Source organism: Notechis scutatus, chromosome 3 (assembly GCF_049901735.1).
Source record: "Notechis scutatus isolate UNSWTSFEM ecotype Mainland chromosome 3, rNotScu1.2, whole genome shotgun sequence".
Classification (NCBI taxonomy): Eukaryota; Metazoa; Chordata; class Lepidosauria; order Squamata; family Elapidae; genus Notechis; species Notechis scutatus.
This window is the reverse complement of record NC_142011.1, coordinates 131,026,723-131,170,901: the sequence shown is the minus strand read 5'-3', so window position 1 is coordinate 131,170,901 and position 144,179 is coordinate 131,026,723. Positions and strand designations below refer to the sequence as shown.

Below are 144,179 nucleotides of genomic sequence, written 5' to 3'. Positions count from 1 at the left end.
GTTTGGAGCATCTTATAGTCTGAAAAATACAATAGTTTTCCCCAAAGTCTGGTTGGCTCCAGCATCCCAATCTCTGAAGTGCAGAATAGAGCAGGGATCACCAGCTGTCCATCTCTATTCAGTTGGAATTTTGCATGTAAAAGAATAGGATAGGATAACCAAAAAGACATTACCTTTGGGACTGTCCATGCTAATTATCCAAGATATTGTTTCCTGTGACTCTGGAAAGTTCTGCGCATTTTCATATAGAGAGATATAGAAAAAATACAAATTGTAGCCCATTCTTCATGTCTTTTTCTCTTGTTTGCTTTTTCTTGGTTTTTGGCCTGTTTTGACACTTTTTATGTTTGCCAATGTTTAATGAATAAACATCAAGCTATATAGTTTGGTAGCTGAATCAATGAGTGAGCCTGTGTACTCCAATTTGGATTAAGGGAATGACTGGGGGTGTGCTGGGTGAAACTAGACTGGGAATTACCCACAATAATGTCTGCATTGTTTTAATTTAGAATAAGTTAAATAAGTGCTAGACTGGGAACTGTATGAAATCAAAGGCTGTGCCCTGGGTTGCTCATTCTTTGATCTACATGAAACATCATGCTAGGTTCATCCTATGATCTGGTTTCCCAGTAATATTGGAAAAAATAACATCGGTGTTGATTATTCTTCCATTTAGATTAGTCCAAAGCCAGTTGCAAAATATTAATTGAATACAATGCACCTGCTAGTTATCTTACCCTACCAGCAGGGGTGGGCTGTTGGGGGTTCGCAGGGGTTCAAGAGACCCCCTAGCTAAGATTTTGTGCAGTTCGGAGAACACAAATCACACTCCTGGCTGGCCCTGTCCACCCCTCCACTCCCAGGAGTCTCCATGTGATCCATTTTGGATGCAGGTAAGTGCAGGGCCTGCGCAGAGGCTCAGGGAGAGTGAAAAACTGGCCTCCAAGAAGCTCGGGAAGGCCAGAAATGGGTTAGGGTTAGGGTTAGTGCAGGGCCCGTGCAGAGGCTCTGGGAGGGTGAAAAACTGGCCTCCTGGAAGTTCAGGAAGGCCAGAAATGGGACTGTTTCTGGCTTCCAGATAGCCTCGAGAACCTGGGGAGGGCATTTTTGCCTTCCCAGAGGCTTGAGGAAAGCCTCTGGAGCCCAGGGAGGGCAAAAAACCCCTGCCATGGTGCAAGAGACCAACTAAGCCACACCCATCATGGCCATGCCCACCCAGCAACCAGGCAGAGAACCCTTTGCTAAAAATTTTGAAGCCCACCCCTGCCTACCAATATTTATAAGATCACATTTCAGGTATTCAGAAAGTGGGGTTGGTGGGTGAAGCACCTACCAGGGAGTTGGAAAAAGTTTTGGTTCACAATAAGCCCACCCATGTTTGAAGGAAGAATCTTCTCACTATCTCAGAGATAGAAAGGACAATAATGCTGACAAATCATTGGTAAAAGAAGAAACAGAAAGAGAAAAAAAAGCAAGGTAACTTACTTACTTTGATTAAAGCTCTGTCAGAATTTAGCCTGATAAGGTCCAGGTTTATAACAACCCCATCAGAGCAATGGGAAGCCATATTTTCAGCTTGATGCTTTCTGGCATTTCATTCATCAATCCAGAGTAACTTTCAAGCAGAGAAAAATGGGGATATGAATACAGATATGTCAGAAGATAGAAAATATGTGTATGTAAGTGGATCAAAAATCAGAGAAAAGAAAGAAAGAAAGAAAGAAAGGAAGGAAGGAAGGAAGGAAGAAGGAAGAAAGAAAGAAAGAAAGAAAGGAAGGAAGGAAAGAAGGAAGGAAAGAAAGAAAGAAAGAAAGAAGAAAGAAGGAAGGAAGAAAGAAAGAAAGAAAGAAAGAAAGAAAGAAAGAAAGAAAGAAAGAAAGAAAGAAAGAAAGAAAGAAAGAAAGAAAGAGAATCCAGACCTCTCTCTTTTTCTGACTGACTTTAACAGTAAAAGGTTGCCTTTTGGGAGCTGTTTAGATTTCAGCTAACTCTCTCCTCCTTTCTTTGAGAAAAGAGAGGAATTCACAGTTAGAAATTCTAATTTTGTTTGATTGAGTCCAGCTCTAACCATAATGTTTTAACACATATACCATTTCCTCAATTTCACATATCCCATTATGCAGAATATGAATTAAAGAAAGGATATTAAATGATTAAAATAACTTCTATTGACTTGAATTGTACCACATGCCAGCTTGCTGTTGCTAGTTGTCACTGTTGTTTAACTTAGCTTATTTAGAAACATGCAAGTTGAGATCTCTAGCACCACCATTCCTACTGTACAGTATTAGGAAAAGATCAAAGAGTAGGCAATCTGTTGAAGAAAGGCAATTGCTACTGATTGGTGTTGACTGATAAACAGACAACTCTTCATTTTAAAACATATGATTCAAAGATGCCGCAGATGCTCTGAAAGTCAGAAGAAGATTTGATCTAATATGCCACGCTCTGCTTCAAAGACAATTTCCTCTCCTCCTGGCAACACAAACAGGAGTTTCACAAGGATCCATCTGCCTCAGCAGAATGTAGGAATTAGGCTAATTAGCCCTTTCTTTCACCTCCTAAGGGGACAAGATTGTATGTGCATCCATCTTGCTTGCTTTCTTACTTACTTAAGCCAGAATTAAATGGAGGGGAAAACATTTCAATTGGGGGAAATAAATAAAAATCAGAGCCCATTTTGCTAAGAAAAAATAGAAACCAGTAAGAAGCTGGTAAAGTCAAAAGTAAATTGGCATTATCCAAAGATGGAGCTAATTATAAATAAAAGCTGTCTAGAATAAATAAAAACAACAGCTTATTGAATCCAATTATCTATGTATGCCTGATTCACCCATCCCTGTCCAAAGAAAATAGGTATGTATAAAATGAAATAACTTGGAAAGGAAGATGGGAAGCATGATAAAAATACAGTATATTGTTCACATACATTGCCTGTGATATTTATGAATTAACTCATTATTAAAAATGGGACAGAACTTGATATGCTTTCTTGATTTTCATAGGTATTGTAAGTCCTTCTTGGGAGATAGATAGCTGCTATTCCTAGGATTTTGGGGAAGAGCTAGAAAGCAACAGTCCAGCCAGCAGAAAATTCCAGAAGCATTGCCTTAACTGCAGTTGGTTGTTTCCAAGTTACACTCCATGAATAAAGGTTCTTCATTGGTCAAGAGAATAGAAGGGGAAGCATTTTCTATTGATTCTTCTTCCCTTTGAAATCCTGCATTCCCAGGGCCTACCTTAGTCTGCCCAGGAAAACTGTTTCAAATAAAGTGGGAAGTGAAATTGTCCTCTATTCACAGTGCTAATTTTAATTAAAGCATAACCTATTGTTAGAATTTTCTATGAGGCATGTTATTTATGGATTTCCCTTGGTAGAGCGGTTGCCATGTTTCCTCAAGTGGAAGTTGAAGAATGAGTTTGAGCTTTTGGGAAAAGGATTTTTTTTTTTTTTTTGGCTTATTGGAAAGAATCAGTTTATCATGAGACAATGATCAGTGTAGCTGCTCATTACTGCTTTTCAACTGTTAAAAAAGTAAAGACACTCTTCAATTGAACATAACACAATTGAATATGGACACCTTGGTAATGTTACAGACATGATTTGCTATGGCCTTCTGGGATTGTTTTGTCTTTAACCTCCCAGCAGTCTTACAAAGACCTTCATCCAAATGTCTATCTGATATTTTTCTGTCTTCTTTTCCCTCAGGCTCATTTTGTTGTCTTTTAAAGATTAAACTAAGATTATTTTATAAGATTATCTGGTTCCCACACACATACAAATTTAACTTTTTGTCTACCTCCATTAATAGGTATGTGATAAAGTCAGGAAAAGCAGGAAAAATTGGATCAAACAAACATCTATTCTTTCTATTCTCCCCCAATTTCATATACAGCCCTTTAATTGCTACTGTTTATGTTCTGTTGCCATTTAAAAAAAGGGTGAAACACTTAAGTTGGTCTGCATCTTAGCTTCTCGGGGGAAAAGCAAGCTGATGTTCCTGCAAAGTTCTATAATAGTGAGATCCATAAGTACCAATAAACTACCAAAGAGGCATTAGTAAACAGCCCAACCAAAGAATCCCTAAGACCTCCCCCACCTACACAGACAGGCAAGACACCAGGATATAAACTGATAGCAAACATTTCTTACTAGCACTGATGATGTTACCCAGTTAGGGTAATGAAACATCTGCAAGAAAACAAGCCAGCTCAGACAGATACCATAAGTTCTGTTTCCATTTAAGTGTGTGCACAGTCCTATTGTTTTCATCAAAATGAAAAAAAGCCACACTGTCTCATAAGTTCTGCCTTTGGGAATATGAGTGTGATGACACGACACTTATACAAAAGGATTAAATGTTTTCTGCTTTTGTCAGACTGACTGGTTTGATGCACACACATACACACAAATGGATTCTGGAGATGTCATTGGTCAAGTCCTTTGGATGCAGAAAATTAATCACAGGCAATTGCTTTATATAATATATAAAGCATAACTTTTAACTTTATATAATATAAATAGTAAAGGGTTAAGATTAGCAAAGACACTTTTCTATGAACTGCAATTTCTTTGTAAAATCAATGCCATGCAATTTATCTTTCTAAAAAAAAATGTTTCTGGCTGTCTGGAAGAAACCATTTAAGTTTCTTTGCTAAAGCTCTGAATAGCAAAGCACCAAATTTACAGCAATAAAGCATAATGGCAGCCATAATATGTGGCTTTATTTATTTGTTTGTTTGTAATTTTCTTACCTGCAAATTCTCAGCAGGTTTGTCATGAAAATAGCAACATGATCTAAACTGTGTGCATTTGGAATCCTATGAAAATCTTAAATGTGCTATTTATATGCCAATTCAATGCCAGTTTTAAAAATTTTTATGGGTGAAATCCATTACTTGTAATACTCCTGCTTAGTTCACCATTCATTTTATAATCCATTGAGATCCAATAAATCGGGGTAAAAAAAAAAAGAATCTTACATATTTCACTGATAAAGATCAACACATTTAACACACAAATATATATTTTTTGCTTTTTAAAATTTTGACATTCCTGGCAGAGGGCGGAGCTGGCATCTCAGTGGTACAGCGTGCAATCTTGAAGCTCCAAGATCGCCACTGATATCTCCATTGCAGGACAGTCCCACTGGACCAAAACCATCCCGTAGAGACAGTGATTGAGGAGGGCACACCCTGTCAATCCCAGGGACATCGCAAAGTCCCTGGTTGATCCAGGAAAAACCCTTCTTGCCAGCGGCAGAGAGGCAGCCTTCCAAGCTACTGAAGCTGGGACAGCTCCGGAATGGAAGACATTGGAAAGAAAGTATGTCCGTTTGGTGAGAGCTTTTACTTATTATTTCTTGGAGAGAACACCCTGAAAAAAATAAAGTGGACTAAAAGTGAAGAGAAAAGAATTTAAGTGGTGTGATTAATTGTCAAAGTGAGCATTTTTTTCTTTTTTCCCTTTTTATTGCAACTTTGAATTTGGCAAAGCTGTTTAACTTTAAGCTGGACTGGTACTTTTTACTCTTTTTAGTTTTGTTTGTATTTCTTTCTCCTTTTTTAAACAACCCTTTTGAAAATCCTTTTTGACTAAGATTCTTCTGCTTGACTTAAGATTTATTTTTCTCCTTTTAAAAAAAAAAAGGGGGGGGGAAGACTTTACTTTTTTTTTTAGTTCCTAGTTGTAGATTGAGGAGGGGAAGTGAAAGTGAAGGAAAGTAAGTAGCACTGCTGCCCAGAGGCTTGGATACATTGTTTCTTTTTCTCTCTCACTAGCTTGTGTTACAGTCAAGGACTCTGAGCTTTGTATTGGAAAATATAGAGATGAGCATGGCAGTTTGTTTATTCAGGCACTCATTTCTGAACAGATAGCTGGAGTCTGGAGTTGAAGTTGAAAGAAAGAAGATTGAAGTGACCTTGAAAAATTCTGAGCTGATTTATCAAAGAGCTTGGATATTTGGTGACAGAGGCTTGTTTTATATTAGAATTGCTTTTTACGTTTTGCCTCCCTTTCTACCCCCCACCCCGGCCACCATTAGTGGGGGTCTTTTTTCTCTTTAATTGAATTTTAACTTTTTAAACCAGGAACTAGAATGTAAACTTTTTATTTTGGTTTTCTTTTTGTTTATTAAGAGGAACATATAGAATATTTTTCTTTTTTCCTTTTTTATTTTTTATTTTTTACTTTTCACATTTACCATTGCAACTACTTGGAGTAAGGTATACAAGTGCCTGAAGATTTACTTTTTCCTTTTTTTCCTTTGGAGTGGCAATTGCTTGCCTTCATTTTTTTCCCCTCTTTTTTCCTCTTTTTTTCTCTCTCTTTCTTTACAGATAAGCATTACAAGATGAGTAGAAAGACAATATCCCCAGCTTCTTTGATACCAACTCGCTCACCATCTGGAGGACAGCGGTCTATACAGACAATATTACAACAAGAAAAAGAGAAAGAAAAGGATTACAGATGATTACAGACATTACAGATGATTATGCAAGGAATTCAGAAAATTGAGCAAAAAAATGAAAAGACAGATGAAAAAGTGGAAAATATTCAACAGATGATGATGAAATATGAAGACAGATTTTAAAAAATGAAGAAGAAGTTATACAAAGAGATTAGAAAATTGGAGATATTGATATTCATTTGAGCGATGTCGAGAAGGGTAGATGTGAACCATTAGGATGGGAAATAGACAAATCAGAATTTTACTTAAGATTTCAAAATATAGAAGAAGGAAAAGGTGAACATCTTGCTGAAATAATGGCAGAAATATTGGCAGAAGCACTGGAAATAACCAAAGAAAAGATGATGGATGGGATGGATGAAGTGTTTCATGTCTACACAAAATATGCAATGAGGAATAGATTACCAAGAGAAGTTCACATTAGATTTACTAAGAAGATTATTAAGACACAGATACTCCAGGTGGCGAGAGAGAAAACACTAAAATATAAAGATAAAGAAATTATGGTGGTGAAACAGATACCAAGAAGGGTAAGAGAGATGAGAAGAGAATATTTATTCTTGACTAAAGAGTTACTTAAAAGAGGAGTAAACTGCAGATGGCTGATGCCAGAAGGCCTCTTGTTCACTTGGCAGAAACAAAGACACAGAATGGACACAGTTGGAAAAGCTGAGCTATTCTACTTAGAATACTTTAGAGAAAAGGAGGAAGAAGAAAGAAAGGAAGAGTCATTAATTGCATTCCAAGTGAAGTGTATAGCAGTAATTGAAAAAGAAAAAGAAGAAGGCGGTGAACCCAGAGAACAACGAGAATTGAGATCTACCAGAGCAATAAAACCCTCTTATAAAGCTTAACATGGATGAAAGAAAATTGATTATGATTAACATAAATGGACTTAATTTAGCCACTAAAAGGAAAGTATTTCATAAATTAGAAAAATTAAAATTTGATACAAACTGCTTATAAGAGGTACATATTAAAAAACAACATGAATATATACTAAAATAAGGAAAACTAGGGAAATTATTTACGTCGCTGGCACAATCTAAAAAAAGAGGTGTGGTATTATATATTAAAGAAACAATTTTGGCAGAACTAATTTACACAGATGATGATGGAAGGATTTTGATGGTGGAAATAATGGATAACAGCGTTAAAACACATTTAATTGCAATTTATGCCCCAAATGATAAACAAGAAGAATTCTATAGAAAATTACATACAAAAATAATTGAATTGGACTATGTTAATATTTGTATGAGGGAAGATTTCAATGGAATAATTAACAACCGGTTGGACTATAAAACACAGAAAACAACAAAGAAAGTTAGAAATATACTACCCAAATCCTTCCTTTGAATAACAGAATAATTTAATTTAAAAGATGCATGGAGAGAGAGAAATGCGGAAAGTAAGCAATATACTTTCTATTTAAATAGGCACTCATCCTGGTCTAGAATAGATATGATATGGATGTCAGCAGAATTATTGACTAATGTATGACAGATTGAAATAGAAACAAGCACTTGAGCAGATCATAATCCAGTGTCAGTTATTTGAAAAGGACACAAGAGGAGATCTAGATGGACTTTAAATGAGATGATACTGAAAGAAAAAAACTTTAAACAGAAAATAGAGAAAGAACTTGTTTTCTTCTTCAAAGAAAATAGAAAAGAGCATACATCTTTATAGTTCCCCAAGGCAGTGTTCTAGGACCAACTCTCTTCATAATCTACATAAACGACCTTTGTGATCATATCAAGAGCAATTGCGTTCTCTTCGCTGATGATGTAAAGCTGTTCAATACCACAGACAATACTACTACCCTACAAAAAGACCTAGACTATGTATCTGAATGGTCTAACATATGGCAACTTCAAATCTCAACAAATAAATGCTCTGTCTTACATATTGGTAAAAAAATCAGAAAATAAAATACAAGCTGAATAGTCAAGATCTTGTTGATGACCCAAGCTCTGTAAAGGACCTGGGAATACTCACCTCTAATGATCTAAGTGCTAGAGCCCACTGCAACTACATAGCCAAAAAGGCATTAAGAGTTGTTAACCTAATCCTACGTTGCTTTTTCTCTGGTAATATCTCACTACTAACCAGAGCATACAAAACATTTGCTAGACCAATACTCGAATACAGTTCATCAGTCTGGAATCCTTATTACGTATGTGATATTAACACAATTGAGAAAGTCCAGAAGTATTTCACAAGAAGAGTTCTCCACTCTTCTACTGTTGTAGAATACCTTATGCCACCAGACTCGAAATTCTAAAACTAGAAAACCTTGAATTACGCCGTCTTCGGTCAGACTTAAGCATGGTATATAAAATCATACATTGCAATGTCCTACCTGTCAATGAATACTTCAGCTTTAACCATAACAACACAAGAGCACACAACAGATACAAACTCAAAGTAAACCGCACCAAACTTGATTGCAGGAAATACGACTTCAGCAATAGAGTGGTCAATGTCTGGAATACTCTACCCGACTCTGTAGTCTCTTCCCCAAACCCCAAAAACTTTAACCTTAGACTGTCTACTATTGACCTCACCCCTTTCCTAAGAGGTCTGTAGGGGCGTGCATAAGCGCACCAATGTGCCTACCGTCCCTGTCCTATTGTTTCTCTTATTCTATTATTTTTCTTATATGTACCCATTTCATATATTCACAACTATGTATACACTTGTACTTATTATCTTGTAAACAATTGACAAATCAAATAAATAAATAAATAAATAAAATAAATATCTGGGATATGATGAAGGCCTACACAAGAGGCTTGATAATAGATTATACTAGGAGAAGAAACATAAAATAGAAAAAGACATTTAAGACATTAGAGGATGACTATAAAATACTGGAAAAAGATTTACAGATGTTCCCACAAAAAAGACATTAAAAACAAAATGGATATAATTAAACATAAAATGGAACTAATGGAAAAAGAAGAAATAGCACAAAAAGTTAAAAATGCTAAACAGAATTATTTTGAAGATGCAAATAAACCAGGCAGATGGCTAGCTTATAAACTGAGAAAGGAAAGAGAAGCAAGAAGAATTAGCCAATTGATAAATAAAGAAGGACAGGTTTGTTATGGAAATGAGGAGAAGAAAAAAATTATACAAAACTACTACAGAAAACTGTACTTTCAAGAGAATATTCAAGAAGAAAAAGTTAAACAATATCTTCAGAAAGCAAACCTACCTCAGATACCCAAAAACTTTGAAACAATGTTAGAAGGAAGTATAACAATGATGCAATTAACAGAAACCTTTAAAAAACAGAATGCTGGGAAAGCACTAAGTCCAGATGGTTCGTCAGTGGAATTCTACAAGACTTTTCAGGAAATATTGAATTTTTATCCTTTAGAAGATATGAATGAAGATATGTTAAAGAAAGAATACCAAAAACATGGTCAGAAGCATACATTACATTATACTGAAGGAAGGTACAGACCTACAGCAAACTAAAAATTATAGATTTATATCTTTATTGAACTCAGACTATAAAATCTTTGCTTCAATTTTGGCAGAAAAACTAAAAATATACTTAAATAATTTTATTCATACTGATCAAAAGGGATTTGTGCCAAAGAGACAAATCAAAGAAAATGTGAGAATCATTTTGGATACTCTGGAATATTATGAAGCACACCCTGAGAAGGAAAAGACCTTGATGTTTCTAGATGTTCAAAAAGCCTTTGACAATGTGAATTGGCAATTTATTTTACTGCAATTGATCAAATGGGCTTTGGTAAGAAATTTATCCAAGCCATTGAAACAATATACCATGAACAAATTGCAAAGGTGATGGTGAATAGAGAATTAACAGAATCCATAGATATAAGGAAAGGGAAAAGGCAAGACTGTCCATTATCACCTCTGTTGTTTGTATTAACATTGGAAGTCTTGAATAGGAATATCAGAGAAGAAAAAGAAATAAAAGGAATGAACATTAAAAAGGAGGAGTATAAATTGCAAGCTTTTGCAGATGACCTGGTATTTATATTAGAAGTCCCATTGAAAACAGCACCCAAATTAATAGAAAAAATAGAAAAATATGGAAAAGTAGCAGGTTTGAGAATAAACAAAGACAAAACAGATATTAACAAAGAATATGTTAGCAAGACGAAAGGAACAGTTGGAAGAAATTTTAAAAATACAGGTCACGAACAAGATTAAATATTTAAGGATTTATATTACACCAAGATGCAGTACCCTAAAGCTTATATAACTATGTTAAACTCGAACAGCAGATTGTGACAGATTTGATGAAATGGGAAAAACTGCAACTATCATTGATTGGGAGAATATCCACAATTAAGATGAATATATTGCCTAGAGTTTAATATTTATTCAAGACAATTCCTATTCGATTAGGGAAAGAGGTTTTTGAAGATTTAAATAGATGTAGGAGGAAGTTATCAAAAAAATTATGGACTGTGCTGAAATGAGTAAACTTAATTTCTTAAAGTATTAGAAATTGTGTTTTACTTTGCCCTGCTGATATGGAAGTTGTTTCATTTATTATTATTATTATTATTATTATTATTATTATTATTATTATTATTATTATTATTATTATTATTATTGCAAAAAGATGTTGTTTACAGTGTGGTGGCCTATAAATTTAGTAGGTACATTAATAAATACTACAAACCTTTTTTTAAAAAAACAAGATTTATTGATTTTTCAAAAACACACAAATCATCATTAACCATTACATGCTTAAACCTTTTTCCATTATAAATTTAACAAGTCAGATAAAACCTTATTTTATACACTATAATTCTGTTTTAAACCATTTCCATATAAACATACAAAAACCTCTTATCCAATTTCTCTTTACTTCTCTTTACTCTTATTCAATTTCATTATTATTATTTCATCTATTTCTTTCTGACTTAGTTACCATTATTCTCATTCTATATTTCTGCAAGGTTTTATTAATTCTCCCCCCCAAAAAAAAAACATATACACACAACACACAAAACATAAAAAAAAATCTTTTTGGAAAGTAACTTAGCCCCAGGTATCTCTCTCTTCATGGACTTCGGTTATATTCATGCTCATCTTACATGTCATTACTTATTTTATTTACCATTCTGAATCTTCTATATTAACTTCTCCACACATTTCACTCTTCTTAATTCTATCTTAATTAATCATCTTAATTTGAGTCATTATATTTGTATCTTTTGTCCATTCTTTATTGTCCCTTTGTCTCGTTCCTTGTATATATATAAAAAAAGAGTTTCTCCTGAAATCACTAATCAGAGTATAATGCCTTTCTATCTCCCCCCTAAATTAATCAAATTAACATTTAAAATAACACCCAATACCCAATCCGATTCTGCTTGGTACGTTCTATCTAAATAATACATCCAAAATAATTAAATACATAGTTAAACAATAGATCTAAATATTGCATCTTATAACATTCCCATTGCCTTGTCCAAAAAACAAATACTATAATAAAAATTTTATAATAACATCAGTACCATAATCTTATTAAACTCTTTAATTAAAACTCAATATTCTAAGCCTACCCTCATATTATTAAATTTTAAAACCAATCATTATTAAACATTTCAACATTTTAATCTCTTATCAACTCTTAAACCATTTAAGTTTTCTATTTCTAATACAATGCTACAATATCATCTTATGTACCTTGCAAAATCTTTTTTGAAGAAATTATACTTTACCCTTTATCCCTAAAAAAGATTCCTTTTTTCCCGTCTAGTTTCAAAACTTTGTAGCTTTTCTCCACCTTTTCCCTTCCTTTCTTCTCCCAACAAACCTTTCTACCCCCCCTTCTTCTAGCCTCTGCCTTACTGGCTTCCCTTCTCTGTCGTGTTCCTTTTCCCTTTTGTTTACTATCATTATATTGATTTTGCACCTTATTTTTCCCTTTCTTAAGTGTTTTTTTAAATCTTAAGTCCTTTATTTCTCTTCCTTTCCCTCTTCCTTCTTTCTTGGTCGAATTCTGAGATTCATTAAAAATGGCTTCCTCTCCTTCTTCTTCTTCTGCTGTCTTCATCTGTTGTAATGTTTGTTGATAGTTAATAAGCGCCATTTCTAAAAAAAGGAAGGCTTCTTTCACACCATCTTTACCATTTTTTTTTTGCTTGCTCATATTCTTTTCTCAGTTCCTCAACAGAAAAAGCCATTATAAATCTTTTCTTTTCTTTTCCCCTTCTTTCTTCTTACAACAACCAGAATATTCCAAAAAAAATAAAACAGTCCCAAAGTTATCAATCAGTCCAAACCAAGGCAGAGTTCTCACTTTCTCCTCCTGGGGTAGTATCAATCAGAAAAAAAGAAAGTCCAAATCTGTTTCTTAAAGTCTTATTGCAATATATTTCAGTCTTCAAATCCTTAAGGCATCTCCTCCAACAAAGTCTTAGCATACGAATATTTTTTTTTTTTTTAGTCCTCTCCCTTCCCACTCATCACTTAAATCCAGTTTTTACCTAAAAAAAAATAGGTTTCTTAATATCAGCTTATTAATTCCGTAGGGAAGGAGAGTAAACTTTCCTTTCAGCACCACCAAACTGCCGCTTTTTTTCTCTTTTAGAAGGTATCATTCAGAAAGTCATAATTTTCAGGAATTTTGTTAAATATGTCTTAGAGTCCTGGGAACCAAGAAAAACTTTCTCTTTTCAAAAACTTTCTCCACTTCCTCCTGCGCATTCTTACCCGGCTGCCAGCTTCTTTGTGGCGGCCATTGCGGACCGCCGCTGCACCGTCTTGGGAAAAGGGGGTTCTGCCGGCCGGGGAGGGGGTCTGCAACACCCCCAAACCCCTCTCCGGATCCCCCCTATCTTCAGCTGCCCCTGCAGGGCAGCCTAGCTCCAGACCCGTCCGGATCGGAGCACCAAAAGCGGCTAGCGCAGCAGGGATCGCGCAGCTTCGCAAATCCCTGCCGCTCGCGAAGCCGACAAACCAGAAGTTGTTTTTTTAAAAAAAATACTACAAACCTATCTCAAATGCAGCTTCTTTTAATAATGAGCATTCTTAGAATGGTAATTTTAAGAATGGAAAAAAGGGATGATTTTTCTGCACCTTCACCTATATAAAATATACTTTCTAATCTAATCTTCTAATAATTCTCAGATTAAAGATCTGAGCATCTTTAAGACTGGAGCAGATCCTTGTCCTTATATCCTTGTATTCACATGCAATTATATGAACAAAATTTGGACTTTTAGCAACCAGCATGAATTTATGGATGGAGTAGCATTAGACCCCATTATGGATGGATGGATGGGGTCATGTCATCACCACCTTCAACCTTTCCACCTGTCTTTCACCAAGCAAAATCTCTGGGGGAAGCCAGATTCCCTTAATGATTGTGTGCTGCACTTAACAATGATTCACTTAACAACCATGGCAAAAAAAAAAAAGATTGAAACTGTCTCATTTAGGAACAGACGTTCTAGTCTCAATTAGGACCACAAGTCAAAGGCTACTCACAAGCAATTCAACATTACCTTGATATGCTAAATTTTTGTAATAAACTAGAAATAATATAATCAAATGGTTACTTGATGGAAGTATGGAGGAACATATCATAACTTGATATTTTAATACTGATCCTTAGAAGGAGTTTAAGTTTTAAAAAAGAGAAGGCAAGAATACTTTATTACTCAGCATTGTGAATCAACTCACAATGGGGCTGCCCTTGAAGAGCATCTGGAAGCTCAAGCTGTTGCAAAATGCAGTGGCCCACATGGTTTTGTGCAGACCTTGGTGTGCACATGCATCACCTCTCCTGCAGGAGCTGCATTGGTTGCCGATTTGCTTCCAGGTGCAATGCAATGTACTGGTTGTCACCTTTAAAGCACTTCATAGCTTGGGACCAGGTTATCTGAGGGACTGTCTCTTGTCGGTCACATCTACCTGACCCACCAGAGCAGGAAGGCAAGAAATGTTGTGGGTCCTATCCCCCAGGGAGATACACCTTATGGGACCCAGAAAAATGGCCTTCTCTGTGGTGGCTCCCTCTCTCTAGAACATCATTCCCGCAGAAATTAGAATGGCCCCCACTCTTACACTCTTCCAGAAGGTGCTGATGACCTGGTTCTACCAGCAGGCCAGGTGAACACGGAGTGAGATGGAGCCCATTAAATGGCTCATATAATGTGTTGTTGCTGGGGTGGGGGGTTATTTTATGTTATTATTTTATTTATTATATATATGATTATTTTATTAGTTTTATTATTTTATATGATGTTTTTATATTTTTGTAAGCCGCCTTGAATTGTCATGTGCGAATAGGTGGCAATGTAAATTTCTTAAATAAATGAATAATTAAAAAAGAAAACTTCATCAAAAGTAGCAACAAAGCTGGGAAATTTGGCAAGGTATAAAAAATTGTAAACTCACTGGCTTATTTATTTCAGAAAAAAAGGAAACATTGAGAATGTCTAGAACTCTGAAAATGCTACACTGATGGAAAACTAGATTTTGACACAATATACAGCAAATAAATTCAACAACAAAAGCATAGTTTATTGATTAAGTATCACTTGAGGAATGCATAATGTGTTTGCATGCAAATCTAAGGATTAACAAAGCACTACAGTGTTAATACAACTTATCTGGACAAAAATATTCCATTTCTTGAAAGGTTTTCCTGTATGCTTTGAATTTTCTTTTCTGGGTGTTTATTGTTAAGAAGCTAAATTATATTGAAATGAGTAGAAGGATTGAAGGAATAGCTGCTGATGTCATAGGATCAGTGTTCTGTTCCTTAAAATAGAAAAAAAATCTATTTCTCTAAGCTTCTCTAAGAAGACAAAATGGTATAGATAAACAGTCCTTCCTAAGTGTATGATGGGATATTCTCTTCAAAAAGTACATGCTGTTCTTCAGGGGTGGGATTCAAATTTTTAACAACCGGTTCTGTGGGCATGGCTTAGGTGGTGGGCGTGACTTGGTAGTCATGTGACTGGGTGGACATGGCTTGATCTTCATGTTATTGGCTGGGTGTAGCCAACTCAATATCACTCATATCAAGGCACGCATCTCCTTGCCTGGCCTTTCATGACTGTAGGGATGCTGCAACAGTCATAAGTGTGAAAAATGGTCATAAGTCACTTGTTTCAGTGCCATTGTAATTTTGAATGGTCACTCCACACAAGCAAAGTATCAGAGGGGAATAAACTCCAGAGAAGTTCCTGAGACAGGAAGTCTAGCCCTGCCAAGAATGTACTAAGGGTTAATGGAGAGGCAGTTTCTGTAAGCAACACCAGAATGTTTCCTTCCTGCCTTCCTTACAGGATTAGGCCAGTAATTTCTTCTAACCACCAGTTCTCCAAACTGCTTAGAACGTTAACCACTGGTTCTAGAGAATAGGTGCGAACTGGTAGAATCCCACCCCTGCTGTTCTTGTCTTTCATTTCCAGAAAAAAAGATCAGCAGCCAGAAATAAATACATACAGACATGTTGAGCATTGTTATATATGATTTTGAACCATTGTCAGTTTCCCAATTACTTTATCAACTTAAACAACTTGATGCAGGACATTCAGTAACAACAGATGAAGGCTCACAAATGATCAAGTATGAATGGAGCTAGTTTTCTATTTAAACTGAAATCAATTAGACAGGCTAATGGCACCAATGAGTGTTTCTCATTTAATGGTTAGACTCTTCATTTCATTTATTTCATAATTTATTCCTGGGGGAAAAAATAACAACCTCAGTTCAATTAAAAGGAAATAACCTAGATAGAAATGAAAGCAATTCTCTGCTGGAGCTATTTAGATATTTTAATGAAATTTTCCAGTCTATTATAATATCAGTTTCAATGTCCCATCTAACTAAATTGGAGATTAAAAAAATACAAGTGGAACCCTGCATATTATAGATGCAGAAGTTAGATTTGCAATAAATCTTCAAAATGTAATGTACGTACATGCTGAAATACGAGAAGTTTAAATGTGAGTCTGCTTCTGAACTTGAAAACTGCAGCCAAGTAGCTTCATTTACATTTCAATCTGTAGAGGCTGGCAGGGAAGAAAACAGGATTAAATCCCCCTCCCCTGTCCCATCTTTCAAGCAGGATGTTACTGCCTGTGTCAGTATCTAACAACTGGGTAAACATGGCATTCATAAAACAAAAGGCCAGATAAAGGGGCAAATAGAATAGAGATGAAAATGTACTGAACTCCAAACTAGCCTTTAAACAGAGAATTTCTATGGATTAAGCAAAAACATTACTTCTGCATTGGAGCATAAATGTGTTTTTAAAATGGATTGTCAGGGTTGACATGGGTCTTACCTAACAAAAGTAAATATCAATCCAAAAAAGAAATGTGGTCCAGTCTTACTGGATGAGACTAGGATACTTGCTGTTTGGGTTTTAATAATAGCCTACATCTCTGAATGTTCATAAACCAGACATAAAGGTGACAAGGCCCTATAACTTGTTCCAGGAAATTGCAATTTGTAAAGTAACTATTCTAAGCTTAGGCTTCAGGGACTTTTCAGAAAGCAAACTGATAAATATTAGATTCATAATCAGTTCTAAATCCATGAACAAGGATCCAAGGGAAACAAAATTAGTTTCTCTCTCTCTAAACCGCTCATCCTCTGCAAGTTAAAGGGTAAGAAGAAAATCATCTGCAGACTTAACTGTAGATAAATGCCACTGAAGTTAATATGGCTTTCTTCTGAATCCATTTATAGGGGATTGTACAATAAGTAGCTTATACAATCTGTACTGATGCAATTGGTTTGCAACTGGAGGATAATATATAGAAATATGTCAGAATCCAGGGATGAAAGGCTTTGGTTCATTTTAGAGAACTGGCAAATTTCTTATAAAGAGGATAAAAAGAATATGGTGGAACTATAGCATAAAATCATTGAATTAAGGATTGAAAAATACCTTAGGAATAAGGTAGTCCAATCTTCACCCCACCCCCATCCAGGTCAGGAATCCCTCACTAAAGCCACTTCTATAAGTGGTCATCTAGCCTCTTTTTAAACATTTCCAGGAGAATGAAAGAATGATAATCTCCTAAGGTCTTATGTTGTATTGCTGGACAACTTTGTTAGCAAAGTGTTTCTGATGCCCATCTAAAATGTACTCCTTTATAACATATGTTAGGGATAACATTGTTTTACCCTAACTGTTTTGGGTAAAGATAATAAAATGATGAATCATGGTTTGTCAAATAAAGTGTATGTAACTTTAAGCTAAAGGAATGTAATTAAGGGTGCAGCTGTAAAAGTACTATATAAGCAGCAAGGCACTCTCTGGCTCTTACTGGCTGGCTTATTGAAGACTGCATTCTTGCTGGATCGGGGAGGAGAAGAAGTGTTGGATTACTTTGAAGATATTTTCTCAACGGAGAGAAAATAAAGATTGGACAGATTTATTGTAAGTGTACTGACATTGGCTATTCAACACGGACTTTGCAAATAGAGTATCCCTGACAAGACTTGACTGATATGATATATGACTACTGGACTGTTTATTTGACTATGCTATAATTCTTAAATGGAATAAACTATATTTTTGGTAGCACAAGCGTATCTGTATTTTTACTGCGTGTTAACTAGAAAACTTATCTCACACATTTACCTGTCTTCCTATCTGACTTCGCTGCACATTCTGTTTAGTTTGTTTTCCTTAACACCCGTTGGGGAATCCAGGCTTAACAACTCATTGTTTCCTTTTCTTTCCTTTCCTTCCTTCCCTTCCTCCCTCCCCCTCCCCCTCCCTCCCTGTCATCTTGGTTGCTTTCCTCTCGCTCTATTTTTGTTTATTGTCTTTCCTAAAATATGAGACTTGTATCAGACCCAGTATCCTAGATGTGATATTCTAGAATAAACAAAAGCAATCCCTTCTCTTGAGCTTTAATTTATGCTTCTGTTTCTATAGCCTAAGATCACATTTTTATTTTCCCCATGAAGCTGCATAATACACTGTTGGCTCATATTTAATAGTTCATCAAGACAATTAGATCCTTTTCTTTTGGACCATTGTCTATATAGTCCTCTGTATCCATTACTCATGTCTCTTAATTTTTCTACCAACATACTTTTCAAAATTGTGCTGACACTTTGTTTTTCCACTCAGAAATAATGATGATAGCAATTTTGGCATTCCAGATTTTTTGTGTGTGTTGAAGGGCAGATGACACATGAAAGAGGATTTTTGCTAGGGAAAAACAAAACAAAGCACTGGTCTTTTTCTTCCAGACTGCTTAAACAACTTGGAGAAATAATCTCCAAGTGCACACTCTGGGTTTATGTATACATATTTGTTCACACACATCACTACTTTGTCAAGCTGTTCCAAGAATGTGGAATAAGAAACATTTAAATTCTTGCTGATCAATCATTAGAGATAGTTCTGAACTTACAACAGCAATTGAAATCAGGATTTCCATTGATAAGTGTTGTGGTTGAAAAGTGAAAGAGTGCAAGAGGTACTGATTGGGTAGGAAATTCCAAAGACTATTCATAATCACCATTCAGTACCAACGTAACTTCAGATGACTGCTGATATCTTGTAATACAAAATGTGTGTATGTGTATATATACTTTACAACAACAGAAAGTTCAGATGAAATCAATAAAAAATACACATGAGAAATAAAAATTTTACTTATCCACTTTACAGCAATTTAATCATGGTTATGTTCAAAAGGTATGTATTTGTTCTGCACTGCAGATACAAACACCTTCTAACAGATTATAAGCCCTTAAACCCTGAGAGCATGATTCTAAAGAGAAAAGGCTTATGTGATCAAATCAAATCAAATCAAATCAAATCATCTGTATGCTGGACTGAAAATAAGAATGGAGTGAGAATAATTGTATTAGCTGGGATTAAAATGGATTACTTGCTTTCCAAGTATGTATTCTCTTGGGACTTCTCTAGAGGTATGTTGGATAGTTGGAAAATTCAATTGCACCTGGTTACACATAAATTAAATGATGACATTTATGTCTAGTACAATGTATTGAAAGTGAAAGAAGCATGCTAAGTGGTTAAGCACAATAGTTTCATTGTTCAGGGGAAAAGAGTCAAAATCAGGAAGATGGTGGATAAAGTATCATGATACAAGGCTCCCCCTTGAAATATGTATGCAGCATCAACACATGTGAAAAAAATATGAGGCTTATATCCCAATGCTCTCCCCAATTCTTGATATATATTTTTTTCTTTTTATGATCCTGTAATCTCTTTATATCAGAGTGGAGGCGGGGTGACTGAATGGAGCAGGACATTTACTGTCTGGATGCCCTTTCTGATACCTATGCAAAGTTCATAGCAGATACTTATTATTTGCACCCTGATAGAGAAATGTCTGCAACTGCCAAGGATTGGATGCTAGGTCTCCCAAATGTGAGGTGAGTGTCTTCACTCTAGGCCACTATGCCACCCATTTCTTGATAATATCAACCCCCTGAAAATATCACTGATTAAAAGTACCTGACTGCACTTGGTTTCCAAGATGAAAATGCTGATAAATCTTAGACAATTAAAGTTATAGTGCCTATAAGCAGCAGATTGTCCAAAGCAAGAAAGACAGATAACTTAATAATAAACTACAAATATCAGGTTATATCCATAGGTACAAGGATCACTTTATTCTATCTTTGATTTTGAAAACAAAACAAAACATGAGTCTCAGGATGTAGGGAAGCCTGGACCATCTTAATAGTCTTCTGCTATGATGAAAAGTTAAACTATTTGTCTAATCTAATGGAGCAACCCTGATCTACATTGAATGGATACATTTAGATATTTATTTTTATTTTATTTATTTATTTTGATTTGTCAATCACTTACAAGATAATAGGTATAAGTATAAACATAGTTATGAATACATGAAATGGATAAATATAAGAAAAATAAAAAGAAACAATAGGACAGGGATGGGAGACACATTGGTGAGCTTATGCACGCCCCCTACAGACCTCTTAGGAAAGGGGTGAGGTCAATAGTAGACAGTCTAAGGTTAAAGTTTTTGGGGTTTGGGGAAGAAATCACAGAGTCAAGTAGAGTATTCCAGACATTGACCACACTGTTGCTGAAGTCGTATTTCCTGCAATCAAGTTTGGTGCGGTTAACCTTGAGTTTGTATCTATTGTGTGCTCTTGTGTTGTTATGGTTGAAGCTGAAGTATTCATTGACAGGTAAGTCATTGCAATGTATGATTTTATATACCATACTTAGAGAAGACCGAAGATGGCATAATTCAAGTTTTTCTAGGTCTAGAATTTCAAGTCTGGTGGCATAAGGTATTCTACAATGAGTAGAGGAGTGGAGAACTCTTCTTGTGAAATATTTCTGGACTTTCTCAACTGTGCTAATATCAGATACATAACAGGTTCCAGACTGATGAGCTGTATTTGAGTATTGGTCTAGCAAATGTTTTGTATGCTCTAATTAGTAGTGTGATATTATCAGAGAAAAAGCTACGTAGGATTGGGTTAACAACTTTTAATGCCTTTTTGGCTATGTAGTTACAGTGGGCTCTAGCACTTAGATTATTTGAGATGAGTATTCCAAGGTCCTTTACAGAGCTTGGATCATCAGCAAGGTCTTGACTATTCAGCTTGTATTTTATTTTCTGATTTTTTTTTTGCCAATATGTAAGACAGAGCATGTAATTGTTGAGATTTGAAGTTGCCATTTGATTGACCATTCTGATACATAGTCAAGATCTTTTTGAAGGATAGCAGTATTGTCTGTGGTATTGAACAGCTTTACATCATCAGCGAAAAGAACGCAGTTGCTCTTAATATGATCACAGAGGTCATTTATGTAGAGTATGGAGAGAGGTCGTCCTAGAACACTGCCTTGGGGGAAACCATTATTGACAGGTACAGAATTTGATAGGACACTCCCAATTTTGACCATTTGTTGTCTGTTTGACAGGAATGCTTCTATCCAGTTATGCAGTTGTCCAGAGATACCATAAGATTTTAGTTTTATTCGTGTACCACTGAATCAAAGGATTTACAGAAATCTATGTAGATTGCATCTATTGTTTTGCCTTGATCGAGTTGTGTAGCCCATATGTCTTTAAAGTGTAAGAGTTGCAAATTACAAGAAAAAAAAATTCTGAAACCAAATTGTTTATTAGAGAGTAGGTTGTTTGTCTCTAAGTGGAGGATAATGGATTGATTAATAATTGATTCCATGATTTTACAGGTGATGCAGCATCAGGAGATTGGTCTGTAATTTTCAACTAGGCTGGGCTCTCCCTTTTTGAAGATGGGGATGACTGTGGCTTGTGACCATAGGTTAGGCAAGGAGCTGGTCCTGAAAGATTTTTCAAAGATTATGCTTAGAGGTTCTGCTATGGCAGTGGATAGCTTTTTTAAGAAGTAGGCACATATTCCATCCGGTTCAATAGATAGAGATGGTTTTAGATTGCATACTGCTTTTTCAACATTGTCTTCTGTAAAATCAATATTTATTAGAGTTGTCTGTGGTTCAACTAGGAAATACTGGGCATGATCCATTGCTGTTTACAAATACTGAGAATGTGTTAAAGAGGTTGGCTTTAATGGTGTCATTGTTGCAGTCTTTACCATTAGGTCCTATCAGGGGTGGGATGGACCTTGAGTCTTTTAGTTTGTTGTTTACAAAATTGTAAAAAAGTGCTGGTGGAATTGGTGCATAGAAGGTTTTCCTCTTGTTTAATGTAATAATTGGTGCATTCAGTCTTTATCTGGTGGCATACATTTTTGTATCGGCTTTTGAAGTTGGCAACGTAACCAGATTTGTTTTTCCGCCAGAGTGATCTCTTTTTGGATTGAAGTTTCCTTATTGTTATGGGTAATCTGTTTTTTTGTTTTTGTTTTGGGACTTGTTATTGGTACATATAGTTTGATGACTCTTTTGACTTCAAGTAAAAATATGTTGTAATGGTCTTCAACAGTATTACATCCAGTGAATAGAGATTGCCAATCAAACGATGAGAGATCATTGTCTATAAGATAATTGTTGCCTTTTTTGAAGTTATAATTGGGGATTACATCATTGTGATGATTTTGGTGTGGGCATATGTTGAGACAAAAGTCAATCATATTGTGGTCACTGTTGGAAAAGGGTTCTTTAGTTTGTATTCTGTCAATTAAATTCAAACTGTTGCAGAAGATGAGATCGAGGCAATTGTTAAGTCTAATATTGTTGGTTACTAGTTATTCCAGTCCCAGATTTGTAACAGCATTGTAGAAAGTTGCATGTATGGGTTCAGTTGTACATTTGTTTAGGGTCCAGTTAATATGAGGTAGATTGAAGTCATCAAGAAAGATAAAAGCATGTGGGCAGGATGTTGCCCACGTTAGTAGTGAATTTAGCTTGTTTACATGTTCGATGTCATAATCAGGTGCTCTGTAACATAGTAAGAATCGAAATGTGATATTTAAGGATAGTTCACAAATGATGGTCTCAGGAAGAGCAAGCTCCTGGGTAACTTGGATGTGTTTTAGATGTAAGGACTTTTTATAGAAGATAGCAACACCACCTCCTCTTCAAATTTCACGATCTGATCGGTAAACATGGTAGTCTCTTATGGTAATGCAGTCAGGGAGAGATGCATTGAGCCATGTTTCACAGACAAATATGACGTAAGTACAAATTATTCACAAGGCTTCTTGCATTGAGTAGCTTGCATTTAAGGCCAGCTATAGTTGGAATTGAGGTAGTTAGGGGCGTGCATGCCTAGTCTTGGGTGATAGTTTTGTATTAATTGCTCCGGATTGAATGTGCTATTGTTAAATAAAAATAACTATGAATTAATTTGTGAATCTTCAGCCTATTGTTGTGTCCTTTTTGTGTGTGTGTTCAACTAAAATTTTAAGAAGCCTTTTGCTAATCTAATTGGCCTTTGAACATCTAATTGGATGTTAACTGCTCATTCTCTAATGAACTATATTTCTACTTTAATGCAATCAGAGTTCAACAATTTTTAACTTCAGTGAAATGAAAACTGAGCTTTGTATAATTAGTAATCAGGAGGAAATATTGCTACACATAAACTACTGAACACAGAACCTGAAATGAAAAAAGGGTATCATACCAAAGCATGTTGAATCCTGATTATCTTTTTATATCACAATACTTGTCCTCAGGTAACTTATTGTGTTTAGGCTATTTCTTTTTAGCATTATTATATTGTTTTTCATTTTAAAATCTTAATTCTTAATACTTAGTCACCATGTAGCATTGGAAGGATTAAAGTATTACACATTAATATTTAATTTAAGAAACTGAATAGGTGGCTTCCTTGCTTTCTTCCTTGCAAATGTATGGAGTTACTTTATTATTTCATAATTATCAACCTGGATTTCACAAGCTTTACAACCACTTGTGAATGAATAAATTAATGCAAAAATGAGCATAAAGCTCCAAAAGGTTATTTGGGTACTAGCCACAAGAATAATCTGACTAATAAAAAAAGGATAAAGCAGGTGATACTAGAGATCATACCTCAAAAAACCCAAAACTAATACATCTGATTTCATATTAACCATATGCACATCTATTCAACCTAAATCACATTACATACTTTGGAAGCAAACCCAGCACAATCCAGAGTAGGCTCCTACATTCATTTTTCCTTACTAAATGACAATTCCCTCAAATATGGTTGGCATTTGAGAAATGGTCATTGCAGATCAAATACCACCTAGAGAGATTTTATATCACTTATCATCATCTCCCATATTTTTTTTTCTTCACTAAGCAGTAATTTCCAGACTGGCAAAATACTGCATGATATGAACCAATCTCCGATAGTTTCTGTAGGAAGAAAATTACTTGGCCCATTTATAGGGGGAGGAAAAAAAGGCAAAATAATATTAACACATTATTTCAGTGGGGAAACAAATACAAAGTCTGTTGCCCAGGAAAAATAGCTTACCCTGAAATGGAAAAGTCTCTATGACCAGAGCAAAAGAAGTCAAAATTAATTAAGTAAAAAAGCAGCAACAAGGTGAGTGGTCTTTTTTTTTTTTGGTCTTCCCTTCTCTTCTCCCCTCGTCTCCCATCACCTCATACCCCATCCCTTCTTCTCTTCTCTACTATATTCCCACATTAAATAGCAACAGCACTTAGATTTTGATACCATTCCATAGCACTTTGCAGCACACCATGAACAGTTTACAATATCAGCATATTACCCCAAACAATCTGGGTCCTTATTTTACCAACCTCAGAAGCATGAAAAGCTGAGTCAACCTTGAGCCTTGTCAGGATCAAACTAAGGCTGTGGGCAATGTTAGCCTGCAATACTACATTCTATCCACTGTATCACAAAGGCTCTCATGAATGATGGGCAAATTCCAAATAAAACAATGGTGGTAGGTACCACATGTTTATCTATTTCCTTTTATTCTTCTTTTTTCCTTTTCTCTCTTTTTCTCTTTTTTTCCTTTCTTTATTTTTACTTAAGCTGTCAGATAAAAGTTTAGTTTAGTATAATTTATTGTCATTGCACTTCATACGAAATCAAACACCATCTTCAGTGCACATCATGACCATGACCATGAAAATAAACACAAATACACATCCTTCACCCTTCATACATTGAACCAGAAACCCCCAACACCACACCAACACTGCAGTATACAGCAGAATTCAAAAGAGCTACTGCCTGGGATAGAAGCTGTTTTTCAGCCTATTTGTCCTTGTTTTTATTATTCTGTACTGTCTGCCAGATGGCAATAGTTCAAAAAAAGGGTTCCCAGGATGAGATGGATCTTTGAGAATGTTTTGACCTTTCTTAAGGCAGTAGGAGCTATAAAGCTCTTCCAAGGAGGGGAGAGGGCAACCAATGATCTTCTGGGCAATGACATTAACCCTCTGAAGTGCTTTCCCATCTGCCACTGTGCAATTGGCAAACCATACAGAGGTGTAGTATGTTAAAATACTCTCTACGGTGCAGCGGTAGAAGGTCACCAGCAGTTTTTCATTCAGTTGTTGTTTTCTGAGAAGTCTCAGGTAGTATAATCTCTGCTGGGCCCTTTTGACCAGTGCTGCAATGTGGGCACCCCAGGTCAGGTCCTCTTTTAGGGTAACACCCAGAAATTTAAAACTGGCCACTTGCTCTACTCAGTCTCCATTGATAAGCAAGAGCTGGATGTTTGATCTGTTCATTCTATAATCCACTATAAGCTCCTTAGTCTTATTGGTGTTGAGGACCAAGTTATTGTCTCCACACCACCACCACACCACCAAAGCAACCGGTCCACCTCATCTCAGTATGCAGACTCATTCCCCCGGAGATAAGTCCCATCACTGTTGTATCATCTGTTCCATCACTTTTGCCAGAGTGTTTAAATAACTATTTGCAAGGGGTTTCTTAAATTAATCTGGAAAGCTTTATAGGGTAAGAGTTACCAATATATTAACAATATGCACAAGTTCAAAAGGGATTATACATTCAAAAACAAATTGCAAAGCTTTGGTCACTCAAGTCAGCATTACCTAGCCTTAAGTGACCATCAAGGACAACCTTCAATTTCGTATAATTAGAAAATGGTGATGCAAGAAACATCTTCCAGGCAATTACATCGAAATGATTATTAAAGGGAGCAAGAGTATTAAAATATTACTGGACTAACCATTAGTAACACAACACAATTTTCAGAATTGAAAGAAGCTATCATGTGAACTTTAGATTTGGTTTCTGTCATATAATTCAAATTAGAAATTAGTAAATTGAAATTGGAAATGTGAAGTGAAGTGACACTAAACTATTTGGGCTTGGGGGGAAGGGAATAAGGAACATATCAAAAAAGATCTTCAAAATGGATTATTTTAAATAACAAATGCAATTTGGTACAAGGATAGTGTCAATAGGTTTGGTTGCAGCAACTTCATTTTAGTTTTTGCTGAATTTTGGGGACAGCAACCAAGTTGGCAAAAGTGATAGTTAAATAGGCATGTGGAATGTGAAAAGAAAATTACTTGGAATAAAATAATTGGATTTGCAGGTGGGTGCATGTTAATATTGTCCACTGATGTATTAAACCAGAAGAAATCCATCAAGATCTAATCAGCCAGAGACCAGAGCACTGCAATCAGAGATTTAAAAAATATGTTAACAGTTACAGTGGCACCTTGGTACTCAACAGCTTTGAAATTCGTAGATTTTGATACTCAATGCTTTTTGACACAAAAAAATTTCTCCCGGTACTCATTGTTTGTTTGGTATTTGACACACAAGCTAGAATTTGTCAATGTCAGTTACCTCATGACTAATACATTATTTCTTATAGGAAAAAATGTTTGCATTTGTCGTTTTTGGTACTCATCACATCTCTCCTTAAGTACCACTGTAATTGCTGTGCAGTTACATTTGACTCAACAAACTAACAGGAAATGAATGTGCAATAGACATTGTTGATAAAGGATAAAAGAATAAATTGTACAAAACATTGTTTGAAGGCTCCATTATTCAAACCTTACACCTGTGTCTTGAAGTTCTCAATTTTAGCCCCCACAGTCAAGGACAGGAAGTGTGTAAATTGTTATAAGTGAGTGAAGGTGTGTTTGGGTTTTTTCCCCCCAAAACTTTGAAATCAATAAAACTTCAGTGTTGCTGAATATCAGCATACAGTGTTTCTCTCAGCATATATTTAAGCTATGATTCTGGATATTGGAAGCTATGTCTCAACATCAGGGAGAATTTGATTCTATGATGCCAATGGATTCCTCAGGGTGCTATTTCTTTATAACAGGTAGAACAATGTGCATAAAGGTATAACAGGTAGAATAATGTGAATAAAATGGATTAAACAAAAATGCTAATTTTAAAGATATGATGATAAAAAATTTATCTGGTGGATATTGTTCAGAAAAGGTTTTTGGAATGGCAGTGGATAGCTTGAAAGGAATAAAGCTATCTCAAGAAAAAAAGTTTAAAAAGAACGCTAACAAAATGGTCAGTATTATAATCTCTTATTCTGTACTGTGTACAAATTTGATTAATGCACTTCAAAAAGTCTAGTATGAAGCCCCCCAAAATTGAGAAAGGACAAGATGGTTAAAGACTTCTAGCAAGTCAGCTAAAAGAAAAGGATACAATACCAGAAATTTTATAAATGTATAGAAAAGGCATGCTAGAGCTCCCAAAATGTTTATTTAAAACCTTTTAAAGGGTTTTTTAAATTGATTTAAATGATTTACATAAACACACATATTATGAACCTAGGCAACTCACAAAACAATAAAAACAACAACAAATGAACTAAACCAAAACAATCACAGTAAAAATGAATAGCAATAGCAATAACACTTAGACTTATACACCACTTTACAGTGCTTTACAGCCCTCTCTAAGCAGAATCAGCATATTGCCCCCAACAATTTTGGGTCCTCATTTTATCCATCTCAGAAGGTTTCAAAGTCAACCTGGAGCCTTGAGTCAACCTTGAGCCTGGTGAGATTTGAACTGCCAAATTGAAGGCAGCCAGCAGTCAGCAGAAGTAGCTTGCAATACTGCACTCTAACCACTGCACCACCGTGACTCATATAACACACATTTTGTTTTCAGAATGTCTTTTTTCAGGATATTTGTAAGATACAGCAGAGACCACTAAAGTGGATGACTTTGCAAGGGCATTAAACCAAGTACAAATTAATTAGGTTCTATTGAATCAGATCCAGCTTGTTCTACATGGAGGAAGGATCACCATCTTGTCCTGTTTTAATACCAACTTGAAGCTCTTCCAAGGATATTCCATGAATCCTATTGATGCCATCCACCACCATTTCCACTGTATTCCTTTTCTATTTATCTCAATCTTGCCAAGCATAATCATTTTTCCCCTAGTACAACATCTGTTAACATCATATGCTCAGAATAAATGGCATTCTGTTTGCTAATAATTACTCAAGAGAGCAATCAGCCTTTATTTCATTCAAGATTGATTGTTTCTTCTCTCACTCCCATAATACTTTTGAAATCCATCAAGGTGTTTATCTTCAGAGATGTAGATCTTTTTTTCTCTTACTCTTTGTGGCTTTGTGGCTGTGTCAAACTTTATAGAATTATGTTAGAATTGGAAACTATTCTGATCCTTGTTCTCATTCAAGTGTATTTATTTTTGAAGGTAAGTTTCTCATTGTTTTTTTTCCCTTTCTGATATTAATATGCTCCATATTTCTTCAGTACATTGATTGTCTTCATATATAATTGAGCTTGAAAAGAATAAAATTAAAAAAAAATAAAGCAATCTTCAATACATCCAAAAAATTGACTTTCCATTTTTTATATTCATAACTACTTCTAAGTATTTTTTTTCTTAAAAGTGATGTCATATATGTACTTCAACACTAAAAGTAGTGTTTTAGCCTACAATAATTGTAACTCTACTTAAAATCTGCCTTTCTCTTAATAGATTTGATGTATATATGTATGGACAAGGGACTCGGTGGCTCCATGGCTAAGACGCTTAGCTTGTTAATCAGAAAGGTCAGCAGTTCAGCGGTTCAAATCCCTAGCACCGCATAATGGAGTGAGTTCTTGTTACTTGTCTCAGCTTCTGCCAACCTAGCATGTAAAAAATACAGGTAGAAAAATAGGGACCACTTTGGTGGGAAGGTAACAGCATTCCATGAGCCTTCGCATTTAGCATGCTGGCCACATGACCACGGAGATGTCTTCGGACAGTGCTGGCTCTTCAGCTTTGTAACAGAGATGAGCACCACCCCCTAGAGCCAGAAATGACTAGCCCGTATGTGCGAGGGGAACCTTTACCTTATATATGTATGGTGTTGGGATAATGCATTTTATTTTATTCGCTCCCATATTTCTGAACTATTTGTTCCTCCAGATTTTGTTCTTTTAATAATGTCTTCTCATTGCAAAGTTCCTCAAAAGAACAACAAAGTATTCTGCTACATCCATTATATTATCTATCTATCATACTTTACTTGTCTAAGTCTTTGCAGTAATCAATGAAGCAAAGGTAAATTTCCCTTTATTTTGTCTATTTTCCCTTTAAAGTTACCTTTCGATCAACCTCTGTCTTAATTTGATATTTCTCTTTCCATGTACAGTATAACTTAATTCTTCATGTGAGAAAAACAGTGTGGTGTGGTGATCCACTAATCTTCACATTTTGTTGACATTTGATTTGGGCATGTACACCAACCTTGTTAACATTTGTTAACTTAGGTTCTTAATTATTTTCTATATTTTCTGGCATAGGGTGTAAGTAGTGACACTTTTCCTGCAGTCTTTCTTTCTTTCTTTCTTTCTTTCTTTCTTTCTTTCTTTCTTTCTTTCTTTCTTTCTTTCTTTCTTTCTTTCTTTCTTTCTTTCTTTCTTTCTTTCTTTCTTTCTTTCTCTCCCCCCTTCCTTCTTTTCTTCATTTCTCTATAGTGCTAAATATATATTTTTTCTTTATCAATGGCATCTGGAATAAGTCCTGATATCAAAAAGAGGACACATATCATGATGTCATTATGACAATATTTCAGTCATGTAATGAGGTTATGATGTGTGAGACAAGTATGCAACTTGCACCATTTGCCTGTAGAAGTTATGCTTCATATGCCATCATTTCTTTTCCTCTTCCCTCACCCTGTGGATATCCTTGGGCTCAATAAATATTTCTACCATTCAACAATCTATTTTGTGAAGGGCTTCCATTCACCCTTTCCAACTTTTTAAAAATTATTTATACTAATCAGAGCTTTTCCATAATTACCTTTTAATAGTCTTACCTTCGCTGTAAATTTTGCTGTGATTTCTCTAATCTTAAATATATCTCTCTTTTTTATTTGGTTTCTTCTGTCTAAATACAGGATAAAGAATGTCTTAAATGAAGCACCAGCCTTGATTTAGCAGTGCTAAATTCTCAGCAGGTATGTAATTCAGCCAATTTAAATGTTTATGACACTTAATTTAAAACTGGGCTCATGATGAATCCCTACCTGTCTACAGCAGACCATGTACAAGTGTTAGATTGTAGACTTGTGTGACAAACCTTGTAAAAAAATCAGCCTATAATTCAATTGATTAGTCTTCTGTTCAATTCTTGATATAATTTTGTTTCAATATAAGCAATTTCTGAAAACCAAGAAACTCTTGTTTGGTTCCTTAGTTAGAAACAGAATATTACTGTTGAATTAATCTTACTAAGTTGATTGATTCAACAGTAATCTTCTGTTTCCATCTATCAGGGACCAAACAAGGTTTTCTTGTTTTTCTCGGATGAAGGGCAATAGTTAATTTATTTCACAAATAACTATTTTGTGTGAATCCTCACAGAAGCAGAGCAAGGTTCACAACATTCAATATAGGATGACAATCAATACAATGAATGAAACATAATAAAATAATTAAAATGCAGCACAGTGAAAACCAAGATTAAAGTCAAAGCCATTTATCGTCACAGGATGTAAATGTTAAAAGTATTGTTGCAGGATATAAGCTGTTCCATTATTAATAGTATGATTAGTCACACATCCAGCCAAATATTTAGATTGTCATTTTTATCCAGCTGTCTTGTCTTTCCCAGGAACCTGGGATAAGCAGGTGATGTTCTCTGATGGTGTTAAATGTATTGCCACATAATGTAAGTTGTTCCAAGTAAAGCTGCTTTGGCAAATGACTGATCATGATTTGTAGATGGAAGGTGCTGCAGTTGTTTTGGGGTTGCATGCGAGGTGCCTATTACTATTGGTATTATCTTTTGTCATAGTGGTTCTACTTCTATTTGCAGGTCTTTCTATTTTGTGATCCCACCCCCAAGTTCTTTCTCTTCTATTTGCTGTGAATAAATGTGGCTTCCTGATTATTGTCTATGGAGATTCTCAGTCATTCAGGTCATGATTGTCCCAAAAATGCTTTTTCAAGAGGCAACTGGACTTTCTGGTTTTTCTTTGAAGATGTTGTGCTTCTCATCCAAGGAGTTTCCTGATTATTAGAGATTTTTTGTTCAGAGGAATATGCTGAGGAATATCAGAGGTATATTTAGTGCATTATAGCTAAAATACAGATTCCTTAAAGTCCCCATACTTTTGTAGGAAGAGACATGTGGAATACTATTGCACATTGCCCCTTTTATAGTGTAATTAGGAGAAAAATAATGCTCCATATTAATGACAGATTGTAACTCTCTGGAAAGGGTTTTTCTTTCTGGCAGATGTCATATATCGAGAATATATATTATGCCATCTATTGAGAATTCATGTTTAAAATGTTGTCTTTTAAAAGTGGACATAATTAATGTAATCAAGTGTTTGGTCTTCTAGACATCTAGCTAGATCATAATTTTGGTGTATATACAGTTTATATAAACTTAAAACTGCAGTTGGACATTTAAGATACAGTATTTAGTATTTTGCTTGTATTTATTAAATGAGGTTTCTTCTTCCTTAATACTTTAAATATTTTGCTTCTCTTATAATATGGGATTGCAATAAAATATGTAATAATTTTGTCTACTTATTGAGATTCTTGATTAAGATTTCTTATCCTTTCCAGCTTGATACTATACTGTTTTTTTGAAAAAGTCATTGCACATCTTTCTTATTTCTCAAGGTTTTTACCTTACTTTATTATAGTGGCTTGTTCCAAAAGCTACTTGGTTTCTTTCTTTTTTTCAAATAGTAGGAGTGTGTGTGTGTGTGTGTGTGTGTGTGTGTGTGTACTCTCTGTTTCACTTTTTATAGCATTTTTATGTGTTTCTATAACTTCTCAGGTTCACTTTTGCATAATTTAAATGTGCTAAATCTGTTCTGTCCATTGATCTTATATTCTGACTGCATATTCTCCAAATCATATCTTGTTGGCACATATATTCTCTTCAATTTTCTGAGGTATTTATATTTGGCACAAATAATTCATGTTTCCATAATCAACATCAAAAAGTATATCTGATTACAGGATTGTACTTCTTTTTAGTCTGTTATCCTTTTGTCCATTCAATGATCTCCATGTGTTAAGTCTATTGTCATGTTGCTTGATATAAGTTAAAATTAAATAAATAAAATAATAATAATATAATCTTGTGAGACTTTCAAATACAAACACATTGCCATTTGAAATACAACACACCAGATATTACAGTTGTCAAAGGCTGAAGCATACAAATTATTGATATCTCTACCAAAAGATGCCAGAGTCGAAGAAAAAGAAGTGGAAAAAAATCATGAAATATCATGACCTGATCATAAAACTACAAGGTTATGGATGAAACATGTAACAGTGATACCCATTGTCATCGGGGCACTTGGTACCATGTCCAAGAATTCTACAAAACACATCAAGAAATTGCAGCTTCCTGCAATATCCAGACTCAAGAATAACTGAATTACGATTAGCCAATGAGCAATGATTCATCATTTGAAACAAAGTGCTCAGTGAAATTGAACTTAAAGAAATATGGAAAAATTGTTAAATGGGAACACATACTGCTGAACAGCAGACTGCTGAAGTGGCAGCAGAAAATACTCCAATAACATCTGGAGCAACTGAACAGCCTAAATTAGAAGAAAATGCAGATATTTTGCGAGAACAGGAACAGCAAGGGCCTGAAATCATCATTGAAACACCAGGAGTACTTAATGCCAGGCAGCAAGAACTGAAAGTTAAAATCTTGGCATATGCTGCATCAAATGCAGAAAGAAGAAGGTTTCCAACGTTGAAGACTGTGCCTAGAAAACATTTGGCACCATTGAAGATAGATGCGAATTATGCACTTGCAGAAGTCCAGATAACATCAACTGAACAAACAAATCAGCTTGCCTACAGTACAGCAGTCATAGTAACAGAAGAACTGGGAATTCAACAGCCACAGCCCCCTAGAAAATCTACTGGAAAACCACAGTGGAAAATCAGGTTGGAGTTGAAAATCAATAGCCTGCGAGCACATGCAAGCAACTTGAAGAATTTGCAGGAGAAAAAGCTAAAGAACAGGAAGATCAAGAAACATCTGACAAAAAATATGGGCTCAGCACAAGAAAAATTGCATTGGAAATTGTGAAGCAGCAGATAACAGCAACAGCAAGAAAAATTGAAAGATACGAAGCCAGAATCAATTGTTCCAATCAGACCAAAGATGGTTCTATCAGAGTTTGAATCAGATGGTAGATACGAAAATTGAAAAACCTCAGAAAACAGCAACTACTAGTTTTGGAAAGACCTGTGGGGGATTGAGAAATGTTACAACAAAAATGCTGGGTGGATCAGAGACTTTGAGATGAAATTCTCCAAGAATAAAATGGACCAACTGGAAATAACTAGTGAAATGATAAGCAACAGAGTGAATAAGTCAAGAACTGGACATCGCCTGGCAATGATCAACTGCATGGCTTTTGGCTCAAATACCTGACCAGCCTGCATGAAAAAAATGGCCAAACAATTCAATGAGATGCTGCAGACAGGAAATATCAGTGAATGGTTATCAGCTGGGAAAACCTACTTGATACAGAAGGATCCAAGGAAAAGTAAATAAGGAAAAGACCTGGTTATGGCTGACCAATGGAACACTGAAGAAAGAGACAGAAAGCCTGATTCTTGCAGCCCAAGAACAAGCCATCAGAACGAATGTAATCAAAGCCAGAATAGAAAAATCTGCTGATGACCCCAAGTGCAGACTCTGCAAAGAAGCAGATGAAACCATCGATCACATACTGAGCTGTTGTAAGACAATTGCTTAGACTGACTACAAACAACGTCACAACACAGTCACTCAGATGGTTCCCTGGAACTTGTGTCACAACTATCATCTGCCTGTAGAAAAGAACTGGTGGGATCATAAGCCTGAAAAAGTGATCGAAAATGAGCATGCAAAAACTACCGTGGGACTTCCGAATACAGACTGACAAAATTTTGGAACACAATACCCTGGATATCACAATTGTGGAGAAGAAAAAAGTGTGGATCATCGACATTGTCATACCTGGGGACAGCCAAATTGACGAGAAACAACTTGAAAAAATCATCAGATATCAGGACTTGAGAATCGAACTGCAGAGACTCTGGCATAAACCAGCGCAGATGTTCCAGTAGTACTTGGCACACTGGGTGCTATGCCTAAAGACCTAGGTAAGCACTTAAAAACAATTGGCACTGACAAAATCACCATTGGTCAGCTGCAGAAGGCCACCTTACTGGGATCTGCTTGCATAATTCGCCGATACATCACGTAGTCCTAAATATCCTGGAAGTGTTCGACTAGTGATTTGTGATACGAAACCCAGCATAGTTATCTCATTTGCTGTGTACACTGTCATTTTTTATGTCAAATAATAATAATATAATTGAAAGCTATTAAACATTACCAGAAATAATAAACTGTTATTTACTGTTTGTGTCCAAAAATGGTAACATAAATATTACAAACTAATCCATTATACCACTGAACATTTCCAAAAGAGAAACTATCCAATCCAGATAACCATTAAGCATCACCAGAAATAGCAACTAATTATTTTAGCCACAGTTGAATAAACCAATTTTAGTTTTATTGTTTTTCTTTTTCAAGAGGCAACTGGTGCTTTTTCAAGAGGCAACTGGACTTTCTTTGTTAGAACTGAAAAAAGCTTTTTGAATGAGAACTGAAAGGAAAAACAAAGAAAGTCCAGTTGCCTCTTGAAAAAGCACCTTTGGTACCATGACAACCATGGCCTGGGTGACTGAGAATCTCCATGGACTTTTTTCCCCTTTCCAGCCATCCTTAAATCCCATAGACAGAATTCTAGCTTAGTTTCTTTACTCCTTCCCTTGAAGCTTTTATCATCTTTATCCAAGACCATTTGTACTTGTCATGAAGTAACTCCAGTAAATCTTTTATACTTCCAGTTGATAGAACAGACCATAGTTCTTTAGTACATTATTTGTATATCCTTTTTTATTTCTAAATGGTCATGCAATTCCACTTGTATTTCCAGTATTTCCATCTCTTTCTTGTAAGTTGTAATTTTTACATCCACCTTAAAGTTCAGTTTGTCCTCAAGGGTGTTTGTTCATCTTTGATAACAACTTTTTCCAGTAAAAAAAGTAAAAAGCTGCAGCACTTTACATGCTCAGAGATCAAAGGTTTCCTTTAAAGTAGCCATCATGCACTTTAGTAATCCACCATGCAAGTCTTGTTTTGCATTGAAATATAAATAAAACTCATTTTTCCACATCATAGGATCTTTCTAATTAGTTTCAAAAGTCTTCTTTAAATCAGCTTCACAAAGGCTTAGCATTTAAACTTATTAGAAACAATCATAAAATCACTCCTTTGTTGTGGATTGCAAAAGGTTACAAAAAAAAATCTTACAAAACTGAAAAGATATAGTTTCCTTTTTTTAAAAAAAAAAAATGGATTGAAAGGAACTTACCCAACCACTTGTAGGCTTGCGGTTACAAAGTTTGTTTGTTTTTTCAATCATAAAGTGGCAGTACAACAAAATAAGTTCCAAAGCAATTAAAAAAGATGAGGTTTGGGCAAGGCTTGACGCTATGAAGGCTATATGTACAGCTCAGAACATGGAAATCCCAACTCCCAGAGGATTGCAAGCAGATGCAAAAATGATGGTTTCTGCTTCTGGCTCACAAAAATCAGCTGACAGAAGTACATGAAATCAATAACCAGATCTCTCTTTTCTTCCAGAGTGAATTTTGGTAACCTGAATTTTATATAAAAAGGTAAAGGTTCTCCTCACATATACATGCTAGTCATTTCTGGCTCTAGCGGGTGGTGCTCATCTCCATTACAAAGCCGAAGAGGCAGCTATCTGAAGATGACTCCATGGTTTGTTTATTTATTTATTATTTATTGGGTTTGTCAATTGCTTACAAGATAATAGATATAAATAAAAACATAGTTATGAATACATGGATACATATAAGAAAAATTAAAAAAAATAAAAGGAACAATAGGACAGGGATGGTAGGCATGTTGGTGCGCTTATGCATGCCCCCTACAGACCTCTTAAGAAAGGGGTGAGGTCAATAGTAGACAGTCTAAGATTAAAGTTTTTGGGATTTGGGGAAGAAACCACAGAGTCAAGTAGGGTATTGTTATGTTATGTGTCCGGCATGCCAAAGGTGCACAGAACACTGTTACCTTCCCACCAAAGTGGTCCCTATTTTTCTACTTGCATTTTTACATGCTTTCAAACTGCTAGGTTGGCAAAAGCTGGAACAAGTAATGGGAGCTCCCACTGTTATACAGTGCTAAGGATTTGAACCACCACTGGCTTTTTGGTTGAAATGACCCTTTAATCTGCATGGAGAGAAGCAAATGTGGGCATAAGCTTGCCTCACCTCATGGGAAGCCTTGCTTGAGAAAGATGGTGGCAGTAAAAAATATTTTCATAAAACACAATCATCCACTTAGTTTCATTTTCACTTTGACAATTTCATTTCTCTTTCCATTTCACTTTCCAATTGTGTGTGGGTCTGAAAATAAGCAACTCCTGTTTCAATCCTGGTACAGTCAATTTTCAGACTTCTCTGAGGCTTTGATCCAGACTTCTCTGAGGCTTTGATCTGGTGTTAGAAGGAACAGTTTGAGGATGGAACAAATTACCAGAGAAGTAGTGGTAACTGCTTTCTTCCCTGTTGAAATGTTCAAGTGAAGGTGAGATACTCATCTGTTGGGACACTTCAAAGTAAATTCCTACACTGAACAGAGAGTTTTACTTGATTTCCTAAGTAGGAAATTTCACTAGAATTTTAGGATGGTTAATTTTTATGATTGTTTCATTTTCAGTAGGCTTCTGAACACCTGTTGCTTGGAAACATACTAAGAAGATGGCATTGTACAGATGTCATGTTTCCATTTTTCCCAAAGGAGTTTTGCTGGAACTGAACACTGGCTTGCATAGGCTTTTGATCTAACCCAAGGGTCTTCAAACTTGGCAAATTTAAGAATTGTGGGCTTCAACTCCCAGAATTCCTGAGCTAACATGACTGGAGGAGGAATTCTGGGAGTTGAAGTCCACAACTATTAAAACAGTCAAGTTTGAAAACCTCTGAACGCAACACATCTCTTTGAATGCAATACAAAAGAGAAAAAAATATTTAATCTAACAGAAATGAGAAAGGTAAACCTTAAAATCCATTTTATTTATTTGGTGAGCTACATATTGATCCATGGAATACAACAGCCTTACACATGTGAATATGTTTAATGTGTTAAACGTTGAATAAACCATGCCATCAGGTTTTATATGATTTCTATTCTATTAAATTCTATTTAATCCGTAGAATTAGCAAATTTTGGATCTGTATACAAGGTTTAGTCTCAACATACAAATCCAAGAGTATTAAAATATCATATTGCCAGTGCAAATGTGCCTTTGAAAGCACAGTCAAAACTATTACTAGAATCTTAAGATGTGACAAGCCTTTTTATTATCAACACTTTAAAAAAACCACTTCCCCATTTGCATTTATAATCTTTTGACAACCCAAGCTAAACTCAAATTGCAGATTCCAAACAGTTATTGTTTAGCTATGCAGTGATAGCAATAACTTCTAACAAGTTTGAAAATACAATTATATTTTATATGGATAAGCACTATTTTTCAACATAAATGTAATAGCTTTTGGGTTTAATTGGGACAAGCCCAGGGGACGGATTCTACCAGTTCACACCTATTCGCTAGAACCAATAGTTAACATTCTAGGCAGTTTGGAGAACTGGTAGTTAAAAGAAATTACTTGCCTAATCCTGTAAGGAAGGCAGGAAGGAAACATTCTGGTGTTGCTTACAGAAACTGTCTCTCCGTTAACCCTTATTACATTCTTGGTGGGACTAGAATTCCTGTCTCAGGAACGTCTCTGGAGTTTTTTTCCCTTCCTTTGCTGATACTTTGCTTGTGTGGAGTGACCATTCAAAGTTACAATGGCACTGAAACAAGTGACTTATGACCATTTTCACACTTACGACTGTTGCATCATCCCCACAGTGATATTGAGTTTGCCACACCCAGCCAATAACATGACCACCAAGCCATGTCCACCGAGTCACATGACCACCAAGCCATGCCCACCACCTAAGCCACGCCCACAGAACCGGTTGTTAAAAAATTTGAATCCCACCCCCCCTATTGATTAAAAAAAAGTAGGCAAATACAGGCAAAATGGCATTGAAGATTGATGGTAGTCTCTGAAAAATGGAACAGGCAGCTTCTTACATGCATTTCCTTCAATTATTTCATCTCTTTCATCAGTCATAGCACATGCTATTGTATATTTTGGTACGTATGTTTGGATTACAAACCATTTTAGTCAAACCAATTTAAAACATGAACAAACCATACCTTTGTTTGCAATTTAATAATTTCATGTATTTTATTCCTCCCTTTGTTTTCTGTATTTAATTAATAAAAGAAAAAATGTATTTAATTTAATTTTTTTACAGCATTTACAAATCATATGTGAAAAGTTTTTTGAATACATATATTAAACACAATCCAATATTAAATATCCATATTCCTAGTAGCTAAATGATGCTATAGATAAAGGAATTTCTCCAATAATATCGAATATGTATAAACTAGATTGTTTGTAGTGGGTATCAAGTAGACTTTTGTAGTTGACTACAAATATTTTATTTAACTGAAAGAGAAAAGACATTTTAATAAATGTATTTATTCTAAAATAACAAACAAAATGTGTGCAAGATGACATGCAATACTATTTTTAATATCAAGCAATACTTGATACCAACTTTTTAAAGAAATGCTTATACCATATTAGGTGATATGAAAGTATACATGGTAGAGAAAAGTGCTATATTGGAAATAAGCAAAACATATTTAAAAAAAGACTTTATATCTCCTTAAAAGACCCCATTTTATGTAAGAGAGTGGGATGAAAAATATTTCCACCCACATGAAAGCTGTGTTTATGTTCCAAACTTGAAAATTGAATGAGGCTAAATATTCCTAAAATTTTGGAAAAGTTTATCTTAATTTTAAAAATGTTGTTTCTAGATCCAGTTCCATATTCTTAGCATTTTTGCCCAAAAGATCAATTTGATGTTTGCTATCCTTTTATTTAAGTACATCAACTGTACATTACTAAATAGTTGTGGTATTTGGAGGAAGGGGTGTAAAAAAATTCATTTCAAGAGAAACCCAGCATGTTATATGGTAGATTAATGTTTTTACAACCCCAAGACTTCTCACTGAAATGCTGGAAATAGAGGACTGAATTATGCATGCAAGCATGTGTGTGTTCTTAAAAAATCAAGCTGCTATTTTATGCCCACTTACCTAATAATTACTGTAAATGACCATAGCAAATCTAATTTTTCAATGAATAAATATAGGATTATTCTGATATTTGACAAAAAGGACATCTAGTGCTAGAAACCAGCCTTGCTCACTGGATACCTTTCAAGAGTTGTATTATAGTTAAAGCATTGGATCAACACCAAAGAAACCCAGTTTTTAGTTTCTTTCAACAATGGAAGCTTATTGGGTGGTTGGACTAGGTCATTCTTATTAAGACTAACTTATCTTATATATATTTTTTTTCTTTTGAGGAAAACTGGGAGGTCATGCATTATGTTTGAGTTCATTCAATCAATATCTGATTGGGAGTAGTACTTTTGCCACAGAATGGATTTATGAAATTAGATGCCAGGTATATGATATGATAGTGGTTCATTATGTAAATATGAACTAATTTAGTCAATGTGATTAGGGTAAGTTAATGGTAACCCTTCAATGATCTTGCCTAACTTCAAAAAAGATATGTGGGGTCAGAGGTCATTCAAGCTGTTACTGCATGAGAGTCCCTCATAAAAATTGTAAGCTAGACTAAAAACAAAAAAAAATGTTCCAGAAAAGGAACTTGGTAAACCACTTTTGCACTATTACATGTCAAATAACCAAGCTATGTTCATGTAATCACATCACTCTCTTTTCAAGGTAGACTTTTCATGAGCAAAACAAGTCAAAGGAGAGCAGGATGCCCCTGTAGTAGCATACACTAATACACAGAAAAGAAAATAAGAATGACAAGCTGACTGGATCAAGACTGTAATGAATTTAGTTCTATCAGTCTGATTTGTGTGAACATTTTACCAGCAGGAGAGAACAACTGCATTTAAATTACCATAAGAGACTTTACTGGAGGAAAAAAAGAAAGATCATCATCCAGAATTCCTAAGGAATTGGTTAAGTCTCCCATAGTTGCCTCTTAATCAATCATTATTGGTAAGTTTGGAAGGAACAAAATGCTTCTTTAACAAAGTTCTGTCCTCTGTCTGTCTGAATATTTATGGTTTTGATTAAAAATAATGACTGCTTCTAAAACCCAGTGGGAATATTATTAGAAGCTTGTCTAACAGTCTAAAAACTCAGTTATTGATTGAACTACTAAATCTACAGATGTTTTCAAATCTGTTATTTTACACTAGAGAATAGTTAACCCTAAAGAGAAACATTTGGATTCTAATCTCAGTGGGCTGGTTTTTTGCAAGGATTCCTTCTTCTCCCTCAGTCATTTCACATTCATTTTCTTCCTGCATTGCAATTAATATTTACTTGAAAAAGATGGAATTCAACACTGTAATGAACTGGCATTTTGTCAATGTTATTTTTTTTCCAGCAATTTTTATCAGAGGCTAAGAGGAACATGTTTTGAATATATTAATATTTAACTAAATCTGATATGAATCTTTTAACAATTGTGCTAGTGGGAGCATCAGTAACATAGTGCTAATGATACAGAATAGCAAACCAGGAAATTTGTTTTTTTAAATCTCACCTCCACCCATGATGTTTTCTAGGCATTTACTTTCATTTGCTTCAATCATAATTTGCCCTCCAGCTACAGATTCCTAAAAGAAAAAAAAAAAGAAAAGTACTCAGGGAAATTTTGAATGTGGTCTTCAGCTATTCTAAACAAAGTAGATAAAGCTTTTGGGTCAAATTTGCTTGTCACTGGAAACTGGGCACTGGAATCAAAATAAGCCAATATATTATAAAAGTGAAGAAACCAATATTGCTAAACTCATCATCAATACTAAAATATACAGATTCAATTTAAACACACTAAACACAAATCATATTTCACAAAACTATCATTCTTTTTTCCTCCTTGGGAGTTCTTTGGGTTTTTTTCCCCTCATGGGCGTTTTATTATTATTATTATTATTTGCAATCTTAATAGTTGCAAAACAACAACAACAACTGATTGTTGCTACTCTTAAACACTTGAAGTCATTAATCCTTTCTGACTGGTCAGTTTCCTTAACTGTGATAGCAATGTTTCATTTGAAATTCTCATAATATGTTTATAAATATTTTTATTAGGTAAAATACATACATTAGGTAAATGTACTTGCTGAGATATTAGTAAAATTTGCTTGGAAGCTAAGCAGTACAAAAAATGCCTATAAAGATTATAAGCAAGGACACATAAGAATTGATATATGAAGATAATGGTAATATGATTTAAGATTTTAAAAATAATTCAGCACATATAAAATAGAATGGGATGAAGTTATAGATGAAAAAATTACAAAAGAAATGAAATGAAACCCAACAAATGACATGAATGAAACCACAATAAAAAAAGCAAGTTAAATATCAATTAGTTAAAAACAATTTAAAATAAATTCTAATATATTCACTGTTAAGCCTGGATTCCCCAACGGGTGTTAAGGAAAACAAACTAAACAGAATGTGCAGCGAAGTCAGATAGGAAGACAGGTAAATGTGTGAGATAAGTTTTCTAGTTAACACGCAGTAAAAATACAGATACGCTTGTGCTATCAAAATTATAATTTATTCCATTTAAGTATTATAGCATAGTCATTATAAACAGTCCATTAGTCATATATCAATTTCAGTCAAGTCTTGTCAGGGATACTCTAATTGCAAAGTCCGTGTCGAATAGCCAGTGTCAGTACACATATAATAAATCTGTCCAAAACTTATCTTCTCTCCGTTGAGAAATATCTTCAAAATAATCCAACACTTCTTCTCCTCCCTGATCCAGCAAGAATGCAGTCTTCAATAAGCCAGCCAGTGTCAGAGAGTGCCTTGCTGCTTATATAGTACTTTTACAGCTGCACCCTTAATTACATTCCTTTAGCTTAAAGTCACATACACTTTATGTGACAAACCATGATTCATCTTTTTATTATCTTTACCCAAAACAGTTAGGGTAAAACAATGTTATCCCTAACATTCTCCCCTTTTGGGTAATAATAATAAATATTACAATAATATATCCATTTACACTTTCAAATCATAATTGTCACAACTCTCTTTAAATTTTACAACACCTTGTGCTTTTGTAAACTGGTCTGCAATATTTTCTTCCGTCATGCAGTACTCAAGTTTAATTAGACCATTTTTCACAGATTCTCTAACATTTAAGTATCTTAAATCAGTATGCTTTGATCTAGCCTTTACAGCAATATTAGTAGCTAATTGTATAGCTGCCTGGTTGTCTTTGTACACAATAATGGAATCTTTAACAGTTATACCCATGTCTAATAATAACTGTTTGTACAGAATTAAGTCAGTGCATAGTAATGACAGACATGAAAATTCTGCTTCCATCGTTGACAAGCTAATATGCTGTTGTCTGATTGACCTCCACCCTATTAATGTTTTACCAAGTAATATAGCCATCCCAGATGTTGATTTTCTAGTGTTTATGTCAGTTGCAAAACTTGCATCTGCATAGGCACTAAGATTCAAATCACCTTTTGGCTCTAGATACAATGCATGGTGCATTGTTCCTTTAAGATATCTTAAAATTCTCTTTAATGCTTGCCAATGACATTGATGTGGATCATTATTATATCGTGCCAGCTGATTAACACTATAAGCTATATCTGGCCTTGACCAATTGCTTATATATGATAAACTACTAATCAAAGATTGATATATGGTCTTATCAAATTTGGGACTTTGAGCATCATTTTTGCAAATTTCCTGACTCATTGGAGTCTTTGCAGGCTTACAAAGTTCCATTTTATACAATTTAATTAATTGGCAAATTTTATCCTCTTGAGATATCTTAAATCCTTTTGTGGTTTTGTTAATTGTCAATCCTAGATACTTTTTAATTTCACCTAAATGCTTTAATTTTATCCTTTTGGCTAATAATGAAATAATCTCAGTAGCTTCATTATTGGTCTTAGTAATCAAAGCAATATCATCTGTAAATAATAACAATAATGACACCGTTCCATTATTTTCTCTTTTAAACATACATGGATCTGCTAAACTAGATTTAAACCTTATATTGTTTAATTCTTTCACAATATATTGGTTCCATTCATAGCCAGATTGTTTCAATCCATATAAACTCTTCTTGAGTTTCCAACAATCATTGCTATTTACTTTATTATCTTTTATACCAACTGGTTTTTTCAAATATATTGTATGCTGCAATGGTGCATGAAGATATGCAGTTTCTACATCTAAATGGTTAACAATATAATTATTCTTAGCTGCCCATACTAGAGCTGCTCTTAAAGTTGTAGCCTTAAGATTTGGTGCAAATACCTCATCATAATCAAATACATTTTTGTTAAATCCTTGTGCTACTAACCTAGCCTTATAAATTACTTTCCCATTATTTCCAGTCTTTACTTTAAATATCCATTTGCACCCAATGGATTTTTCTCCTGGAGGTAATTTGGTTTCTTCATAAACCTTCATTTCCCTTAATGAATTTAACTCTTTTTCCATTGCCTTTTGCCAATTCTCCTGATCCTTAGCAGGATACATCTTAAGTTCATCTATGCTAGTAGGAACTTTATTTACTTGGCAAACAATACTTGCCTGATATCTATCAGGTGGTCTGGTTATACGCTGCGTTGTGCGTCTAGGTATAACAGGACTTACAGGTGGACTTTCCTTTATTTCCTGTTCTTGACTATCTATCACTTCTTGATCAATTATTTCCTCTTGATCTGATTCTATTTGCTCTTCATGGACTTCTTCTTTAATTGGACTTCTCTTATAACTAGTCTTTTCTTTCTGCATCTTGTAGTGTTCTATAATAACATCATTATCTGAATCTTGCTCTATTCTATTCCATCCTATCTGTTCTAGGAATTGTGCACTAGCACTGCAGTATACTCTAGATGTACCTGGTTCCCAGAATCTATAAGATCTATGGTTTGCTTGATATCCAACAAAAATTAATCTTTTAGCTCTTTGTTGTCCTTTGTGCCTGAGTTGTGTAGGGATATGCACCCATGCTGGTGCACCAAATGTGTGAATATAACTCAAATCAGGTTTCCTACCATGCCACAGAGTGAATGGTAATTCACCTGTTTTTGAATTAACAACATTGTTTAATATGTGATTCCCACACATTATAGCTTCTCCCCACAAATTGTCAAGTAATCCAGAATCAGATAACATTGTCCTTCCCATTGATTGCAGTGTTTGGCCTCTTCTCTCTATAAAGGCATTATGTTGAGGCCTATATGGTGCAGACTTTTTATGTTGAATACCTGCCATTCTAAGTCTATTCTGGAATTTATTATTTGTAAATTCCGTACCATTATCTGTTATAAGAGTTATTAATTTCTTTTTAGTTTTCCTCTCTGCAAATTTTAACCAATTAAAGAAATTTGTATACGTTTCAGTTTTTCTCTTCATTAAAAAACAGAAACCATACCTAGAATAGTGGTCCATTATGCTTAATATGTATCTAACACCACCTACACTTGGCTTTTTAGGACCTATTATATCGGCAAATACTACCTCTAAAGGCTCTTTGGTAGTAAATCCATCAACTCTATTTGCCGGTATAACTTTGCTTTTGTTTTGATTACAAGCAGAACATTGCAAATACTTATTACAAGGTTTCAAACTTATTCCTTTAGATAGTTGAACAGTTCTCTTAATCATTTTAAAATTTAAATGACCTAGCCTTCGGTGTAACAAGTGAATACATTCATCATGAGGTTTCTTATTATCATAAACTGTGTTAGCCAACTCTAAACCATTATCATTTAACACATATAATTCACCTCTTAAAGATGCAGTAATTTTCTTACCTTCCTTTTCAATTAAACAAGTATCTCCCCTAAAGGTAATTATGTATCCTAATCTAACCAACATTCTAACTGAAAGCAAATTAAATTTAAGTTGAGGTACATATAACATTTTTATGTTCTCATTTATACTAGAACAATGAGCTATACCTTGACCTTTTGCCTTCAGTTTCCATCCGTTTGCCAATGAGATATGTTGTGAACTCATAGACATTTTTACAAATTTTTTGTTATCATTTGTAATACAGTGGGACGCACCACTGTCAACCACCCATAAATTATTTTTTACAACTCCATTACTATACATTGCTAACTCATAATTCTTATTTCTTCTTTGTTGGCTTACAGCATTCTGGCTTGCATTCTTGTGCTTTGGCTTCTTACAAAATCTTGCAAAATGTCCTCTCCCTCCACAATTAAAACACTTTTTAACTGCGAATGCAGTAGGAGATTCATTATTTTCCTTTTGAGGTTGCTCCCTCCTTAACTGATCTCTTTCAAGCCTTCTTCTGGCCTCTTCAATCAATCTGCCAGTGATATCAGTTAAAGTTAGGCTTTCTTTAGGCAATATTTCAAGGGAAGTTACGTAGTCATCAAAACTTTCGTCTAATGAAGATAGAATTATGTAGACCTGGTGTAGCTCAGAGAAAATTAATTCCTTCTTATGCAGTTCTTGGAAAATGCTTTTCATAGTATTCAAATGACTCAGCATATCACCATTCTTTTGAAGATACGTCCGGAAAAGCTTCCGTGTTAGATTTATGTGAGCACCAACGTTATCTCGAACATAAATCCTCCTCAGTTTTTGCCAACACCCAACAGCAGTTTGCTCTCCTCGTATATGAACAAGCTGCTGATCAGTTAATGATAGTCCAATGATGCAAAGTGCCTGTTCATTTTTCTCTTTAAATTCTTCTATCTTTAGACTATCTTCCTCATCTTCAGGATCCCATTCTTCTACATTTGGTGGATTCTCAATTATGTTCCACAGACCTTCTCTTCGTAGAAGTAGACTACTTTTCATAGACCATGAAACATAGTTTGTTCCATCCAGCTTGGATATAAGGGACAAACTTTGTAGACTGACTTGTGCCATGTTTCACTATATGGAAATAAAACTATAATTGATAAAACACAGCTGTCTGTTTACTGTAACGTGTAACAACACAAAATCTCACTTTTTACATAAACCTGTTTTTATCCTAGTCAAACTGACTTTGCAGTCTCTCTGGGCCCATAACCAGTGTTAAGCCTGGATTCCCCAACGGGTGTTAAGGAAAACAAACTAAACAGAATGTGCAGCGAAGTCAGATAGGAAGACAGGTAAATGTGTGAGATAAGTTTTCTAGTTAACGCTTGTGCTATCAAAATTATAATTTATTCCATTTAAGTATTATAGCATAGTCATTATAAACAGTCCATTAGTCATATATCAATTTCAGTCAAGTCTTGTCAGGGATACTCTAATTGCAAAGTCCGTGTCGAATAGCCAGTGTCAGTACACATATAATAAATCTGTCCAAAACTTATCTTCTCTCTGTTGAGAAATATCTTCAAAATAATCCAACACTTCTTCTCCTCTCCGATCCAGCAAGAATGCAGTCTTCAATAAGCCAGCCAGTGTCGGAGAGTGCCTTGCTGCTTATATAGTACTTTTACAGCTGCACCCTTAATTACATTCCTTTAGCTTAAAGTCACATACACTTTATGTGACAAACCATGATTCATCTTTTTATTATCTTTACCCAAAACAGTTAGGGTAAAACAATGTTATCCCTAACATTCACAATGAGACTTATATTTTTCATGTTAGTGGTGGGGATGGATTTTTTTAAATACCTTATCTGAACATAAAATTTTCTTAATTCCACAATTCCCAAAATATTACTAATGTTATAGTAACGTATAAACTGAAAAGTACATAATGATAAAGTAATATACAAAAATATGAAATGGTAAATGGATTGAATATAGATGCATATGCTGTGTGTGTGTGAGAGAGAGAGAGTGAGTGCACATGCATGTATGATACATACCCACCCTCACATCTACCCACACATTATATATATAATGATTGTAAAAGAAAATAATCTGATGTGAAAATAGGACAACAGAACCTAAGAATGGGGAAAAAGGAGGAATCAATGTAGATTAGTATTTATAGATTTATTTATCAATAATTGATGGTCATAGCATAAAAAGGAGATGAACATTTCAGAGGAAATTTAAGGTCATATAAAAAATATTAAGGTAACAAATAGACCTGGAAAAATGTGAAGTTCAAATGGCTTCTTAGATATTGAAATGATTTTTATCAAAATAATATTGCCCATTCCTTCTCCATCAATATCCCATACCCAATCCTACACAGTTTTAAAGATTTATCTAATCTGGAAGAACACTTTTTTTCACCAACTTCATCTCAAAAGTGTTACTTTTAAGATAAAACACAACCAATAATTCAACCTGTCATTTTTGTTATAAGTTGTGCCACAGATATTACCACCAGTTCGGCAGCTAGAGTACTTCATCCAATTTAGAGAACTGAAATTTTGAAAGGACATTAATAAGCCACAGTATGGCTAGAGGGCTTCAACCATAAAAACCTAAAGCAAAATAATAATAATCTATGAGAAACTGCTAGAGGTATTCGGAATGTTTAGTTGAGAAAAATACAGAAAATTATGATAGGTATGTTCCAGTATTTGAAGAACTGTTGTGTAGAACATGGGTCAGAGATGTTCAGAATTACTCCAGTTATTTTTGTTAGGACATCAGAAACATATGCTCATTATAAGAATGATTCTAAACAGAACAGGCTACCTTGGGACAATATGGACTCGTTTTTATTGGACATATTGAAATACAGGCTGGATGGCCATTGGGTATGTGTGGGGGTGTTGTCTAAATAATCACCAATTTTCCAATTCATATATGACATGTTTCTATTATTCTGTTTGGGTATGCCTTTTTTATACTTTAATGCTATATATTAAAGCCACATCATCTTTTTTTCCCCTTTATCAGTCTTCTTTCATTTTAATTTCTCCGGAGATAGAAAACTGAAGGTATTAAAGCCATGAATTACAATTTAGACTGTGTTTTCAAAAGCCGAGTTCCAATAGATGACCATGTCAGAAGAACTTGCATATTCAAAAACCTTCTTTATATCAATTCCCGGAAGACATTTTGAAATCTTGCTATCCTCAGCATATAGACAATGCCTGGCAAGTAACTAATACATCAGGTACAAGCTTTCTTCAATCAATACTGTCTAGCCAAGTTTTTAACAAAATTATAAAAATAAAAGCAATTTCTCCAATCAGGTGAAAAATGTATCCTATCATGGTTGCTACAATTCATTACAAAAGTAACTACAGTCCATATCTTTTCATCAAAAGCATTTGGGATGTTGAGATAAAATCAGATATATTTGTTTCTGTATGTATACCTATGTTAATACTTAAAATTATCTGTTGAAATAAAGGTCGACTTCTAAGTTCTTAATTCTTTTGTTTTCTTGGAACAGAAATATTATAGCATCTGCCATATAAAGAAGTGTAAAGCATGAAAGAAGAAAAGAAAAAAATCAGACATCATTGAATCCAGCGGAATATGGAATCTATTATCCAAATATATTATACGCTGTATATTTTGAATCCTGCATATATTTTGAATATTGAATATTCTATTTTATTTATTGTCTGGCACTGTGATTTTACCATCATATCACTCTATAACACTCCTTAAAAGTTTGTTAGCAATTTGTCTTATATTTAAAAACCATTCTCAGATATTTATCAATAAAGGACTCTAATAATGGACTATCATATTATTCAACTTCCATAATATAAATTTGGTATCATATACATAATTCCAACCAAATGTTTTTGTCCAGCTGCTATATACTGTATATTACAAAACAATTCCAAACAATTGATAAGATTGTTTTGGTAATATAATTAATATAATTATAATATAATTAATATAATTATAATTAATGCACTATGAACAGATATCAGAAAAGTCAATTATGGCTGAAGGGAAAAGTTATTACTAGCTGAAGAGTAAGTTTGGTTGTGAGTGGCATGACAAGACTCCTAAAATAATGTGGTTAGCCAAAGAATGAATAAGATCAAACTAGAAGATCAGAAGGCTCCTGAACAATATTTTGTATCTTCACCTTTTCTCTTTAGCACATGTCAGTAGCTGAACAGACCAACTATGGTAGCAATATGTACGGTATACAGTATATACAGTAGCAACTACGGTCACAAATGACTTAACAAACTTTCTGAAGCTTCACTAAATCTCTTCTTTTTAAAAGTATCCTGTCAGTCTGAAATATGTTTTGAGCTGCTGTTTTGCTCCTTACCTAATCCATGCAGACACAATTACGACTTCAAATGCGACTTCAGCAATAGAGTGGTCAATGTCTGGAATGCACTACCTGACTCTGTAGTTTCTTCCCCAAACCCCAAAAACTTTAACCTTAGACTGTCTACTGTTGACCTCATCCCATTCCTAAGAGGTCTGTAAGGGGCATGCATAAGTGCACCAACCGTCATTCCATCCCTGTCCCTGTCGTAATGTTCCCTTTTATTCGTATCCATTTCGTGTATTCATAATCATGTTTATATTTATATTTGTTATCTAATACATGCTTGACAAAATAAACAAACAAACAAATAAATAAAATTATAAAAATAACCAAATTGTGAATGATTGTATCCTCTTACATGACAGTTGATATCAGTGTCCTCTGTTTGACTACGTATCAACATTGTCCAATAGTTGATAACGTTATTCATAGATTGTGATTGTCCAAGCAGCTCAGAAAGATGGATGCTGGATGAAGGCAAAAAACAAGGCCGAATGAGCACAAATAAGAACCTGAGTTAGGACTTACTTTATGGTGATAAGGGTAGTGAACCATAATTACTCTCTGTCCTTATTGCATCTGCTGATAGCTGACCAGTGGCTCTATTTTGGATAAGCCTTGGATAAAGAAGTGTCAGGTGACCCCTTGAAGAGTTGCTGTGGCATATTCTTGGTATCTGTCAGGTGAATCACTCAAAGCTGGATTCTGGTTGGGAAGAGCCTTTGAGGATGATGGAGATATATCTGGGCCTTGTTATCTGGCTCAGATATATCTATTAAATTAGCTCCTGTTAAGGAAATGGTTACAGGCCTTTGGCCTTTGGGCTCAGCTTCTTGCATTCTGAATTATGCCTTATCTGTGCTCATTAAGAAGGCATTTTAACTATGCAGGGGCTGTATTCCATTGCCAGAAGTAACTTTTGCATCTGGTTTGAAATCATATGAAATCCTGTTCTTGTCTTTTCCTCCTTTGATTTTTTTTTTATCTCAGTTGTTCCTGACCAAATCTCTTTCTCCTCTTTTGGTAAGCTATAATGTGGTATTGAATTATGATCTGTCTTCTCAGATTATGCTTTCTTCTCAGCCTTTAGTAAGCTATCATGCTCACACATGCTGTTTTCTCCTGCTTTCACAACTCATCTGTTGCCTCCTACCATCTATCGGTTGCTATCTTTTCAGAAAAGTGTGCTTTACAAGCTGTTCTTTACAAGCCTTGCTGTAAATGTACTCCTCCCCAAAACTCCACTCCATTCATGGCATATAGTGTATATTCCTGCCAGGCACCTTCTAATACTCTTCTTAAAATAACTGGTAATCAATCTCAAAGTAATTGCAAGTAAAAAAAAAAATTTAAACCTACAAATGACAGCTTGTGTAAAGATTCTGCAAAATTTGTTTACTGCAAACTGTTCCAGAGATAAGGTCAATTTGAAAAAAATCTTACTGTATTCCAGCTGTCCAGTCCAAATTTACCAAGGCAATCCTTGCAGTTCCAAGATGCATCAAGAAAGCTTTTTTTCTTTTCTTTTCTTTTCTTTTTTTAAGTTAGAGAGATTTGGTTTCTATGAATGCCAGAGCCTGTTTCTATCTCCTTCATTTCTGGTTGAAATTATTATTATTCTTTTTATCCCATGAGTCTGGCTCTACTGGTTCTCGGTGACCATTTTAAATCAACCTGACTAATAAAAGTTAATAGCAAACCCCTTAGGGTTTGTACTTAGTACTTAGGACTAGATAGTTAGTACTTAGGACTTTCTTTGGAAAGTCTCGATCCATTAGGGCTTGAACATGCCGGGAGTAATCTTAAACAATACAACTGTGATATTGATTTTCAAATCAGTTTAAACCTGGTATCCAACCCTATAGTTTATGGATTCTTCTCTTATGGACAAATGCTATTGCCTTATCTCACTTCAATTCCCTTCAATTCTCATTCTGAAATTTTGCTGACATTCACCTTGGCTGGCTTGGATGCTCTATTCTTGGTAGTTATGTAGGGCAGCTATAAAAACATCCCTTTTTAGCTTTGCTGTAGAATCCCTAAGCATATGCTCCTCTGTTGATCTCTCTATAGGGAATCAATAAAGATATATATTTATCTAATTTTAAAGAGCTACCTTGATAGAGAGCTCAATGGCTATCTGTTACTGCTTCTATCTGATCAGGACCCAATTTTGTGCTATTTTTCATTATTGTATTCATCTTATCTCCAGTTGATGTTTAGCATGCATTTGGGTAATTACCACTGCTATTTGTACTACAGTTAGAGGTAGTCCTTGACTTATGACTAGTCACTTAGTGACTGTTCAAAATTACGATCAACTCCAAAAAAGGTACTTATGACCTAGGTCTGAAGTTTAAATGACCCTTCCCCTTAGTCATATGACTAAACATTCACAATGTGTTGTTTTTTTTTGGAAATCGGCATTTACTTCCAGTTTCCAGCAAGTAATGCCCCATAGTGAATGATGGGTTTACTTAACAATTGTGGCATTCATGTAATGACTACTGTGTTCACATTACAATTGCCATGTTTGCTTTACAATCTCTGCAAAAAATCATAAAGGTTCGGTCACATGGTGACCCTCTTTACAAACATAAATACTAACCTAAGTATTTTATTGTTGTCACTTTTGGCCCACAGGCCATAATAAAGGTTTAAATTTGATTTGCCTGCATTTCAGCTGCTATTTTGTTCTATTCATTGGTAATTCTGTATCAAAGATCCTGTGCTTTGATTTTTTTTTCTTTTTCCAATGTCAGGAGCACCATTGGTGCAAATCTCAGCATCTCCAATCTGTTCCATTTTTCTGTTTTCAGAAGGAATGGGATTTGTCTAACAATGTAAGAGTTGCCAAAAGGACTGAAAATTAATATTCAGCTATTTTTTTAAAAAAAAAATCTAACCATGTCTTCTTTCAATTCTTAACAACCTTTCCTCCAGCCAATGAGCTGCATTAGACATCATCTATTTGAAGCAGCTGTTATAAGAAATTGGACTGCCTTCTTTCAGATTTGGCATAATAAATATCTGCCTAATATGAGCCCTATAGAGGAGTTGATCCAGAGGTTTGGCCTCAGTCAGGTGCACAGCAGTTGGAATATATTATGCTGTCTTCTGCACATTATTTGTAGATAATGGAAAAACAGTTACAAATGGCTTCTTTAATATGGAGGGTGTGCAAGATTGATAAGTGCATTGTCTATAATGTCATATTTCAAGTCTATTGAGAGCCACAAATCAAGAGTGAGCCACAAATCAAGGATGCATATAGTCATTAACAAAAAGTTTAAGCAAAAGAAATCAGTAAGGACATTTTTAGTTAGATTAGTAGGTACTCAGGTACTCTTTGTCTCTGTGATCTAAATTAGTAATGGTTTGTGTGTATGTGTTCATATTAAGCCTGGGGAATGTGACAACTTGGTGACTAAGAATCATTGATAATTGCTAGAATAGTTGCTTGGAAGCAAATCTGAACTCTCAGTAAGGACTAAATAACTCAAGACCCATTGAGTCATCATTTCAGAAATATTTACTTACCTAAACACATCAACATGATGACCGTAGGTAAGGAAAAATGCAGGACAAGGGGGAACGATTTCTGACTTCCTGATGACTTCCCCAATGAGCTTGCTTGTGGGAAGTTTATAGAGAGAAACTCAATGGGGGAATCAGTGATAATGTGTAATAGGTACATTGATGTAGGTTGCACCCTCATCCATCTTTCCTGATCTTCATTATAGCAATAGCACTTAGACTTATATACCACCTTATAGTGCTTTACATCCCTCTCAAAGCAGTTTACAAAATCAGCATATTGGCCCCAACAATTTGGGTCCTCATTTTACCCACCTCAAAAGGATGGAAGTCTAATTCAACCTTGAGCCTGGTGAGATTCGATCTGCCAAATTGCAGAGGGAGTAGCTTGCAGTACTGCACTCTAACCACTGTGCCACCGAGGCTCCATTATACCTCTTAGCCTTACCTTTATGCAACTTTCCTGACACATGTTGTACTTTTCCTGCACTCCCTTGCTCCCTCCCCCACCTGGAAGCAGCCACTTACCTGTCTGCTGACTTTGGACTTGTAATTTCCTGCCAGTGTCCCCACTGCTTAATGGGAAGTTTGCTGGAAGTATTGGCAAACACAAACAAGTTTAGATTTCCTGCTAGCTTGCCCAATGACCTGTGGGAAAGTGCCAGGGATAGTTGAAATATGGCTATTTTACTGTGGCTCAGTAAAACTTAATTTTCAATTGCACAGAAGTCATGGGTCCTGGATTTTGGATGCATTCTGTAAGTAAATAATTTGAGATACCTTGATTGAAAAAAATGTTGCTTACAATCACTATTTTGCCCAAGTGAAGGTTACAAACAGATAAATAGATACAAGGGTTGTAGTACTACATAGATAAAGGCCATAAAGTACAATAGGATTTAATTCTGACTACACACATACCACTTCAGAACATGAATATTTGAAATGATTTATTTGAAAAGGATGATATTTGTTTAAACATTAGTAATATTACTTTTTATATGCATTTGCGGGGCTTATTTAACTAGTTGATAAATTTATAAATGAGTCTGGACATATACCTTTTAAATTTTGCTAATCTCTCTCTCTCTCTCTCTCTCTCTCTCTCTCTCTCTCTCTCTCTCTGTGTGTGTGTGTGTGTGTGTGTGTGTGTGTGTGATTATATCAATTATATCTTTTTTCCCATGCAACAACTTTTCTTATTTTTTTAAATAAGCTGAAAACTAAAAAGAAAATGACTTGAGGACATCATATACATACTCACTATCTGAACTGAAATTTTTTGGCCATTATAGTTACTTATATTTCTCTTGAACATTTCTAAGTTATTTAAACCAAAACATATATTTTCTATAGACTATACTTGGAAACAAATCTCAATATTGTGAATCATTAGGGCATTTGTTTCCAACTAAAGACTAAGCTTTGAAAGAACCCAAGACTGAACAACAAAGCATTAGAAGCAGTGGTGGGATTCTACCAGTTCACACCTATTCACTAGAACCGGTTGTTAACATTCTAAACAGTTCGGAGAACCAGTTGTTAGAAGAAATTACTGGCCTAATCCTGTAAGGAAGGCAGGAAGGAAACATTCTGGTGTTGCTTACAGAAACTGCCTCTCCATTTACCCTTATTACATTCTTGGCAGGACTAGATTTTCCTTGTGTGGAGTGACCATTCAAAGTTACAATGGCACTAAAACAAGTGACTTATGATGATTTTTCACACTTATGACTGTTGCATTATCCCCACAGTCATGAGAGGCCAGATGCGATGCATGCCTCGATGTGAGTGATATTGAGTTGGCCACACCCAGCCAATAACATGACCACCAAGCCATGCCCACCACCTAAGCCATGCCCACAGAACCGGTTGTTAAAAATTTGAATCCCACCACTGATTAGAAGACAACCTATTATTTCATCAGTTCATAATGGTGACATTTTATTCAATGTTCAAAGGTCAATTGTATTGTCTTTGATGATATATAGAGGTTTTTTTTTTCCTAAGCTACATTTTGCTGGGCAGCAACCTAAAATCCATTTCCTTTTTAAAATGTCAATACCTTTTTATGCTTCAACATATATTTTTTTTAAAGACGAATATTCTTTTAAAGGAAAAGCCACTTAAAATGCTCCCAAGAACCATCCACTTGTGGGATGCTTCTGGGATGAAAAAAAATGTAATGTAAATTGCAATCTTAGATATAATGCCTTGTTTTCATTATCTGAGCTAACTCAGTAATATATGTCATTCAAAAGCAAGCCAGTAAACTAATGGCTGGGGTGAAGAAAGAAAAACCATTAGGAATCTCTATATTATACTTGTAGTTCAAAAACACATTATTTTCATTCTTGTAGCTACAATTAGCAGTATATTAGAGTAACATTCTGAAGCATACACACACACAAAAAGGTATCAAGACATATCCAAAACAGAAATAAAATGATCTCTGTGTGTATGTGTGTATGTATGGAATGGATTTTTCTTTTTACTGACATCTTTCTTCCAATATTCTGGATGGAATGAGGGATAAGGCCTATCTATCTCCCAAGAAGTGTTCCATCTAAGAACTGAATATGGGAGGTTTTCTTTCACCCATGGATACTTTCTGATTCATTGTTATAGCAATTTTAGCAAAAATTATAATTGCAACAGTAAAAATTAATAGAAACTGAAAAAATATAGGAATAAAAAGAGTAGAAGATGCAAAAAAGGGAAAAAGAAAAAAGAGGAAAAGAAAGAGAAATGAAGAAAAATAAGAATATAGCCAGGGATAAAAAAGAAAGTAACTCCTACTTCATCCCAAGTTTAATTAGTTTTAGTAATGTATCATCTTCTCTTTAAAAATCTCTTCTTCCCATATCTCATTTATTATCTCAAAACAAATCCATACAGATTGTCATTTCAGTCCAGATATCAGCAAAAGTTCATTAAAGGTTTCTGGAGATAACACCTATGTTAACCTTCTTCAAATAAAATAATTAACCTTCATCAAATAAAATAATTTATTTCATTTACTTCCAACAACCTTAATCTTTAATCCCTACAAATAATGTTGTAGAACTTATTCCTTTTCATTTTTTTTGTCCTTTCTCAAAAGTTACTTCAAAAGTTTTACAAGCCTTTTTTTGTAAATACAACATAAGAAAATTATACATGATTATACTTTAATAATTTTAATAATTATAACATTATCTTGGTTTATTACTTGAATATCACTTTTAATTATTAAGACATCAGCCAGTTTCATTTGCATGTCCAGTGTACTCCTCATGAGGAACAACTGTGTGGAGACTTGTGGATAATCTCATGTCTTCTCTTTGCCTAAAGAAGTATTATTGAAAGCCTATCTACTCATGGATCTTCATTCCATTGTAGTCAGCAGTTCTATTTTTCACAATAGTCTTCAGTCTACATTTCTTTATTGGGAAGCTCAGACACTTTGTAATTCAGGAGAATCTGCTAGTAGAGCAAGGGACAAAGTATTATTGTCAATTCCTTATATCCTGGGGTCCCATGTGACTTTCAAAAAATGTGTTGTGAGATTCATGAATTCTCTGGAGTAGCATAAAGGATGGTATTGGAAGCTATAGGGGGAATGGAGAAATTGGTCTAAACTGATTTCCCAAATTCTAATCCTTACCTTGCTCAGAAATAATTCTCATTGAAGGAGATAATTCCTATGTGTAGAACATTGCTTTTGCATTTATTTTATTTTGTTTTATTTATTTATTTATTTATTTATTTATTTATTTATTTTTATTTTTATTTGTCAATCGCTTACAAGATAATAGGTATAAGTATATACATAGTTATGAATACATGAAATGGGTACATATAAGAAAAATAAAAGAAACAATAGGACAGGGATGGTAGGCACATTGGTGAGCTTATGCACGCCCCCTACAGACCTCTTAGGAAAGGGGTGAGGTCAATAGTAGACAGTCTAAGGTTAAAGTTTTTGGGATTTGGGGAAGAAACCACAGAGTCAGGTAGAGTATTCCAGATATTGACCACTCTGTTGCTGAAGTCATATCTCCTGCAATCAAGTTTGGTGGGGTTAACCTTGAGTTTGTATCTATTGTGTGCTCTTCTGTTGTTATGGTTGAAACTGAAGTATTCATTGACAGGTAAGTCATTGCAATGTATGATTTTATATACCATACTTAGATTAGACCAAAGATGGCGTAATTCAAAGTTTTCTAGGTCTAGAATTTCAAGTCTGGTGGCATAAGGTATTCTGCAACGGGTAGAGGAGTAGAGAACTCTTCTTGTGAAATATTTCTGGACTTTCTCAACTGTGCTAATATCAGATACATAATGTGGGTTCCAGACTGATGAGCTGTATTTGAGTATTGGTCTAGAAAATGTTTTGTATGCTCTAGTTAGTAGTGTGATATTACCAGAGAAAAAGCTATGTAGGATTAGGTTAAAAACTCTTAATGCCTTTTTGGCTATGTAGTTACAGTGGATTCTAGCAGTTAGATTATTAGAGATGAGTATTCCAAGGTCCTTTACAGAGTTTGGATCATCAACAAGGTCTTGACTATTCAGCTTGTATTTTATTTTCTGATATATTTTTTTGCCAACATGTAAGACAGAGCATTTATTTGTTGAGATTTGAAGTTGCCATTTGATTGACCATTTTGGTACATAGTCAAGATCTTTTTGAAAGGTAGCAGTATTGTCTGTGGTATTGAACAGCTTTACATCATCAGCGAAAAGAACGCAGTTGCTCTTAATATGATCACAGAGGTCATTTATGTTTTTGCAGTGTAAGAATGGCAGATTACAGGATAGTTTTTTTTCTGAAACCAAATTGTTTATTAGAGATTAGGTTGTTTGTCTCTAAGTGGAGGATAATGGATTGGTTAATAATTGATTCCATGACTTTAACAGGTGATGCAGCATAAGAAGATTGGTCTGTAATTTTCAACTAGGCAGGGGTCTCCCTTTTTGAAGATGGGGGTGACCGTAGCTTGTGAATATAGGTTCGGCAAGGAGCTGGTCCTGAAAGTTTTTTCAAAGATTATGCTTAGAGGCTCTGCTATAGCAGTGGATAGCTTTTTTAAGAAGTAGGCACATATTCTGTCCGGTCCAATAGATAGAGATGGTTTTAGATTGCGTAGTGCTTTTTCAACATTGTCTTCTGTAAAATCGGTATGTATTAGATCATTGTAGTTTTCTGTGGTTCGGCTAGGAAATACTGGGCATGATCCATTGCTGTTTACAAATACTGAGCCAAAGAATGTGTTAAAGAGGTTGACTTTAATAGTGTCGTCATTGTAGTCTTTGCCATTAGGTCCTTTCAGGGGTGGGAAGGACCTTGAGTTTTTTAGTTTGTTGTTTATAAAATTGTAGAAAGTGTGGGTGGAATTAGTGCATAGAAGGTTTTCTTCTTGTTTAATGTGATAATTGGTGCATTCAGTCTTTATCTGGTAGCATAAATTTTTGTATTGGCTTTTGAAGTTGGCAATGTGATCAGATTTGTTTTTCCGCCAAAGTGAACTCTTTTTGGATTGAAGTTTCCTTATTGTTATGGGTAATCTGTTTTTTGTTTTTTTGTTTTTTTTGGGGGGGGGAGTTATTATTGGTACACATAGTTTGATGACTCTTTTGATTTCAAGTAAAAATATGTTGCAATGGTCTTCAATAATATTGCATCCAGTGAATATAAATTGTCAATTGAGGGATGAGAGATCGTTGTCTATAAGATCATAGTTGCCTTTTTTGAAATTATAATTGGGGATTACATCATTGTGATGATTTTGGTGTATGTTGAGACAAAAGTCAATCATATTGTGGTCACTGTTGGAAAAGGGTTCTTTAGTTTGTATTCTGTAAATTAAATTAAAACTGTTGCAGAAGATGAGATCGAGGCAGTTGTTAAGTCTAGTATTGTTGGTTAGGAGTTGTTCCAGGCCCAGATTTGTAGAAGGTTGCATATATATATCCTGTAATCTGCAACTCTTACACTGCAAAAACATATGGACGACACAACTCGATCAGGGCAAAGCAATAGACGCAATCTACATAGACTTCTGTAAAGCCTTCGATTCAGTGGTACACGACAAACTACTCCTAAAAATAAAATCCTATGGTATCTCTGGACAACTGCATAACTGGATAGAAGCATTCCTGTCAAACAGACAACAAATGGTCAAAATTGGGAGCGTCCTATCAAATTCTGTACCTGTCAATAGTGGTGTCCCCCAAGGCAGTGTTCTAGGACCAACTCTCTTCATACTCTACATAAATGACCTCTGTGATCATATTAAGAGCAACTGCATTCTTTTCGCTGATGATGTAAAGCTGTTCAATACCACAGACAATACTGCTACCCTACAAAAAGATCTTGACTATGTATCAGAATGGTCAAACAAGTGGCAACTTCAAATCTCAACAAATAAATGCTCTGTCTTACATATTGGCAAAAAAAATCAGAAAATAAAATACAAGCTGAATAGTCAAGATCTTGTTGATGACCCAAGCTCTGTAAAGGACTTTGGAATACTCACCTCTAATGATCTAAGTGCTAGAGCCCACTGCAACTACATAGCCAAAAAGGCATTAAGAGTTGTTAACCTAATCCTACGTAGCTTTTTCTCTGGTAATATCACACTACTAACCAGAGCATACAAAACATTTGCTAGACCAATACTCGAATACAGCTCATCAGTCTGGAACCCACATTACGTATTTGATATTAGCACAATTGAGAAAGTCCAGAAATATTTCACAAGAAGAGTTCTCCACTCCTCTACTTGTTGTAGAATACCTTATGCCACCAGACTTGAAATTCTAGAACTAGAAAACCTTGAATTATGCCGTCTTCGGTCTGATTTAAGCATGGTATATAAAATCATACATTGCAATGTCCTACCTGTCAATGAATACTTCAGCTTCAACCATAACAACACAAGAGCACACAATAGATACAAACTCAAAGTTAACCGCACCAAACTTGATTGCAGGAAATACGACTTCAGCAATAGAGTGGTCAATGTCTGGAATACTCTACCTGACTCTGTGGTTTCTTCCCCAAACCCCAAAAACTTTAACCTTAGACTGTCTACTATTGACCTTACCCCTTTCCTAAGAGGTCTGTAGGAGGCGTGCATAAGCGCACCAACGTGCCTACCATCCCTGTCCTATTGTTTCTCTTGTTCTTCTTTTATTTTTCTTATATGTACCCATTTCATGTGTTCACAACTATGTATACACTTATACTTATTATCTTGTAAACAATTGGCAAATCAAATAAATAAATAAATAAATAAATAAATAAATAAATAAATAAATAAATAAATAAATAAATAAATAAATAAATAAATAAATAAATAAATAAATAAATAAATAAAGTATGGGTTCAGTTGTACATTCATTTAGGGTCCAGTTAATATGAGGTAGATTAAAGTCACCAAAAAAGATAAAAGCATGTGGGCAGGATGTTGCCCATGTTAGTAGTGAATTTAGCTTGTTTACATGTTCGATGTCATAATCAAGTGCTCTGTAACATAGTAAGAATCAAAATGTGATATTTAAGGATAGTTCACAGATGATGGTCTCAGGAAGAGCAAGCTCCTGGTTAAGTTGGATGTGTTTTAGATGTAAGGACTTTTTATAGAAGATAGCAACACCACCTCCTTTACAAATTTCACGATCTGATAGGTAAACATGATAGTCTCTTACAGTGGTAATGGAATCAGGGAGAGATGCGTTGAGCCATGTTTCACAGACAAATATGATGTTGAATTTAGCCATATTTAGTAAGTGAAGAAATTCAGGTATTTTATTCACAAGGCTTCTTGCATTGAGTAGCTTGCATTTAAGGCCAGCTGTAGTTGGAATTGAGGTAGTTAGGGGCATGAGTGCCTAGTCTTGGTTGATGGTGGATTGGTTGAAGTAGGATTGTGGTTGTAGGTTAAAGCTGAATTGCAGGTTGTGTGACTTACTTTTGATACAGTCAGCACAGTAGTCAATGTACAGGTCCTTCTCTCCATTGTCTAGATGTTTTTTAATTCTGTGCAGAGTACACGGGAGTGGGCATGTTGATGTATGGTTAGGTCAGGACAAGAACAGAGGTTCTTATGATTGGTGTTGCTTTTGGCAAGTGAATTTATAGTATAAATGAATTTACATTTGCTTGATTCATTTTTGCAAATGACCCTGCAGAGCGTGGGGCCACAGAGCCGTCTCTGTTTTTGAGCTCTCGGCCAATGTGGGAAATGTCAAGTATTTCATCAGGGGAGATGGCTGATGCTTGATAATCACTGATGATGTTTCGGACAGTTGTGATGTCATCATTGTCATTTGTGTCCTTTAGACCAAATAAGATGGCATTTGGATGTTTCCATTCGCACTCAACAGCTTCTCTGATGAGGATTGGGATATCATTATTTGTCTGATTTATGTTTTTTTGTGGATTGGGTTGTTGATTGGGTTGTGGTTGTTGGGTAGAAATGTGGTTTGTAGCTATTGGATGTTCAGGTTTTTGCGTTGTGTTTTTTTTTTCAAGGTTGGATAATCTTTCTTTTAAAGCATCCAGGGATGCTACTATGGTGTCAAGGGATGTTATTCATGTTTCTATGGTATTAACTCTTTCAAACAGATCCAGTTTGGGTCTGCATGATTTGCAGAGATATGGAAACTCATTGGATGATATTCAAAACATTAAAAATGCATGGAGGCAATTTACAAAAAAAAGTTTAAACTAATTTGTTCCAATTAAGAGAAAAAGTTTGGAAGAAAAAGGCAAAAAGTTATGTGCAGCTGGAGTCTTAAAAATATTTTTAACTATAGCATTGGCATCAATATATTAACATGTTTTTGCAATTGGCTCAGGTACTGAAAAGTTATGGCATATCTATGAACATTTCAACTATCTTAAAAATAGAAAACTTGCTAGCAAGTTAGCATTAAGAAGATCATATAATTGCTGTCAGGAAGCAATACAAGAAAATACTGTAAGTGTGTAGAACTTTCAAAGGGTGGTAAATCTTATGCATGAAAGAGCCAGTTTGATGTCCTGGTTAAGGCCTGGTTAGGAACCAAAGACATGTGTTCTTTTACCACTTTAGGTACAAAGTCAGCTGCATGACCTTGGGTGAGTCCTTCTCCATCAGCCTTGAAAAGTAGGCAATGGCAAACCACTTCTGGAAAACCTTCCTGGACCAGACCAGGCAGTTACAAGGAGATAAAAACTGACTTGAAGTTACAAAAACAAAATGACAACAATATGCCTGATATTACATATTTGTGGAATCAGCAAGTATAAATAATTATCATTTCTTCCTTCTGTTTACAAGACATTATTTTTAAATATCTAAAAAACCTCTTTATGTTAAGTACTTTGCATTTAACAAACATATTTCAAAACCTAACTTTCCTTGAATGTCTAACTCAGATGTTAAACTCAAGGTTTGTGGGCTGGATTCAGCCCATGGGATACTTAAATCCAGCCCATGGGGTTGGCCTGGAACCATCAAAGGATTAGCCCATGGTGCCTTCATGGTGTGGCTAAAATGGGCTGTGTGTGGTCCTCTGTGCCTTGTTTTCACCCTCCATGGCCTGCTGCAGTACTATGCCAGCCAAAAATGGGCCAAAAAACAGGCTGAAAAACAGCTAAAAAACCAGCCCAAAATGGCCAAGAAATGGGCCAAAAACAAACCACGCAACCTATTTTCAGCCGCAAGAGTGCTGCAGAAGGCCATGGGGGAGAAAATGAGGCACCGGGTGTGTGGGGGGGGTGTATGTGGAGCCCTATACCCTGCTTTGGCTAGCAGGGTGCTGCAAAGCATCTATCCTATCCACCCCATACCCACCATATGGGTAGATTTTCTCCAGGATGAATGATGCATCTAACATATCCTTCATATAGGGAATAACAATAAGGAACACACCATAATGAATGAAATGCTATACTCCATGCTAGTCTAGTACTGTCAGGATTTACAGTTTAGTTTTATGGTGACCATATGTCCCAATGCAGTTTATGTCTTAACTTTTATCTGTCTGAATAAACATAAGGACACAAGGAGGTACTGTAGGTCCAGGTCCTGTCTTGGACACTAGTAGCTATGGTAACTAGTAACTATAGTAACTAACTCTTTCCTGTCTCAGGTGATGGTAAGAGAAGCCAACCATTTGATGTACCAACTAGTTGACCCACAGCCTATGGGAAGCATGAAGTCTCCAAGCTCCAAATGATGAAGGCAGTTTTTTTTTTATTTCCCTCTTAGTGTCCCAGTTATTTAAATACCATATTAGCTGGAAGACAGTGGCCACTGCAGTAGCACACACGGAGAACATTGTGTTTGGAGAAGTCTACTTAATATAAGCACTTTAAGATATACAGACCCTGAAATACTTGTAAATAAAGTTCTGTTAGACAGTATTTTTAATTTAGACCAAAAAATATCCCAGATCTCTCTACTACATTTACTGGAATGCAACTTAAATCACAATCCTCATTTAATTTCACCTTTTGAGAAAACCCATGAAATGTGGCAATATGTAGCTACCTTCAACTGCCATATCTTGTTTTGTGGTTTCTAGTTTAATTGCAACAAAATTCTACCTGCAAGATTAAAGTGGGCAATATTTCAGTATCCAAAAAAATGAATAGCTTTAAATTATGATTTGCCATTTGAAGGATTATTGAAAATGTTGTTAATGTCAACAATAAACATGTCAAACACGTCAAATTTAGTACTTTCATAGCCCTTTCCCCCCACCCTTCCAGTTAAATTCTGTAACCTCAAGTGTTGGAGAGACAGAGAAAAAAAAACCCAGCCTATGATATTCTTCTTTGATGTTACCTCAAATGAAAAGAAAGATTAAAGCTGAGCCATAATTTATTATGGATGACACTTCCATGACTTTGAGCCATCCATCCTTTATGATGACTAGGTGTCAAATAATAATCACAAACTCTGTCATGTAATTCCACCCAAAGAAGGAATGCTAAATGAGGTGATGAACTGCAATGCAGTCTCTATCCTTCTATAGGGTGCATTTAGGGGAAACACCTGAATTATGAGTGGATAGATCAGTTTTAGTACATAGAAACCACCTGTTAATCTAGCCAGGCCTAATGATTTATCCATACTATCCACAAAGTATTAAAGAAGTGACTACTCCGCAATTACTACTTTGGAATTATATGGCCTTTTTTTTGTTCAAATAGTTGTGACTGTTCTCAGAACATGTTTCGGTTGAAACATGAGGATGAAACTGACCTGAGAAGAATGGCCAGCGGTGTTGTAGTTTTATTTCTATGTTGTGCCTTAAAAGTGATAGCAACATAAATATAACTATTTGCTAAACAGCTGGATATTAATACTTTTTACTCTTCTTTTGCCTTTGTGTCCCAGCATGCAGTTGCATAACTTAAGCTCTTTTATGCAGGGTATATTTTTAAGTGAGTTAAGTTGCCAGATTATTATTTAGAGACAGAATTAAACAGTAAACAAATTTATTGCTCTCCTCTGGAAAATCTTCCCCTCTCTGGCTTTTTTTTTTTTTTTTTAAAGCTATTCATTTTGCAGGTACTATGGCTGCTTCTGTGAATTTTCATTCTGAATACACATTTCTTTCTCACAAGGTACAATTTGCATGTTATTACTAAAGAAAGGGAACTCTAAGAAAAACAGTGTGCAGGAAACCCCATATAGTGGGTGAGATAAATGATTCTTTTGTTTCCATTTTAAATTAATATTGCCAGGATTCAAAATGCTTAAAAATTTTAAGAGCAGGAACAGTTTGACAATGAATTTAGTATTGATCTATGAATAAAGCAAGGGAGAGTGTCATTATATTTTTACCTCAAGAAAAAGAGAAATAAATAACTTAAAGTTATATGTGAGTGATTTATACTTTGACATATGATAAAACAAATGAAACCAATGTAAACAGTCACTGAGAAGAAGGTGGACAAGAGCAATGGAGACACCTGCAAGCCTGTAACAGATCGAGCTCCATGGGAAAGACATTGTATTACACTGGGAAAAGAGAGGAGGAAAGAAAACTGCAATGGACAAGCCTTACAATATAGTCAGGACTACATGTGGGCTCAGCTGGCAATTTTACAAATTAAGGCAAAAAAAAAAAAAAAGGTCTTTGCAATTATAGAGCCACAAATATAGTAAGGAGCTGGTTCTCATATTCTGATAAATGTCTCAAGGAGGTGCCTCACTGTTTTGAAAGGGCACATCCTCATAACTTTGTTTTTGTATCATCTCCTATGTGGTTCTGTACCATCCCTTCTGGAGGCAACTTATGTTTGGCTGCCTTGATGTTAAAACGTTCACCAGCCATTGTCTTGGGTTGGCATGCAAACAATTCACGATGACTCCTTAACAATATAGTTAATAATGTGGTAAATTTGCTTGGCATCCACTCTTTTAGGCAGCACATTAAAGGCACTTCTCCACTTTTTCAATCTCTGGGCCCAGTTTGTATCAAAGAGCCATCACATATCACTTCAACTGTGGTTTGCATTACTTCTCTTGTTGTCTCTCCACTGTGCTGGAGAACTCCTCAGTGGGATTAAAACATGTCAAAAACATAAGACCTTCTTTCTCAACTTGGTCAGCATTGGCAACTCATCTCAAAGCTGCCAGGGCTTTAGAGGGTGGCATGACCAGCAAAGATAGGAAAGCAATTTTTTTCTCATCACATAGAGATGAGCTGTGGGTTTGGAGACCTGGAAGAATTGTCTCCTTGCAACCTGTACCTGTCAGGCAGTCCAGAAGTGGCTGGCATGTACTTTTCTTTCAGAAAAATACCAAGACTTGTTTAAAAATAGCTCTAAAAAGAGTTGACAGCAACAGCTAGGCAGGGGAAAGGTAAAGCACCCCTCAATGTCAGATGCTTTTGGAACCACTGTATTTAGCACTTTGTTCAATGATTTATATTTACATGTAGCCTGAAAACACCAGAAACCATAGAGGCTTTATGTTAAAGAAAGGTTTGTCTTGTTTTGTTGGGCTATGGCAACAGTAAAGACAAAGAGGGGTTACAGTGCCTGATCCATAGAATGGTTGGGAAGTCAGCTTTTGCCACAATTGGAATGCTTTTAAGATGGCGTCGGCAGTAGCAGCAGTATGAGGAGCTCCAGCGGGCATGGGCAGCACCAGGCGACAAGCCCTCAAATCCCTGCGGATCCAGCCGGCGAGGTGGAAAGCCTAATGCCCGAGACTTGCCAGCAAGCTAGAACAGAGCTCCATTCCTCAGTAAACGCTCAATTCAAAAGTACTAGGAGATTTCCGATTCCTCCCATCATTGACCAGCACACCAGAAAAGAGCTCATTCCTTGGTAAGCGCTAAATTCAAAAGTGCTCTATTCAAAAGCGCTCAATGATCTGCGACTCGACCCAACCTTACTAGAAGGTAAGGCAGTGAGACAGTGAGATTCATCCCATCCTTGCAGGGCAGTGAACACCGGGAGCTGTGAGTCGGTCTTCAGACATTTGCAGCCAGGGTGTGAAGCAGAAATTGTATAACTGGGCTATCAGTGGTAATGCTGTTAAGCAGGTTTTCCATTTTAAGTATTTAGGTATTCAATTTCAGAACACTGGTGCTTGGACTAGACATCGAACCCAGGTGCTGAATTCAGCCTCCTGTAGTCACCAACAGATTTTAAGATTTTTTTTAATACCCAAGAAGGCCAGTTTATTCCTTCTGCTCTGCGTATTTACAGAGCCAAAACTTTGGCTCAAACTCTTTACAAAATTCCCATATGGATACGGGGCTTCAAGGATTGTATTGAAAGAATCCAGGCTGTCTTTCTTAGAAAACTTCTGGGTCTTCCTTCTTGTGTTGGTTTTGCTCCAATGTACCTGGAACTGAGCACACGATCAGTCGAATGTATGGCATGGATTAACACCTTTAAATGGTGGTTTCAGGTGCTTTTACTGGCAGTTCCTGGTAGCTACCTCTCCCTGGCATTTGCTGATTCTCATATTTCTCATTGGGAGAGGGAGCTGATGATGAAATTACACCTGCTAGGTTTTACTGGGGATGCCCTGGGAGATTATGGCCTTGTGGACATTGACTTGCAATATCTACGAGCCAGAGCCAACAAAACTTGCTCCCCTCTGATCTTCAGCCAATTTAATAATTATGGACTGAGGATGGCTTCCTATTTTTACACTCTAACCATTCCCAAATATAGAAGAGCTTTCTCCCTAGCTTGCTTTAATGTCTTGCCCTCAGCACTACTGGATGGGTGATTTAGGAGGCTCCCGATTAACGAGCAGCTATGCAGACTTTAGGTTGAAACTGTGTAGCATGTCCTTTTATATTGCCCTAGGTATAATGCAGGCAGATCTAAGTTACTGTCTCTCCTTGAAACAGTCCCTTCTAGACCCAATGTTAGTAATTTGTTCTTATATTGTCTAGGGGATGGCTCCTCATACATCACTTCTCAGATTTCTAATTTTTTTTTTAAGAGCTGTAACCATCAGAGGAGAACGCTGTAATTCCCCTTAGTCAAATTTTTGGTGACCAATTGTTCATGATTAATTTTCCCATGTTCTTCTTTTGTTGTACTAGTGTTTTGGTCCATGACCGCAAATAAAGTATTATTACTATTATTCTTTATTTATGGAATACAAATTAAAGAACGCTTTTCCAACAGTGACCACAACATGATAGACTTTTGTCTTAACATACGTCCACACAAAAATCATCACGACAGAATCCCCAATTATAACTTCAAAAAAGGCAACTATAATCTTATAAAAAACAATCTCTCATCCCTTTATTGGCAATTTCTATTCACTGGATGCAATACTGTAGAAGACCATTACAACATATTTTTACTTGAAGTCAAAAGAGTCATCAAACTATATGTACCATTAACAACTCCCAAAACCAGAAAAAAACAAATTACCCATAACAATAAGGAAGCTTCAATCCAAAAAGAAATCACTTTGGCGGAAAAACAAATCTGGTCACGTTGCCAACTTCAAAAGCTGATACAAAAATTTATGACACCAGATAAAAACTGAATGCACCAATTATCACATTAAACAAGAAGAAAACCTTCTATGCACTAATTCCACCCGTGCTTTCTACAATTTTGTAAACAACAAACTAAAAGACTCAAGGTCCATCCCACCCCTGAAAGGACCTAATGGCAAAGACTACAATGACGACACTATTAAAGTCAACCTCTTTAACACATTCTTTGGCTCAGTATTTGTAAATAGCAATGGATCATGCCCAGTGTTTCCTAGTCGAACCACAGACAACTATAATGATCTAATACATATCGATTTTACAGAAGACAATGTTGAAAAAGCACTATGCAATCTAAAACCAACTCTATCTATTGGACCGGACAGAATATGTGCCTACTTCTTTAAAAAGCTATCCACTGTCATAGCAGAACCTCTAAGCATAATCTTTGAAAAATCTTTCAGGACCAGCTCCTTGCCAAAACTATGGTCACAAACCATGGTCATCCCCATCTTCAAAAAGGGAGACCCCAGCCTAATTGAAAATTACAGACCAATCCCTTTATGCTGCGTCACCTATAAAGTCATGGAATCAATTATTAACCAATCCATCATCCTCCACTTAGAAACAAACAACCTACTCTCTAATAAACAATTTGGTTTCAGGAAAAAAACTATCATGTAATCTGCAACTCTTACACTGTAAAAACATATGGACTGCACAGCTCGATCAGGGCAAAGCAATAGACGCAATCTACATAGACTTCTGTAAAGCCTTTGATTCAGTGGTACATGACAAACTACTCCTAAAACTAAAATCTTATGGTATCTCTGGATACCTGCATAACTGGATAGAAGCATTCCTTTCAAACAGACAACAAATGATCAAGATTGGGTGTGTCCTATCAAATTCTGTACCTGTCAACAGTGGCAGTGTTCTAGGACTAACTCTTTTCATACTCTACATAAATGACCTCTGTGACCATATCAAAAGCAACTGTGTTCTCTTCGCTGATGATGTAAAGCTGTTCAATACCACAGACAATACTGCTACCCTTCAAAAAGACCTTGACTATGTATCAGAATGGTCAAGCAAATGGGAACTTCAAATCTCAACAAATAAATGCTCTGTCCTACATATTGGCAAAAAATAATAATCAGAAAATAAAATACAGGCTGAATAGTCAAGACCTTGTTGATGATCCAAACTCTGTCAAGGATCTTGGAGTACTCATCTCTAATGACCTAAGTACTAGAGTCCACTGTAACTACATAGCCAAAAAGGCATTAAGAGTTGTTAACCTAATCTTGCGTAGCTTTTTCTCTGGTAATATTACACTAATAACTAGAGCATACAAAACATTTGCTAGACCAATACTCGAATACAGCTCACCAGTCTGGAACCCACATTACATATCTGATATTAACACAGTTGAGCAAGTCCAGAAATATTTCACAAGAAGAGTTCTCCACTCCTCTACTCATTGCAGAATACCTTATGCCACCAAACTCAAAATTCTATTCCTAGAAAACCTACAACTACGTCGCCTTCGGTCCAATCTAAGTATAGTATATAAAATCATACATTGCAATGTCCTACCTGTCAATGAATACTTCAGTTTCAACCATAACAACATAAGAGCACACAATAGATACAAACTCAAGGTTAACTGCACCAAACTTGATTGCAGGAAATACAACTTCAGCAACAGAGTGGTCAATGTCTGGAATACTCTACCTGACTCTGTAGTTTCTTCCCCAAACCCCCAAAACTGTAACCTTAGACTGTCTACTATTGACCTCACCCCTTTCCTAAGAGGTCTGTAGGGGGCATCCATAAGCACACCAATGTGCCTACCGTCCCTGTCCTATTGTTTCTTTTATTTTTCTTATATATATCCATGTATTCATAACTATGTTTTTACTTATCCCTATTATCTTGTAAGCAATTGACAAAAATAAATAAATAAAATAATACATCAATAAATAAAACAATTCTAGGGGGAGCAGCTCATGATTTGCAGGGTGGTTTAAGGTTTCCTGCCAGGATCCCCACCCACTTTATTGGTGCATTCCACTAGATATGTGGCTCAGGCTGCCCAATTCTTGTCTGGCAACAGAACAGCAAGATAGTGGACAATATATGCCTTTTTTGACAACACAGATACAGGCGAAATGCATTAATAACATGGCAGTGAGGAGGAATTCAACATTTTAATATAATATGAAACATTTTTTTCCTTGAAACACTTGCCTATACTTGCACATAGATTACAGTCAAAGGATACATTCACACCCACAAAAATCTAAAGTTGGGAAGAGGACATACTTTTCTGACCACTTTATGCTATAGGATATTCTTGAGGATCATACCAAGTGCATAGAATGCTTCATAATTATTTAATTTAATCAAGTAGCCTGTTTAGATCACTCCAAATTAAAACAAACAAACCATGACAACCAGTAGTGGGATTCAAAAATTTTTACTACCAGTTCTGTGGTGTGCATGGCTTGGCTTGGTGTGCATGGCTTGGTGGACATGGCAGGGGAAGGATACTGTAAAATCCCCATTCTTTTCCCACTCTTGGGGAAAGGTTACTGCAAAATCCCATTCCATCCCCACCCCATTAACCTGATTTCCAGCTCCGTTCTCCTGTGCAGGGCAACAAAAGAAGACCCAGCTGATCAGCTGGGACTTGGGAAGCAGAGTATAGATAGGGCAGGGCCAGTCAGAGGTGGTATTTTGAACTACTCAAAATTTCTGCTACCAGTTCTCTGAACTAATCAAAATTTCCACTATCGGTTCTCCAGAACTGGTCAAAACCTGCTGAATACCACCTCTGATGTTGTTTTTTGCCTTCAAGTCAACTTTGACTTGTGGAGGCTTCCTTTGGCAACTCTTAAGGTTTTCTTAGCAACATTTTCAGAAATGGATTGATGTTACCTCCTTCTTAGGACTAAGAGAAAATGATTCATCCAAGATAATTCAACTGGCTTTGTGCACAAACATACTTAACTGGCCACATGCCTAAAACAGAATTAGATTTCACAGTCTTCCAGTTCTAACCTAGCACATTTAATCACTATGTCAAACTGGTTCTCCTAATGTTTTGCACTAGTGTTTAAACATACTGACACTCTGATAATCAGTGTGGCATCCAGCTTGTGCATTTTCACAGTGACTGCTGCTGATTGAAGAGGAATATAAATTACACACTGGAATAACCAACTTTTCTGTAGGGTTAAAATATGTGCCAATTGGGTCATTCAATGTACAGCTGTGCTACTCTGGACATTAATTATGTAGCACAGATAAGATTTATATTCTTGTAAACTTTCCCCATGTAAAATTTCATATATTGTGGATGCTGAAGATTCCTGCACAGGATGTTCTTCAAACCTAAAATTATGGTTTTACAATTCCTAGGAAAACAGTCTCAGACATGAGATTCTAGATCACCACACCATTTTAACAAAAAAGTGAACTCCAAAGGACGACTCAGGAAAAAATTCTGTGCAGTTTTGAGGAATATCAAAGAGTTTTCAGAAGATTGGCAACATCTCTCAGGGAGAGGATATATTTCTCAATTTGTTTCTTTCCTTTAAGGCATATAAGTTGCTATGATGTTCAACCACATCCTTATTGCAGGCAAAGGTATTTTAGGGAAAGCATGAAAAAAACCTATGTGTCACTTACTAACTCTTCTGCAGCTATGGAGGTTTGAACCTCTTGTTCGATGAAAGAAGAGGAGACTACGAACATGGCAAGCCTGACAGGGAGAATTTTGTGAGTCATTATTCATTTCCTTCCTGTGAACCCAGCTACCTATCAAAGCTGCCAAAGAAAAAGAAAAACCTTCCAGGGACAGAGGAAGAAATTCTATTTCAAAATGAACAATCAAATTATCAGTCTCTCCACTGGAAATCTGCAGCGGATGACTAACGGCTGCCTTCTGCTCATTACTTTTATCAAAAGATGAATGGAAGCGCTTTGTATTCTGTGATAACTGAAGTTTCCATTTTGCCTTTTCTATTTTTAAGAAGTAGTTACAGATCAAGAGAAAATGTTCTACATTAATAGAGCTGCATCAAGATAGATCCTCCCTCAGTTGCATTTCGGAAGATGATGAAAATGCCACATATAAGCACTTTTGTTTCTCTCATAACATTTATAAGTGACTCTGCTTTTCATGCAAATTTCTTCATTGTCTGAAATTGCATTAAATACTATCGGAGCTGGGCAGAGCATGAAATAATCCACCCGCCTTTAAACAACTTGCAATGGAAATAAGATGATATAGGATGCCAGAATGCATCAATTAATTAATACATGAGTAAAAGAATTGTACACATATTTTATCTGGGATACTAGTTAATGACTCTGATGTAGTGATTGCAGTTGGATCCAGCCAAGTAGAACATTTGGAGAAAGAAACTTTATTATTTTGATTACTAGACCAAATATGATCGGACCAAAGAAGTTTATCAAAGAGGAAGAAGGAAGGAATGGGGAAAAAAAAGGGGGGAGATCCAATATTTTCCACCCCAGCTACTCAATACAAAACTTCAGCTAACTCTAATGTGGTTTTCCTTAGATGATGGAAGCTATGTCGTATAATTTTGCTGAACATTAATCAACAACTAATCTGTTTGGACACTTTTCAAAGTTCTTTTGTAGGCGAGAAGGGTAAACATATTAGCTATTTAAAATTCAACACTGCACCACTGCTGAGATTAAATCATTTGGTCAAAGTACGACAGCAAATGTGTTAATTTTATCATATCTTATAGGAACAGGAATTACTTTAACACTCTTTAAACTATTTTTTCTGCTACTTTTGATCCATACATAAAGACAGATTTGTTCTGCGTAACTTAATGTCTGGGTGTATCAATCTATTTTCAGTTCGTGTCAGTTTGACACATGTTCAATCATAAATACGTACAGGTAAGTGCTTGCATTAATCTACAATTAAACACCCAGACATTAACACTTGGATATGTGGCAGGATCTACTATACCTGACCTTGGCTAATCTTAAAAATCTATATAAATGGTAAATCTGGAAAACCTTTTAAGAAATCACAGGGCTACAGTCTAGCTGAGAAGCACCAAAATATCCTGGATGAAGGTAATGGCAAACTGATGTACTGTCACCAAGAAACCCAGATGAATATGTCCATCAAATCACTGAAGACACAATTTGATTTGAAAGAGATTTTATTTTACTTCAAAACACACACACACACAGAGGAGGGCATGCACTTTTGACACATTCTTTTAAGTGGGAGGAACCACAGTGCAAAATTTAGAGAATGCATTTTGATCTGCATATTAATTGGAAATGGATGAATTACAGACCAAATGAATTTCTCTACTTCCCTACCTGAGATGTATGTGTTTGACAAGGAAAGATATAAGACACAAGATCCTGAGATATACAGCAGCATATCAACAAGAGATGGATAAAAGAGAATAAGCTTCAAATGATGCAGCCCAGGAATAGTCAACCATGTTATTTGCTGCTTATGCTTTACTTTTTAATTAAAGAAATGCCATAAATGCAGATATAATAATGGGTGTGCAAGTTGGTGATTTAAAAATATACTCCAGGTGCATTTTTACTGATGCATTACAAAGACGTGTTAGCATAATTAAACATATATATTGAATGATACTTCAATTTAAAATAATCCCCAAAAGGAAGGAGCTAGCTACCCACAAATCAAACAGAACTATCTAGCTTCAAAAAGGGGCCACTTGCTTTTCAAGGAAATGATGATACATTTGGCTAATACAAAATCAAAAATTTTTCTAAGGTCTCACTTGGCAATTTGACAATCAAAACAAAACACAATGTAGCTCATTTTCTAGTCTTTTATTACTTTCAACTTCACTTTTCAGTTCATTTTTTCCTCTCTGCCCCCAACACAAAACTGTTATTATCACCTTTCCAAGCTAATTTTATCTCCAGCTGACAAAGATTATCACTTATTTCTTTAAACTTTGGCTTTTCCCCCTTAGATCCTTTAATTGGCTTTCCAACGTTCTGATCCTGTATTATTCTTCTGTATAAAATCTCATCCCCCCCAGTTGAATACTTTGGATGTAAATTTTTGTGACTTTCAATAAAATCATAGCAGTTCCATTTTGTCAGAGAGTTTTCTTTTTCAACATAATGTTAATACTTCCATGAGTTTACAGGTGATAAACAATTATTGAATGCTTCCCATCTCCACACAAGAATATAGAGACTGAGTCACCATTGCTTTATATTTGAGAATTCAGATGGACTGGTATACTTATAGTATGTAAATTTAGGGATTTATCAGGGAAACTTTCAAACTATATTATCTTGTAAGAATTGTAATGTGCACACACAAACAACACACACACACAAAACACACACACAGCAAACGTGCTGTTTCTTTTGTGGCAAGCAAAATTAATATCTCAGCTTAAGGAATATATATATATATTTATTTATTTATTTATATATATATTTTCATGGGTACAGGTATGCAGGTTTTGGCGTGTAAGATTGAGAGTATCTTGGTGACGTTTCGATGAGGTCCCACTAGCCATCTTCAGGTTGATGCTTTTGGCTTCGTGCTTGTGCGAGCAATCCTGTGCAGATTGGTTGGCTTTTTCGTAAGATAGACACACAGCCAGCACCTCAGCCACACAGGTTCTAATGAAAAAGCCAACCAATCTGCAAACATCAACTCCATCAACCAATCAAGAAATAACCACACAGCCAACCAACTTGCTTACAACAGAGCCAGCACACCAAACCTCCCCACCAGTATTTATTGAGAGACGGCAGCTCCGAACACGCTTTGCTTGCACAAGCACGAAGCCGAAAGCACCAGCCTGAGGATGGGACCTCATTGAAATGTCACCAAGATACTCTCAATCTTACACGGGAAAAGACCTGAACATGCCAAAACATACATATATACATATATACATATATACATATATACATATATACATATATACATATATACATATATACATGTACATGTACATGTACATGTACATATACATATACATATACATATACATATACATATACATATATATATATATAAACACTATACAGAAGCCTGATGATGGCAGATGAGATTCTGCCAAAACGTTGCTACAACTTTAAAAGCACAACTATAATGACGTGGGAAAATACCCAAACAAAGCTGAATACCATACATATAAATACCCGCGAAAACATATATATATATATGGCATTCGGCTTTGTTCGGGTATTTCCCCACGTCATTGTAGTTGTTCTTTTAAACTTGTAGCAACGTTTCAGCAGAATCTCATCTGCCATCATCAGGCTTCTGTATAGTGTTAGTCTGTGAGTCAGACTTTTACAGTGGTTTCAGATTTAAATTTGGGGCAGCCTATTGCTGTGCCAGAATGGTTTTTTTCTTCATCCTGATTGGTTGGGAGTCTTGGTCTGTGTTTATTGGTCTCGGAGTTTGCTGTGTTCTGCTTGATTGGTGTTTCTAATATCTTCTGTCTGTTTTTTGGCTCTTTTTGTATCTTGATTGGCTGGCAGCATTGTGTTACTTTATTGGAGGCCTTTAGTGCAGCTTGGCTTCGGGTAAATGGACGGCTATCATTAGTTAGGAAGCTGGGTTTCATCTGGGTGCCTGGTTGGGGTGTGTTTGAGCTGGAGGTATCAGGGGGGATCTGTTTGTGCCCAGGTGTTTGCCTGGCTTGTGGTGTGGAGATTTTTTTGTTTGTGAGTGCAGGCTTCCAAATGATTGACAGCCTGGTGGAATCATCTCTTCTATTCATGCTTTCTGATCTTTTTTCAATCTCTATGGCTTCTCTGATGATTCTGTGGCTGGGGTTTTCTATAGTGGCTAGGGTTTTGGTGCCATTGAAGTTGATGCTATGACCTGTGGCTTTCATGTGTTGGATGAGTGAGGAAGTGTGTTCCAGCTTTTTGACTGCATTTTTGTGTTCATCCAGGCGGGTACTTATTCTTCTATTGGTCTGTCCAATGTATGTGGCTGGGCATGATGCCATTTTTTCAGCTGGAGAACACAAAGTTTCAATTTTAGCTCAGAACATTATGATTATCACCAACGTCTTACATGTTTTTGCAGGGAGCAGCCAATTCTTAATGGTAAAACATATGTTTAAATGGAATGTTTCACATCCTTCACAATATTCTTGATATGTAACACTTCCACTTTATGTACTAGTAGCCTTCTAAATACTTGACATTTTGCCTAAACCACAATCAAGATAAAGTGTGACAGTTCTTCCTAAGGTGAGATATCTGCAGAATGTGAGGAGTCCAAAGAGTGCCGATATAACTTTAGTGTTGCATTTGCTTTGATTTCTTGACACCTAAATAGACAGACAGACAGACACACACACACACACTTTTACACCTGAGATCTAACTTCTATGATTCTGACATAATACTGTACTTCAGAAACATTACTAATGTTTCTTCACAAAATACATTGACATCCCATTCCCTTCCACCATTAAATTAATTCTTCATTCTTTCAAGGATGTGAAACAATTATATATTGATCTCTGGATGTCTTGTGTTTTCAAAGACTTAAACATCTGAAAGATACCCCTGGTATTAAGTAGAATAAGTTAAAGACATTTCTTAAATGTCAGACTGTCTACTCAATCTATGCTATTTAAATGGCTTCTGCTGATTTTGTAAAATCAATGAAGGCTTACTTTCCTAGCTATTTTATGTCATTCCATTGAGGGAGCAGAGGTTATGGGTAAACAATGAGCTTGCATTGTTTAGTAAAGTTATTTTCAATTGTAGAAAGCCAACAATAATATTTGCAACTCATTTCAATGTTGTAAGAAAATGTGGGGTAATGCAATACAGGTACAATACAATCATTCATTGAACAACCATTCCAAATTACAATGGCACTGAAAAAAGTGACTTATGATCAGCCCTTCCACTGTCACAGTGTCCTCTTGTGATCAAAATTGGGCTGCTTGGCATCCAGAATGCACTTACAACAGTTGCAGCCTTCTTGCAACCTTCCCAGATGTTTTCTGACAAGTAAAGTCAATGAGGAAAGCTAGATTCACTTAATGACTGTATGATTCACCTAACAACAGCTGTGATTCACTTAACAATCATGGCAAAAAATCAGGCCCGCCTGACTCACTTAACAACCACCTTGTTAAGTAATGGAAATTCTGGTCCCAGAATTTCTGGTTGTATGTAGAAGATGTCTGAATGCATAAGGTCTGCAACAATTAGTGAATAGGACCATGCTGGCTTTGCCGCCAACATCATATTGGTTTTCTTCTTATTTTTGGTATGGCTAAGCACTTTATAGGAGTTCAAGGAAGCTCTACTTACATTTGCTTCCATTCTCAGTGCAATTTGAGTCTCAAATAAAACAAGCCTCAGATCATTTGAATAATTGTACTCAATTTCAAATGAAATACTTTCAGTTCTTCTACTCTTTTCTTCACTCAGTGTGAGGCAGTTGCAAAGAGTAAATGGTAGGGTAGTTGGAATGCATATATATAGCCGGAAGAACAGCATGAGAAGCTTATCTTCTGCATAGTTTCAAAGCTTTACATATTTAGGTGGATATTTTAATTCAAAAGCAATACATAGAAAATATGTTTGTTTATTTACACAAGCCTAGCTTAAACCAGAAAATACAATAGGTACTAGTGGGCAGATAAGTTTAAAAATGAGTTTTTTCTTCCATTAACCAAACATCTCATTTTTGGAACATTAGATATTCAAGTTAATAAGCTATATAGTATCCTTACATTAATTAGAACCAGTTTGGTGCAGTGGTTAAGGCATCAGACTAGGTCAGGGTGTTAAACTCAAAGCCCACACGCCAGATCTGGCCCACAGGGGGCTTAGCTCTGATTCATGGGCCCGCCCTGAAAGCAGTGAAGGACTAGCCTGTGGTGCCTCTGCCAGTGAAAACGGAGCTCAGCAGAGCACACAGCCTCCCCGAGCTTCGTTTCCATTGGCAGAGGGTTTGATAAGTGATATCAACCTGGCCACATAGTCTGGCCACACCCCCATCCCCTGAAGTCAAACACAACCTTGATGCAGCCCTCAATGAAATTGAGTTTGACACCCCGGGGCTAGATGAAGCATCAAGCTAGAAACTGGGAGACTGAATTCTAGCTCTGTCTAACAAAGCCAACTGGGTGATCTTGGGTCAATTATTTTCTCTCCACCCTAGGTTGGAGGCAATGGCAAACCACTTCTGAAAAACACTGTCAGGAAAACTGCAGGGACTAGTCAAAGCAGTCTCCAAGATTTAGAAACACACACACATACAAACACACACAACCTTTGAGAAAGGTTTTTTTTTTTGTCATGTCACTATCGCTATAAATTATTTTATGATTAAAATAATTGGCATTCTTATTTTCACTTTCAAGCAAAAGATTGGATTAATACTTCAGTACAATTTGTAAATGTACCAACAATATTCACTTTTTGGTATTTAAGAATTAATGATTTCCTAATCTTAGTAATGAGGTTAAATCAAGTACTGTGGTGTTTTTAATCGTGATAAGACTATATAGTGATAGATTGTATTATAAGAGAAAATTGAACTATTTATCTGTGTTCAGTTCCCAAATGAAATATACTGACGAAAGGGCCTCTTTTCAATTTTCCAGTAATCTCTGATACTCTGATAACTCATTACTATCAAATCAAATAATAGTACAGGCAATACAAATCTTTAACAAAAATTAAAATTAGCATCCTGTGGCCTTAGCTTGGCTTTTGTATAGTGTAGTATAGTTTGATTCTCATTTAAAATGATTTTGGACAAATAAAAAGTACATGAGAGAGAGAGAGGAGTGATGGAATCCCACATAGTACCACCACAAAACTTATAATAGAAAAAGCATAGAAAGAAAAGAAGTACAGGAAAAAGAAAAAGCATAGAAAGAAAAGAAGTACAGGTCATTGAAAATAAACCTCGATGAAATTAAGTGGAAGATTCAGTTGATGGAATTCCATAGAAACATCCCAAAAATATGACAAAAATCTGGAGGTTTCTTCATAGGAGAGGCCAAAATAATATATATGTGATCAATGAATTTTGGAGGGAAAGGAATAGAATACCTAAGCAGTTTTTCTGTTCCTCTTATTTGGAGGCAATTGTTCTGCTTACTTATATTCAATTAAGTAAGTCAGTGGTCCATTCAATTGCTTGCAAATGCATGCTTGTAAATGGCTGGATGCTTGTACCATGCACCAAAGAAATAAATGTGTGTGTGCATGCACATGCACACACACACACACATGCACATACAATGTTTAGAGAAACTTACAATAGAAGAGCGGGATGGATGAAATCATGTTGTAAATATAGCTCTCTTGTTGATCAAAACTAACCTTTGTGTAAGAAAATATTCATCAGGAAATTGGGATCTGCTAGTACATCATGTTCCCTGAATTCATGCAACAATCCCAATGATTTCTAACCAGGCAGGGGAAATTCAAGAAGGTTGTCTTTGGGTGTAGAAGGGCAACTGCCTCCATCATGCTCTGTTCCATCATGTCTGCTCCTTGTTCTTTCCATCAATGTCTGATTCTAAGTCAGTCCTCAGAACAACAGAATCAGACCTAAAGTGAGCTCCAAGGGGCCAGGATATTTGCTTGCCTATTGTTATAGCAAGAAAGTGTCACCCTGTAATTCTCTAGAGCAAGGCTGTCAAACTCCCACCCCATGTGCCAGATGTGTCATGTGCTGGCCACACCGACACCCAGTTTAGTGAAGAGGAAAAAAGTCCCGATACGTCATGTGATGCCACTGTGATGATGTGAGTTTGACACCCCTGCTCTAGAGTATAAGCCAGGTATACAGCATCAGGGGAGTGTCTCCAGAAAATTTGATCAACCTGATGATGCCAGATAGCATAAGGGGCAACTAGCATAGTTTTCAGAGCATTTGCCTCTCAATCCTCAGGCCCCGTTGAAAAGGTATCATGATTCATTGGATTCTTCAGAGTTAGGATAGTAATGCAATAGTTTAGGAAGATGGACCCACAATAAAACAGAGACACAGACAAATGATAGGAAATAAAGGCTGCCGATTTCACTTTCAGATCTCCAGTATTTTATTGGAGACCATTGGTCTTGGTAACGATTATATAGATAAGAAATATGTTCAAATATCATAGCAAGGAAAGATAAATCCTGTGTCCTAAATTGGTGAAAAGTAATGTAATAATAAGGAAAAGAGAGAAGCAAGGGAATATAAATTGTCCTCTTTCAAACAGGAACAACTAAAGCAGCACCAAAGTATTTACCTTTCTTCCTTAATATTTGCCCAAATTGTTCCTGACATGACAAGAATTGAATTTCTGCCCAGTTTGATTTATTAGGATATAATTAGATGGATAAGACAGATTGTTCAACTTCCCCAAACAAAATTCAAATCTTGAATGCAAAGAACTATCACTTGAATAACTCAGGGCTCTGTCTGCATAATAAAACCCTAGATGCTTTTTTAAATATCCAGAAAATGTAACGAGGACATCACAGAATTAATAAGAAAGCTATTCTGCTATTAGTTATAATAGTTACTGAAGTGCCTTCAGCCAAACAGTTCCCCTTTCCAAAACAGAATCCAGTCATTTCAAAACCAAAACAATATGACAGCAAAGTGCTCGGTTTGGAAAGGAACTGAAACAAGGTGTGGATTTTGAAATAAGTTCATTTGAATTACATTAAATAAGGTCTGTCTGTCTATCTATCTATCTATCTATCTATCTATCTATCTATCTATCTATCTATCTATCTATCTATCTATCTATCAGTTCAGTTTAGAAGTTACCAAACATTTAGCAGGTTTGCGAAAATTACTTTTTTTAAAAAAAAGGGTAAGAACAATGCAAAAAACAGAAATCCTGAGCAGCACAAACACAAATATATAAACAAAAGAAAATCCTATTTAACTGGGGCTCAACCATCTACTTGTCCCAAACCCTAAGACAATAACCAGATCTTCAATAGCTTCCTTACATCATCAAGGTGGGATTTATCTGGACCTCTGGGAAGATACTATTCCAGAGGGCAGGCACCATACAGAGAAGGCTTGTGCCCACCCTTCCTGATCTCACTGGATGGACAAGATTATTTTGAGACAGAAAGTCCCTCAAATAGCCACGACCTTTGTCATTTGGGAACATAGATGTAATACATTCATTGGCATAAAGCAATGTGAAGATCTGGAAAAGAAATTGGCACTCCTGCCCTTTCTATCTATCTATCTATCTATCTATCTATCTATCTATCTATCTATCTATCTATCTATCTTCTTAATTTTTCACGGGTACTTACATGTATGGTATTCAGCTTTGTTCAGGTATTTTCCCACATCATTATAGTTGTGCCTTTAAAGTTGTAGCAACGTTTCGGCAGAATCTCATCTGCCATCATCAGGCTTCTGTATTGTGTTCATCTGTGAGTCAGACTTTCACAGCCGTTTCAGTTTTAAATTTGGGACTAGCTTTCTGCTGTGCTAGAATGTTTTTTTCTTCATCCTGATTGGTTGGGAGTCTTGGTCTGTGTTTTTTGGTCTTGGAGTTTGCTGTGTTCTGCTTGATTGGTGTTTCTAATATCTTCTGTCTGTTTTGTGGCTTTTTTTGTCTTGATTTGTTCCTGTAGGAACACAATGTTGCCAGCCAATCAAGACCAAGATTTTCTTCAGGATGAAGAAAAAACCATTCTGGCAGAGCAGTAGGCTAGCCCCAATTTAAAACTGAAACGGCTGTGAAAGTCTGACTCACAGATGAACACAATACAGAAGCCTGATGATGGGCTGGCTCAGACTTCACAGAGTTAATTCTTTGGAACTGATAATATTCTTGGCATTCCAACACCCTCTGCCTGCCAAGTCCAAACTGATAACAAATAAAAATCTACTCACAGAAAATTACAAGGCAGTCCACAAAAATCATTCACGAAGAAAATCTGAAGTAAGATTAAACTTTGTCCCGTACAAAGTTCCAGCTGAAAGCACACCCACTTTTATCCCCTGTGGGGTGTGGCTCAATGACTCAGCTCACTCTCTGAGCCTCCCACACCTCCTACATTGCTGCTCACGTTTCTCCCTACGACACTGCTTAGGATCAAGCCAACACTCTTCCTCTTTACTCCCTGTCAGGGGCTGCTCCGATATGCCTTCCTCCTGATTAATCTCAGGCTGTTCCTCTCGGTTGTCTGATGAAACCTGAGGCATTATCAGGGAGGAAGGAATTGCCAGAGAGGAAGGCCCTGGGGAGGAAGGCATTCCCAGTTCCTCCTCCTCATCTTCCAGGTCTTCTTCCTCTGACAGCATAGGCTCGGGAATCGGGGCCACAACATACATACATACATACATACATACATATCTTGGGCACAATTTTCTGCACTTTGAACATTCACATACATCTCTAGGGGTTAATTAAGATTCTGTTTTAACCTTAAACAGAGGATAATTCATACTTTTAAACTGCCCATATTGTTAAAATATGCCATTTGCAGTAACTTGAACTGATTGTTAAGAAGTGAGACATTTCATTTCAATCAACTCTGCTTATTTCTTTTATTCACCTACCATTTGTTTTTCTCAATGCATTTACTATGTTCAGATGAAATCAAGTCTCTTTACTCTTTGGAGATCAATTTTAAAAGATTTAAAATGTGCAATTTTTAGAATTTATCATGTTATTACTTGAACAAATGGGCAATATGATTAGAAGTGGGTTGTGAAGCGATACTAGCCCAGGTATTTTTGGAGAAAGGTGTCCAAACCACTAATTACTGCTATCACTTTATGGAATTTAATTTTCCTCATTATAAATAGTTTGACATCAACTTCAGACTCCAAGTTCAAAGTTCCAGTTAATATTCTAAATGCTTGCCATTCTGGCAGTATTCTTGCAGCATTCATGTAGAGGTGCCTCGTTTGTTGCTAGCTTTATCTATAATCTGAATGTGGTTGCTCCATGAATTCAGTCTGATGTATGATTATGTCATTAAAACTGTATCATAGCAATCAAAAAGATGAAATGGTCTCCCATGAAAACAATTCTGGGACACAAGGCTAGGACACCAATATTTTTCTAGGAAATTCATTTAGCAGTATGGAACTGTCTTCTGCTAAATAAAATCATGGGCCCATTCAGTCCAAATTGAAGTTTTCCCCAGAATAATCTGTAGAAATCTTTTACAGTAATGATTATACAGTACATGAAACTGCAACATACAAAATATATGCTCTTTCTTGAATCATTATTCAATTCTTCTAATATGGTAGCTGCAAGTCAATATAAAAGTAGTTTGCAGTTATATTGCGAAATTATTATTGTTTTATTTCTAAACTGTCCCATTAGTAAAGCTATGTAATCTCAAGAGTGATTGAATGGCTGATATGGAATATATGATAGTCATACATCTGCACACATTCTTTAATGTATTTTGGACTATTTTTGCTGTAATATATAATATCAAATATATAGATATAAAATATTTTTTTTGCATTTTGTCACTTGCATATAATATTTATTTGCTTGCAGATTGGGATTATCAACTGTATTTCTTTTTTTCATTATTATGGTGGCACAGTGGTTAGAATGCAGTACTGTAGGCTACGTCTGCTGACTGCCAGCTGCCAGCAGTTCATCAGTTCGATTCTCACTAGCTCAAGGTTGACTCAGCCTTCTGAGGACAGTAAAATGAGGGCCCAGATTTTTGGGGTCAATATGCTATCTCTCTAAAAACTGCTTAGAGATGGCTGTAAAACACTGTGAAGCAGTATATAAGGCTAAGTGCTAAGTGCTAATGAAACCCTCCCTTGTTCCATTCTCCTGTAAGTCATTTGTTATTCTGAATAAGGCATTTCTTTCTACAATCAGTTATTCACCCATGTAAGGAGAAATGTAGGAACAATTTCTTTGTTATGCAAAATTACAATTAGAATGTCCTAACAGGACCCATTCTCACACCTTAAGTGTGATTTTTACACATAGATACACAACAAAAATCCTGAAGTTGCAAATAATAACAAATGCATAGCATGAATTTTCTCTTTAGGTAAACATCCACATACAGCCTAAGAAAAACTTATTATACACAAAGAGACTGAAATTGTCAAAGGATGAAGAACTTCAAGTGTCAGACTCATATTTCTGGATGCTTCAGGAATCAGACATGTAACCAAGGCTGTGATAAAAAAATAAATCTCCCTCAATTGTTTTCAGGTGCCTCTTGATTCTCCTTTGTAAATTACTATTTTATATAGGAAATGATGCCATACATTTTCTCCCTGTTTACAGATGGGACAAGAAAGGCTCCTCGAAGAACCCCACCATCTATAGGGAGAGGTAGCTGCATACTTGTGGGATGTGGCTGATTGGTAGTTTACTCCAAGTTTCAGTCATAGATTCTTGTAATGTCTTTTGTACATCTATAATGCAGACATTTGCTCTGATTGATTTACTTTTCTTTATAGTGAAACTCCCAATTTGATTGAAAGCCCTTCTCCTTCAGCTTGTCCTTAAATCCCCATATTGCATTGTTTTAGATGTATATAAAAGGAGAAGCCTTCACAATATAGCAGGTATTGGGTGGAGACCTGGTCTTACTACAAATAATCCTCCTTCACTCAATTTCCACTTCTTGTAAATGTGATGCTGTGTTCAAACTTAATGCTAACATCTTTAGAAATAAAATTTCCACTGTGGGGAGGGGAAGCAAACACAGAGCTATTCCTCTAAATATGGATTGGAATACACATTCCATCAATTCTGATCACTTTGAGTGCAAGAATAAGGAGATAGCACATTTTAAAGATTATGTCATTAATATATATTTTGTGAGTTTATCTCTGAATGGGGGGAGGATTGTTTTAGGAGCCTTTCTCACTTTTTAGCCAGTTAGAGAAGGAGAATTAACCCATTGTTTTGAATATTTTTTCCCCATTTCTAGCTGTAGTCATTCAGGTTCTGAGCTGTCCACCTCCTTGTAAACTTTTGCTTAAACCAGAGAGAAACCTCTGAAAAACTCCATATGAGGTCAGGTCTCTACAAAATGGACCAAAGCATGTTGAAGTCATCCATTGATTTAAGAGTTATAGTCATATTACTATGGAAGATGCTTGGTCTTCCAATAGCTGAACTTCCATGGCACTCATGTTTCCTTATGCATCAGAAATAGAGACTTCTTGGGTCATGGGTTTCACTACTATAAATTTGGCTTCCACAGCTTGGAAGAGCCAGTTGGTTTGCTTTTGTCCAGAAGAAGTGATTTATAAATGGCCCTCTAAACTGGTTTGCACTCCAACTCCAAAAGAACCATAGCTTTGAAATGTCAAGAGATAAACCATTAAAACAATATTGGTCAGCAGCTATTGTTACTCTTTCAACACTCTTAATAGATTTAAATGCTATTCCCTTAATTATTGCTACTTTCTCCTTAATTTTCGATTGGCTGTTATTCTCACCACAGAAAATTTCATAAATACCAATAAAGGAAAATATTTGGAGCTTGGGGTTGAAGTGAGGGATCCTTGGTGCTTCTGAGCTTGGATGTTTTTTTCATGTGTTTCATTACCTAAACTAGGCAACATCATTAGTGCTAGAAGGATGTCACCTAGTTTGGGTAATGAAATGTCTTCAAGAAAACAACCAAGCTCAGAGTACTGACAGACTCTCAGTTTCATGAATGCTTCTCATGTTTTGATTTCTATTCCCTCAATATGTTTGCTGCATATGTTAATTCACACACTGAATATATTTTTCCTTATGATTGCTTCTTTATCTTTCATTGCCGCTTCCCCTTGAAAAGATCACATAGTGTTCCTCTATGAATTCTAAATCACTGACTAAAAATCTTAATTCCATGTAATTTATAATTAATTTAATTACAAATTTAATAGATTAAAATGAGATAAAAAACTGAGCCGTGTATGGTCACAATTTTTGACATTATGCACATTTTGGGAACCACATTTTTTAAAAATACTCTTTAAAGATCTCACAAAGCTTATAGTGACTTCATCTTTAGTATTCTTGCAGGCAGGCAATCAGGCAGGCAGAGAGAGGAACTGGGGGTGGGTGGGAGGGAGGAATGAGGGAGGGAGGGGGAAGGAAGGAAGGAAGGAAGGAAGGGAGGGAGGAAGGAAGGAAGGAAGGAAGGAAGCTTTCTGATAATCATTGCTAGTTTTCTGCAAGGAAACTCCATGGGAAGGCCAGCAGGAAATTGGAAATCACTCCAGTGCCCATTACTTTTTGCTCACCTGCAGTTATTCTGTTTCTCTGTTTATGTAAGGAAATATCTCTGAAACCATGAGCCAATGGGATACAGGTTGTCTAGCTTAATTTGACTTTTCAGAGGAATTTATCTAGATAGGCATTCAGAGGGTACAGATTCTCCTATCATTAATGCATCTGTACAAAGAGATGACTTGCATGCTAGCACCACAATATCGTATATTTGACATTTTAATGCAGTTTGGCATACTTTAATGTGCATATGGTAATTCAAGAATCCTTATACAGAAGGGCAGGGGAACAGAAAAGAGAAAAAATATTGCATAGGACTGATACAATATGAAACTGAAACATACAGTCTCAAAGGTGCTTTTTTTTTTTTCAAGAGGCCTTCGATTCCCCACCATCCAGTCAGAGCTGAAGAAGCGTTTTGGATGAGAAGTGAAACATCTTCATAGAAGAAATGGAAAGTCCACTCACTTCTTGAAAAAAAGCACCCTTGGGACAACCATGACCTGGATGACTGAGAATCTCCATAGACATGAAACATACAGTATCTCAAAATGACTTCCAATTTTATTTAAAGTCTGAAAGGTAACAGGTTCCTTTTAAGTCTTTTTTTAATCCATTTCATCTTCCATGTACTGTAGAATTTATTTTACAAATCTCTAATTTGATAGTTCTTACTCCCTATCCAAATTGTCGACTAATAATAGGGTGTTTTGTTTCGTTTTTTGAAAGCTTTAGTTTTGTAATTTTTCTTTGCAAGAGTTTTCCTAGGATATATTTTCAGAATTTAAATCAAAGGCTGCTATAAACAGGGAAAATATTGCCCCTTATTTCTTTGTAGAGTCATACATGCTTTCATCATAAAATTCTATTCTGGAATAGAGACTCTGGAAAAGGCTACATTAATACAGATAAATGTTTAGCACAGACTTCCCCCATCCTTATACTCACAATATAATTGCTCATCTGTCTCTACTGTTCTACCAAAAAACATCGCTAAGTCCTTCGTTAATATGTATAGTTTTGGGAAAACAAACCACTTCTCTCCCCAAGGTCCAAATCCTGCCCAACTATTGGGGGATATGCAAAATAAATCTTCAGATTTGGAAACTGCAATTTGTTTGCCCAGCTGTACATGGAGAATGTCAAAAGCACCAACCATTATATCACTCAAAATTATCTCACTCAATGGTACAGGTAGTCCTCGACTTACAACAATTCATTTAGTGACCATTTAAAGTTACAACAACACTGAAAAATATGACATTTTCACACTTATGACCATTGCAGTATACCCATAGTCACATGATCAAAATTTGGATGCTTGGTAACTGACTCATTTTTATGACAGTTACAGTGTCCCAGGGTCATACAGTCATCTTTTCTGACCTTCTGACAAGCAAAGTCAATGGGGAAGCCAGATTCACTTAACAACTGTGTTACTAACCTAACATCTGTAATGATTCACTTAACTGTGGCACGAAAGGTCATAAAATGGAGCAAAAATCACTTAACAAATGTTTCACTTAGCAACAAATTTGAGGGCTCAATTGTGGTCATCAGTCAAGGATGACCTGGATTCCACCGGTATAACAACCGGTTCGGTGATCACGCGCACCAAATGTGCACTCCATGTTTAAAAAGGCTCTAATACTTACCTTCTACTGCAATCCCTGTGAATAAAACAGCTGAGATGCAGCAAACCGCTCTGCCGTGCAAATCAGCCTGTGCTCTAAAAAAAGGAAATAAAGCACAGGAAAGAGCAGGGGCAGGTGGGCGGGCCCACATGCTCATTGCAGCGAACCAGTTCACTGCCAGCTGATCTTCGGGGTTCACTCAAACTGGTCTGAACTGGTAGAATCCCAGCCCTGTCTGTATTGGTTTTAGAACTGAAATGAAGCAGGATTTGAATTGTTCTCATATTTTTAGTTATACAATACTACAGAGAACTTTAACCTAATCAGAATATGCCATTCCTGGCCAATAGGTGAACAGAACAGTGATCAAAAAGAGCTCAATTGTTGTCAGCCCAGACAGCCATGCCCACCTCCCCTTCACAACACTCAGCCACTGCCAAAATAAAAGGAAGTAAATTGGAAGAAACTTTTTTTTTTTTTAAAGCTTGGTGGCATACCTCATGGTTTTGAAATTTTAGTTTTGACCTATATGCCCACCTCTTGGAAGATCAAGATGTGGGAGGCTGATAGTCCATCCATTGGCCACAGGGACTCTTTTAGGCAAACCACTGGAGTGAAGAATAGCTGCTTCTAGAATTGCATATATAGCAGCCAACAAATGTTGTTAGGTGGTTTTTGTATGTTTTTCAAAGCATAACAAAAATTATCTGCATGCAAAGAGAGAGAGGAATAAGGATCAGGACTAAATGTGATAGAGAGGCCATAGAGAAGACATTGACTGATCACCAGAAGACTCTAGCTAGTTATTTTTATTCTGCAAATCAGCAGAAAAAAGAACACACACACACACACACACAGAGAGAGAGAGAGAGAGAGAGAGAGAGAGAGAGAGAGAGAGAGAAATAGATGGAGAGATAGAGACAGAGGTAGGGGTAGAGATATAGAGATGGAGATAGAGAGATAGGGAGGCAGAGATAGAGGGGGGAATATAAATACAGATGGATAGATAACTGTCAGGAAAGTTGACATTTATACCAGAAGGTTTGGCTGCAAATAATCGTGTCACTCTGATCACCTGCTGGCCTTCTACTATTTGGAGTGTTTTGTACAGCTGTTCTTTAGAATTCTGAACCATATGGATTGGAAAATTAAATGCATATTTTAAAAGCTCTAATTCATTTCCACAGTTTTTATCTCTACTGAAACTGATGAAAACTCACCTTTCAAAGGAGGGAAAACAGAGAGGAGAAATGAGAAGGATTGTTTGACACAGAACTAGAACAGCTGGAATCTGAAAATTTATGAATACTAAAATCCTGGATTTCAGAAGTATTTCATCAGGCAATTCACCAAAGCAAGCAAGAGTCATTGCCAGAATGCAGTTATTTTTTTAAAATACAAAAGGGGGAGGAAGAAGAAATATAAATGATATAAATGTACATAAGAACATGCATTGGTGGATTCAATGAAACTTATTTTCAAATGTATACACTTATTCTATATATCCTTCCTTCCTTCCTTTTTTCTATTCTAAATGATGCCAATCCTATTTTCAGTTAAATTACAGGAGATCCTCTTCTTCTTCCAGAAAGTTCAGATTTCTGTTTTTTTTTAAGTGCATCTAGTATAACTGTCAAATTTCAATTTGATTCTTCTTCTTCTTCTTCTTCTTCTTCTTCTCCTTCTCCTTCCTCCTCCTCCTCCTCCTCCTCCTCTCCCTCCTGCTCCCCCTCCCCCTCCTCCTTCTCCATCTGTTTTCACTGATTTCAGAAAGGTCTAACTAACTAGCATTGGCAGAACTGGATTGCAAAAATTGGATGAAAACTAAAAGCTATCACTTTCTGAATCTCTCTGCTACTCTGCTACATTGCCTTCTTCTTTTTTTTTCAGAGCAGATATGATAGTCTTGCTAAAATCTACAAGTCAATCATAATATTCTTTTTGAAGTGATATCCCAGAGATCTGCTTCTGGGTAAACATGCTTAGGCTACAAGCAAGTGTAGAATTACGTTCCATGCATTGCAATTTTAAATTCAAGTAATCTTATTTTTTCTATGCTAAAGTACTTAAAACTCTGCCAACAATTGGAAACTGAACACCATGAAAACAGGATTCCAATTTCTAGCATGATTAGGCCAGAACTACATCTGATCAACATTAAAACCAAGTAGATGATCAGAAATTACATACTACCCACTTTGCATATTTTCATCCTTAGAAAATAGGTGTTTTTCCAAAGAATCAAGAGCATAATTTAAAATATATATAAACCCAGATTGTTTAGCAGTTTATTCTTTCAAGCAATCAAACTTTCAAACATGCACAATCTTAGATTCAGATCAATGTCTGTAAAAAGGAACTTAATTAACAGTTTAATTGTGTGATATCAAGTCAGTGTTGATTATTAGCAATGAAATAGATCTTTAGGATTTTGCCTCCAACTTGATTCTTCAGGTCTCTATATGATGCACCCATTACTAATGTAATGAAATAATTCCAGTTTGTTGCCTATTCTCCTTCTTACAGTTCAGTGAATTAGGGAGATGTTTGGCTGGCTGCTTCTGAATATTATCTGGATATTATGAATTTATGTAATGTTTTACCCCTTGCTGCTTTGATAATGGAGCTTGCATATTTCCATCAAGGTAGTCTTTCTTATTCTCTATTTTTTAATAAGAACTAACCATTTCTGTGAGGTACCTTAGTGAGTGAGTGATATCATTCTGGAGTAAGATTTTAAAATATGTAAATAAAGAAAATATTTTAATAATAATAATAATTTGTTACTATTTTTGTATTAAAAGACATTAAAGTTATGTAGTGGTTGCAAACTCTGAAAATTGATTATTTTTATTTTTGTTGATCCAGTTTAGACTGGATTAGGCATTTTTATCCACCTCTTGATTCCTTCTCAAGAACCCGGAATACACAGTGTTAAAGGTGTTGTCAATGTACACTGTTCCAGATAAAGCTACCTGGTAGTCTTCAAATGGTGCTCCAGTTGTTATGAAATTGCACCCAAGGCACCTACTGTATTATTATTGGGACTATATTTGCTTTCTTTTGTCATATTTGTTGTACTTCTATTTCTAGATCTTTGAGTTTGTGGGTTTTCTTCAGTTCTTTCTGTTTGATTCTGCTGTCTTCAGGCAATGCAACATTTATTATTAATAACTATAACATTCTTCCCCAAACCCCAAAAACTTTAACCTTAGATTATTGACCTCACCCCTTTCCTAAGAGGTCTGTAGGGGAAGTGCATAAGTGCACCAACGTGCCTACCATCCCTGTCCTATTGTTTCTTTTTATTTTTCTTATATGTATCCATTTCATGTATTCATAACTATGTAAACATATACCTGTTATCTTATAATTGCTTGACAAATAAAATAAATAAATAAAATAAATTAGTTATATCTGTTAAACACTCCATTCTAAAAGATTTTTGAGAAATTATGGATAAAAAGTGTCAGATATTGCTTTAATTATTGAAATTATTAGTATTAGAAATAAGTATAATTATTATATAAATATCATATATATTGATAAATAATTATAATATTGAGGGAAAATGATAAATACAGTCTGAACATCTGGCTAAGTGTGCAATGAACAATATCATATACATTATAATTATTACTATAATTATTTGTCAAATTATTTAAAGAAATTTAAAATGTAGTGTTACTCTCAATATTAAGGACTGAATTAAAGAGATATGTAATTTATCTGTTTGTGAAAAGTAAGTTCGCTTACCAATAAAAGTGATATGTGTTTTTATTTGGCACAGATTTTGTGACATATTACAAAAATTGAATATTTGTATTTATTTTCCACAATCTACAAATTTCAAAACATTGTTTAATATGTGACAGCTATACATATTTTATAATATGGTTGTCCTATTTTTCTTATCTTTGTTCAGTTTGCATGGTTGTTTTTTGTTTGTCTGTTTTTTGGTTTAGACAATTTTGTCGTGGTGTTTTTTGTCTATTTGTAAATCTTGTAAAATTTAATCAAATATAAATGAAATGAAACAATGCCATTCTTTGTTTTTTTTTTCATTTCCTGGGTAGTAAATACCATTATCTCCTGCCTGAAAGCATCCAGTTCCAATGCATTTAAATTTGCTGAAGCCTAAGATATCAATGTGTAATTGCTTTATTTCACCTTTATCTCTGTCAACCTTTCCCATATTCCTGGTGCTCAATGGAATCCTGTCTTTGCACTTTCAGATTCGTCTTTCCTATATGGCAACATCAGCAACCATATGTCATTTTTTTTCCTGCATCATACATACAATTATCCCCAGGTCTTCCTTAATGGAATGTTGAATATCATCTAACCTGAAGGGCCCATCACTTGGCACTCTATGGTAAATCACTTTTTCTTACCTATCCATGTGGTTTCCTTGGTGAAATATAAGAATGATTTGCCATCATTTTCCTCTATTCAATATAAACAGTACATTCTCTATGTGATCATCTACTTCCAGAATCTTCTAATATCACCGCTGTCCCATTCAGGTTCCAACTTGTTTTAGCTGGGCTGTGCAATGATCTTTGTAGTGCCCATAATGATATAGTGCTGAAAAATGCTCATAAGCAGTGGTGGGATTCTACCAGTTCGCACCTATTCACTAGAACCAGTTGTTAACATTCTAAGCAGTTCGGAGAACCGGTTGTTAGAAGAAATTACTGGCCTAATCCTTTTAAGGAAGACAGGAAGGAAACATTCTGGAATTGCTTACAGAAACTGCCTCTCCATTAACTCTTATTACCCATTCTTGGCAGGACGAGACTTCCTGTCTCAGGAACTTCTCTGGAGTTTTCCCCTCCTTTGCTGGTACTTTGCTTGTGTGGAGTGACCATTCAAAGTTACAATGGCACTGAAAAAAAGTGACTTATGACAATTTTTCACACTTACGACTGTTGTATCATCCCCATGCAGTCATAAGAAGCCAGGCGAGGAGATGCGTGCCTCGATGTGATATTGAGTTGGCCACACCCAGCCAATAACATGACCACCAAGCCATGTCCACCCGGTCACATGACCACCAAGCCATGCCCACCACCTAAGCCACGCCCACAGAACCAGTTGTTAAAAATTTTGAATCCCACTCCTGCTCATAAGGCTATGCTAAACTCTTTCTAGCATATAATTAATCTTTGTAATCATTAAAATGCTTCTGTTTGAATAAAGTTTAAAAGCACCCAGTATGACATTCTTAAGTAGGTCACATACCTACTAAAAATTTAAAAAAAAAAAAAAAAAACCTCTACAATGTTTGTTGTAACTAGGATGTGCTTATTTTCTGTATACACCTGCCAAGAGTGGAAATTTCCTCTTTAGTCCATATGTTTGTCACTATTTTTTCCCATTGCTTGAGTACACATGACAAATACAACCTCAGAGTGGTGCTGAGGTTCCACATATGTCTAGAAGGCAAAGAGCAGCCCTATTGTTAGAATAAAGAGACTGGGCTTAAAAACTTCCTTCAAGCCTTTGAGTCAGTTTTGGAGTACATCTCCTTCAGACCATTGAAGAACTTGCTGGATATCTACACTTTGCATAAACTCCCAGCATTCTGTCCCTGCCACGATGAGACGGCAAGGCTGAACTGGAGATGGGAGGGTGTAAAATGGGAACATATTCAAAAATCCACAAGGTATATTGTAACAGCAATCATTTTAAAGATGATAAAATATTAAGTATACAAGCTCTACAAGCAAGTGTAGAATTACGTTCCATGCATTGCAATTTTAAATTCAAGTAATCTTATTTTTTCTATGCTAAAGTACTTAAAACTCTGCCAACTTTCAGATTTCTTATTAGGAAGATCAACATTAAAACCAAGTAGATGATGAAATTACATACTAACTTTGCATATTTTCATCCTTAGAAAATACAAAGAATCAAGAGCATAATTTAAAATATATATAAACCCAGATTGTTTAGCAGTTTATTCTTTCAAGCAATCAAACTTTCAAACATGCACAATCTTAGATTCAGATCAATGTCTGTAAAAAGGAACTTAATTAACAGTTTAATTGTGTGATATCAAGTCAGTGTTGATTATTAGCAATGAAATAGATCTTTAGGATTTTGCCTCCAACTTGATTCTTCAGGTCTCTATATGATGCACCCATTACTAATGTAATGAAATAATTCCAGTTTGTTGCCTATTCTCCTTCTTACAGTTCAGTGAATTAGGGAGATGTTTGGCTGGCTGCTTCTGAATATTATCTGGATATTATGAATTTATGTAATGTTTTATCCCTTGCTGCTTTGATAATGGAGCTTGCATATTTCCATCAAGGTAGTCTTTCTTATTCTCTATTTTTAATAAGAACTAACCATTTCTGTGAGGTACCTTAGTGAGTGAGTGATATCATTCTGGAGTAAGATTTTAAAATATGTAAATAAAGAAAATATTTTAATAATAATAATAATTTGTTACTATTTTTGTATTAAAAGACATTAAAGTTATGTAGTGGTTGCAAACTCTGAAAATTGATTATTTTTATTTTTGTTGATCCAGTTTAGACTGGATTAGGCATTTTTATCCACCTCTTGATTCCTTCTCAAGAACCTGGAATACACAGCGTTAAAGGTGTTGTCAATGTACACTGTTCCAGATAAAGCTACCTGGTAGTCTTCAAATGGTGCTCCAGTTGTTATGAAATTGCACCCAAGGCACCTACTGTATTATTATTGGGACTATATTTGCTTTCTTTTGTCATATTTGTTGTACTTCTATTTCTAGATCTTTGAATTTGTGGGTTTTCTTCAGTTCTTTCTGTTTGATTCTGCTGTCTTCAGGCAATGCAACATTTATTATTAATAACTATAACATTCTTCCCCAAACCCCAAAAACTTTAACCTTAGATTATTGACCTCACCCCTTTCCTAAGAGGTCTGTAGGGAAGTGCATAAGTGCACCAACGTGCCTACCATCCCTGTCCTATTGTTTCTTTTTATTTTTCTTATATGTATCCATTTCATGTATTCATAACTATGTAAACATATACCTGTTATCTTATAATTGCTTGACAAATAAAATAAATAAATAAAATAAATTAGTTATATCTGTTAAACACTCCATTCTAAAAGATTTTTGAGAAATTATGGATAAAAAGTGTCAGATATTGCTTTAATTATTGAAATTATTAGTATTAGAAATAAGTATAATTATTATATAAATATCATATATATTGATAAATAATTATAATATTGAGGGAAAATGATAAATCCAGTCTGAACATCTGGCTGAGTGTGCAATGAACAATATCATATACATTATAATTATTACTATAATTATTTGTCAAATTATTTAAAGAAATTTAAAATGTAGTGTTACTCTCAATATTAAGGACTGAATTAAAGAGATATGTAATTTATCTGTTTGTGAAAAGTAAGTTCGCTTACCAATAAAAGTGATATGTGTTTTTATTTGGCACAGATTTTGTGACATATTACAAAAATTGAATATTTGTATTTATTTTCCACAATCTACAAATTTCAAAACATTGTTTAATATGTGACAGCTATACATATTTTATAATATGGTTGTCCTATTTTTCTTATCTTTGTTTAGTTTGCATGGTTGTTTTTTGTTTGTCTGTTTTTTGGTTTAGACAATTTTGTTGTGGGTTTTTTTTGTCTATTTGTAAATCTTGTAAATTTTAATCAAATATAAATGAAATGAAACAATGCCATTCTTTGTTTTTTTTCATTTCCTGGGTAGTAAATACCATTATCTCCTGCCTGAAAGCATCCAGTTCCAATGCATTTAAATTTGCTGATGCCTAAGATATCAATGTGCAATTGCTTTATTTCACCTTTATCTCTGTCAACCTTTCCCATATTCCTGGTGCTCAATGGAATCCTGTCTTTGCACTTTCAGATTCGTCTTTCCTATATGGCAACATCAGCAACCATATGTCATATTTTTTTTCTGCATCATACATACAATTATCCCCAGGTCTTCCTTAATGGAATGTTGAATATCATCTAACCTGAAGGGCCCATCACTTGGCACTCTATGGTAAATCACTTTTTTTTACCTATTCATGTGGTTTCCTTGGTGAAATATAAGACTGATTTGCCATCATTTTCCTCTATTCAATATAGACAGTACATTCTCTATGTGATCATCTACTTCCAGAATCTTCTAATATCAACGCTGTCCCATTCAGGTTCCAACTTGTTTTAGCTGGGCTGTGCGATGATCTTTGTAGTGCCCATAATGATATAGTGCTGAAAAATGCTCATAAGCAGTGGTGGGATTCTACCAGTTCACACCTATTCACTAGAACCGGTTGTTAACATTCTAAGCAGTTCGGAGAACTGGTTGTTAGAAGAAATTACTGGCCTAATCCTTTTAAGGAAGACAGGAAGGAAACATTCTGGAATTGCTTACAGAAACTGCCTCTCCATTAACTCTTATTACCCATTCTTGGCAGGACGAGACTTCCTGTCTCAGGAACTTCTCTGGAGTTTTTCCCCCTCCTTTGCTGGTACTTTGCTTGTGTGGAGTGACCATTCAAAGTTACAATGGCACTGAAAAAAGTGACTTATGACAATTTTTCACACTTACGACTGTTGTATCATCCCCGCAGTCATAAGAAGCCAGGCGAGGAGATGCGTGCCTCGATGTGATATTGAGTTGGCCACACCCAGCCAATAACATGACCACCAAGCCATGTCCACCTGGTCACATGACCACCAAGCCATGCCCACCACCTAAGCCACGCCCACAGAACCAGTTGTTAAAAATTTTGAATCCCACTCCTGCTCATAAGGCTATCCTAAACTCTTTCTAGCATATAATTAATCTTTGTAATCATTAAAATGCTTCTGTTTGAATAAAGTTTAAAAGCACCGAGTATGACATTCTTAAGTAGGTCACATACCTACTAAAAATTTTTTTTAAAAAAAACCTCTACAATGTTTGTTATAACTAGGATGTGCTTATTTTCTGTATACACCTGCCAAGAGTGGAAATTTCCTCTTTAGTCCATATGTTTGTCACTATTTTTTCCCATTGCTTGAGTACACATGACAAATACAACCACAGAGTGGTGCTGAGGTTCCACATATGTCTAGAAGGCAAAGAGCAGCCCTATTGTTAGAATAAAGAGACTGGGGTTAAAAACTTCCTTCAAGCCTTTGAGTCAGTTTTGGAGTACATCTCCTTCAGACCATTGAAGAACTTGCTGGATATCTACACTTTGCATAAACTCCCAGCATTCTGTCCCTGCCACGATGAGACTGCAAGGCTGAACTGGAGATGGGAGGGTGTAAAATGGGAACATATTCAAAAATCCACAAGGTATATTGTAACAGCAATCATTTTTAAAGATGATAAAATATTAAAAGTATACAAGCTCTACAAACTTTCAGATTTTATAGGAAGGAATGATTAATCTTCTAACTGACGGTGCATAATCTATTTTTAAAAAATGTGACTACAGAGTTGTCAGAACAGAGTGGGTTTTTCTCCCTGTACAATAAATTCTGAATATAACAAATCTCAATTTTACAGGCTCTGAATGAAATAGACAAAATTTACATGTTTGCTTCTATGTATTCATAAAACCATGCCACCTATTTAACATATGCATGAATTGTATGCAAGTCATAAAAAATATCATGGATAAAATCCAATTCTGATACGTGTGAAATATGTAAAATATGCAAACATAATATGAGCCAGTTTGGTCCAGTGGTTAAGGCAACGTGCCAGAAACTAGGAGACTACGAATTCTAATCTCAGCCATGAAAGCAAGCTGGGTGACCTTGGGACAATCACTCTCTCAGACCAACTCACCTCACAGGGTTTTTAGTGTGGGGAAAATAGGAGGAGGAAAGTGTGTTGGATAGGTTTGTATTATTTGTAAAAATAATAAAGGCAAGAAATAAAGAAATAAAGAAACAAATCAGGCAGATTTAACGAATTTCTGCTTCAATTCCACTAAAATGGATTAATGTTCCCTGCATCTTAACCAAAATGCATTTTGGAAAAATGGCATGCATAATAGTTCTGTTTTCTATTGCTGTGCTCTGCAATTCTGTTACTGAGCTCTGCTAAACTAATGTTATTTGGAACAGAACAGTTAGAGATGTCTATTTACAGTATAATCCCACTCTACCAACTGGAAGAAAAATAACAAATTTAGTCTAGTACTGATATCTGAGTTCACAAATATCAAGGATTAAAATAGAGCAAAATATTATAAATCTAAACATGTTACAAATGCTCTTCCACTGAGGATCTGCAAATTCATAGGTCTGAACAGGAGGCTTGTGCTACCAAAGGGACAGGTTTTTGTTTTTGTTTTTTATTTGTTCATTATGCCATTTTATATGTACTTACTTGTTGCTTACTGATGCCACCCTCAGTTCTGTGTTGAATGGGCAGCTATATAAATTGAACTAATGAAGATATAATAATCTATAAATGAAATGCCAATTTATTGATTTGGCCAAGGCAGAAGATCAAAGCTGCTAACAATTACATCATTTAGACTCAATTTTTTTATAAACTATAAACATTTTTATAAACTCTAGATCAGGGGTTACCAAACTTTTGGACCTCAGGGACCACCAAACTCATACTTTTAAATCCTGAGGACCAATAAGATGAATTTTTTAAAAAATATAATATATTTAATATTTTTTAAATTTTTATATTAAAAATTAATTTAATATTAATATTAATATTAATATATATATATATATATATATATATATATATATATATATATATATATATGTGGATATTGTGGATTATTCGGGTTCTCTCAGCGTAAGATTCAAAGTAGGCAATGCGTTTGGCGAGGTCCCACTCGCCATCTTCAGGCTGGTGCTTTCAGCAGTGCCAGTGCTTGCACTGGCACTAAGCCAAAGCACCAGCCTGAAGATGGCGAGTGGGACCGCCAAACGCTGCCTAGATACTTTGAATCTTACGCGGAGAGAACCCGAATAACCAAAGATCACATACAAATACCATGAGAACCTCAGAAAACATATATATATATATATATATATATATATATATATATATATATATATATATATATATATATATATATATATAAGTTTTAAGCTTACATGTATAGCCTTCAGCTTTGTTCGGGTATTTTCCCACGTCATTATAGTTGTGCTTTTAAAGTTGTAGCAACGTTTCAGCAGAATCTCATCTGCCATCATCAGGCTTCTGTATTGTGTCCGTCCGTTGCTACAACTTTAAAAGCACAACTATAATGACGTGGGAAAATACTCCGAACAAAGCTGAAGGCCATACATACATACATACATACATACATACATGTGTGTGTGTGTGTGTGTGTGTGTGTGTGTATGTGTATGTGTATGTGTATGTGTGTGTATATATATATATATATATAGTTTTCTTAAGTTTTCGTGGGTACTTACATGAATGGTATTCAGCTTTGTTCGGGTATTTTCCCACGTCATTATAGTTGTGCTTTTAAAGTTGTAGCAACGTTTCGGCAGAATCTCATCTGCCAACATCAGGCCTCTGTATTGTGTTCGTCAATTTTAAAGTTGTAGCAACGTTTCGGCAGAATCTCATCTGCCATCATCAGGCTTCTGTATTGTGTTCGTCTGACGAACACAATACAGAAGCCCAACGATGGCAGATGAAATTCTTCTGAAACGTTGCTACAATTTTAAAAGCACAACTATAATGACGTGGGGAAGTACCGAACAAAGATGAAAGTTGTAGCAACGTTTCAGCAGAATCTCATCTGCCATCATCAGGCTTTCTGCATAGTGTTGGTGAGACACTATACAGAAGCCTGATGATGGCAGATGAGATTCTGCTGAAACGTTGCTACAACTTTAAAAGAACAACTACAATGACGTGGGAAAATACCCGAACAAAGCCGAATGCCATACATGTAAGTACCGAAAACTTAAGAAAACGTATGTATGTATGTATGTATGTATGTATGTATGTATGTATGTATGTATGTATGTATTGCTTAATCATAACTGTGGGGCAGAGCAAAGGGAAAGGAGGGGGCCTCTCTCATCCTTTGGGAAGAAAGAGAGGCCTGGAGGCTGGGAAGATCTGGATAGGGCGGAACTGGCTCCCCCTCAAATAGAAGAAAAGCAAAGCCCCACCCCCAATCTGTTCTCCTATTATTTAATATCACCCCCAAGTCAAAGGAAACCTCTCTCTCCTTTGCCAAGTTGGGCTGCCTGGAGCTGGGGGAGGGAAGGAGGGCCAGGGTGGAAGTGCCAAGGAAGACAGGCTCCTAAAAACCAGGCAACATCCTCCTCCTTTGGCCTCCACACTGGAAATGTGTGTTGGCATTTCCAACACGCATTGCTTTGGCACTTGCCCAAAATTCTTTACATTCCCCCAAGCCTGGCTTGCTGACGGGGGACAGTAGCACTGATGTCTCTGCTGCCCACCCCTCACAGTCCCATCCATGGCTGCCCAGGGCAAGCACAGGAAAAGTGAGCAGAAACATAGCTCTTGCTGGGGTGAAAGAGTGGAGATTGAGGAAGGCACAGGCAACAGAAAGCGGCACTTTTCAAAGGCGGCAGCTTCTGTCTTCTCTTGCTGTGCCTTCTTCAATCTCAGCTTTTTTGCCCCGGTGAGAGCTATGTTTCTGCTCGCTTTCTTTTCCTGTGCCTTCCTCGATCTCTGCTCTTTTGCCTCAGCAAGAGCTATGTTTCTCCTTGCTTGTCCTGTGCTTTCCCTAAGCAGCAATGGCTGGTGCCGTGGGGAGAGGCAGAAGAGCAGAGCACCGACAGGGATGAGAAAACTGACGATGATGACAATCCATTCTGGACCTCTGAACTGAATGTTGAGTGCAGACTTGCCTACTCCCACCACCACCAGCTGGTACCTTTCTTGCCCCGGGCCATCCCTACAGCCCACGGCCATCGAGGAAGAGCCCAGGCCAGGAGAGGCAAGCTGGAAGGTGTGGGAGAGCTGCACAAATGCAAGTAGCACCGTGCTCCTGCACTTTCTGGCCATCTCCATCACCGCTTCAGCCCACCTGTGCCACCAGCCCCCTCTTGCTGCAACAGCACCATTACCTTGTTCTGGCTGGCGAGGGCTGTGCTGCTTTTTGCAGGTTTGCGCTTGGCCGAAGGATGGGAGCTAGCAGGTGGGTGGGCCATGTGAGTGGCATAGCCTTGTGTTCCTGTGCAGCCTGGATTAATTGCTTTGGGGCAGACATTTCTCTGCAGCCCACCAAAATTTTCACATGGACCACCAGTGAGACGCGGCCGACCAGTTGGTGACCACAGCTCTAGATAGACATGGGGCTGCCATGGTATCTTTCTTTTGTCTTCTGTTTAAAAGGTTCTCATGTTTAAAGGGTTCTCATTTCAAGTTATGAAATTCATCTCAAAAGACAAAAAAAGACATAGAAGAAATAAGCAAGGCAGTTGTCACAAAAATGAAGTGAAATACCAGTAGTTGCAAAAACAAAATGTTGCATAACATAGAGTCTATTACCATCTTTCAAAACAGATAAGTATTAACTCTGAAAAAAAAAAGATAAACAAATGTTTGAAATAGAAGACACATTCTTCCCACACACTCTGTCTTTCTAGACATATTTGCTTTTTCACCCCCATGGATCAGACAACCAAGGTCACACATGTCTGCTTTCTCACTGGTTCACATCTTCTTGATGGACAGAGTCTTTAATTGGTACAAACAAACCAATACACACTGCTCTTAAAGCTTAGGATAATAATTAAACACAAACATTTTTGTATTGTCGAATTAAGATTTCGTGCTTTCATTATTTTGACATTGAAATGTAGTTATGGAACTGCTGTTTCTATGAGGCAATTTATAAAGATAAATACATCAATCCATAAGAAGTAACAGGCAGGGAAATATACTAAGGTTATTTGTACATCAATGAGCCACACCATTTTGGATCTCTCGGAATGTGGATTGATTTTATATTGTTGATTGTTTTGTCAGTGGTTTATTTTTTCTTCATAGGCATTACCTTACCTCTACTCTTGGACTCAAATTAGCCCTTCTTTTTCTCTAAGGATCAATATCTCAAAGGCTGTCTTTTTGTGTATCCGTTACTTGAAATGTATCTGTTCCATTTCAGCAATCCGGACACCGTAGCAATTTGCAAACATGGTCACAACATTCAAACTGAACAGAATCGTGTTTGAAATTGCTGGACTGCTATCATTTCCCATTCATAGTTTACAGGAGCTTTTAAATGAAACAAAGATTGGTGGTAAGCCAGCTAAGAAGCTTTTATAGGATTTCAATGCTTTTATTTACAGCATTTTGCTGTCGTTCTTTCCTTGTGTAATTTTCCATTTAAGAAACATTTCAGGTTTCTTTTCTTTGTAAACCTACATGTGGAACTGAAAAAGAATTAATTGAATTTTTGTCACTCTATGACCAGTGATAACTTAGGGAGCAGGATGCTGATTGGATTGTGTTCTTTGACTATTGGTTAGGTTGATAGAAAGAAAGTAAATCCCCTAAAATCACACTTGTTAAACCACTGTTGCACGAGCTGCACTAGTTGCTGGTTTGCTTCCTGAGTGCATTTCAAGGTGTTGGTTTTTACCTGTAAAGCCCTTCATGGCATGGCCCCAAGCTATGTTTTCTCTGTTTTGGAGACAGCAGAAATTAGTACGATTGTGGGTCAAATTCAAATTACTTTAGGGTGAATAAGCTGTGTAAAAGTCTCTTAAGTATAGTTTTTCATGTTACACAGAGCTCATCTATACAGCTACTTTGCCCAGGCTTAGGGACACACTACATTATTCACTCAGGACATGGAGTCCAGTGGAGTCACCATCTGACCTGAAAATATTATTTTTTGCAGAGGCACTACAAACTTCAGCAATGTTGAGGTAAGGAAGAGGTAAGCTTCAGGGGTTTTTCTGTTTGCACTTTTCTCCTATTTCAAAGACCAGAGGAAAGATTCTTATTATTGTTGTGTGGGTGAGCCTTTAATAAATACCACAAAATTCAATAGAACTTTCTTCAAAGTAATTGTTTTTAAGACTATAGACCAAAACTTTTCCTTCATCTGATCCAGTTAGCCTTTTATGTCACAGCACAGAATTGAGGTCCAGATGAAATTTTAATCAGAGAATGTTGAAATTGTTTTACTCTGGACTTTCTCACATTAAATATAAATTCTGGACACCCATACATGTGTAAATGTGCTTATTTTTTATTTCAGCTACCTTGATTCAGAAATAAATCATGCTTTGTTGATCTCACTATGATTAATGGGTAAAATGTTCTATAATCAGATAGCAAATACAATGAGATGTTTTTACATACATTAGTCACTATAATGGTTTAATTTGCCACCTGGTGTTTGGGATTTCCTGACAACTATTCCAATCTCTGGTGGCATTTTAAAGGATCACAATTTGTTAAAGGATTACATCACCATGTAGATCTTGCCCAACAAAGCTTATGGAACAGATGGAGCTTATTGTTCAATTTTTAAAAAGGACAGCTTGTGAGAGTGAGCCATAAACTGAGAATAGAATAGAATAGAATAGAATAGAATGGAATGGAATGGAATGGAATGGAATAGAATAGAATAGAATAGAATAGAATAGAATAGAATAGAATAGAATAGAATAGAATAGAATAGAATAGAATACTTTATTTGGCCAAGTGTGCTTAAACACACAAGGAATTTGTCTCCAGTGCAGAAGCTCTTAATTTATATGCAAAGCAACAGGGTAATAATAATTATAACAATACCAATAAAAGGGGGTAGTAGAGAAGATGAGAAGTGTCATGCCCCTGTTGGAATCTCATTCCAGGGGAGGGGGGAGGCCGAGCAGCTGACAGGAAGTGGGAGTGTGGCTCTGTTGGCTATGGAAGAAACTGGGGAAGGCCACAGTCTGGTTGGGCAGAGCAGCGGGGAGGTAGAGCAAGGCAGAGGGAATTTGGAGAAAGACCCAGGCCCACCCCCTCTTCATCCTGGGGCATGCAGGGAAGAACAGAGAAGGAAGCAATGTGAGTTGCATGGCTTACGAGGGAGGAAAGGGCCCCGATTCCCTTCATTAGCTGCAGCTGGGAACACAGTGTTTAAAAAGGAAAGCTACACACAGCAACAGCAAATCATGAGTTATCTGTTATTGTCAAGGCTTATTTGGGTTTCTGGCATCTTCCCAACTGTGTGTGTTTTTTTGGCCTTTCAAGTTTGCAATTCCTTATCCTGCCCTATCAAGTTAATTGCTGCAGCGTGGTTTGTGTGGATTTTTATTTACAGCTTGTGTCAGTGGTGGGATTCAATTTTTTTTACTACCGGTTCTGTGGGCGTGGCTTGGTGGGCATGGCAGGGGAAGGATACTGCAAAATTGCCATTCCCTCCCCATCCCACTAACCTGCTTTCCAGCTCCATTCTCCTGTGCAGGGCAACAAAAGAAGACCCAGACAATCAGCTGGGACTTGGGAGGCAGAGAATAGATGGGGGCAGGGCCAGTCAGGGGTCTCAAAATTTCTGCTACTGGTTCTCCAAACTACTCAAAATTTCCGCTACCGGTTCTCCAGAACTGGCCAGAACCTGCTGAATACCACCTCTGGTTTGTGTGTACTTTGTTTTTGGACTGAATTTCCTCCACTTAAAGACTGTTCTTGGGAGAGTTTTTTCTCCAGCCGAAGGTAACTTGAACATTGGAGGCAAAGTTGGAGGTATTAAAGGGACTCTTCTTACTTATGTGACTATGTTGCCTTTGTGCCATGCCCCGTGTCATCACAAGAAGGCTAGTATTAATACTACAGCCATACAATTTGGGTGAATATACTTAGTCATAAAACAATACTTTGAAGATTAGGTGTTCAACAGAGTGATGGCTTGAGGGAAAAACTGTCCCCGTGTCTAGTTGTTTTGGCTTGTAATGTCCTATAGCAGCACCCCAAGGGGAGGAGTTGAAACAGATTATGTCCAGGATGTGAGGGATCTGTAGTTATTTTCATAGCCCTCTTTCTGACTTGTGCAACATACAGGTCTTCTATGGAAAGCAGACTGGTTGCAATTGTTTTTCTGCAGTCCTAACTACCTGTACCTGTCCTGTTTAGTTGCTCTACCAAACCATTATAGTTCAAATGACAGCTTCAATAAAAAAGTTCTAAAGTTGCCAAGTTTGGAGACCCCTAGTTTAAGACTTTGCAGCAGATCAGCCATTTAGAAGAGAGCAAATCTGGGGGGGGGAAAACACCTCTCTGCTTTAAGAAATCCCCTTATTAAAATTGATACAAACGTGGGACACTTCTTCCAAATGATTTCTGAAGCATGCATAGTTCTACTAAATACCAATTACAGGTAGTCCTTGACTTACGACCACAATTGAGACCAACAGACCATTTCTGTTACTGAGACATTTGTTAAGTGAGTTTTGCCCCATTTTACGACCTTTCTTGCCACATTTGTTAAGTGAATCATTGCTGTTGTTCATTGCTGTTGATTCATTAAGCAAACATGAACAACATGTTAATGAATCTGGCTTTCCCATTGACTTTGCCTGTCAAAAGATTGCAAAAGGAAATCACATGACCCCAGAAAACTGCAACCATCATCAATATGAGTCAGTTGTCAAGGATCTGAATTTTGATCACGTGGCCATGGGAATGCCGCAATGGTCCTAAGTGTGAAAAATGGTCAGGAGTCAATTTTTCACTGCTGTTGTAACTTCAAACAGTCACTAAATGAGTGGTTCTAAGATAAGGATTACCTGTAATTACCTTATCTTCAGCCATCTTCTTACCACCGTCTCTATGAAATATTAGAGAAAGCTTTATTCCTTTAATTTAGTTATGTATATCATAATTTACTATTTGGCCATTTCTTATGATGTGGAATGCAGATAAACCTAGCAAGCTTCTGTCCTACAGACATGTTTAGTCAAGGTCCATGGAAAAAAGAAATTTGAATATTTTTTTGTACTTGTTGGCCAATGGCTAGGGATGACAGCGATATATTTTGATTACCAGTCAGTATATGTATGCCTGTGAATTCATACTATTTAGGATATTGGGAGAAAATATAAAATATTTCATTACCACAGTGAATGGATTAAATATGTTGAGAGCTTTTAGTTCTGGTTTGTATCTACATACTCTGAATTAATTATTGTAATGGCAAGGATCTAACTTTTCTGTCGCTTTGTCCCAGATTGTCATAATAATGTTCATATGATAAAGCAGCATAGAGAATTTGAATCTAGCTCTATTGCTTCATTGCATTGCCTTAGGAAATAAGAACTGTTAGCTCTTATTTGTTGAATTAATAAAATTTAACACTGGCAATGGAATTTGCTTTCAGTAGATATACCTAGGATTATAGCTTTTTACTGTGTAAAATTGTACATTTCTGGGTACATTTTACCATTGAGCTTTGCAACCAAACTCACATTTTTATGTTACATTTTATAGAAAGCCAAATAAGTGGTGTGTGTTTTTTAATTCAGGCATTTCAATTTGCAATTGATCTCTAAACCAGATAGAGTAAAAGAAACAAAAAGTGAGGGAAGAAAAGGTAAAGAAAGTGATAAATAAACAAGTAGAGCCATAGATTGAGGCAAAAGAACATATGGAAAAAGAGCTGGCAAACCTAGTTTGTTAGAACTTACTTTCAGAGTTTATTTCCAATAGTGATGGAACTTGAACTAGAACTTGAACATTGAAAATTAATGTTAAATAACTGTGATCTTCAGCATAGTCGAAGTGCATTCCTTTCATCACTTCACAGTATATCTACATCTATCTATCTATATCTATATCTATCTATCTATATCTATCTATCGATATATCTATATATTAGAATCAGAGTGATCATAAGTCTTGCAATAAGTTTGCCCAATACAAATCCACTTTAAGTCTAGACAACAACTTCACAATCTTTCTTATTATGGCAAACTGCATTGTATTTCTGTTTAGATGATCGTGAACTTTCTGAATTATCCTTTTTCATTATAAATCATTATGTGCAGATTTTATGAAAGCAAGCATTCTGTTTTGTCCTCTTTTGGGGGTGAATGGTAAGTAGTCATCTTTTTAAAAAAATCCCTATGCATTAGAAACTGTGACTTGCTAGACTTCAGCCTTGTGGTTTATGCACTAGTAAGGAAAAAATACCTCAGGAATAATTCCTATACTTTTCCATATTAAGTCAGTAAAGCAGAATTGTTCAGCCTTGGCAACTTTAAGATGTATGGACTTCAGCATTTCCCAGCCATCATACTACCTGAACACTGTGGCTTCTAGAATTGCTAACCAATAATTGCCAACTACAATCTAAACTGCTTTATAACCCTTCAGATTCTGCCACAGAGGGTTCATATCTTTGCCTTACAAGAGGAGACTTTGTTATACTGGCTGGTTTCTAACCTTTTAAATAGGAAAGAGGAATCTATGGATCTTCAGAAGTTGCTAAAAGATAATTTCAGGCAGTCTTTATGTTTGGCCATGCTGGCTATCCTCAGTTAAAAATAGTTACAGGGTTTTCTCTTCTTCCTTTAAATAAATGCAATAATATAAAGGCATAGGTTGACCCAAATGATGCTTTAAAATAAACATACCAATTTTTAAAAATATGTTTTATGTAGCACAGCTAGGAACAAACATTGGTATGCTTATTGTAAGCCACATAAATGATTGTTTTAGGATTTTGACAACATTTGAAATATTTTTTTCTGGATGAAATTTGGTTGGGGTGGCAATGTTTTGTGAACTTGGTGTGTAATGCCATTCTACCACTAGGTTGAATAAACTGAAATTGAATACAAAGATACTATTTTACAATGGTTGCTATTAATTTGTTGCAGTGGAAGAATGCTAGGCAAACATTTCTTGAATAAAGAAAAAGGAGAAAATACAGAATAAAATAGTGTTTACATGTCTCTACAAGATACTTGGAAAGAGTATGGCAGGACTCTGATGACAGGAGAAAATAATAATAATAAAATATAGATTTTACTTTTAATTGCTTAATTCTGCCACAGAAATTTATGTTTAGAACACTTGGCACGTATGAGTCCATATGTCTATGTGGAAAGGAGAGGTCTGTGCCTAAGTGTTACAGCTTTTAAAAGAATAAATATCTACTGCTGTGCATGTTTATCTCATTAGTGCAAATAAAGAATACAACTACTTACAGATAATAGTATGAAATTTAATGTGTGTTTGTGTTTGCATGTTTTAGTGCGCTAACTATTTTTAGATGGTTTCCTAGGCGTATAAGGTCTTGATACATTTTGCAAGCTTTGTTTATTTTAAAACACATTATTTTATGCAGATAAAAGTAAAAAAAAAAACCTTTAAACTCACTTGTTATGTAATGACTTTTTCTATCAAAACTGAGCAAAAGAAACATGGTGTTTATAAAAGGTGACCATTTGTATTTCGTTGTTTAACCCAATGGGTTGATCACATGTTTACACATGGCAGTGTGTAGCAGGCAAGAGAGCTGAAGCTGCCCCATCTGTGCATGTCAATCTGAAGAACCAGAAAGAGTAATCAAATGGGAAGATATGTATGGATGGAACATCAGATCATAGATTCTTCATACAATGAGAGAAAAGCAAATGAGTGATAAAGCTGCTGGGAAAAGGGTGAGCCGCTTCATAAAAAATAATAACAAACTGTTTTCTTGGTAATATACTCTTCCCCTTCTTTCCTTGTTCTGTGAGGATACACACTGGTTGTAATCATATGGCATAATAAATCATGACCTATCCAGAACTCGCTTGCTTACCCCACCAATTTTGTCTTACTCTGGTGGTCCCCACCCCTTCAGATTAAATACAGCTTGTAGCATTGTTGAGATTTGACTGACTATGGTGAACCAAGCCGATAGGTGTCGAATAGCACATATGGCACATATGATTAACCATACAGATTAAGATAAAAACTCGGCTGATATACAAAGCTGAGCAAACAGGACTAATTAATTAGTTAAATTATAAAATTGAAAAGGTGGATGGGCAAAGGAGAGGACCAAGGTGGGTTGGGAAAAATTGCATCATACTTTATCCATCATGCAATTTTCAATAATTCTTATTGGAATACCAGACCACTGTAGGAATAAGAAGCTGATTGTCTACTGACAAAAGTACACTTGGTAGAGCACGTAGCATTTTATTAAGTTTGAGGGGTCCTTGGCACTCTCTGAACTTGGTTGCTTCCTTGCAGATGTTTCATTACCCAAACTAGGTAACATAATCAGTGCTAGTAAGTACTGGGGTTAGCTCTCAGTTTATATTCTAGTGCTCGTAATTTTGAACATGATGTGTGATCAAGTGACCACAAGCCTTTACATAAAGGCTGTGTTGCTGTGAATCTGGACAGTCCACAGTTTCTTTTCTTTTTTTTAATAAAGTTTTATTTGGGTTTTCACACATACAAAATACAAGTAAAACATCTTTTTTGAAAATAGCATGGTCCCGGGTTGAACTTCTTTATACAGATACAAAACTCAATTCCATGCTCCTTTTTGTATTCTATTCCATATCTTATACTATTTTACATTTTCTATATAGTTTTTCCCCTCTGTTGATTTTCTCAATTTTATTTTGATTATCTCATCTCAATTCAAATCATTATATTTATACTTTTGTCTGTTCTGTTTCAATTTCATACTATCTTTTCTCATTAAAGAAATTTTCTCCTGTAGTTACTAATTGGAGTATGACACCTTTATATCTTTTAATTACATCCATTCAACTCTTATTTAAACTTCAATATATACCTTAAGTTTATGACCTTCAATATAATACATAACTTCCAATCGAATTCTGCTTGGCACATTCTTATAATACACACTATATTCTTTTTTTTTTAAAAAAAAGAAAGATTGTAAATATATGTAATTATAAACCCTCATTCCATTCCAGTTCAGTTCTATCATTAATAATCATTAAAATCTTAACATCTTTAACACTTCAATTAAATATCATACTTCCTTAAAAACACATATAATCTCCATAATTATTTTTTCCCTTATTTCTCTTCACATATGTTTTATAAATCATTAAATATACCTTTTGTTACATTTATTTATTGACAAGCATTCCACTGAATTATGATAGCTATTTTATCAGACATTTTAATCATACATTGTTTCATATTTTCTAAAATTATTTCTGCTTCTAATATAACCATACTATCTTATGTACCTTTGTAAAATCCCTTTTTTCCATTAAGTTTTCACCCATTGTCTCTAAATAGGCCCTGTTTCTCTATATTTTGCTTCTGTCCTTTATAACTTCTTTTCCTTTCTTTATTCCCTCTCATCTTCTCCCTCCCCTTTTTACCCCCTTGTCTCTCTAGTTCTAATTCTCTCTTCTGCATTTCCCTCTTCTGTTGCTTTCTGATTTTATACTTATTTTTCACTCTAATTTTTTTGGAGTTGTTTTTCCCAATCTTAAACTTTCCATTCTCTTCCCCCTCCTTTCCTTTTTTTCCCCCATCTAAGATTACTTGTTCATTAAAGATGGCTTCTTCTTTGTCTCAATCTTCTTGTTCTACAGGCATTTCTTGTTGTTTCTCATAATTCCAAATCTCCATTTCTAAAAACTGAAATATGAAGCCAAAAGAACCTCTCCCTTCTTGTGCATCTTCTTTGTACTTTTTAAGTTCCATTTTCAGTTCTTCTAAAAGTGGAGCCATTTTAAACAGTTTTAAACAACCACCCGATTGATTTTAGTCATTCAAAACAATAACCAAGAATCCAGAAATCATCAAGTAATTCAGATAGTCCCAAGTCTTCTTATTTCTTTTTCGACTTTCTCTTCGTGGGGTTTTTGTTGCGATATTTCAGTTAGAATGTATCTTTTGGAAGTCTTGTTGAGATTTTGCTGTAAGTTCTTTTTTAATTCCAGGCAGTCTCCTCCCTTCCAGATCCTACCCTTTTATTCTTTTTCTCTCCTTTCCTGTTTTCAAAAGCTTTTAACTATCCAGAAATCTTTATTATCCCTTTGACTTTTTATTTTCAGCATTAAATACCTGTTGATGTCAAAGTGGATTTTTTTCCAATTTCTTGCTTAAGTCTCTTAGCTGTCAGTATAGGAAAAGGAGAAAACCAAATCTTTTCCCTTTTCTCTCTCCTTCGCAGCTTAAAAATCTTCTTAGGGAACAATGTTATTGTTTTTTAACAGTTTAAATTCCAGGGTACCTTATTTGTTGCTTTTGCTGTTTGACCCGGTCAACAAAACTTTCTCTTCTTATCTTCCTCCTGCACATTCTTTTCCGGTTGAGTTCTTCTTTGTGGTGGCCATTTCTGACCACCGCTGCAACCGCCTTCGGGAAAGGAAGTAATGGCAAGTTGGGGAGGAGAGATGCGGTTCTCCTCAACCTTGCTGGCAGTCTCCCCCCTCTTCACCACCTCTACGGGGTGACTTAGCCCCGAAACCAGCCGGCTCGGGCCACTCCAGCGGCGAGCACGGATCGAAGCCTCGCAGAGATGAGGTTTTGGTCTGTCACTGAAGAAGCTCAAACTGGAAGTCCGACAGTCCACAGTTTCTAATACTTCAAGTAGTAGCTGTGTTCTGTCTTTCAGTTCTGTAATACAGCAAAAAAAAATATCCCATTTAAGATCAAATTACTTATAAACATGTGTGTTCTCACTCATATGCACTGTCATATGGGGTCTTATCCACTAATGCATTAGCATCTTATAGTGATTATTATGTTAGCATATTCACATCTGCTTGTCTTTTACAAACACAGCATGCATTACACAGGAGAATGTAGGAAACAGCTTGATGCTGGGTGAGATCATTTCTTTATCTAGTCCATTATAAGGACTGCCAGTAATTCTCCTGGGTTTCTTCCAAACATTTCCCAGTTGCATCTAAACATTTTAAATGATTAACATGAGAATATATTTAGAAATATTTCTACTGAACTTGGAATATTTTGCACGGAATAATATTCTTCTGCCACTGATGTATGGAACCCAAATGATGATCATGTTAGATTTATGGAGAGCTGATTGACTTGCAGTTTCTTATCTAACAAGATAACTTGCATCTTTATAATTCCTCATGAATCAAAAATAAGATATTGTAGCATAAAGATGTACAGCAGTGAAAAGAACACTCTAGATCTAACATGTATTGATCAGGCATGAACAAGCAGAGTGAACAATTCATAGCAAATTGTCCACATGCCTATAGCTTAAAGATAGCAATATGAGAGCATCTATGCTTGCTCATGAAGGTCATGCAATTCTTGTAGTCCAAGGCTGCATTAATATCATAGAGGGATAGAATCAAGATCACATGAAGTATTAGTATCACTTTACAAAGCCTTAGAATGACCACATTTGGAATACAGCATCCAGTTTTATTCACCTCAATATAAAAATATGTTGAGATTTTGGAAACAGTGCAGAGAGGAGTGACAAAGATGGTTGGGGGGGGGTGGAGTCTAAAACATATGAAGAACAGTTACAGGAATTGGGTATGTCTAGTCTAATGAAAAGAAAAACTAGGGGAGACACAATAGTAGTAGTTCTAATATTTGAGGGGCTGCCATAAAGATGAGGGGGTCACTCTATTTTCCAAAGCACCAGAGGGAAAGATGAGAAACAATGGTTGGAAACTAACCAAGGAGAGAAGCAACCTAGAACTAAGGAGAAATTTTTCTTACAGTGAGAACAATCAACCAGTGGAATGGCTGGCCTTCAGAAGTTGTGGGTGACCCAACATTGGAGGCTTTCAAGGAGAAACTAGACAGCCATTTGTCTGAAATGGTATAAGGTCTCCTGCTTGAGCAGGGAGTTGGACTAGATGCTGGATTGGAGGAAATATCATCTACTGTAATGATTGTCAAGTTAATGCCTAATTGTACAATTTGAAATTCCAAATTAGCTTGTTTGTGACCACACACCTTTTGAAAGCCAAATGGTATAAGGTCAAATGTAAAAATTTGTAAGGCAAGCAGTTCAGGAACTGGATCATAACTTTGTGCCCCAGTTATGTCTATTTCTATATACTTGCTATCACTTTTGCCATAGTCATTTTCTCAGTGGAGTATTTAAACATGCTCTACATGGAGCTGCCCTTGAAGACCATCCAAAAGCTATAATTGGTCCAGCTTGGACATGCTTCAAGTCCTTTTCTCAAAATAATGTCATTTGATGGCACCCAGGCGATGTGTCCTTTCTGTTGCAGAATCCGTACTCAGAATAATTCTTCTCCCCCGCACTTCTGAAGGCCAACCCTGATTTTCAGAAAAGCAGTAAAGACTTATTTTATTCTTTTCCTTAGGCATAGGCATCAAGTTCAAGATGACAGGAAGAGTTATGAATGTGAGCCTCTGTTTTGTTTGTATTTTAATTAGATTTATTATCAAGCAGAAGGTGTGGTTGTGATAGTGAAACTGATACTGAAAAAGGCTCCATTGGTTGGCATCATTCCATACCTTGAATTATTTCACTTGAGGAATACCCTAGTGACAGGGCTTCCTTTTGTTTTCTCATGACTATTAATGGGAAGATGGTTGAAAACATTCTTCCCATAGCAACAACTTGTTTGGCTCCTGCGACTCCAAAGAGAGTATATTCTCCTTTAATCTGGCAGCAGTGTTGCAAAAGAAGAAAAATGATAAAGGTATGTTGTTGTTGTTTCTGTCAGCCCTTCATGGCAGTTCAATCAGGACTGCCTTTATTGTAAGGTTCATTGTAACTAAGTATTGTAAGACTGAAAGTACATCTCTCACACTCATCTTTCCAATTCAAGAAACTAGGGGGATGGGGCCTTTTCTGAGATGTTGTTTATGTGCCATGATTTCTTGAGACTCAGCTGTCTCCTTTCTGACCATTGCCTAATTTGTGGATCCTCTTTCTCCTGTGGGGGCCTTGGTGCTTGGTGATTTTCTTGCAAATGTTTGATTATCAAACTAGATAACATCATCCATTCCAAAAAGCAGTATAATTTAGTGTTATTCTTATATACTAGTGGTTTACCCTGTCATTGTTGGTAGGATTGTTCTTGGAGGTTCCATAATTAGGCTGTTAACTTATTTGTCTGCATTGGTAGCTCCTTAATTGGGATATTGTTTACTTGATTGTAGGTCTAGTGTTAATCTCTAGTTGTATGGATGTTGATTAGTGGTGAGGAGTTGCTTTGGTCTTTTGGTTACCTTTTGGGTTTTTTGATTGAATGGTGTGTATTTATTGTTTATTTATATGTGCTTTCTGATGGTAGATTTGTCTGTGTGCCAGGCCTCCAGGACTTCTCTGCCATTTTTGGGACTTGGTTTGATCTAAGATGCTGAAATGTTCTAGTTGAAACCATTGTTGAGTCTGTCTATGTGTTCTGAAATTAAGGAGTTTTCATCATGTCTTCTGACTGCCTCCTCCTCCTCCTCCTGTCTCTCAAGGATATTCTCATAGAACTTTGCACTTTGTCACCATTAAGGTAGAATAAGCTAGATTCCAGGTGAATAATGGATGAATGCTACCTTCTGTTTTCTAGAAGAAACTTGGTCTTATGTGTTGGAATTTCAAGAAGACAAAAGGTTTTGAAGGAATAAAAGTCATCTTAGGTGAAATGGTGCTATGGTGATGACTCAGATTATGATGGTGGTAGCATCTTTTGAAATAGGTATATTATATCTTTAAGGGGGGTAATTTCATCAGATGCCTATGAAGCAAAACCCCTTAATAAATGCACACACACTCACACTGGATCAATTTCTGTGGGATGGTTACTGTTGTTTTATACAAACTAGTTGCTGTGTGTCTGTCTTCTTATGAATAAAATGACTTGTGGGCCACCATAATTGTGGACTTCAAACCACAGGTAGACTTATGGGATAATGCCAGGCCAGCATATGGCACAGGAATGACAAGTTAGGCCTATTTTAAAGACACCTTTAGATCTTCAAAGATGAAAGAATGCAATTTAAGATTTTGTACAGGTGGCATTATTTTGGTTAGCTCACAGAATTAAACTGTAATATTAAATGAATTGTTATATGACAAGAGTCATATATTTTCCTTCCTTCCTTCCTTCCTTCCTTCCTTCCTTCCTTCCTTCCTTCCTTCCTTCCTTCCTTCCTTCCTTCCTTCCTTCCTTCCTTTCTTCCTTCTAAAATAAATATATTTATAACCCTGAGTATCAATTCAATCAATTTCATGTATTACACTCATAGACCAGAACAAATAAAAACACTCAATAAATGTACAATTAAAAATTATAGTATAAAATAACAAATACCAACTAAAATCTATGATCAGCCTGAGTATTACAGATCACACAACAGATAAAACTTTATTTCATATATAAATTTTAAAAACAGCTGTAGTTTTTCATGAATTAATCATACAGGCCTGGCTGATTAATCTCTACTGCTTTTTTCCCCTGAATTTCAGAATAGTCAATGGAACACCCAAAACAACATTTTTTACTCTGTCTTAATGCATACTTGCATGACCTCATGACAGAAGATAATGGATTACAATCACTTCAACAGAGTAGTTGATATTAAATATGAGAATACTGGAGGAGTCCTACATTTTCTTGTCTCTCATGTGGAAATATTATGCAAATTATTTGTAAATATGAAAGTCTCAGGAGCAAGACTGGCTCCTGTTGCAAAGGTGTCCTCAATAATTTATGACTTTAAAAGTTTAATTGGGTTATAAGTTGTTTCTGCAAGGCTTGGAACTCAGAAATGGAAAGAGCACCATCTTGTGGGGATGAATATGCACTTCCACTACTTTAGTAGGAAAAGAAAACCATGTAAGCTATTTCTACATCCTTATCATCTCAAGTTCCAAATACAATTTAAGCATGTGAAATTAAAAGCTTACATTATCATTGCAGTTCCTACCTACAAATGTTTGTTCAGCATTGGGGATTTCCCTCAAATGCCTTCTGCATTGCACAGATTGTATTGGAATTATTGAAATATTGTCCTTTTCCAGGCCGCTCACATAAAGACAGAATTCCAGGGCTGTGTGAAGAAAGCAGGTGCAACTGCTACTCCTTGTGTATGTACAATACATGTCTTGAAGCCAAGCAGCTGTGGCAACTTTGATAGAGTTACAAAGCACACTACCAATGCCTCCCATGCAGCACCACACTTCTAAGGTACCAACCCAGTGTAAAAGCAGGCAAACTGGATCAGGTCTCAGGCAAGAATTGAAAACAAGGGTTATTTAGTCATTCTATGAAAAATACCACACCAGAAAAATTTTCAAATCATTCCTGACAGCAAAATTATAACAATCCAGATGTGCACTTGATGTGATTCTCTCCTTTCATTTTGAAAAGTGGAGGAAAGCAATATTAGCTGAGGGATGCAATATAACCCTGTATATGCATTTTGGGAAATATATTAGAAACATTATAGAGAATAGAGCATTCCTATTTTCTGAGCTATGTATACAACAGGAAGAAGTATGCAATAACACACTGAAGCCCTGCTTTGCTACTTACAGCAGCCATGTCTTGTGCATGAATAGCTTACTAAACTAGACCTTTTCTTTTCTTTCATTCCCTTGTCAGTTATTTCTCCTCTCCTTTCTTTCCTTCCTTTCCTCTCCTTTCAATCTTACTCCATTGTTATCTGTCCTTTTTCAGCGCTGTTTCTGTTGTGAATGTGTTTGTAGTGCATTTTTGTTTGTTAAAGCATGGGAAAATCTACAAGAAGATGATGGAAAATGGGAAATGTGTGGTGCTGTCATAATGCAATTTTTACTCCATATATACTTTAATATTTTCAAACAATTGAAAAAGGATATAATAGAATTTGTATCACGGCATCACAATAAACCATTTGTCCTCTTCTCATTTCCCACAGTCACGCTCATGAGAAACAGATAATCACAGAGATAGAGACGAGGGGGAAGGAGAGAGAGAAAGAGAGAATTAAAGGGATTAATTAAACATGGTATCTTATTTTGCAGCAATGAATTTAAATAGTGGTTATAAATCAATTAATATTCTCCTAGGCATCTTTGCAATGGCTTTTCCAGGTTGGATGGGGAGTTTTTGCAAATTAAAAGTACACACACACACACACACACACACACACACAGAGAGAGAAGAGAGAGAGAGAGAGAGAGAGAGAGAGAGAGAGATTTACATGCATGCAAGCAACACACACTGTAGCTCTTCTCACATACAATATGCCTCAAGGTTGACTCATCCTTCCTATGTCAGTAAAATGATGACCCAGATTATTGGGAACAATATATTGACATTGTAAACTGCCTAGAGAGTGCTGTTAAAGTACTATGGGGCGCAGAGGTGATATTCAGCAGGTTCTGACCAGTTCTGGAGAACCGGTGGCGGAAATTTTGAGTAGTTCGGAGAACCGGTGGTAACCTTCCCCCAGGAGTGGGAATGGAGATTTTACAGTATCCTTCCCCTGCCACGCCCACCAAGCCACACCTAGCAAGCCATCCCACACCCACCAAGCCACGCCCATAGAACCTGTAATAAAAAAATTGAATCCCACCACTGATGGGGTGGTATATAAGTCTAAATCCTATTACAATTGCTATCATTAAAAAGAAAAAACAAACATTAAAAAAATCTGTCAAAAGGCATCCAAAGGTCAGTCTGGAGATTAATGATTATAATAACAACAATAATTTGTAATGCTCCATAAACATGAAGTTAAAGCACTCTTTATATACATATTGGTTGGCCACAGATGATAGCATTTAGATGAAAAACTAATTTGTGCTTCACTTTAAGAAATTGCTTCCTTTGATAAATATGCAATAGTACAGTATTTTGGACTATGGCAGAATTTCAATTGACTTTGTTTTATTTGCTTATTCAAGACTTGTGATACAATTAATTTCCTGGGGAAATTAATGGATTAAAAAGACATTTGAAAGTTACTTTATGTATGTGTTTGTGTTTCAACCACTTACAAGCAACCTGGGAAAGGCAATCTTGGCAATGGTCATTAGGTATCCCAAGTTGAGCGCATAAGTACAAAATTGGGTTTTATCCAGATTCTATGGAAACTGCAAAACACATTTTTCTCGTGGCTGTCTGCAGATAAAACATTCAGTGTGACCATGGGATATTTTGGAAACATGTTCTTCTCTGAACCAGACATTTCAGTGCTCAGAATTTATAATACAGCTGAAACAGGCAAGGCCTGCATGTTTTGGTGATGAACTTTAAATGGCCGGTTTTATAGTGGCAAGCTTTTCCTCCCTGCTATGGAATACATTTTTATCCTTCTGCGAAAAATCCATAGTTTCTTTTTCTATAATTACTGTGAAGTTATGAGAGATATACTGCATGTTTATTACCCTTTCATTAACCAAGCATCCTAGAAGACAGCTTTGGTTGCTATTGGATTTCTGTATCTCAAAATAGCACTAAAGGTATGTTTGAATCCAATGTTAAACATTTGACAGGAGCTGTAATATAGCAGCAATGCACACATGAAAAGAAGGGACATTGATTATGAGATATTGACATTTGTTTATATCCTCTTCCCTCAGGCATATTTAACTTCCATTTTATTACATCTTGCCATGTTATCAGAAAGGAATGTCGACTTTCTCCTTCCTAATACCAAAACTGTGTATTTCCCAACATTATCAGAAATGTACACCTCCAAAGTGCCTCTGTCCAATTGTAATAGTAAATAATCAGATAATTTATTTTCAAAAACAGTTCAAACTTATAGGCAGCCAGGATCAACGCAGCGTGGGGCAAATGGAAGTCCATCACGGGCGTCCTCTGTGACAAGAAGATGCCGATGCGCCTGAAGGCGAAAATCTATAACTCTGTGGTGCGCCCCGTGGCCATATACGGCGCAGAGTGCTGGCCGACGACCAAAGAAGTTGAAAGCAGACTCCAGACAATGGAGATGCGAATGCTCCGATGGTCGGTAGGCCTCACCCTACTCGATCGTGTCAGGAACGAAGAAGTGCGTAGACGGTTCAATGTCGTGCCCATCCCCACGGTCATGAGGCAGTCCCGGCTATGATGGTTCGGCCATGTGAGTCGCGCCAAGGAAGAATCCATCATCAAATCTGCGATGAAGGTGACTGTCGGAGGAGCGAGACCGCATGGTAGACCTAAGCAACGCTGGATGGACACGATCAAGGCCGATTTAGAGATCGCGAAGGCAGACCCGACATACGTGGCAGACAGAGAGGCGTGGAAGCAGTACTCAAGGACATTAGCGGACCTCGCCAGAGCGCGAGACAAACGCTGAAGAAAAAGAAGAAGAAGAAGAAGTTCAGACTTATAGGAATAATACATTCAGATAACTGACTAAAGTGTATGGGTAGAGGTTTTTGTTTTTTTTCTGACTTTACCAAAGCATCAACTTTTTCTGTTTGACCTCCCAAATGAATCTTGCTAATGAAAATAAGTATTTGCTGTAACGAAGGAAGTATTAGAGTAGATTGTTCTCTATACACTGTACATCTGGTTACACAGCATCAGTTCTATTTGCAGGGATATTAAGAGGGTATATTGGATTTTTGAGATAGTGGATTTAGTGAGCCTTTGCTGTTGTTCTGTTCAAATATTGCTTCTGGAAAGTATCTCAGACTTGAATAGTTAATATTTTAGTTTCAGTGTCAACCCCCAGAGTTCTTAAGTGTAGTTGTTATTTGGTCAGCACCAACATCAACTACTGAAAGCTTTGCTTCTGGCAAAATTGCCCCACAGGGCATTCAATTACAAGGCTAAAGTGACAACAAGAAATAGTTGTTTGAGGATTATGCATCTTTCTTACAGTCTTCTCCATGGAAATGGGGGCTTTCTACTTTCTACTTTTTGGATTCCTTGACATACTCCCAATTACTAAATTAATCAGCACAGTCATTTGATGCCTGGGTACAAGCTCCAAGGTTTAGTTTTAAATGTTCTTTCCCTCTGGATTGATGAGCTTGGATATTCCTTCTTTCATTTTAGCTTGGGAAAAGAGCATCTTCACATTCTCCCCTTCCTTCCTTCCTTCCTTCCTTCCTTCCTTCCTTCCTTCCTTCCTTCTCTACCTACCTACTATTTTTCTTCTATTCTGGTTAATTTCAAAAGGTTCTTTTCAGAGTTCTTCCTGATGATGGATTTTTATTTCATAAATGCTGTTCTATCTTTTCCCCTTTTTTCTATACCATGATTGAACTTGTATTCACTGATTGAATTAAGAAGTAAATAATCATAAATATTAAGATCACATTTATGATTGCAGTGAGGAGGGGATTTTATAGGTGAAGGTTATTGGCACATACCCTATTTTGCACTTGCAAATGACTACACAGAAAAATCTCAGACAAAGAAAAGAAAAGAAAAGAAAAGAAGAAAAAGAAAAGAAAAGAGAATCCCTAATATATTTTGGAAATAAGTTCCATGATTCATAACTGCAATATTTGGAAATGTCCAACCAATATGTTTGACACTCAAACAAATGCAAATAAGACAAATCCAGATCTATTGAAAGCTTACTTAGAGCAAATGAAATTGGGAGGCCATCCGACTTCATGTTCCTTTCCTGATTCAATTTATTTCAAATAATACTCATGACAATATATTAAAAAATCCATATTTCTTGTGCCTCCTCTAATTAAATGTATCTAATTCGTCCTGACAGATTCATAATCTAGGCAAGGCTCCCTTGCCAAATAATGTAATGGTTGATTTCCACAGCAGTGTCATTCAGAACTGTGTTTTGAGGAAGCAATCCATAGTCCTACCCAACATAATGAGCAGAAGGGTTCCCACCCCTACCCCCCTGCCAAACACAGCAGTGTAGTTTTACCATGTTGTATCTTTCATCTGTTTATTTATGTCAAGAATTGATATGAGCATCCAACTCGAACAATGAGACCCTGAGTACCTGACAAACAACAGCCAAAATAAAACTATAATAATCACTAACACAGAATTTGTTTCACTATCTTCCTTTCTTCCAATGACAACTTATCCTGAGTCCAGTATTTGGGAGAATAATTCTGTTTTTAAAGCCTTCCTAAAGGCCAGCAAATACAAGATTGATTGATCATTAGAAAGAGATCATTCATGAGGGCTGGCATCACTATTAAGAAGAAACATTGTTTGGATCCTGTCAGGCACTTTTTCAGGGAGAGGATTCAACAGACACCAACCCTACTAGAGCAACCAAAATGATCAATTGTCTTAGTGGTCATATTCATGAATTCTATGTATGTACATATCACAATTTTCACTTTGAAGAAAATTGTAAAAAAAAAAAAAAAAGAGCGAGAGGTAATAACCAAAAGTAAACAAGGAGGTAAGAAAAAGTGTGAATCTAAATCTAGGATATTCAGGTATTCCTCAACTTATAACAGTTCAGTTAATGAGTGTTCACAATTACCACCCAAAAAATGTATTTATGACCTGGTGACGAAGGAGCCTATCGAGTAGCCTCCTGCTTGCTGCTGACAGGCTACTTTAAATTAGCAGCTTTAGGGATTGGGACATGGCAGCCAATCAACATGGAGCCCAGAGACAAAGGAAACAAACTCCACTTTGATTGGCTACCATGACCCAGTCCCTGAAGCTGTTCATTTGAACTAGCCAGTCAGCAGCAAGCAGGATGCTGCTTGGTGCCAGCCAGACTAGGCCCAAACTAAGCCTACAGGCCCTCATGGCAGACAAGCCAGTCTTTTATTCAGACAGGGCAAAACTGTTTTTCTTACATTTTACATTCTTACAGCTTCACCAGTATGGAGATTCAGCAGGGCAAGAGAATGGGAGGAAGCAATTGTGGGGACTCTAGGAGAGCATGAGCACCTCAGTGGATTGGAGGAGGCCTTGGGTGGCCTGTTCAAGCACCAGGCCCCTGCATGGTCTTCCCCACACTGAGATACTTCATGTGTGTTTAATAACTTGCACATTTGATTAATGAATGCATTGGGAAAGCAGGGAGTGATCACATTCATTTAACATGATTTAGTCAAATGAATCCTCAGGTTACGAATGTAATTGGAAAGCCCTATTGCATTCAATATTCAAGGATTACCTTTATTTCTGTACCCTCCTGTCCTGGCAAACTATTCTTTTTTTTAAAAAAAATATAGTTTATTAGTTTTTACAATTAAAACCAACCAACAATACATACACAAATAAGCAAAGGAAAAGAAAGGAAGAAAGAGAAGGAAAGAAGGAAAAAATTTAGAAAAAGAAAAAAAGAAAAAAGGAAAAAAGAAGAAAAGGAGAGAGAAGGTTCAAAGCATTCTTATTTTTACAGTTTGCAAGATTTTTTTTCATAACCTTAATTTATATAATGTACATACACCTGTTCTTTACTTATATCGCTACCTCATTATTATAGGTTGATACTTTTCTCTTATGCCTTATAATATATAATTTATCCTTGGTCAATCCAATTATACCAACAATTCCAGCTATCATAATATAGTGAAGTATCTTTGTTTTTTAGCGCCAAAGTCAATTTATCCATTTCTGCACATTTTGAAATTTTTTCAATAATCATTTCATCTGATGGAGTTTGATGTTGTTTCCAGTGTTGAGCGAAGGCTAATCTGGCTGCTGTTAAAATGTGTATTGTTATGTATTTAGCTTTTTGGGAAATTTGTTTATCAAAAATCCCTAACAGGAAGGACTCTGGTTTGTATTCGATCTGCTCTTTTGTAATTTCTTCCAACCAAGTTTTGATTTTCTTCCAGTACTTTTGGGTTTCTGTACAAGACCACCACATATGGAAAAAGGTTCCTTCTTTTTTCCTACACTTCCAGCAATACGGACTCATGTTAGGGTGCAAAGTATTCTGGTTTCTTCCACATCCATTGCAACCACAACTGGATTCCAACCACAGCTGGCCTTAAATGCAAGCTACTCAATGCAAGAAGGCTTGTAAATAAAATACCTGAATTTCTCCTCTTACTAAATACGGCTAAATTCGACATTATATTTGTCTGTGAAACATGGCTCAACTCATCTCTCCCTGACTTCATTACCACAGTAAGAGACTATCATGTTTACCAATCAGATCGTGAAATCCGTAGAGGAGGTGGTGTTGCTATCTTCTATAAAAAGTCCCTACATCTAAAAAACATCCAAGTTACCCAGGAGCTTGCTATTCCTGAGACCATCATCTGTGAACTGTCCTTAAATATCACATTTCAGTTCTTACTATGTTACAGAGGCCCTGATTATGACATCGAACATGCAAACAAGCTAAATACACTACTAACATGGGCAGCATCCTGCCCACATGCTTTTATCTTTCTTGGTGACTTCAATCTACCTCATATTAACTGGACCCTTAACGAATGTGCAACTGAACCCACACATGCAACCTTCTACAATGCAGTAACAAATCTGGGACTAGAACAACTAGTAACCAACAGCACTAGACTTAACAACTGCCTCGATCTCATCTTTTGCAATAGTTTTTATTCAATTTACGGAATACATCCACACAAAAATCATCACAATGACAGAATCCCCAATTATAACTTCAAAAAAGGCAACTATGATTTTATAAACAACGATCTCTCATCCCTTGATTGGCAATTTCTATTCTCTGGATGCAATACTGTAGAAGACCATTACAACATATTTTTACTTGAAGTCAAAGAGTCATCAAACTATATGTACCATTAACAACTCCCAAAACCAGAAAAAAACAAATTACCCATAACAATAAGGAAACTTCAATCCAAAAAGCAATCACTTTGGCGAAAAAACAAATCTGGTCACGTTGCCAACTTCAAAAGCCAATACAAAAATTTATGCCACCAGATAAAAACTGAATGCACCAATTTCACATTAAACAAGAAGAAAACCTTCTACGCACCAATTCCACCCATGGTTTCTACAATTTTGTAAACAACAAACTAAAAGACTCAAGGTACATCCCACCCCTGAAAGGACCTAATGGTAAAGACTGCAACGATGACACTATTAAAGCCAAACTCTTTAACACATTCTTTGGCTCAGTATTTCTACCTCTATCCATAATTGATCCACATGTTCCTTTTTTCTTCTTCTCTGTTTGCAGAACTTTATCCATCCAACACAATTTTCCTAATCTTTCCATTCCTCATTCTTTCTTTGCGTGCTGTGAAACAGTATATAGTTAATTGTTGCTTAATGCCCATTTGTTCAATAATAGTTCAAACTCAATTGCAGTACCCCCATGGTCATGTGATAGAAGTTCAAATCAGCCTCCATCACTTCTGCCACAGTCTACCATATCCTCTGCTGGGCTCATTATCTTGGGTTTTTTGTTTTTGTTTTGCTGAAACTCTAGGCCTTTTGCCTCATGAAGGTAATGAGGCTGCTTGTACCCTCAGACACCCTCTCACCCACCCTGCAGCAGCCCCACTTAGCCCCACTGTACCTTACTGGCCAAATCTGCCCCCTCGCATACCTTTCTGCAATCCTGCTATACTCCTTTATCATCTTGCCATCCATCCAGATATTTTTTGTTCATTCTCTCCTTGCCAGCTTGCCTAGAGATTACCTGAGACTTGCAACTTCCTCTTGCTTTCCCGATTGACATTGGTCATTGAATGCCAAGAGGAAGTAGCAAGGTGGTCTCTGCTTAATGACCCCTGATCCTCACTTAATAAGAGCAATTGGGATTGCAGGGATTGCCATTGCCAAGCAATGCAAGCATGTGACTCACACCTTATTACCATGTGGTTTAGCAATAAAAATTCCAGTCCCATTTAACATAGTTAACCAAGGACTATGTCCTGTGGTATGCTTGTAAATGTTTAAACACTGGCTTTGATGGCTCTAGTGCTGCTACTGTACAACACCATTAGCTAATGGTAAAAAGCTGATTGGCATACTCGGTAGCCAGTCCAATGGCCTATGAACTACTACAACTAAAAATGCTCATACGTTCATGCAAAGCAAATTTTCACACAGAAAATCCAGATAATAAGATGAGCATCCTTTTACCTAGCCTTGTGTGTGTGCATGTGTGTGTTTGTGTTTGGTCTTTTCAGCTAGTGTCTGCATGAATAAGTGGTATGACTCAGACACCTAAAAGTCACTTTTCAAGTGAAGAGTACGAGTTTTAACTCCCAGTGAGATGCAAGAGTTCAGAGAGAGGGGAAAAATGAGATTTAAAAAGTAGAGTAGAAGCTTTGCTTAGATGGGAACTCACGTACTCTGGTAAGCCTGCAATCTAGTTTATTGATGTTGAGCATATCTGGCAACAGTAGTGAGCAGAGACTTTTATCCTGACATCAAAAACCATTTCTATTCCATTTTCCCTGAAGATTTCAATGGAGCCAGGTTGTTTTATCCATCACTTGTTTGGTTGTACTCAGTTTGAAGGATACATTTGTGCGTATGCCTGGAATAATTTGTTCCTAAATGTCTTATGGGATACAATTTTACCTTCCTACAAATATCTCTTCAAAATACTGTTTCCCCTTGAAATCTCTCCCCCCACAGTTTCCAACTAAAACAAATTCTATCAGGAACTCACTATTTGAGTGCTGCCTTTTTGACTTTTCTCTTTGTTCTGCTTTTCTGTTTTGGCTTTCCTCTGAGTATGGTTCTCAAACTTTCTGACTGAGGATGAAGATCAGGAAGAGGAGGAGAATTGTTAAAGCACACTGAATCTCAGCACTTTTTCAAAGCTCTGATGAGCCCTAATACAAATTTGTGTCTAAAAAACTTAAGTCCAGAATTACCCATTTACTCCAATGTGTTGGGGAATCAATTTTCAGCACCACTAGCATTTGTTATATTTGGAATTGTCATTGAAAGATAAAGTTCAAGAAGCAGATGAAAAGTAGGCTGTGCAATTGTCTTTTTCTTTACACCCAGCAGTGTGTTCCGAGCATTTGTGTCAAAAAAAGATGAAAAGATGGAGGCAGAGTCATGATCCAAGCTTCAGCTCTTTGTACTTATGCGCAATACGCATTATGTACAAATCAATTACAATGCCACATTTACCTGCTTGTGTGTAAACATGTATCTCACTCCTGAGACTTTATAAAAACTGGAATTTGATAGAAGAGTATGAAATTCCGCTAATAGAAAAGATGACAAAGGATCTGGTGATAGTAGCCTGGGAGTTTAACATTAGGACTAGCAAAAATGATTGTGCACTTCATGAATAATGCTACTCTTTCCCTGAGTCAGAGATGGTGTTAGTTCCTTTCTCAATATATAACTGCAAAGTTAGGAGTTGATATCTCTGGATGTAATCTAACCCTGTTGATCAACAACTTAGATTTGTTAATTCTGCATGGTGATTATTCTTTCTAGAGTTATTGATTATTGTATACTTTCCCATGGAGTGATAAATATGATAACCAATTTTAAAGTAGGAGAGTCACTGATTAATTATCATGTTTCTTTAAATGTGTTTGCTATCAAAAAGAAGATTACATCTACAGAACATATTGTTGGTCAGAATTGTACCCAAATGTTACAACATGCCTGTGCAACTTGGACAACACAGATAGGAAGCCCAAATCAAATCTCATAACATGAATAGCCTATTTAAGTGTTAATAAGTGAAAAGTTGCCTGAAAATATTTATAGTTTATATCATTAATTAATGCCTTTTTAAATATAGCAATTATTTTGTAAAAGAAAATGGGGAATTAGTAAAAGATCTAAAATATGGTTTGATAAGGAGGTGTAAAAGCCAAATGCTCTTAATAGAATATTTTAACCAACAGAGGAACAATGATTCTCTTTCAGTGCAAAAAATCACTTGAAGAAAAAAAGGAAGAGGAGGAATAAAAGTTTATTGAAAAAAAGAAAGAAAGAAAGCACAGAAAGCCCTTTGGGGGGAAAAAACTGATTTTGGCATCTGAGCTTGGAGATATTATCACCCTTTAGAACAGTAATGGTGAACCTTTTTGTTGTGGTGTGCTGAAAGTGCCAGCACCCACAATGCAATGCACCCTGCCCCCCTGCGCATGCGGGTGCAACACACCTGCCCCACCCTCTTACCTGCACTGTGCATCTGCATGCCTCCCAGCTGATTTTTGGCCCGTTTGAAGCCGTTTTTGCCTTCCCGAAGCTCGAGGGAAGCCACTGCAGCCTAGGGAGGCCGAAAAACAGTCCTCCCAGAAATACCAGAAGTGCCTGTTTTCAGCCTCCAGGGGACCTCTGGAGCCCAGGGGAGGCCGTTTTCATTTTCCTGGAGGCTCAAAGGAAGCCTCTGGAGCCTGAAAACAGGCCCGTTTCAGCACTTCCAGTATTTCTGGAAGGCCCATTTTTCAGCCTCCTGAGGTTGCAAAGATTTCCCTTGAGCATCCAGGAGGCCGAAAAGAGCCTTCCCTGAGTTTCAGAGGCCCTCTGGAGGCTGAAAACGGGCACTTCCGGTATTCCTGGAAGGCCCGTTTTTCAGTCTCCCAAGGCTGCAGATGCTTCCCTCGAAACTCGGGAGGGTGAAAACGGCCTCAAATGGGCTGAAAATCAGCTGGCAGGTGTGTGCATGCACAGTGCATGTAAGTTTGTCTGGGGCTCGTGTGCCTGCACAAATGGCTCTGCGTGCCATCTGTGGTACATGTGCCATAGGTTCACCATCACGGCTTTAGAATATTCTAACTGGCAACATGAGTGATGTGGGATCAAAAGCAGAGATATCTGTTCTTTCTTCCATGTGGGAAGTTTATTGCCACCTATCAATCTATTTAACACTGCATCTTTACAGCCACCAAAGAGGTCCAGGGCAACTTACCCAAAGGCTACCTACCATTTTGATCAAAATCTCAAGTTTAATTGCACAACCGAAAAATGAGATAAACCAGGAGAAAATACTATTTATCCTGAGTTGATAAAATTAAATGCAGATTGGTGGGAACAAGTTTCAGCAGTTTTGTTTATGACCATAAGCTGCTTATTTAAATATCTTCAACAACAACATTGTTCCTATACTTTAAAAAAGGAAATAGCTCTAATCCATCTAACTATTATCCAATCAGTTTACTTACTATCATCAGCAAGTGGTGATATGCTTGATGCTTACACTGGAAATGAACAGATATGGCTGGAACAAGAAAGCATTCATGTCAAGAAGCAAGATAGGTTTAACACAGGGGAGATCAATGACAGATTAGTCATTGGTCCTGCAACATTTAATTGAAAAAATATTTATCAGCCATTGAGGAGCATGCAGCATTTATTGATTTCAGAGAAATACTGTGGAATAAATTGGGAATTTGCCTTTTAAATGGTATTTCCTGGCACTCTTAAAATTGTGCACTGTAATACATAGATATAAGTATAACTTGATAATCAAAGACTAACTCTCTGATATGGTGCTTAACTATACTATATGGCTGTCAAATAAGGCTGTATCTTAGCTTCTGTGCTGTTTACATTAATTATGTAGTAGAAAAATGCACAAAATGCATGTCCACAACATCATGCTCCCCAACCTGGCCAATAGATCCACTGGATTACTTCTATATGCAGATGATGCTTCCATTACTCAACCATACCTGTTAGATTATGGGGGAAAAAAATAACACAGTTGTCCAGTCTCTTTTTGAAAGCCTCCACTGGTGCTCCATCACTGAAGGCTTTCAAAAAGGAACTACACAATCATTTGTCTGAAATGATAAAGGGTCTCCTGCTTGAGCAGACGGTTGGACTAAAAGACCTCCAAGATCCCTTCCAACTCTATTAAACTATGTTCTATGTCTACAGAGGATGATTTAATTCTTAATTATCAAACAAAAATAAAAATCATGGTCTTCTCAAAGACGTTTTTGGCAAATCAATTAACCCATGGCAAAGTTAATGGAAACAGCATTGAACAAGTTCAGACACTTATATAACTTGGAATCATTTTCTAGGCTACTGGTTGATGGAGTTTCCGAATTCAATCCATAGCTGCTCACCTACTATTTGTTTTTGCACTAAAGAGGTAATTATATTCCCAGGAGAACCAAATATCTTTGAAACCAAACTAATAAGTCCTATATCTTATGGTCTCCCAGTACGTGCAGATATGGACATGGAATCACTAGAAGTTTTTTTAAAATGGATTTAAATTTTAAAACTGTTAAAACCCTACAATGCATCTCAAACTGCACAGACTGAGGCTGGTATAATTCAATTTAAACCCATGTGTATTTAGTTGTGAGTTCTTGGCTCAAGCTCATTTTTAACTCAAGCAGTCTGTTCACTTCTAGAAAAATTCCACTCTTGTTAATGGAAACCACTTAGTTTACCCCTTAACTGAGCTTTTTTCTAATGTACTAGTCCTAAAGGGGTTTGTACAGACCAGAGCATTTTTTAAGCAACATGTCAGAAATATTGATCTGCAAAGAGATATCAATCAAGCCCAATCCTACATTATTCCAATACAATCAGAGGGGAAAAGGTATATTGTACTTGCTCACTATCTGTTCACACTATTGCCATAAAGACCAGAATTGCTTTCCCAGTAGCCAGTTGCAATGGTCTTCCCACAGCTCTTTGAGAAAGGTTTCATAATATATCAAAAAAGCATCTTTGTGGTAAAGGGAAGATTGAAAGGATATATCCAACATCGGATTAAGCAAACTAGCTGCTCCCAGACAATTTTTTAATGTGCTATATGTTGACAAACATAAATTATTGTATCTTTCACGTATAATGTGTCTCACTGAAAAGTCTCACAGGAAGAAATAAAAAAACATTTGAAGAAAAGTGTGACACACACAAAGTCTTGAATGAATTTCAGTTATTAGTACAATAATAACTTTGCTGAGAAATTGTTTTAAGTAATGTTAGCTTTAAAACATTCAGTTTGCCATTGTCATTTCTGTTTCTCACACAAAGCAGCTCTATCCCATAAGCCTAATATGTAAAATTGAATTAATAAGGCATTTCGTCTATTGATATTAAAAATATTTCACATCAGCACAGGCTCCAAATTCCATGGAAAATAGTAATTTACCAATTTTAGTACCTCAGGAACAGACAAGGTTAATCAAATAAATTATGTCAAAGTCATTTTATTCCTTTTCCATCCTTCACTGCCCATTATATACTTGTCTCAGACTACAAATTGCACCCCTCTTTGCCTTCTTAATTGTGTTTATGGAATCATTCCAAAAGTGATCACTATTAAGGAAGAAAATTGCAGCAAAAAGTATGAGACAAAATGTGTTAATTTAACATCTCATGAATAAATGTTAGTATTCACTGAGGAGTGGTATCTTTTTTAAATTAACACCACCAAAGACACAGTTACGCTTAGCCTTAGCAATTTAAATGCCTGTTGTCTGAGATTTCACAGGTATGTTGATTAAATTATTATGAGTTTACTACAAGCATTCTGCATAATTAGGAACTCCCTATTGTCTCTACTATGAATGTTAATGGTTTAGTTGGTACCTCATCCAGACTTTTGTAAGTCCCTACAGAGGCAAATCTTTTAGTAATAGGTTTATTTGGCTATGGATTGAGAGAAGAATTAGATTAATTATATATTGTCCTGCCTCTATATATAATGGTAATGTTTTACGCTTTGTTTGTTCATTTCTCTCTCCACAAATGTAGGATTTGCTTTGAATTTAAGCTAATCTTCCGGCACAGAATTATTGTACTTAGCTTTGTTGTTTAATCACTAAGTTATGTACGACTCTTCACAACTCCCTGGACCATAGCAATCCAGGTTCCCCTATCCTGCACTGTCTCCTGGAGTTTGCCTAAACTCATGTTCATTGCCTCACTGGCACTATCTAACCATCTCCTCCCTATCATCCTCTTTTCCATTTGCCTTCATTTTTTCCCCACTATCACAGTCTTTTCTAATTAATCTTCTTTTCTCATTAGGTGGCCTATTATGAACTATTATGTCCATTCTTCAGAAAACTTGACTGTGACCTTCACCAGCCTCAGGCATGGTTATCATCTCATGGTCAATATTTTAGTTCTGTACCTCCAGGGCTATGACATTTTAAGCTAAATAAAAAAATAAAAGTTTTAAGCCCAGAAAGAACTCTTTTGAAAATCCAAGCCTCAAATATATTAGCAAGCCATGTAGAGAACTACATTTCATAAGTGGTTTGAACTTAAATTGAATCTTACATCGGACTTGTTTTCCATGTATGAAATTATTTGGACATTGATGGACTCATAGTTTAAGTTATCATTCCTCTAATGAAGGAATTAACTAATTTCCAGTGAAAAGTTTAAACTATTCCAGTAGCAGTTATCACACATAAAGCCAGTTCAGTATGTTTTGTAATATGTGAGTTTTAGTAGAAGGTCAACATGTTTCATCCTGAAATTAGATCATCTTCCAAAACAGTTAAGATTTATGACCTTGCCAGGAGATAATATTAAATGTTCAAACTTAATTTTTTGACATTGTTACTTTCCAACAATGTTTGAATATTTAATATTCATTTTAACAAGCATCACTGGGGTAACTGTATCAGTAAATGAACAATTTATATACATTTTCTTTCTTTCTTTCTATATAGCATTCACAGTAAATTTTAAGGTTGCATTTCACTGATACTCTCATTGTTCCATAAAGAAAATGAACTCAATATATACAATCTAAATGTCCCTTTTTTCTTAAGGATCAGAATAAACTTATTTTATAGAAATTATTCAGTTTTTGATCAATTTGTGACATACCAAATTATATAGTAAGATCTTATCTCATTGTTAGTACAAAGCAATTTCAAAGAGATAGGGTGCATGGTTGTTTTTTTTCAGGAATGTAGCATCTCCACTGTAAGAAAGGTACCTTAAAATATGTTGTGGGGTTCAATGTATTTCTGGTGAACTGAACAGGATAATAATAATAATAATAATAATAATAGTAATAATAATAATAATAATAATAATAATAATAATAATAATAATAATAATAATAATAATAATAATAATAATAATAATTTCATTACAGTTCGGTTCTCTGACATGGTGTATTTCTGCCACTTTTGAGGTTGTTCAGCTTCCAGTAGCCCTGCAGGCCCATGCCCTGGTTGCTCAGCTATGGGACCCGTGGCCTGTAGCCCACTTGTCAATGGATGCCCAGGTTCCCCAACACCTGACATGGTCCTTGTTAACCTGGGCGATGACCAAACCGGTATAGTCTTCATTCGGTTGTGTTTCACCATGATTCATTGCATGGGTTGTTGGGTGCACTCAGCCTAGACCACTCTGACATGGTTGGACCTGCTGGTAGTTTGCATTACTGCCAGCACAGCTCTCAGCTTCATTGGAGCAGTTAAGCCCCCCGCCACATCAACCATAGTTACCCATCATAGTTACCCATCAAGGCGGCACCCCATGGGGGTGAAGAAGGTTATGGCTGACCAACAGAACACTGAAGATAGACACAGAAGGCCTGATTCTTGCAGCCCAAGAACAAGCCAAGAACGAATGTAATCAAAGCCAGAATAGAAAAATCTGCTGATGACCCCAAATGCAGACTCTGCAAAGAAGCAGATGAAACCATTGATCACATACTGAACTGTTGCAAGACAATTGCTCAGACTGACTACAAACAACGTCACAACACAGTTGCTCAGATGGTCCACTGGAACTTGTGTCACAACTACCATCTACCTATAGCAAAGAACTGGTGGGATCATAAGCCTGAAAAAGTGGTCAAAAATGAGCATGAAAAACTACTGTGGAAATTCCGAATACAGACCGACAAAGTTTTAGAACATAATACCCCAGATATCACGATTGTGGAGAAGAAAAAAGTGTGGATCGTTGACATTGCCATACCTGGTGACAGCAGAATCGACGAGAAACAACTTGAAAAAGTCACCAGTTATCAGGACTTGAGAATCGAACTGCAAAGACTCTGGCATTAACCAGTGCAGGTGGTTCCAGTGGTACTCGGCACACTGGGTGCTGTGCCTAAAGACCTAGGCAAGCACTTGAAAACAATTGGCACTGACAAGATCACCATTGGTCAGCTGCAGAAGGCCACCTTACTGGGATCTGCTCGCATAATCCGCCGATACATCACACAGTCCTAAACACTTGGGAAGTGTTCTACTAGTGATTTGTGATATGAAACCCAGCATACTTATCTCGTTTGCTGTGTATACTGTCATTTTTGTGAATAATAATAATAATAATAATAATAATAATAATAATAATAATAATTTGCAAAATATGTCAAGAAGTTGCAGCTTCCTGCTGTAGTGCCAGTGGAGCTGCAAAAGACTACACTACTCAGAACAACATACATTTTAAGAAGATACCTAGGATGCTGGCAGCAACCAGTCAATGGGCAGCAACTCATCAGAGCCAGTCAATGATATTTGTGATACATTTTTAAATGTTCAGTTGACTGAGTTTCATGTTTAATAAATAAACATTAATAATAATAATAATAATAATAATAATAATAATAATAATAATAATAATAATAATAATAATAATAAAAACAACAACAAAAGAAATTGAGACCACTGGTTTCAGAATACAATATTCAGTTTTGTAGTCTAGATTTTCTCTATATTATCCAAATTCTTTTTTCTACTTTTTAAAAAAATGGATAATACTCAGGGGTGGGATTCTCTTGATTCGGACCAGTTTGGGCGAACTCCTAGTTCCAATGATCAGCTGGCTCTGAACTGGTTGTCTCCGACGAACATGTGGGCCCGATCACCATTGCTCTTTCCTGAGTTTTATTTTGGGTTTTTTAGAGCACAGCTGATTCGTGCCGCAGAGTGGTTTGCTGCGCCTCAGCTGTTTTATTCACAGGGACTGCAGTTGAAGGGAAGTATTAGAGTTAAAAATGGGCTTGTTAAAATGTAGAGTGTGCGCTCACTGAACCGGTTGTTACACTGGTTGAATCGCATCACTGACAATACTGAATTATTGATGTAATCTCTTGTGAAATATTTTCATATATGTTGAAAACCTCTGAAGTTTCAGAGATTGCTAATTTAAAAAAAAAAATATTTTAGCTGTAGTTATTGCTATTGAGCTATTTTTGATCAATCATGTTCTGTTTGCAATTTAAAAAAAAATGAAGATATTATTACTGGTTTTTAAATTAGCTGTGATTATTCCTTTTTCAAGATATGCATCCCCTCTACTTCACCTCAAAATTCCCAAAATGTTCATATAAGAATTTCTTCAAAATATCATTTTTTTCTAAGAACTAAAATGGAATTTTATTTCCCAATAAAGCACATGTTGCCATGCAATTTTTATAAATTGAATAAAACGGTAACTGTTAAAAAGATTTGCATATTATAACTTATGTTCAAATTCTCTTACATACAGTCCCTGAATCTCAGCTATCTGTCTTTAAGCATGTCAAAGTTTTCAACTCCTTCCTTCCTTCCTCCCATCCATTCATTATCTATTTATTTATCATCTGTCTGTCTGTCTCTCATCTATCTATATGTTTGGGATATCCTTTATGTATATTGCATTTTGTTTACAGGAGACATAATCCAACTCCCAAATATTAATTTTTGTTTAATAAAGCAATTACGCAAAAAATGCAATTTTCTTTAGCAGTTGGGATAGTAACTTGGTTCACAACATATAAAGCACTTTATCTGCATCTCCTTATGCCAAAAGTCTCATTTTTATCAGAATATAACCAACTAATAGTCTTATTACATATCATCTAATAGACTTATTATCAACTGAGTCCTATTACATAACTTCATAATATGACTATTTTAAGGCATTCATAATATATTTCCCAATCAACTGCAAACCAAATTATCCCCCCCCTCTCTCTCTCACACACACACACATACACACAAAATCTCTTCCACCATAGTTACCCATCTTACATATCTTTCCACATTTCACTTATAAAAATATAGCCAATGTCTCAAAAGTATAGTTTTAGAAATTTTCCTTTTCTTCTTTTCTGCCTACCTTGAAAAAGATCTTTCTTTCTACATTTATAAAATTCAATTCGATCCAATCAGAAAAACTTAACAATCTTATAAAATGGCTGCTTTAAAAAGTGACATAAATAATAATTTAAGATCTGCCATTCTTACGTGAAAGTATCTCTATGTGTGACAGAAATCAGCATGAAATGAGAAGGTAACCATGTTTATAGGAATAGTTTCTTGAATCAGTATAATTACAATTTGTCTTGGAAGGAAAACCTGGCTTGAAAATCACATATTTTTAAAATGATCATTTCTGGTTTGATTAAGTATGAAGTTTGGACAAATTGCATCATGGTATCAAGCCTATCATGTGTTGTGCTGCAAATTAGAGATTGACAACTATCTGTCCAAAAGTTGAAAGTGGCTCCCAGGACCATTTTATTTAACCACCTGGAGACCTTCCCAGATTGTTAAATAAATAATAATCTTTAATTATTGGGAATAATGAAATGGGTTACCATTGTTTAATCTATAAACAAGCTTGTAATAGGGAATTTATGGTTTAATATTACTTTTTCTTTTAGTTAGTAATAACTGACTGACTAGCTAACCAAACAAACAAACAAATATAATTTCATGGCATTCCAGCCCCAGATTGCTACTGAGACAGCCTTACTTTTGTTGTTATTCTTAAATAACTGTTTTCTCTGTTCACCAGACATGATCCTTGACTTATGATGAATGATGGTGGCATGGAACAAAGATCTGCCCAGCTTCAATTGGCCTCTCTTTGATTGTTAGGTGCTGCCTCTATGGCCATTTTTATTTGAGCTGCAAGAGAAACTGACTTGCACAGCTTTATTGATCTTTTAAACACTGGGATATTGATTTCCTGCCAGACTTCTGGAGATTGATACAACTGTGTCAAAAACAAACAGAAAAACCTGGCAGAGAAGTCAGTGGATTAAGAAGGTCAGTGGATGAAATAGCTAGAAGATATGACAATTTACTTGTGGACTCCATCCTGATTCAAAGGTTAAAAGCTCTCCTGTAAGAATAATATTTCATTTTATTTCATTAGAGTGCCACCAGTAGTCTATGTCCATTTTGCCTTGGACTGCAAGAGGAACCAAACACTTAGTTTTATCACCTTGAGTTCTTTAAAACGTTTGCTTGTAATAGGACTATCAATCTTCTAAGAGAATGGTAGTTCTATGGTGTACAGCTTCTCCCCAGACCCATACAATCTGAACAGTTTGTGGGACATGAGGAGAACAGGATAAAGTGGCAGCGAGCAATATATCTGCATGAAGCTTAATCCTATCTGATGAGAAAGAGAGGGGTGGGAGAGATTCTGGTATAGTGGGTAAGGCATCAGTCTAGAAACCAAGACACCATGAGTTGTAGGTCCTCCTTAGGCATAAAGTCAGTTGGGTGACCTTGGGCCAGTCATTTTCTCTTATCTCTGAGAAGCAAACAATTTCTGAAAACTTCTCAAGGAAATGGTAAGAACCTGTCTAGGTAGGTGCCAGGAGTCAAGACTGATTTGAAGGCACCCTCCACAGTATGTATTTATACATACAATCTAGATAATTGGTTGGTGCTGTATATTGTGCCCTTCCCAAATTCTATCCTGTCATAAATTATGGAGAGTGATTTTTTGGTTATTTTCCCTATCATTATTGAATGTGGATTGAATGCAAAAAATAAGCCAGAGAATCTACCAATCCCTGCCCTGAAATTGTCACATATTTAATGTCTAAGGGCAGCAACAGTCCCTGGCCTCATTCCTGCATCACAATGAAGTATGACCATGGACATAGTACAAATAATGTTGGTTTGCCTATCAGGCAATTCAAAGTTGTTTCATCCCTTCAGGATATACTAGATTAGAAAAGCAAACTCCTGCAGGCTAATAGTACTATTACAATTTTATGCGAACAGAATTTTGCAAATCTGAATAGGCTTGCTCAAGTAGTGGGTTCCTACCTTGTTCACTATTGGTTTGGTGCGTGATCGTGAGTGTATTCGTGTGCGTGCATTCCCCTAGTGTGCCAATCAGCTGAGAGGATGAAGAAACAAAAAGCTAGGAGTGACCCTCCAACCCACCCATGTGCTTGTCACTTATTTTATCCTCTCAGCTGATCGTTGGCCGAACCAGTAGTGTTTTTTTTTACTACTGGTTCGGCTGAACTGGCAGTGATTTTTACTACTGGTTCACCTGAACCGGACCAACCCAGTAGCATACCACCACTGGCTTGCTTTCTACCTCCCTTTATGTTTGTGAGGGACACTTACTCAAATTACATTTCTGCCTAGACTCAGATTTCTTTTATCTAACATTGCATCGATTGCAGCTCTTCTTGTTGTTTCTCTAGCTTATTTGCCTATTCCACCCTTTACAGGATGAGAGAAAGGTATATTAACACTGCAGGAAAGAAGGAAGTGAATTTCTCAGTGTTAATTTATTCTCATATTCAAATGTATTGCATTTTTAATTGCAATACTTTGTTCAAATTATGTAACTTTGTATCACATAGCTTCATTTAAGACATATCGTGCTGTTTTCATTTCATTCTTTTCATTTCATACCATTTTGCAAAACTGGAAATATTAAGATGCTGCATAGTAATAGACCAAAAAGGGATACTATGATACCTTAGATGCTACCAATTTTATATTATCTGATGGAAAATTCTGATTTAAAATATATCCTCTCAATAGGTGCTAGAAACAGTTACACATATTATGTGATTATCCATCACATTGTATATTAGGAGCATTATTCTTTTTCAGAGAGAGATGATACATATGTAGTATTTAGTATTACAGTAAAAATTTAACTTTCCGATTGGAAATTTATTTAAAATATGAAATCCTTTCAAACATATTGTAAGAGATTTCAAGGAAGCTTATGCAGAGAAAGAAGGCAGCTGTATTTGTTGTGAGCAGACTTTTCCTGCACTCCCTAACCTTTCCTAAGCTCTTTCTTGTTTTAAAAATATAAAAGTAAGGGCACCAAAACACTGTGTGAGGGAGGGTGAAAGTTACACAGTAAATTGGCACTTTTCACTGTAAACAGGACTGGCACAGAGAGGAAATATAATTAGATTTTTGTCTCAGGTGAAGATGGCCCTTCTGCTTCCTTCTTTAAAATAAAAATAATTAAAAACTCACAGAAAATCATAGAAAAGGAGCAGAATCTTGGCTTTTTATGGGGACCACTAGTGGACGGGACAGAAGGAGAAAAATCAAAGGGCAAAATTTCTTTGACTATTTTCTCTTTATTTGCTTTTTTCACTAGAGAATATTGTTTCATTTTCTTAACAACCCATGGCTCTGACTCTCTTAGTTAGTCCTCTGGTTTTCACACCAACCAGAAACATGAATCTATATATTTTATCTCAAAGTTACACATATATTCCTTGTAATAAATGATCTCCTTTCTCTTCCTCTCTGAAGTAACCAGGAAAAGTTTTGCAGGGCACATTGAATTATACTTAAATTTATAAAAAGTTAAAAGATCTTCATGACACATCAAACAATAGTATAGAACAAGTTAAAACACAGTGGATTAGCAGTTGATTGGTTGAGCTTTGAGATAACCCCAATCTGTCACCAGAGGTAATCTAGCCCACACCATATTGATTTATTTCAACTGTAAATTTCACAGAGCAGATGCATTCTTTTTTTAGCCTATAGTTTTTGTTATATATTGAAAATGCTAAGTTGAAAAAAACTATGTCTGCAGGCCATCAAATGTCACTTGTATTTTGACCTACATAAGACAACTTGCAATCACATTTTGAGCAGGAAGGGGTTTTTGTATGTATGTGTGCGTGGAGAGAAATATATATATATATTTGAAAAATCCTGTTAAGTCTTTTTTGCTGTGGATTTATAATTTCAAACTTCATACAAGAAAATCAATAAGCCAGGCAGTGATGTGGGATATTGTACAGTAACAATATTTTCTTGGAAAAAAATAAAGAATAAACCTGAACAAAGGTTAGAATTAAAAACATTCATTTGTTTATGTTTGTGAAACTTTGCTTTAAAAAGAAAAGTTCGATTCAATTTTAACTAAATTTAAAGGACAGATTTCTAAAATAAATCATTATGCTAAAGAATACATAGACTCTGTAGATATATGTCTGGGTACAGTCTCATCAAAAGACTTACTGCTGTCAAAAAAAAAAAAGATAAATATATGAAAACTACTGAATTTTAATAGAAGTTGCAATTGGCACATTCACCAGGAGATGTCACTCTAGAACAAGTGTTGAACTAATGATTTAGTTTTCTTATATTACAGTTGGGAACTTAATTCAAAATTCTATTGTAAAGTATGATTGAGAACTGTTTATTTACAATTTGCTTAATTCATGGAGTGTATTTTTATGTTACATAATTAAAATCCATATGGATTTTATCCATATCCATATGGATTTTAATGAACAAATAAAAGAAAATGAACAGGCATTGCTGGATTTCAGTTTCAAAAATATGTCCAAAACATCATTATCATGATAAGGTAATAGCAGAAGGAATCATAAACTCTCACAAAAGATTATCTGACTTGAGAGAAAATTGCCTCATAATAAATTATAGGACCTATGAGTTTGCACATGAAATTATACCTCAGGGAATCTATGAGTTCCTTTTATTGGCCTGCTTTCCTTGCTTTTTTATATTCATATTATGTGAATGAAAAGTGTATATATAAATAATATATCTGTCTTGGTATGAAAGGAAATGATCCTGAAAAATGTCAAGAACTGATTTTTATGACTCCTCCCCCGCCCTCCTTTGCATCTCAATCATTTTATGTCTGAATAGTATGCTTGTCATGCCCAAAATAGGCTAGTTCAGAAATGAATTGGAAGGAACAGTCAATAATCCAAATCATAGTGAGGCAGGGACTCATTCTAAAGCAAAGTCTATGTAAAGCAGGGGTGGGATTCTCCTGTTCAGAACGGTTCAGGTCTGAACTAGTTACCTCCGACAAGCATGTGGGCCCACCCGCCCACCCCTGCTCTTTCCTGTGCTTTATTTCATTTTTTTAGAGCACAGCTGATCCACGTGGCAGAGTGGTTTGCTGTGCCTCAGCTGTTTTCTTCACAGGGGCTGCAGTTGAAAGTAAGTATTAGAACTGAAAATGGGCTTTTTTAAAACGTGGAGCGCGCACTCACCGAACTGGTTGTTATACCGGTTGAATAACACCATTGATGTAAAAGCAATTCCAGATTGATGCTGGCTTTCTTTGACTTTCTGAAACTTCCCATCACACTTTCATACAAAGAGATGAATGTATCAATTTCTCAAAGGAAATTAGCAAAATTTACCTATGATGCCCACACTACTTCTGACACAGATCAGTGGGAAGACTTCGCCTCCCATGTCTTCTTTTGGGATTTCATTGAAAGATGGGACATTCATACATATCATGATAAAGGGAGGGGAAGTCTTATGAGCAGCAAGGAGCAGAAACAATCTGAATTTTGAGAATTTAAGAGATTCTTGGATTTATTCATTTATTTATCAAATTTATAAAGCTTCCCATTTCACCCAAAGCAACTCTTGCTGAGATTCATGGAATTAGACAGAATATTCAATTTTTCTGAATATAGTTCTGTTGCCATTATCATTCTTCTCAGACATACATTTTGTTCTGTTATACTGTTATACTTCTGTTGCCATTATCATTCTTCTCAGACATACATTTTGGGTGTTTTGGTATTACCCAGGATTACCCATATTCTGCAGTAATTTTCATAAATGGAGGCATTTTAAATTTCAGGAGGAAGGTATTATAGAGAATAGATGCAACACCTAGGAAGCTCCATTCTTCTTACCTCATGAAAGTAAGGAATTGTCAGCCAAATCCATCAGAACATAACCATCCGGTAGATCAATGTCAAGGTAAAAGTAGTTTTTGAAATACCTTAGAGTCAAGCCATGCGCGGAGGGGGGGGGAGGCTTTAAAGGTCAAAACTAGTCCTTTAAAATATACTGACAAGGTGGGGCAGTGCCCAGAGCCACCTGTTCATGTTGGCACGTAATCAAGAATAATGAGACCCAGTTTTTAGCTAAAGATAATGAAAAACTGATTATCTCAGATTAAATAAGTAAATTAAAAACAACATTTACATTTTATATCATATTACTTGATTAAAGCAAGGAGCTGAACTGGTCATCAGTGAACATCTGGTAATGCAATATATTGTTTTGGCTTCAGGAAATATATGTCATATCTAGAAGTTGAATACAAATAGGAGAGCTAATGACTTTCAAAGCAAGAGTCTCAAAGATCTTTTCCCTCTGTGCCTGCCCTAAGGAGATTATCAGATTTTTGTAGATTTGTTAATGTGCACATTCACACAAATTCTTCCACGAACAACCTCATCTATCTCTCTTCTGCATTTGACATCTTATTGTGAACAAAAAAGCTTTAAATATACTGTAGGCTAATCTCATTAAAATCAGATTAACTGATCAATCATATATTTTTGCATTCTTTCATCTTGAAGACCATACCAATAGTTTGGGATTCAACTATTTGAAGATCGTGTTATGTTTTTCCTTATCCAAATATAAATTCCTGTCCTAACTAAAAAGCAAATTTCTTACACAGATAGGAATAAAACAAACTGATGCCCAAAATTATTAAATCAAACCCAACTTTTAACTGATTTGAAGCCTTCAGCTTTATCTTATCAATAAGAAATAATAGTATGAATTATCTCCACTGCATGGGTTTTGCAAGTCAAATGAAAATGGTCACAAAAGTTCATCAAAGTTCTTTTGATCTTCATATAAAATATATTCCCAGTTAAATCTAAACATTCAAACTATCCTTAATTTAAACTACACGTCTACATATTTAATATAGTCCATATCCTTATGCTTATCTTTTTTATTTTTTATTATTTTGATTACTATTGATATTTTGGATATCTGTGATAAGCTGTGATATGACTAAGGGCAGGACAAGAAGCAATGGATGGAAACTAATCAAGGAGAGAAACAACTTAGAACTAAGAAGAAATTTCCTGACTAACAATTAATTAGTGGAACAACTTGCCTCCAGAAGTTGCGAATGCTCCAACACTGAAAGTTTTAAAGAAGAGATTGGAGATTTGTCTGAAATAGTATAGGGCAGTGGTGGCTAATCTTTTTTGGCTCCCCTGCCGATAATTGCACTCACACTTGCTTGCGCACACTTGCATGTCAGCACCCAGAAGGCAATGCATGCTGGCCCACCACACACTCCCTGCACATGCACGCACGACCCCCCTTGTGCACCATGCATCTGCACATGCATGCACAATTCCCCCCATGCTCTGTGCATCAGAGTTCCTCATGCACAGTATGTCTGCACAGTATGTGTGCACGATTTCCTCATGCACAGTATGTCTGCACATGCACACATGATCCCCTCATGCGCAGCGCATCCCTGCGCATGTACACACGTCTCCCACGCACCTCACCCTCCACCCCCTGTGCATGAGCACCAGATACACGACAATCAGCTGTCGGGTGATGGCGCACACACGCATGTGCAGTGGGGCTCTTCCGGGCAACCTCTCACATGCCAGCATGTGTGGCATAAGTTTGCCAACATGGGTGTAGGGTTTCCTGCCTAAGTAGGGAGTTGGACTCCAAGGTCCCTTCCAACTCTGTTATTCTAAGATTTCTAAGATTCTAAGATAGCGACTTAGTCAAGATTTGTTTGCGTACCATGTCTGTGGGAAGCTAATGTATAAATAAAGTATTCTGTGACTGGTGTCTTGACAAAATTCAATCTCTGAGAATTTTCATCTCAAGCATGTAAACAGCAGTGATCAAGATCCCTACTGATATAAAACAGAAAGCTTGTTCAATTGAGTTGCTCTTTATGAAAAATTACATCAAACAACTACCAAGGAAAACAAGCATCTAGGTGATAAACTTGAAATAGAGTTCCAAGGATTAGAGAAGTAAGAAGATACTCTCAGATCTGGATTTACCCTTTAAAAGAGGAACAGAAATAGTCATGGAAATTAATCCATAGTTAAAAACCAAGGATGGAAATGTGGCAGCTGGATTTTGACTTCCAGCCAAAGGTGCTAATAAGTAGCAAAAACACATCAGGATTATATCGTCAAATATTGCTGAACTCTCATATAAGCCCATGGTACCATAAGATGATTTCTCAGATAGATAAAAATATTATTACTAGAACAAGCCATTTGCTTTTTAGAGGCAAAATATAAAATAGGGAGGACTTTTTTAAGTGTAGAATATACCCTGAGACAGATAAACATTTTTCTATGCCAGCAATAATATGAGAAATCAAAATGTAGTACCCCCCAATATTAGTGAAAATATCTTTCACAAATCCTGTAAATAGTAAAGAAATGTGCTTGAGAGAAATCAGTTCTAGTTTTAACCATGTTTTGATTATTGAGAGAGAGCAGGTCTAGCTGTGGCTGATGGCTGAATTCTTAACATGCATTTTCTTAACATGATATTATAATGAACTCGGACTTCTCATAATATTAGTTCTTTGGGGATCCAATGTTTATGCATTCAGAAAGTACAATAAAACCATAATAAATAACCAATTAATACAATTGTTAAATAATTTCTGAGATTAATAGCATACAAAATAATCCCCCTATAACAAAAAGATGAATTTCTCCAACAGTCAATGTAAATGCTAAAGAGATTTGGGTCTGTGCTCTACTCTATTTCCACTTCTTAAATTGGAATATCTGTTTATCTGTTACCTAATTTATAGACATCATTTGACCTCCCTTAACCCCAATTTGTTAGATTCCCACAAGCTGAACTATGATTTTGGTGAACAAGAGTTGTGTGTGTGTATATATATATATATATATATATATATATATATATATATATATATATATATATATATTTTCTTAAGTTTTCGTGGGTACTTACATGTATGGCATTCGGCTTTGTTCGGGTATTTTCCCACGTCATTGTAGTTGTTCTTTTAAAGTTGTAGCAACGTTTCGGCAGAATCTCATCTGCCATTATCAGGCTTCTGTATTGTGTTTGTCTGTGAGTCAGACTTTTATAGTTGTTTCAGTTTTAAATTTGGGGCTAGCCTACTGCTGTGCCAGAATGGTTTTTTCTTCATCCTGATTGGTTGGGAG

The 144,179-nt window shown here is 36.1% G+C and overlaps 1 pseudogene; it reads left to right on the top strand.

Annotated features, from left to right (window-relative positions):
* Window positions 1–32,888: 32,888 nt before the first annotated feature.
* LOC148131395 (uncharacterized) lies at window positions 32,889–133,176 on the top strand (annotated as a pseudogene).
* Window positions 133,177–144,179: the final 11,003 nt, after the last annotated feature.